The following is a 131822-nucleotide window of genomic DNA, read 5'->3' as shown; positions in this document are numbered from 1 at the left end:
TGTACCGATCCTGTGCAGGTGTTACACGTGGTCTGCCACTGTGAGGACGATCAGCTGTCCGTCCTGTCTCCCTGTAGCGCTGTCTTAGGCGTCTCACAGTACGGACATTGCAATTTATTGCCCTGGCCACATCTGCAGTCCTCATGCCTCCTTGCAGCATGCCTAAGGCACGTTCACGCAGATGAGCAGGGACCCTGGGCATCTTTCTTTTGGTGTTTTTCAGAGTCAGTAGAAAGGCCTCTTTAGTGTCCTAAGTTTTCATAACTGTGACCTTAATTGCCTACTGTCTGTAAGCTGTTAGTGTCTTAACGACCGTTCCACAGGTGCATGTTCGTTAATTGTTTATGGTTCATTGAACAAGCATGGGAAACAGTGTTTAAACCCTTTACAATGAAGATCTGTGACGTTATTTGGATTTTTAATAATTATCTTTGAAAGACTGTCCTGAAAAAGGAACGTTTATTTTTTAGCTGAGTTTATTAGGCTGGCCTACTACAGTGAAGGCGACCACCACCTGTGCTATGCAAACCAGAGACAAAAACATATTTTTGTCTGACGAACGTTTTGTGACAATGAATTGAAGTTGAACTTTGCCAAATGCGTCAGTTTAGTTAAATGTGCAATAAAAATGTTTAGTGCCTATGCCTATTTACTGAAACCCTGGATGTAGATTTATGCATCAGATCGCAAAGCAGGGAATCCCCATTCCCCACTGAACTCATTTTTGGAAGTGGCAAGTTCACTTTCTCACCCATAAATGTCCTATCAGATTCTGAGTGTTTTATAGTCACATGTACAGGGTTGCATGTGTGATTGCAGGGTACAATGACAATCTTAGACCCCGAGCTCCAACATGCAGAACGAAGTGAAATAAAATAATGAAAATGGTAATTAAAAAAAAACAATTGAAATGGAAATGGCACTATATACAGTAACAGTCAAAAGTTTGGACACACCTACTTATTCAAGGGTTTTTCTTAATTTTTTACTATTGTCTATATTGTAGAATAATAGTGAAGACATCGAAACAATGAAATAACACATATGGAATCAAAAAAGTAACCAAAAAAGTGTTAAACAAATCAAAATATATTTTATTTTAAAGATTCTTCAAAGTCGACACCCTTTGTCTTGACAGCTTTGCACACTCTTGGCACTCTTGGGATTTTTTGTATTATTGATTTTTTGTATTATTGATATTTGTATGTAATAGAGATTTTTCAGGGGGTGAGTGGGACTGAGAAAATGGCTTCCAGTTCCAGATCATCTCTTCCAGAGGAAAATGTAGCCTGTGTGCTGTGACATCTTCAAGGATCCTGTCATCCTACCATGTACCCACCGTGTCACGTCCTGACCAGTAAAAGGGGTTGTTTGTTATTATAGTTTGGTCAGGGCGTGGCAGGGGGTGTTTGTTTAGTGTGTTTTTTTGGGGGGGGGGCAATGTTCTATTTCTATGTCTGTGTCTATTTATTCTATTTCTATGCTTAGTTTATTGGGTTGACCTTCAATTGGAGGCAGCTGTTCCTCGTTGCCTCTAATTGAAAGTCCTATTTAATAGGGGTGTTTGTTCATTGGGATTTGTGGGTAGTTGTTTCTCCGTATAGTCATTTTGTCCTTATGGGACTGTTCGTCGTCGGTTCGTTTCTTTAATAAATAAGATGAGCATACACATTCCCGCTGCATTTTGGTCTAATCCATACGACGAACGTGACACACCGCTACTGTAAAGTCTGTCTGCAGCAATGCTGCGAGTCGAAGGGGTTTCAGTAATGTCCCATTATCAGGAAGAGATTTTCTATGGGTAATCCTCCCTGTATCCTGGCTTTAAAAAACCTGTGGGGCCTGGCTTGAGGAGAGTTTCAGCAGAGTTGGAGTCTAAGGTGCTTTGCAGTGTGCACGGTGAGAAATTAACTCTATACTTCCTGGAGGATGAACAGGCCATCTGTTTGGTGTGTCAATCAGAAGAGGCTGGTGAGAGGAGCTATAGGAGGACGGGCTTATTGTAATGGTTGGAGTGGAATAAATGGAATGAAGTCTAACACGTGATTTCCATATGTTTGACTCATTCCATTTCAGCCTACAATGCCTCCTGGCAGCCACAGTAATTTTCTGTGGATTATTTGGCTGTTTTTACAAGGCAGGAAAGACAACGGGGGAACAAAAATATGTTTACAGATTCCACCAAGGAGATAAGACTCAAGAACTGTCAGAAAAGCGAAGAAACCTTTTTGCCCATCAAGACCTGAACCCAGACAGCTGTCAGTACAGGGTCTGCTACGATAATTTCATCACTGGTAAATCTGATTATTTCGAGTTTAGTTTCTGTTATCCTGTCTGGGCTAGGGGGCAGTATTTTCACGGCCGGATGAAAAACGTACCCAATTTAAACAGGTTACTACTCTGTCCCAGAAACTAGAATATGCATATTATTAGTAGATTTGGATAGAAAACACTCTGAAGTTTCTAAAACTGTTTGAATGGTGTCTGTGTATAACAGAACTCATATGGCAGGCAAAAACCTGAGAAAATTCCAAGCAGGAAGTGGAAAGTCTGAGAATTGTTGTTCTTCTTTTGATTCTCTATCGAAACTACAGTATCTGTGGGGGATGTTGCTTTCCTAAGGCTTCCATTGGCTATCTAAAGCCTTCAGAAAGTGGTTTCAGCATTTTCCTGTCACTGGGCAGATAATAGGAGCTCAGTTACTGAGTGGTCTGCCTGGCAACAAAGGGATTGGATATGCTCGGTCCCGCGAGCGTGCCCCTCCTTCTTTTTCTTCTTGAATGAATATGCTATTGTCCGGTTGGAATATTATCGCAATTTTACGTTAAATACCATAAAGATTGATTTTAAACAGCGTTTGACATGCTTCTAAGTACGTTAATGGAACATTTTGACTTTTCGTCTCTCGTTCCGCGCTCGCGCGTTATGCCTTTGGGTAAGTGATCTGAACGCACAAACTAAACGGAGGTATTTGTACATAAATGTTTTATTTCGAACAAAAACATTTCTTGTGGCAGTAGCAGTCCTGGGAGTGCATTCTGACGAAGATCAGCAAAGATAAGAGAATATTTCTAATACTAATTCTGAGTTTAGGTTGCCCCGACCTTGGCGGGTGTCTGAATAGCTCGCCGTGATGGCTGAGCCATGTACTCAGAATATTGAAAAATGTGCTTTCTCTGTAAAGCTATTTTAAAATCTGACACAGCGGTTGCATCCAGGGGTAGTCTATCTATAATTGTTATATATTTTGTCAACGTTTATGATGAGTATTTTTGTAAATTGATGTGCACATTCACTGGAAGTTTTGGTGGGAATACATTTTCTGAACATCACGCGCCAATGTAAAATGCTGTTTTTGGATATAAATATGAACTTGATTGAACTAAACATACATGTATTGTGTAACATAATGTCCTGGGAGTGTCATCTGATGAAGATCGTCAAAGGTTAGTGCTTCATTTAGCTGTGTTTTGGGTTTTATTGACACATGTCCTTACTTGGAAAATGGCTGTGTGATTATTTGTCTATGTACTCTCCTAACATAATCTAATGTTTTGCTTTCGCTGTAAAGCCTTTTTGAAATCGGACAATGTGGTTAGATTAACGAGAGTCTTATCTTTAAAATGGTGTAAAATAGTTGTATGTTTGAGAGTTGAATTATGACTTTTTTATTTTTATTTTTTTTAATTTTCTGGTCTGATATTTCACTGCCTGTGTCCCACCTAGCCCATAGAAGTTAAGCTAACCAGGTGTTAACTACAACACTAAGTAAACCAAAAGTAGCTAGCTCGATAGCTTGTAGTTTAGCTATTAGCATGTGTCGAGTGAGTTTCAAGTTTTGGGGAAGCTATTTTTTTTTTACCATAAGGCACATTTTATAACAAATGATTGCATTCCTATATCGTCACATTTGCAGACTTATGTAAACCAACTATTCCTAATTTAAGCTATTAATAAACTCAGTGACAGGTTTATATGCTATAACAGATACATTTCCTTTCCACTGGGAATAATGTGACCTTTGAAAAATATTTGATGCAATTCTATTACACTTTATATGACTGGAGACATTAGCAGGATCTTTTTTAATATGATGGTAGCATAGGCCTACTCAACTGAGACTAACAGATCAATAAAAACAACCTTGTCTTGAACGCAACCATGTAATCAAGAATATGACGTTAATCTGACAAACTGGATCCCTTCTAGCCATGACCATGAAAAGGAGAGGAGCAATTTGGACAACATGACCTTCATGTAGCCTGGAGGACATTATTGTCCCCCCCAAAAAAACTTCAGTGGTTATTATATAGTCAAGTGTCTCCTGACCCCTCCAGTATTTATGCTGCAGTAGTTTGTGTCGGGGGGCTAGGGTCAGTCTGTCACATCTGGAGTATTTCTCTTGTCTTTTCCGGTGTCCTGTGTGAATTTAAATATGCTCTCTCTAATTCTCTCTTTCTCTCTTTCTTTCTCTCACTCGGAGGACCTGAGCCCTAGGACCATGCCTCAGGACTACTTGGCTTGATGACTCCTTGCTGTCCCCAGTTCACCTGGCCGTGCTGCTGCTCCAGTTCCAACTGTTCTGTCTGCAGCTATGGAACCCTGACCTGTTCACCGGACGTGCTACCTGTCCCAGACCTGCTGTTTTCAACTCTCTAGAGACAGCAAGAGTGGTAGAGATACTCTCAAAGATCGCTATGAAAAAGCCAACTGACACTTACTCTTGTGTTACTGACTTGTTGCACCCTCGACAACTACTATGATTATTATTATTTGACCATGCTGGTCATTTATGAACATTTGAACATCTTGGCCACGTGCTGTTATAATCTCCACCCGGCACAGCCAGAAGAGGACTGGCCACCCGTCATAGCCTGGTTCCTCTCTAGGTTTCTTCCTAGGTTTTGGCCTTTCTAGGGAGTTTTTCCTAGCCACTGTGCTTCTACACCTGTATTGCTGGCTGTTTGGGGTTTTGGGCTGGGTTTCTGTACAGCACTTTGAGATATCAGCTGATGTAAGAAGGGCTATATACATTTGATATGATAATTTGTTGAGAACTTTATCCAGGTGGGAAAATGTATGGACATTACAACATAGGACAAAAACCTCAATGGGATAGGACAACCTGCTCTGTTGACTATTGGTTGTTCCAGCCCAACAATATATTGAATCTTTATTTAACACTAAAACACCTGAATGAATTAAACACATCCAAACAATTAAGAGCCCTGATGGTATAGGTGACCTAAAGAAGTGCTATTCTAACATCAGGTGTGCTTTTCATTTGTTTATGTTCTACTGTAGGTTCACTAGATGACCTCTATCAAGAAACCCACGTTGACTGGGTTCCCACTGTGAAGATGAGCAATGCTGCTGCAGCATCAGATTCTACTTATACGTTGTCCTTTTCCAGATATGAAAGGAGACATCCCTCAGTTATACGAGATGGTTGTCACATGATTCTGTGCCATTTGAGTAGACAGCACCCTCACCTTGTCGTCATGACAAAAGTACCACCTTAAACAATATGAATATATAAAATGTCATCTGGAACATGTAAAATACTACTGTTTATGATATTTTAAACATACTGTACTTTAATAATAGGCTATAATGTTGTATGGGTGAAATGAAAAGGATTGTCATCTCTGCTTTGCCTAGCCCCATTGAATAAAAACTATTTCTTATAAGCTGACCTTTCTTTTACAATTTAAACATATTTAACATAGACAATGTAATTGTTGTGGTCTTAGGAAAACCATCTTCATTATCACAGTAGCACCTCCAAGTGCCACTCAGACCTTCTGGGAGAAAAGTATCTGGCATTGAACTTGGTAGTAGTGTGTATGTTTTGAAGTGAAGGATCCCATCTCCTGCTTCCAGACATTTCACCACCTAGATTACAAGGGTTGGATTTGCACTAAACAATTTAATGTCAGCACAAGGCCTGTACAAAATCTTGCATAATGATTAGTCTCATAAATTGTCTACTGGTGTACAGTGCATTTGGAAAGTATTCAGACCCCTTGACTTTTTCCACATTTTGTTACCTTACAGCCTTATTTTAAAATTGATTTAATATTTATTTTTTCTCATCAATCTACACACAATACCCCATAAGGACGAGGTGAAAACAGGTTTTTAGTCTTTTTTGCACATTTATTAAAATAAAAACGGATACCTTATTTAGGTAAGTATTCAGACTTGAAATTGAGCTCATGCATCCTGTTTCCACTGATTATCCTTGATGTTTCTACAACTTGATTAGAGTCCACCTGTGGTAAATTCAATTGATTGGACATTATTTGGAAAGGCACACACCTGTCTATATGAAGTCTCACAGTTGATAGTGCATGTCAGAGCAAAAACCAAGCCATGAGGTCGAAGGAATTGTCCATAGAGCTCCGAGACAGGATTGTGTCGAGGCACAGACCTGGGGAAGGGTACCAAAAAATGTCCGCAGCATTGAAGGTCTCCAAGAACGGTGGCCTCCATCATTCTCAAATGGAAGAAGTTTGGAGCCACCAAGACTCTTCCCAGAGTTGGCCGCCCAGCCAAACTGAGAAAACGGGAGAATGGCCTTGGTCAGGGAGATGACCAAGAACCCGATGGTCACTCTGACAGAGCTCCAGAGGAGATGGGAAAACCTTCCAGATGGACAACCATCTCTGCAGCACTCCACCAATCAGGCCTTTATGGTAGAGTGGCCAGACGAGCCACTCCTCAGTAAAAGGCACATGAAAGCTCGCTTGGAGTTTGCTAAAAGGGACCTAAAGACTCTCAGACAATGAGAAACAAGTTTCTCTGGTCTGATGATACCAAGATTTAACTCTTTGGCCTGAATGCCAAGCGTCACATCTGGAGGAAATCTGGCATCATCCCAATGGTGAAGCATGGTGGTTGCAGCATCATGCTGTGGGGATGTTTTTCAGCGGAGAGATCCTTGAATGAAACTTGCTCCATAGTGCTCAAGGACGTCAGACTGGGGTGAAGGTTCACCATCCAACAGGACAACGACCCTAAGCACACAGACAAAATAACACAGGAGTGGTCTGAATGTTCTTGAGTATCCCAGCCAGAGCCCGGACTTGACCCATATCGAACATCTCAGGAGAGACCTGAAAATAGCTGTGCAGCAATGCTCCCCATCCAACCTGACAGAGCTTGAGAGGATCTGCAGAGAGGAATGGGAGAAACACCCCAAATACAGGTGTGCCAAGCTTGTAGCGTCATACCCAAGAAGACAATATGTAAACTGTTTACATATTGTACATATTGTTCAATGTGAGTTAAGCTCTTCTCTGCTTCAGATGCACAATGTCAAGAGGTGCATTGCAAATGCTCATAAGGCTAATGCCATCATGGTTCCCAACTCCGGTCCTAGAGTACCCCCAACAGTACAGTTTATTGTAGCCCCGGACAAACATGCATATTTCAACTTGTCAATTAATCATCAGGCCCTCTGAGTTGAATCAGATATGTTTTTCTGGGGCTACAGCAAAAAATATGTGCTGTTGGGGGTATTAAAGGACTGGAGTTGGGAGCCACTGATGTAGGCCTATGGCTGCATTGGCACTGCATGCCACTTTGGTGTTTTAATTAAGACTTACAAGTGATATCCTCTGGGTCCACATTGTACATTTTGTTGTATATGTCTGTTACCCAAAATAAGTTCAATTATCAGCTGCAAAATGGTTTCACATGGCTGGTATCCGGAAAAAACTACGACAATCAAATAAAACTAATTGGAGAGCTTATGTCATGTTCATTTGAGAATAGAACACAAAAACACAGACAAATTAGAGACAGATTCCCTTCCCCTCTTTATTGCATGATTGTGATCTGTGATTAATCAACATCGACTCTAGTTCATCTTGAATAATAGTTAAGTAAACACTAGGCAGGTAGCCTAGTGGTTCGAGCATTGGGCTAGTAACTGAAAGGTTGCAAGATCGAATCCTGAGCTGACAAGGTAAAAATCTGTCGTTCTCCCCCTGAACAAGGCAGTTAACCCACTGTTCCTAGGCCATCATTGAAAATAAGAATTTGTTCTTAACTGACTTGCCTAGTTAAATAAAGGTAAAAAAACAAAACAAGGTTAAACACTTTCATATTATTTCAAAGTGTACAAGTAAGCTAGCTCATATGTAAAGGTTATACATGTTAGTAAAAAGTAGGCTATTATTACTAAAGCATAATTTCAGGTCAACAAAAAAAAAGTCAATACCAGAGGTGTCTAACCTCACTCCTCTGATCTACTGGAAGAACAGACTTCTGTTCCAGCCCAGCAATAGCACACTTGATTATTAACTAATTAGGGTCGATATATAGAGTCAGGTGTGTTAGTGCTGGTGTCCGCATCATCAACAAACTATCATGGTCCAAACACACCAAGACAGTCATGAAGAGGGCACGACAACACCTTTTCCCACTCAGGAGACTGAAAAGATTTGGCAGGGGTCCTCAAAGACTTCTACAGCTGCACCATCGAGATCATCCTGACCGGTTGCATCACTGCCTGGTATGGCAATGGCTCGGCATCCGGCCGTAAGGCGCTACAGAGGGTAGTGCGTACAGCCCAGTACATCACTGGGGCCAAGCTTCCTGTCATCCAGGACCTCTATACCAGGCGGTGTCAGAGAAAGGCCCTAAAAATTGTCAAAGACTCCAGTCACCTTAGACATAGACTGTTCTCTCTGCTACTGCATGGCAAGCTGTACCGGAGTGCCAAGTCTAGGTCCAAGAGGCTTCTTAACAGCTTCTACCCTTAGGCCATGAGACTCCTGAACATCTAATCAAATGGCCACCTGGACTATATACATTAACCCCAGCTTTGTTTTTATACTGCTGCTACTCTCTATCTATGCATAGTCACTTTAATAACTCTACCTACATGTACATATTATCTCAATTACCTTCCGAGGTTCATATTGAAGATATTGGAAGAAATGTTTACATTTACTTTCGTCAGCCAACAAGATGAGTAGGACTAAGGAACAGCAAAAGCACTAGCCTATGTCAATTTACTATCCCCCATAGTACAAAAGTTGACCTATTCTGTGCAAGATAAATAAATATTCTAAGCATAGTCTGGGATAGTTGTGGGATGCGATACATCCCAAATTAATACAACCGCTGGCATCAAAAAAACTTTTTTATGCAATGTGCCTGACGCAACAGATCAGAACGTTTAGCTTAAAATGTTGATAAACTATTTGGCAATTTTTTCACATTATAAATGCAGCAATACGTACATGGTAGTAGGCTATAAGCGCAAATGTTCTATTACCGGAAAACACCATTATCAAAAGTGACCACAAATGCAATTATGCTTTTATTATAAAGGTGCATTTTTATGGTGAAAATGATCTTCCCCAAACTTGAAACTCACGCGCTGCTTTTGTATGCCAGTTAGGCTCTACACCCCTTGTAAAGCGGATTAATGTGCTTAATTTTAAGAAGTTATTTGGCCACTTTAGTTGTGATACAAACCTTATTTAAATATATAGGTCTATGAGCTTGGCTACATGAGGTGTGCGACTATGATTTGAACATGTCACAAAAAAAAGGCAAGTTTCTTATGCTGGGCATTTTTATTTTATTTACTCGGCAAGTCAGATAATAACAAATTCTTATTTACAATGACTACCTACACCGGCCAAACCCGGACGACGCTGGGCCCATTGTGTGCCACACTATGGGACTCCAATCACGGCCGATTGTGATACAGCCTTGATTCAAACCAGGGTGTCTGTAGTGACGCCTCTAGCCTTAGACCGCTGCGCCACTCAGGAGCTCATTCACAAGTGATTATATATATTGTAACTCACAAGTGATAGGCTAATATTGTCACCCATCAGACTATTCTTGATTTAATCTTGTCTTTATATACACTAAATAATATATGTGTGACATTTGTTTTGATTTACAATGGACCATTATCATGCACCTGGGAAAAAATACATGTCATCTATGCACTTAAATAGCGAATGGAGGAGGTTTTTCCCCGTGGTTTATTTTCATGCCAGCCAGGTAGGCTATACTCCTGTTGTAAATATAAGCAATGTGCTTAATATTAGGAAAGTTGAGAAATAAATATAGTAGGCCTAGCCTATAGAAAGCTGATGGGATCCCCCTCTTTTCATCACAACATTTGCATTGATGTCAGACTGATTGGATGGACAATAGAGTACTGAGTACCAGGCTGTTAGCAAGTTTGGTAGGCTACTAATGACCAGCAGCAGCTACAGAGCTTGGAGAAGCCTAATTACCGTGACTAAACGGTAATGTAGAATTTGACTGCCTTCATGACTCGTGACCACCGGTGTGGGGGTAACACGGCCACTGCAACAGCCCTAGTTGTGACCAAGAAGGTGTTCTGGATGAGCAGCAGCAGTTCTCTTCCAACAGTGAAGTCATCAAAGCAAGCCTTGATGTTATCCATCAGCTTCTGGGTGAAATCAACATGGTTGGGAACATCTTTGTCTCCCTGCATTTGCACCAGAAGATTGGGGAAGTGGACAAGTTCTCCCTGGAGATCATTCTTGAAAAGCTCCAATTTCCTCCTATTTCCTCTGGAACGAGGAATGAGGGAGAGCACGGTTTGTTGTTTTGGAAAGTTTGTTGTTTTAAAAGTGTATTGGAAAGTTTCTTAGTAGCTAGCTAACTTTTTAGTTTGGATCCCACAACGCAGTTGGCATCAGCTGCTGGGACTGCTACTCTCTGTCCAGTGATCCTGCCGACCAAGGCCGGGTCTGAGGAGCTATTTGGCGTAGCAGCTAGCTGCCTATTAAGCCAATGGGGTTTCTTGAGGTCTTGAACGCAGCCCGCGACGCGGTTAGCCATTGTGGCTTGGACCGTGGATTGTCCCGGGTTTGTCTAGAACCCTGCTGTTTGTTGTTTTCAATCTTCCCTGTGACCTGCTCTGTCTGGAAATTCAAGGAGTAACAGCGTAACTAACGTTGCTAGCTACCATGACAAAGACCAAAGCCGGCGATCAAAAACAGTTCTACAAGCAGTTGTTACAACAACAAGAAAATAGCTTTAAGTGTTTTGTCCAAATACTGGTGGATTCAGCTAATAAAAGAATGGCGACCTGACCAGAGAGGTCCAGGACCTGAAGTACAGCTTGCAGTTCTCCCAGAGTCAGCTCGATGATTTGAAACAGGAGAATGGCAAAATGACAGAAATCTTTAAGTAATTTAGAGAGGACATCAGTTCTGTGTGGGAATCCATGATAACAATAATGGATAAATCAGACTATCTCGAGGGACAATCAAGGCGGAATAACATGGTTGAGGATGGAATTGCAGATTCTCCACATGAGACCTGGACAGTGTCTGAGGACAAAGTGAGGGAAATATTCTCAGAGAAATTGAAGATGGACCACAGGAAGTTTGAGGTGGAGCGCACCCACAGGACTGGAAAACATACCATCCAAGGTGACAGACCCAGGCCAATAGTTGTCAAGTTCCTGAGGTTCAAGGACAAGGTAGCTGTTCTGGAAAGAGTGAAGAACTTGAGAGGAACGTATACAGTGGCTTGCGAAAGTATTCAACTCCCTTGGCATTTTCCCTATTTTGTTGCCTTACAACCTGGAATTAAAATTGATATGGGGGGGGTTGTATCATTTAAATTTACACAACATGCCTACCACTTTGAAGATGCAAAATATTTTTTTCTTGTGAAACAAACAAGAAATAAGACAAAAAAACAGAAGCGTTCATAACTATTCACCCCCCTAAAGTCAATACTTTGTAGAGCCACCTTTTGCAGCAATTACAGCTGTCAGTCTCTTGGGGTATGTCTCTATAAGCTTGTCACATCGAGCCACTGGGATTTTTGACCATTCTTCAAGGCAAAACTGCTCCAGCTCCTTCAAGTTGGATGGGTTCTGCTAGTGTACAGCAATATTTAAGTCATACCACATATTCTCAATTGGATTGAGGTCTGGCTTTGACTAGGCCATTCCAAGACATTTAAATGTTTCCCCTTAAACCACTTGAGTGTTACTTAGCAGTATGCTTAGGGTCATTGTCCTGCTGGAAGGGGAACCTCCGTCCCAGTCTCAAATCTCTGGAAGACTGAAACAGGTTTCCCTCAAGAATTTCCCTGTATTTAGCTCCATCCATCATTCCTTCAATTCTGACCAGTTTCCCAGTCCCTGCCGATGAAAAACATCCCTACAGCATGATACTGCCACCACCATGCTTCATTTTAGAAGATGTTCTCGGGGTGATGAGAGGTGTTGGGTTTGCGCCAGACATAGCATTTTCCTTGATGGCCAAAAAGCAAAATTTTTGTTTCATCTGACCAGAAAACCTTCTTCCATATGTTTGGGGAGTCTCCCACATGCCTTTTGGGGAACACCAAACGTGTTTGCTTATTTTTTTCTTTAAGCAATGGCTTTTTTCTGGCCACTCTTCTGTAAAGCCCAGCTCTGTGGAGTGTACGGCTTAAAGTGGTCCTATGGACAGATTCTACAATCTCCGCTGTGGAGCTTTGCAGCTCCTTCAGTGTTATCTTTGGTCTTTTTGTTGGCTCTCTGATTAATGCCCTCCTTGTCTGGTCCGTGAGTTTTGGTGGGCGGCCCTCTCTTGGCATGTTTGTTGTGGTGCCATATTCTTTACATTTTTTAAAAATGGATTTAATGGTGCTCTGTGGGATGTTCAAAGTTTCTGATATTTTTTTATAACCCAACCCTGATATGTACTTCTCCACAACTTTGTCCCTGACCTGTTTGGAGAGCTCATTGGTCTTAATGGTGCCGCTTGCTTGGTGGTGCCCCATGCTTAGTGGTGTTGCAGACTCTGGGGCCTTTCAGAACAGGTGTATATATACTGAGATCATGTGACACTTAGATTGCACGCAGGTGGACTCTATTTAACTAATTATGTGACTTCTGAAGGTAATTGGTTGCACCAGATCTTATTTAGGGGCTTCATAGCAAAGGGGGTGAATACATATGCAAGCACCAATTTTCCATTTTTAATTCTTTTAATTTTTTTAAACAAGTTATTTTTTTCATTTCACTTCACCAATTTGGACTATTTTGTGTATGTCCATTACATGAAATCCAAATAATCAATTTAAATTACAGGTTGTCACAGGATGAATACATTTGCAAGGCACTGTATCTTCCTCAATAAGGACTATCCTGAAGCTGTCTGCCAGAAGAGGAAAGAACTGATCCCAGCCATGAAAGCTGCCAGAGAGCGTGGGGAGATTGCTTACATCCGCTGACAGGCTCATTGTCCACCCTCCCTCCCAGAAGCCTGGAAGGGATGAGAGAGCCAAGTTTGACCAAATACAATGCTATTTCTTTGTAAACAAATTAACAACAGACTTGCAGCATGTTTATAGAGAAGGGCACTCAAACATGTACTGCACTGACACAAATGACTGAAGATTGGTTGAAAGAAATTGATAATAAGAAGATTGTGGGAGCTGTACTGTTAGATTTCAGTGCAGCCTTTGATATTTTTTACCATAACCTGTTGTTGAAAAAACGTATGTGTTATGGCTTTTCAACCTCTGCCATATCGTGAATTCAGAACTATCTATCTAATAGAACTCAAAGGGTTTTATTTTATGGAAGCTTCTCTAATGTCAAGTGTGGTGTACCGCAGGGTAGCTCTCTAGGCCCTCTACTCTTTCTATTTTTACCAATGACCTGCCACTGGCATTAAACAAAGCATGTGTGTCCATGTATGCTGATGATTAAACCATACACCTATCAGCAACCACAGCTAATAAAGTCACTGAAACCCTTAACAAAGAGCAGTCTATTTTGGAATGGGTGGCCAGTAATAAACTGGTCCTGAACATCTCTAAAACTAAGAACATTGTATTTGGTACATACAATTCTCTAAGTTCTAGACCTCAGCTAAATCTGGTAATGAGTGGTGTGGCTGTTGAACTATTTGAGGAGACTAAATTACTTGGCGTTACATAAGATTGTAAACTGTCATCGTCAAACATATAGATTCAATGGTTGTAAAGATGGGGAGAGGTCTGTCCGTAATAAAGATATGATCTGCTTTTTGACACCACACTCCAAAAAGCAAGTCCCCTAGGCTCTAGTTTTGTCTTATCTTGATTATTGTCCTGTCGAGGGTGATCAAGTGCTGCAAGGAAAGACCTAGTTAAGCTGCAGCTGGCCCAGAACAGAGCATGTCTTGCTCTTCATTGTAATCAGAGGGTTGATATAAATAGTATGCATGCCAGTCTCTCTTGATTAAGAGTTGAGGAGAGTCTAACTCCATCACTTCTTCTTTTATAAGAAAATTGTTTGCGTAGTCAACTTACACACAGCTCTGACATACACACTTACCCCACCAGACATGGCACCAGGGGTCTTTTCACAGTCCACAAATCCAGAACAAATTCAAGAAAGCGTTCAGTATTATATAGAGCCATTATTGTATGGAACTCCGTTACATCTCATATTGCTCAAGTGAACAGTCATCCTGGTTACAAAAAAACAGATAAAGCAACACCTCACGGCACAACACCTCTCCCCTATTTGATCTAGATAGTTTGTGTGTATGTACTGATACAGTATGTAGGCTATGTGTGCATTTTGTATTTTTGATTTTATTTATGTAGTTCTGTCTTTGAGCTGTTCTTGTCTATTCATGTTTTGTATTATGTCATGTTTCATGTTATGTGTGGACTCCAGGAAGAGTAACTGCTGCTTTTTGCAACAGCTAATGAGATCCTAATAAAATACCAAATACCAAAAAGCCTGGACTGTTGTTCTCATATCACACACTGTGTTGTCCCGTCCCTGCAGCTTAACATTCAGTTGGTTCAGATGTGATGTAATGTCTGTCAAAAATGCAACAGTTTCTATCTTCTCCTCATCTTCCAAAAACTCTGAAAACTGAGTTGCCTTGTCACTCTTTTGCTCTGATAATAAAGCTTAGATTTCCGCTCGAATGGCCCAATAGATTTCCAAAACCCTGCCTTTGCTGAGCCATCTGACATTGTTGTCATCAAAACTGGCATTGGCCTCTGTCAGAATGCCTCGTAGCATGCGGTGTTGTAGGGATGATGTTGCTCTCAAAAAGTTGATAATTTTCATTATCGTTGTCATGACTTCAGAATACTCTTTTCCCCCACTGGCACACAGGACAGATTGATGGAGGATGCAGTGATATGATGTCTGGTCAGGGTGGTCCTCTTTCAAAAGTGCAACCAGTCCCCTCCCTTTCCTATCATGGCTGGAGCTCCATCTGTGGAGACCACTGACTTCAGAACTATCCCCCTTTTTGTCGGAATCCCTTTGATGGCCTCATGGATATCCTCTCCCTGTCTGTGTGCTTGTAGATTTGTTAAGCCCAACAGCTCCTTACAGAATTCCTTCTTTGTTTTTCGTTATAAAATCTGACAATCACCAGAAGCTGGGCAATTATCAGTGTTATCAAATCAAATTGCATTGGTCACATTCGCATATTTAGCAGGTGTTATTGCGGGTGTAGCGAAATGCTTGTGTTCCTAGCTCCAACAGTGCAGTAATATCTAGCAATTCACAACAATACACACAAATCTAAAAGTAAAATAATGGAATTAAGAAATATATAAATATTAGGACAAGCAATGTCGGAATGGCATTGACTAAAATACAGTAGAAAGTCGTATTCCTGGTCGTAATGCTGGTGAGTTACCGCCGCTCCGGTATCCAAAAGTTCTTTCTGGCTGTATGTAATAACACAAAAAATGTTTTGGGCTAATAATATAACAAATAACACACAAAAAAATAATACTGCAAAGTTGCTTAGGAGCTAGAAGCAGAGCTGCCATGTCTGTCGGCGCCATCTTTTCTCCTTATCTAATGAAATGCATGTTGCATTCTGAATGGCCTCATCACGTTGTGAAGTTAAATCTTCAGTTAATATTTCAGTTCTACTCATTGCTTTGGAATCTGACAGTGGGATCTGTTTGATCTTTTCCCTGAGCTCATCTTTTAGTTTACCTTCTAGCAAGGTGTCAGCAACTTCACACATGCATTTCTTTACCATTTCAGCATCTGAAAATGTTTCCCAAAACCCAAGCTATCCTCAGTGATTTTGCAGGACCTCTCATATTGGGATTTGAGTTGGTTAATCTTGTTTGTTCTCACCTCTGTGTTCAGGGGATACGTCTGATCGAAATTACTATGCCTGGTGTCATAATGGCACTTAACATTGGACTCGCTGCATATCAAGCACATTGGTTTTGTGCTGCAGTAGTTGCGGGGCGAATGAATACATACTGTTCCGTCCACTCGTTGTAGTGGTCTGGGTGTAGCTGGTGCAGAGGAGTCAGGCACGGGACAGCAGAGATGAGTAACACAAGTAACTTTACTCAAATATTCCAATAACATGTCGTAATACCGAGCCCACAATAACGGACCGAACATACATAAAACAATCACGAACACAAAAACCATGGGAAAACAGAGGGTTAAATAATGAACATGTAATTGGGTAATTGAAACCAGGTGTGTAAAACAAAGACAAAACAAATGGAAAATGAAAAGTGGATCGGCGATGGCTAGAAGGCCGGTGACGTCGACCGCCGAACGCCGCCCGAACAAGGAGAGGGACCAACTTCGGCGGAAGTCATGACACTCGTCTTTGAATATACTGTTTTCAGCGTGAACTTTTTTACATTTTTAACCAGACGTATTAACAAAGATACTGGTAACTAAGCTCCTTTTATCTGTGAATTTAACAGTTGAACCGCAGTCAAATCTTTCTGTTTCTTTCTGCCTGCTTGTCCCAAGGTTCCGCAGAGGAAATTTGGATTGATGTGATTGGGTAAGATACTGCCTGTTGTATTTGCATATAATCATGCGATTGGATTAGACGGGCACTAGTAAAGGTGGGCGTTGCTTCGAGAGAGAGCGAAAAAGAGGTTGCTGAGTTAGAGAGGCTGCTGCACTCGGTTGAATTTTTAAAGCTGTCTAAAAATAATTTATTGACTTCCATATTACAAAATGCGATGTTGTCGGTATTGGCCATTATCTGGGTCCGGGTCCAGACCATGGTCCGCCAGTTGAGTTTGGCTGATGTACAGCATGTCAGAGAACATTCCAAAAGTGGCTCCTATCAAATCAAATCAAAATCAAATAAAATGTTATTGACCACATACACATGTTTAGCACATAAAAATGTAAAGTAAATTCATCAGATTTGAAGTTTGAAGTGGATACAGGGTGCAGTGTAATCATAATGAATAGATCAGAGTACTGAAAGTTGTGGGACAGTGCAAAAGTTCCAGACTTAAATATTTGTTCTCTGCATCTCAAAACGTACACAAGTGAGAGAGTAGACTAGACACATTGGGTGCATCTAATGTAACTGTGCAGCACAGAGACACAATGACTCAGCTACCTGTAGTAATCGTATCAAGCAACGGACCAAACCTGCTATGTCGGGGGCTGAATAAAATAACTGAGGAACAGTAAATCAGATTGATGAGGGTCAACAGTGGACATTGGAAAAAGGTGTTGACAAAGCATGAGAATGTGTTCAAAGAGGAACTTGGAACATTGAAAGGCCCCCCAGCTAAAATATATGTAGACAAGGAGGACACACCAAGGTTTTACAAACCAAGACCTGTGCATGCCATGAAGTCAAAGGTAGAGGCAGAGATTGACCGTCTCTTGAAAGAGGACATTATGGAACCAGTCAAATTCTCAGAATGGGCAGCTCCTATTGTGCATGTTTTGAAACCTGCCAATACTGTGAGAATTTGTGGGGATTACAAACTGACTGTTAACAGAGTATCCAAGTTAGAGCACTATCCTATTACAAAAACAGAAATGTATTTGCAAATATGTCTGGTGGATAGAAGTTTACAAAGTTAGATATGAGCCATGCATATCAACAGATCACTCTGGATGAGGAATCTACTAAGTATTGTAAAGTAAACACACACAATTGGTTGTTTATGTATAAACATTTACCTTTTGGTGTCTCCAGTAGTCCGGCTATTTTTCAGAGCACCAACGAGGGTGTACTTCAAGGAATTCCACGTTGCCATTTACTTGGATGACATCCTGGTGACGGGGAGGAGTGACCAGGAGCATCTGTGCATGCTGACTGAGGTACTACAGAGATTGGAAAGTGCAGGCTTAAGTCTCAAGCGGAGTAAGTGTACCTCCATGAGGAACGAGGCAGTGTTCCTAGGACAAAGACTGGACGCCACGAGTATCCATTTACTCAATGACAAGGTCCAAGCAATCCAGAACGCACCTGCTCCTACAAATGTGACTGAGTTAAAAGCTTGCTTGGGACTGCTAAACTATTATAACAGGGTTTTACCAAACTTGTCAACAGTGTTAGCACCGCTTCAAACACTACTGTGTAAAGAGACAGTGGCAGTGGGGGCGAGAGCAGGAGGCTTCGTTTGCAAAATCAGAGAAACTGATGCAGTCAGCAGACGTGTTGGTTCACTACGATGAAGAGAAGGACCTCATTTGCTTGTGTGATGCGTCACCCTACGGGGTAGGGGCAGTTCTGTCACACCATATGCAGGATGGAACTGAGAGACCAATAGGGTTTATGTCGAGAACTCTTAACCCAGCAAAAAATAACTATTCCCAATTAGACAAAGAGGAGTTTGCAGTAATGTTTGGGGTTCAGAGGTTCCACAAATACATACAGTGTATGGCAGGAATTTTACCATTTGTACAGATCATAAACCTTTACTGTTCATTTTCAATGAAACAAAGGCTGTTCCACAGATGGTGTCTCTGAGAATCCAGAGGTGGGTAGTGATGTTGAGGTCATACGAGTATGTCACCGTTTTCAAGGCAGGAATGTACCATGGCAACGCAGATTCCTTGAGCCGTCTTCCGCTGCTGTACATGCCAATCATAACAGCTCAGGAGTGCTGATGTTTGTGGACACAGACACAGCACTCGTGACTGCAGAGCAAGTGAGAACCTGGACAGGTGAAGATCCAGTGCAGTCTAGAGTTAGAGAATATGTGGTAAGGGGATGACCACAACAAACAGAAGGAACTGAACTCACACCACACAGTGTCAGGAAAACAGAGATGAGTGTACGGGATGGTTGCCTTTTGTGGGGAGAACGAGGGATTTTCCACAGCCAGCATGCCTGGATATCCTACAGCACATCAGAGTCACCTGGGGGTCTTGCATATGAAAGATCAGGAGATGGAGAATTGAGTCAAGACATGTAACACGTGTTAGGAACACAGAAAGGCAACAGCTCCACTCCACCCTTGGGAGTTTCCAGAAAAACCTTGGAAAAATTGCAAATGGATTACACAAGGCCATTAATGGGGAAAATGTTCCAATGCACATTCAAAATGGATGGATGTGTATCCTGTTAGTTCTGCTTTATCCACCACTACTATAGATAGCCTACAATAGAGCTTTAGGAACCAAGGGATACCTGAGATGGTGGTGAGCGACAATGCGACCTGTTTCATAAGTATAGAAACACAAGAATTCTTCAGAAACAACAGTATTGTGCATGTGACATCTGCTCCACATCATCCATCTTCAAATTGACTGGCAGAAAACGCAGTACATACATTCAAAGAAATGATGATGAAAGTTCAGAAGGGAGCATAGCAGCAAAGGTGTCATGTGTTCTGTTTAGCTACAGAATAACACCTCAATCCACAACAGGACTTTCTCCTGCTGAGATGTTATTAGGTATAGACTACACTCCACATTGTACCTAGTCTATCCAGACCTGAAAAGGAAAGTTGTACCCAAACAAAACAGACAGAAAGAGAACAATGACAAACGCACCAAGGGCCGAAGTTTTGGAGACACGGACTCTGTCCTGACCTGAAATTTCAGTCTTGGGCAAAAATGGATTCCTGGATTCATAGACTCAGTGACTGGTCCTGTCTCCTACAAAGTCATGTTGGGAGATGATAAAATGGTTCGTAGACATGTTGATCGGATTGTTGTCAGACGAGAAGGAACAACCATTTAGTTACCAGTTGTGATGACAGGCTGTTCTCTAGCTATCCAAGTGCTTCTGTGGTGCAGCTTCTGCAGACTGAGACTGTAAAAGAGGAAACAGTTCACCAAGAGCAGAATCCAATTTCATACTCAGAGCTCTGGCTTTTCCACCATTGAGAATGAACACTACCCCAAGTGTTCGTCGATCACAGAGGCATGCAAAGCTTCCAAGCCACTTCAAATTTGATCTCCAAACAAGAAAAAAAAGAACGGTGATATAAATTATTTTTAAAAGACAACTGAAAGACTCACAGTAAAAGACTCAAGTGTTAAATACTTAGTTTCCTATGCATTTGAAAATCAAATTATTGTGAACATGTGAAATGTGGTATTAACGTCATTACACATACAGGCCACCAGGTGGTGTAGCACTTGAGTACCTATTGGTGTCTTTGTTAGAGTGTTGGAATGCACACCTGACACACGTTGAGTGCAGCTGCGACTGCCTGCCTGTATCACCATGCTCTGGGTTAGTAATATACACTGCTCAAAAAAATAAAGGGAACACTTAAACAACACAATGTAACTCCAAGTCAATCACACTTCTGTGAAATCAAACTGTCCACTTAGGAAGCAACACTGATTGACAATCCATTTCACATGCTGTTGTGCAAATGGAATAGGCAACAGGTGGAAATTATAGGCAATTAGCAAGACACCCCCAATAAAGGAGTGGTTCTGCAGGTGGTGACCACAGACCACTTCTCAGTTCCTATGCTTCCTGGCTGATGTTTTGGTCACATTTGAATGCTTGCGGTGCTTTCACTCTAGTGGTAACGGAGTCTACAACCCACACAAGTGGCTCAGGTAGTGCAGCTCATCCAGGATGGCACATCAATGCGAGCTGTGGCAAGAAGGTTTGCTGTGTCTGTCAGCGTAGTGTCCAGAGCATGGAGCCTCTACCAGGAGACAGGCCAGTACATCAGGAGACGTGGAGGAGGCCGTAGGAGGGCAACAACCCAGCAGCAGGACCGCTACCTCCGCATTTGTGCAAGGAGGAGCAGGAGGAGCACTGCCAGAGCCCAGCAAAATGACCTCCAGCAGGCCACAAATGTGCATGTGTCTGCTCAAACGGTCAGAAACAGACTCCATGAGGGTGGTATGAGGGCCCGACGTCCACAGGTGGGGGTTGTGCTTACAGCCCAACACCGTGCAGGCTGTTTGGCATTTGCCAGAGAACACCAAGATTGGCAAATTTGCCACTGGCGCCCTGTGCTCTTCACAGGTGAAAGCAGGTTCACACTGAGAACATGTGACAGACGTGACAGAGTCTGGAGACGCCATGGAGAACGTTCTGCTGCCTGCAACATCCTCCAGCATGACCGGTTTGGTGGTGGGTCAGTCATGGTGTGGGGTGGCATTTCTTTGGGGGGCCGCACAGCCCTCCATGTGCTCGCCAGAGGTAGCCTGACTGCCATTAGGTACCGAGATGAGATCCTCAGACCCCTTGTGAGACCATATGCTGGTGCGGTTGGCCCTGGGTTCCTCCAAATGCAAGACAATGCTAGACCTCATGTGGCTGGAGTGTGTCAGCAGTTCCTGCAAGAGGAAGGCATTGATGCTATGGACTGGCCCGCTCGTTCCCCAGACCTGAATCCAATTGAGCACATCTGGGACATCATGTCTCGCTCCATCCACCAACGCCACGTTGCACCACAGACTGTCCAGGAGTTGGCGGATGCTTTAGTCCAGGTCTGGGAGGAGATCCCTCAGGAGACCATCCGCCACCTCATCAGGAGCATGCCCAGGCGTTGTAGGGAGGTCATACAGGCACGCTGGGGCCACACACACTACTGAGCCTCATTTTGACTTGTTTTAAGGACATTACATCAAAGTTGGATCAGCCTGTAGTGTGGTTTTCCACTTTAATTTTGAGTGTGACTCCAAATCCAGACCTCCATGGGTTGATAAATTGGATTTCCATTGATTAATTTTCTGTGATTTTGTTGTCAGCACATTCAACTATGTAAAGAAAAAAGTATTTAATAAGATTATTTCATTCATTCAGATCTAGGATGTGTTATTTTAGTGTTCCCTTTATTTTTTTAGCAGTGTTTATATGTGTGTATATATATATATATATATATATATATATATATATATATATATATCCTTTATTTAACTAGGCAAGTCAGTTAAAAACAAATTCTTATTTACAATGATGGCCAAACCCGGACGACATTGGGCCAATTGTGCGCCGCCCTATGGGACTCCCAATCACAGCTGGATGTGATTCAGCCTGGATTTGAACCAGGGACTGTAGTGTCACCTTTTGCACTGAGATGCAGTGCCTTAGACCACTGCACCAAGTAATACGTTTATAAAGACCTACTCCCTCACTCCTTCCAAGGTATAAAGAGTTCCATGGGTTATTACAATCGATAATTTGATATAATTTTGATATCATTATTTTTTCTCCTAACCTACATTATTATGTAAAAAAGCATACATGACTCTTCCTGCATGCACAAAACCCTGTCACAGACGTTCTCATACGCTCTCAATTTAAATGGGGCATCAACAGTAGATGGGCAACAAAAATACTGCACGCTCCCACTTTCGTTAAGCGCGCACGCGCGTCATTGAATACGCCCCTCAGCTCATTTGATTGACTTGCGACCATATTTACCATGGTAACGGGGTGGTCAGGTGCTTCATCATTCCCTCCTGTCATGTGACTAAAACTTATCCAACTCATACTTCCGGTTCTGCATGGATGAGGGAAAAAAGTTGCATGTTGATGATAAAGTTTTGTATCGCTTCCCCTTCTAATTAGCGTCATAAAACTGTCAACGACTGCAGTTTTGTTTTATGATAGTTTAGCGTTTCACAATAAACATTTCTGTACACTTGCGAAACGTCAAATGTTGAGTATGTCGACGAACAATTTGTCGTACAGCGACCAAGGAGGAACTGATTCAGCGGTGGAGGTTGGGCAGGAGACTACCCCGACCTCCTCCAACGCTGGGGCTGGATTTGGCCTGTTCAGCGTCGACTTTAAAAAGTAAGCCAGTTAGCTAGAAAGCATTTTAGTAACTTGCTTGTGTGTAAGCTGTGTTTGCAATTTAATTAGCTAGTTAACATGGCTGGTGGTGGTAGCTAGCTAGATATACAGCTGTCAACCCACTTGCATCTTTAGCTAGTCTAGCTGGCAATAGACGTTATGGTAGCTTCAGGCTTGAAAACGCTTTTGTTGATAGCCAGCACTTATCAAAGATGCAGTTTGCGTGGAAGACATGTTGACATAAACAACAAAAAAAGATGACAAACAAGCACCCTTTTTAATACTACCACACATTTTACGTTACACACCATCACGTCGTTTTATGTTGTAGAGCTGTACTGCGTCAGATTATTCTAAACGAATAGCTACATCAAAATAATGCTTGCTGTGCTATGCACATAGGCTATCCTCAGTTGTAGAAAAAAAATACCACATCTTCTTCCCCTCTCACTGTCATAAACTAAAGTAACTACTATACATTCCCAACACTTGTAAATCCTTGTAAACTACCCATTCAGACCCTTAAACATGGAAAAAGAGAGATGAAATGGAACTGACAGTCTCTGCTGTCAGCGTCAAGTGATGATACCGCTAGAGGGCAGTCCATCATCAGTTTGGCCATCCTGTTGTCATGATGTGGCTTTACTGTAAGTCAGGACCTGTATTCACGTAGGATCTCAGGGAAGGTGTGCTGAATTAGGATCAGTTTTGTATAGCCTAATCTTATTCATTATGATCTTGTCTGTGAGCCCAATAGTTTAGTTACTCAGTTGTATGATTTGAGAGGGATAACTGTGTTTCCCAAACCATGCCCTGGGCATTGGGATCAGTTATTATTTTACTATCAGTAGGCTAGTCTTTTCCCCAGCTGGCTCCAGACAAGGCCATTTTCTCTCGCAAAGTCTCACAGACAGTCAGCCATTATATGAAATTTCATTCAACCTGAGTATCTTTGAAGATTTGAATTAGCCACTGTTAGTTTGTCTGTATTTCTCCACAATTGGTCCTATTTCCCATGTAGACTAATCGTTCTCGCAGTTTTAAGAGGTACAAGTATAAAGGTTTCATTGAAAATGTTTGAGCTGTGCAAATGCCATCATTATAGAATGGAATGTCTACTGGTATACCTGGCATGTCTCTACTTCTATCTGTTCTTCAGTGTTCCATGTAGCCTGTTGTTGCTCTGTTTAGCAGCGGACAGTAGAACAGCTTCAACTATCTCGGTTTACGTCAAGCAGTGACTTGTCAGCCTAATGTTTAATGTGGTGTGGCCCTCAGTGAATTCTTTAATTCCTCTCACATGACAGTTGGCCTGTTTGGTGGTTCAGGGCCAGTAGGCCAGGTCTGATAATGGAAACTAGATGACCCTTGGTTGGGCTGCAGGGCTTGGGGGGGAAATGCCTGGATGTGAATGATTCCACTCTCTCTACAAACTATGACACATGATACCTAGGCTTTACTCTGAGATCTAGTAGGGAGTCTGTCCTAAAGGATTATCAGTATCACATAAGCTAGTAACCTAACCTTGGCTTATGTCAGGTATTCATACATTAACTCACTCTTTCACAGGCATTAGTCTAATTCCCTTTACATTATATTGTTCAAATGAAGAGTGTTTTTTCTGGAACTTCCCAAACTCAAGTCAGTGGCCGATAGCATTGTTGTATTAAACCAACTCACTAGCCCCACACCTCTCGTATGTCTGTATTGATTGAATGGGTGTTAGCATAGGGTAGGTGAAGGTTTTATCCCATTTAAAACGTTTAGATCTACTGGAAGATTGATTTCTGAGAAGGTTGCTCTGTGTAGTTCTCTATCTTGCAATGATTGTACCATAACACTAGATGGCAGACTTGAATGGTAAATCAGAAAGCAGTGAATCACAGATGGAGTTTTTATGGCTTTTTTTTTTACTTGCCTTTGTTATGCATTTATTGGCAGTGAACTTAATCCTCTCTTGCACCTTTTTGTTCATTAAGATATTAATAGATGGCCTTTGTCTGAGTCGGCTTTCACCAATGAAATAAATGAGTCAGTTTGCGGTTTTAAATAATGTTTGTCGTGTGACAGTCAGGGGCAAAGCCACATTCCTGTAGATGAACCTGATTAGCCTGGGCTCTTGTTACCTCATGGTCTACTCTGCTTCTCTGCTTGCTGGCCCTGACTGCATCACAGCACAGCAACATGTGACTGACTGGCTGGTTGTCCTCAAGTGATCAGCTGCTTCTTAAAACGCCATATTATTTTATCGTGGTTCAGTCTCCCATGTTATATGTATTTTATGAGGACCTGGTTTATGTGCACCAATGTGATGTTCATAGGAGCATGTCAAATAAAAGTGATTAAAAAAATAATAATTCTAAGGCATATGTGCATTTTTCAACAACTTCCCAACCTAGAAGTTAGGAATAAGCAAAGGCTTTAATTTCTGGTCAAACAGATGGAAAAGGCATTTTAGAAATCTTCAAGAAAAAGTCTTAAGCGGTATTAGAAGTACATTGAAACACACATACCCCTGCCAACTAATATCAACACTTATATTTAGTTTCGGAGAAATGATTTGCCTTCTTGAAGTTTAAGAAACATTGCCTTGTGCCTTGTAATTCCTTACCAAAAACCCACATCTTTAAGATATTTAAACATTTCTAATGAAAGTTCACAGAAGTAATAAGTAAAGTTAGACTAGTGTACCAATTAGTTAGTGTTTTTACTGATATCAAGCTTGTTTATGAATTATTAAGTAATTAAAACTCGTAATTCTGTTACCAAATCGCTAATCATAGTAGTCACAAACCACAGTTGGGTCACCTGCTACTGTCCTCCTTTCCACTGGCATACTGTTATGTTTTAGTTTTTTCTCCTTTTTCTGTCATCTGGTGGTCAAAGCAAGACTGATAAGTCTGGACAACAGTCTCCCTCTCTCTTCCGCTCTGTCTCCTCTCTCTCTTCAGTTAATGTCACATCTGTCTCTTACTGACACATACCATGACACCTAACAAATCAAACTTTATTTGCGTAATGTGCCGGATACAACAAGTGTAGACTTTACCGTGAAATGCTTACTTACAAGCCGTTAACCAACAGTACAGTTCAAGAAGAAGAAAATATTTACCAAGTAGGCTAAAATAAAAAGTAATAATAAAAAGTAACACAATAACAATAACGAGGTTATATACATGGGGTACCGAGTCAATGTGCGGGGGTACAGGCTTGTTGAGGTAATCTGTATATGTAGGTGGGGGCCAAGTGACTGCATTGGTAACAAACGAACAGCGAGAAGCAGCAGTGTATGGGGGAGGGGGTCAATGTAAATTGTCCGGTGGTGATTTTTATGAGTTGTTCAGCAGTCTAATGGCTTGGGGGTAGAAGTTGTTGAGGAGCCTTTTGGTCCTAGACTTGGTGCTCTGGTACCGCTTGCCGTGCGGGAGCAGAGGAAACAGTCTATAACTTGGGTGACTGGAGTCTGACAATTTTCTGGGCTTCTTCTGACACCGCCTATTATATAAGTCCTGGATGGCAGGAAGCTTGGCCTCAGTGATGTACTGGGCTGTTCGCACTACCCTCTGTAGCGCCTTATGGTCAGATGCCGAGCAGTTGTTATACCAGGCGGTGATGCAACCGGTCAGGATGCTCTCTATGGTGCAGCTGTAGAACCTTTTGAGGATCTGGGGACCCATGCCAAATCTTTTCAGTCTCCCGAGGGGGACAAGTTTTTGTTGTGCCTTTTTTACGACTGTCTTGGTATGTTTGGACCATGATAGTTTGTTGGTGATGTGGACACCAAGGAACTTGAAACTCTCGACCCGCTCCACTACAGCCCCGTCGATGTTAACCTGTTAGGACTAGGGGGCAGTATTTACACGGCCGGATAAAAAACGTACCCGATTTAATCTGGTTACTACTCCTGCCCAGTAACTACAATATGCATATAATTATTGACTTTGGATAGAAAACACCCTAAAGTTTCTAAAACTGTTTGAATGGTGTCTGTGAGTATAACAGAACTCATATGGCAGGCAAAAACCTAAGATTTCATGCAGGAAGTGGCCTGTCTGACAAGGTGGTGTTGTTCTTGCCTCTGTTTATTGAAGACTCAGGATCTTAGCTGTAACGTGACACTTCCTACGGCTCCCATAGGCTCTCAGAGCCCGGGAAAAAGCTGAACGATATCGAGGCAGCCTCTGGCTGAAACACATTATCGCCTTTGCCAAGTGGCCGATCAGAGGACAAAGGGCTTAGGCGCGTGCCCGAGTCGACCCCATGCTGTATTTTCTTTCGTCTGTTTACCTAATTGCAGATTCCCGGTCGGAATATTATCGCTTTTTTACGAGAAAAATGGCATAAAAATTGATTTTAAACAGCGGTTGACATGCTTCGAAGTACGGTAATGAAATATTTAGAAATCTTTTGTCACGAAATGCGCCGTGCGCGTGACCCTTATTTACCATTCAGATAGTGTCTTGAACGCACGAACAAAACGCCGCTGTTGGAACATAACTATGGATTATTTGGGACCAAACCAACATTTGTTATTGAAGTAGAAGTCCTGGGAGTGCATTCTGACGAAGAACAGGAAAGGTAATCAAACTTTTCTAATAGTAAATCGGAGTTTGGTGAAGGCTAAACTTGCTGGGTGTCTAAATAGCTAGCCCTGTGATGCCGGGCTATCTACTTAGAATATTGCAAAATGTGCTTTCACCAAAAAGCTATTTTAAAATCGGACATATCGAGTGCATAGAGGAGTTATGTATCTATAATTCTTAAAATAATTGTTATGCTTTTTGTGAACGTTTATCGTGAGTAATTTAGTAAATTGTTAGTAAATTCGCCGGAAGTTTGCGGGGGGTATGCTAGTTCTGAACGTCACATGCTAATGTAAAAAGCTGTTTTTTGATATAAATATGAACTTGATTGAACAAAACATGCATGTATTGTATAACATAATGTCCTAGGTGTGTCATCTGATGAAGATCATCAAAGGTTAGTGCTGCATTTAGCTGTCTTCTGGGTTTTTGTGACATTATATGCTAGCTTGAAAAATGGGTGTCTGGTTATTTCTGGCTGGGTACTCTGCTGACATAATCTAATGTTTTGCTTTCGCTGTAAAGCCTTTTTGAAATCGGACAATGTGGTTAGATTAACGAGAGTCTTGTCTTTAAAATGCTGTAAAATAGTCATATGTTTGAGAAATTGAAGTAATAGCATTTCTAAGGTATTTGAATATCGCGCCACAGGATTCAACTGGCTGTTACGTAGGTGGGACGATTTGGTGCCACCTGCCCTAGAGAGGTTAATGGGGGGCCTGTTCGTTCCGCCTTTTCCTGTAGTCCACGATAAGCTCCTTTGTCTTGCTCACATTGAGGGAGACCTACCCTCTTTGCATTTACTTTAGCAAGCACCCTCACCCACTGAGCACCGGACGTCCATGGACGTTGAAAAGTCAACCAATCATAGACGTCTATGTTTCACAAGTTTGGACAGCACAGTAGAGTACTGTAAAGAATAGTACAGAAAAGTAGAGTACAGTAGAGTACAGAACTTTTATGTACCTTAATAGCAAAATTGTATGCCATCTGTAAATACGAATAAAATTGTTAAATTACAAGCCTAATTGGTTTAGCCACAAAAAAAGACAGCAACCTTCCCGCTAGCCGTAATTGGCTGAGATAATGAGTGGGCTGGACTTGCCGAGAGATGAGTTTGGATTATGTCTGCCATATAGCACGCCTCTGTCTATTTGAGCTGTTCTGTATGTCTAGGTAATCCTGTCTAACACTGCTTTAAAAAAGATATATTGTATCACGTAGTAAAACTGCATAAGTGTTGCTCTCCTCTTTCTGGAGGACCGATATTATTATTTTTTTTAATTATTATTTTTTTTTAAATTATTGAAATTTGAGTATGATAGCTAAGGAGATGGAGAAAAAGCCTGTCTCTGGATTACATCTTCAAACTAAGGGCAACCATGGCATCCGACAGGAGACGCGTCCATCCATGATGTATATGGGTAAGATAGTCTAGCTAGCTACATTTTCAGATATTACACATTTCTAATTTTGGCAAAGTGCTTTAATTTCAAGTTAAAGTGTACTGTTAGCTAACTAACGTTAGCTGGCTGGCTCGCTAGCTAACGTTACCTGTACGATCGTATTATTTGTTTCTCAGAGCCATTTGCTTGGCTAGTTATAGCCTAATGTTAGCTAGCTAACATTGAACCTGGTTGGTTAGCTACCTGCAGATTCGTGCAGGGTAGTAACGTCATGAGTTGGGATTATGGTTAATTGTTTAGCTAGCTAGCTACATGTCTTAACAAAAGACTCCACTAGGCAAGTAACCATTTCGGGTGCATTCGTAAATTCAGTCTGGCCATCTACACCGATTCCAGAGCACTCACCTGAGTGTGCCAGAGCGCAGAATAACTGATGAATTTACGAACGCTCAACACCGGTTGAATATGGCTGGTGTCAGTAAACGTCGGGGAAAATGTGTAATTAAATTGTTGCCAGCAGCACAGTTAGACACCAATGCTCTGGATAACATGAAAACAGCCTAACCAGCTCTGCTTGGGCGAGTAAAATGGATTGTTCTCTCATTTGTCTGGAAGTAGCTAGCCAATGTTAGCCAGTTAACTTGGGTGCTTGACTGCCGTTGTGAGGTCAGTCCGTTCGGATCAACCCTACTCATCGGCCAGAGCGTCCAGTGTGCGCTCTGAATGCTCCGAATTTATGAACGGACAATCTGATAGCACAGTTGCAATCACCAACGCTCTGGATAACATTGCAGCCTAACCAGCTCTGCTTCGGCGGGTAATGTTCAGTGAGCTGTTCTCATATTTGTGTCTGGAAGTAGCTAGAAAGTTAGCTTTGGTGCTTGTCTGCTGCTGTTAGGACAGAACGCTTGGATCAACCCTTAAAGAGATGGGAGGCGCTGCAGTTTAAGAGGGTGCGAACAATGCTGAATGGATGCAGACAAAGAAGGGCTCTCCAGTAGTAGTACCACCAAAAAATTAAAGGCCATTTCTCAAAAGTGAGTTTACATGTTTATCAACTTTCAAAGCAGAGTTACTTTCCCATTGTTCCTCAACTGTAGTGTATGATATACCATTTTGTAGCTCTGAGTCTCTACTTTTATCCAATATTTTTTTAAAAACACACACAATTTCAAATTTTCTACGTAAGACTGATTTGAGTCGGTCGGTCACATTTGACTGTTTTGGGATTTTTTGTTAATTTACTGTTAATTTTTTACCGTTAGTTGGCAGCAAAATTGCACAAAATTTGCGTCCCTAATTTCTACCTTTGTGTACCTATTCAGAATACATCACCATGAAGACAATGATATTCATATCCATAATTATGCATTTCTGTATAGTACAGAACAGGGACCCATGATGTCATTCCGTTACAGTAATTCCGTTACCGAATGTAAATCCACTTCACCTGCTGTAACCAAAATACATTTGTTCAAACTTATAGCTGACACCCCATTCTTTCTGCAGACATCTCTGAATCATAATTCATAGCAGATATTAAAGTTTTTTTGGTCGCATAAAAACTGAGGGAGATTTTACTGTAATTCTGTTACTAAACTTTGCATCTGCACAGTTCTTCCAGTAAATGTGTTTTTGTGAAATGGTCTATGTAAATTGTTCAAAATAGTCCTTGTCCATAGAGTTTGTTAAACTTTGAAATCAATGGCAGACAATAGTAGCCTATGTAACGGCAGCTAATAAACCAGCTGATTGGAGCAGTTTACAGCGCCTTATCCTGCTGGTCGTTATGTGAGTGAATTACCATAGCTTTCTCAGGGCTGGTTGATTTGTAGAATCGCTTCCCAGAATGAATAACCTAGGATAAGAGACTAGGCTGGTTGAAATGTGAAGAATGACATGTACAGTTGTTGGGTGTTGTCCTAACTCTGTGTGGTTCTCCTGGCAGTGTGTGAGGCTGGCAGGGCCTTTATCTAGCCCAGCCCTGACAGCAGTTCCCTGGGAGGGCACAAGGCAGGCGTGGGTGTAAAGTGGTGTATTGTGCTATGGACAGAGGTGGTGAAAGCTTCTGTGTGTTTACCCTGAGGCTGATAAGGCCCTCCCGTTTCCCCTAGAGGGACGTGGCCACAGTCACAGGCAGAAACACAGAGAACTAAACTACCACCCTACAAGCACCGACTCCGGCAGAGAGAACCAACTGAGCTACAGCTACACACGGACAGAGAACTAATGTACGTCCAGAGAAGAGGAGGAGAAGCGGAAGAAGTAGCCATTGACTGATGGGCTAAGGATCTGTCAGACAGGGAACTTCATCCCTTCTCCAGATTGGATTTAAAACAGTGAAGACTGAGTCATACTAGTAGTCTGCAAAGAGGGCAACTTCAACTTGCAACTCCCTCTATCGACATCGAGCTAAGGAGATGGTGCTCAAAAGTTTAGTAGTCTGATGAGAGAGTGCTAGAGGTAGAGGGAGAGTGCTAGAGGTAGAGGGAGAGTGCTAGAGGTAGAGGGAGAGTGCTAGAGGGAGAGTGCTAGAGGGAGAGTGCTAGAGGGAGAGTGCTAGAGGGAGAGAGGGCTAGAGGGAGAGAGGGCTAGAGGGAGAGAGGGCTAGAGGGAGAGAGGGCTAGAGGGCTAGAGGGCTAGAGGGCTAGAGGGAGAGAGGGCTAGAGGGAGAGAGGGCTAGAGGGAGAGAGGGCTAGAGGGAGAGAGGGCTAGAGGGAGAGAGGGCTAGAGGGAGAGAGGGCTAGAGGGAGAGGTAGAGAGCTGGGGGGAGAGAGAGCTGGATAGAGCGAGAGAGAGAGAGAAAGCTGGATAGAGGGAGATAGGGAGAGAGAAAGCTGGGGGGAGAGAGACAGCTAGAAAGAAAGAGAGCAGGAGAGCGAGATGACAGGCAGGAAACGCCTGGAGTCACAGGACTGAAATAAAGCAGGAGAGAGTATAACTGCATGACCAGGGGCAGCTGTCTGTGCCAGGGAGAGGGCCAGAGGTTTAGCCAGCTGCAAGGGCATCCTGTGTCTCCCCTTACCTACTGACAGAAGTGGAGAAAGAAGAGCGAGGAACACTGACAGAGAGATGAGAGGAGAGCAACAGACAGGCCTGTAGAAGCTGTAGCAGTATGAATGGTCACCGGGGTTTCTCTGTGCTGCGTTCTGAGGCAGCAGGGGCTGTGAGGACAGCTCTGGTGTCTGCTGAGAACCTCCAGCTCACCTTAAAGACTGAACTCAGCCAGGAGGAGCAACACCTCACACCCCACACCAATGGAGGCCCCGATGAGACACACACCAAAGGGTACTGTACAGAAGTGTGAGTCTTGGCACTTGCTTGTGATGTGGGTCTTCAAGTTTAGCAAATAGCCTAGCGTTTCCTGATCTCTAGCTGATTAGTGTTAGTTGATTGTGACATTATCGTGAGTCACTCACAACCTGACATTGCTTTCTCTGCGCCTGGTAACAACACCCAATATGGTTAAGTTGTGTTTTGTGTTTTTCATTCTGTCTACCCATCCCCCTCTCTCCCTCATGTTGTTCAATTTGATTTATTTGTTATGATTTATTAGGATCCATATTAGCCGACGCCATTGGCGACATCTAATCTTACTAGGGACTAAAAAGACATTACAGAAAAAATACTTTACAATTTACGTACATATAAAAACATGAACAGTTACACATACCTGTCAGTGCATACACACAACAAGTAGGTCACATGGGAAGAGGCGTTGTGCCGTGAGGTGTTGATTTATTTGTTTTTTTAAAACCAGGTTTGCTGTTCACTTGCGCTATATAAGATGGGAGTTCCATGCAATCATGGCTCTTTATAATACTGTATGTTTCCTTGAATTTGTTCTGGACCTGGGGACTGTGAAAAGACCCCTGGTGGCATGTATGTTGGTAAGTGTGTGTCTAAGTTGACTATGCAAACAATTTCCAAGTCAAACTCTCTGTGCACCACAGTTTTCCATTCTTAAGTTAATGAAATTCATTAATCAATTCCTGGCTACATCAGTGAGAGTTGTCTGGTGTACAAAAGCGCATCTGCTCTGCAAATAAGCAGTGTGATAATATCAAATAGCGTATTGTACATTTTCTAATCTCTTTCTCCCCCTCCAGGAATGATGACCTTAAAGAGATGCTTGAGAGCAACAAGGAGTCGCTTAAACTGGAGGCCATGAAGAGGGTTGTTGGGGTGAGTAGTCGAACCTATACACACATTCCAAGCCTGATAAGTGCATATCAGCTAAGTGTACTGCAAACTCAGTTCAAGTGTACTTCAGTTTTATAGTCTCAATTCATTTACTGAACATTTAAAAAAGAATCCTCCTTTGAAAAAAGTATAAATAGATGCAGTACTTTGCTGTAGTATGATATGTACAATGCAATAGTACATTGAATACTGTGGTGAAACATGTAAGTGATTTTCTGTCTACAGCTGATCGCAAAGGGGAAGAATGCCTCTGAGCTGTTCCCAGCAGTGGTGAAGAACGTGGCTAGTAAGAATATAGAGGTAGGGCATCATCCACACACATACACTGAGCATCCATTCTATTTGCACAACATGGTTGAAAACATTTAGAAGGCTCTATCTAAAAGAACATGGAGGAAATTTCCCCACTGCAAGTATGAGACCACAGAACCACTGCCCGGCCAGATGAGTTCCCCACGCCTGGTAATATTGATCAGGAGAATAAACAGGCAGTACGAAAGGGTGTGTGTGTGTGTGACAAGGCAGCCAATGGTAGGGAACTGGAGCAGGTTGGTGGGGGTAATTGGCAGAGGAGAGCCCATGGTCACGTCCTCTCTCTCCCCCCTCACACACACCAGCTGCTAGGGTAGTGCTAGATCCCTCTCTGGGCCTCTGCATCTCTCTGTCTGTCTTCACCTCTCTTTCCACCCCCTCTCTCAACCTAGCCCCTTGCTTGTTCTCTCCTCTGCAGGCCTGTGTAGTGCTGTGTGTTATTGTCTCTAATCAGAAAGCAGCATAGGACACAGAGTATTGAAGGAATAATGTGATTTAATATCAGGATGCTTTGTTTTCTTCAACTAGTTCTAGAAACAACACCCTGAGACTAGACATCCTGGAGGTGTGTGTATGAGTGGGGAAACGAGGGTAGTATGGGGGGAGGGGGGGCTAGACTGTATGATGATCTAATAATGGATATTCAATCACTAGCTTATTTGATTAGTATTCCTAGTTTTGAGCATCTATTTTCTGTGATGTTGTCGATATGATGTGATTCCCTTAACCCATCTGGCCTCGTTTTATGTCCCCTCTTAGCCATTAATGCTGTTAATTCACCCACTAATTACTGCAATGATTGAAAACTGTTTCACCACAGCTGAACCTTCCCGTACACACACCGGATAACACTGGTGAATCATGAAAGGGCCAACCTTTAACCCCCAGTCGGACACTGGACAAATATTAGCTCAGTCTCCTACGTGTGAAGGGAGAAGCGAGGGAGGGAAGGGAGAAGCGAGGGAGGGAAGGAAGTGAGAGAGGGGGAGGGAGGAAGGGAGGAAGCGATAACGCTACTGAAACTTTCTGAATTCAAACAAAAAATAGTTTTGCTCATTCTCTGCTCTCCCTGAAACAACATGGGATCTAGACTGTTGTAAGATCAATCAGGAACACTTTCAACCTACGCTTTCCCCCTTTAAAACAACTAAACCAAGACGTACATCTGACGTCTAGCCAGAGCACTGTTCTCTCCACTGTCAAAGAATAGTGTTACCTACACATTCTGTAATGTGGACTGTCTGTTCTCAACCTGAAAGCTAATTAATGGATTTAGGATTTGTCAAAAAATAAGGGTGTATTAATGACTAATTGAAAGTATGTGTGTTTTCCAGCTAAAGAAGTTGGTGTATGTGTACCTGGTGAGGTATGCAGAGGAGCAGCAGGACCTGGCTCTACTGTCCATCAGCACCTTTCAGAGGGCCCTCAAGGTAACGTGTGTGTGTGTGTGTGTGTGTGCGCGCGCAGCAGGCTTTGATGCTGAGGGTTCTACCATTTGAATTCCCACGCACTTGTACTCTAAGACGAAAGTGTCGTGTGTGTGTGTGTGTATTGAGCTGTTAAAGAGTCTGTCTGTCTCCATGTGAGGTCACGGGCCAACAGTGGTGATTTCTGTCTCCATTCCTTTCTTTCTATTTTACTTTCCTCTGTCTCAAGGTGTAGATCATACTAATACCGGCTATCTCTCCCTCTGCCAGGACCCTAACCAGCTGATCAGAGCCAGTGCTCTCAGGGTTCTGTCCAGTATCCGAGTCCCCATCATCGTTCCCATCATGATGCTGGCCATCAAGGAGGCTGCCTCCGACATGTCCCCTTACGTCAGGAAAACATCCGCCCACGCCATCCAGAAACTCTACAGGTAGGGTGTGGGTGGGTGTGTTTGTGTGTGAGTGTTTTTCTGTGTGTGTGTTTGGACCTTGGAGTTGTATCAAAGCTTTCCTCCTCCTCCTCAGTCTGGACCAGGATCAGAAGGAGCTCCTGATAGAAGTCATTGAGAAACTGCTGAAGGACAAAAGCACAGTGAGTAGAACCAGTTTACAGTACCAGATCATATATAATTGTCCACGGGAAACCTCTTACAAGACCTCAGTAGACAACATGCTCTTCATACAGTGTTAATTTTGTCAACAATAGCTATGATGTAAAATACTGTCAACAATATATTTTTCCTGGCTAAAACTATGCCGATAAAAATGTGAAGACGCGTTTTCTCTGTCCAGGACGAAGAATTTACTGTTAATACTTGACTAACACTCTCTACCGTGTTAATTTTGTAACATTTAATTAGGAATCAAATCCAATTCACTAATTAGCCTATTTTCTTCTGACATTTTTGGCCTTTTTATCATAAAATGTCAACAACAACGGCCACGAGTCACTTCGCGCTCTAGCAACACCTGTGGCACCCTCATAGATATCACCCTGACCAACTTGCCCTCCAAATACACCTCTGCTGTTTTCAACCAAGATCTCGGCAATCACTGCCTCATTACGGGCATCTGCAATGGGTCTGCGGTCAAACAACCACCCCTCATCACTGTCAAACGCTCCCTAAAACACTTCAGCGAGCAGGCCTTTCTAATTGACCTGGCCCGGGTATCCTGGAAGGATATTGACCTTATCCCGTCAGTAGAGGATGCCTGGTTATTCTTTCAAAGTGCCTTCCTCACCATCTTAAATAAGCATGCCACATTCAAAAAATGTAGAACCAGGAACAGATATAACCCTTGGTTCACTCCAGACCTGACTGCCCTTGACCAGCACAAAAACATCCTGTGGCATACTGCATTAGCATCGAATAGCCCCCGTGATATGCAACTTTTCAGGGAAGTTAGGAACCAATATACACCGGCAGTTAGGAAAGCTAAGGCTAGCTTTTTCAAACAGAAATGTGCATCCTGTAGCACAAACTCAAAAAAAGTTCTGGGACACTGTAAAGTCCATGGAGAATAAGAGCACCTCCTCCCAGCTGCCCACTGCTCTGAGGCTAGGAAACATTGTCACCACCGATAAATCCACTATAATTGAGAATTTCAATAAGCATTTTTCTACGGCTGGCCATGCTTTCCACCTGGCTACCCCTACCCCAGTCAACTGCCCTGCACCCCCCACAGCAACTCGCCCAAGCCTCCCCCATTTCTCCTTCACCCAAATCCATATAGCTGATATTCTGAAAGAGCTGCAAAATCTTGACCCCTACAAATCAGCCGGGCTAGACAGTCTGGACCCTCTCTTTCTAAAATGATCTGCCAAAATTGTTGCAACCGCTATTACTAGCCTGTTCAACCTCTTTCGTATCGTCTGAGATTCCCAAAGGTTGGAAAGCTGCCGCGATCATCACCCTCTTCAAAAGGGGAGACACTCTAGACCCAAACTGCTACAGACCTATATCTATCCTACCCTGCCTTTCTAAGGTCTTCGAACACCAAGTTAAACAGATTACCGACCATTTCGAATCCCACTGTACCTTCACCGCTATGCAATCTGGTTTCAGAGCTGGTCATGGGGGCACCTCAGCCATGCTCAAGGTCCTAAACGATATCATAACTGCCATCGATAAGAGACATTACTGTGCATCGACCTGGCCAAGGCTCTCGACTCTGTCAATCACCACATTCTTATCGGCAGACTCAACAGCTTTGGTTTCTCAAATGACTGCCTCGCCTGGTTCAGCAACTACTTCTCAGATAGAGTTCGATGTGTCAAATCGGAGGGCCTGTTGTCCGGACCTCTGGCAGTCTCTATGGGGGTGCCACAGGGTTCAATTCTTGGGCCAACTCTCTTCTCTGTGTACGTCAATGATGTTGCTCTTGCTGCTGGTGATTCTCTGATCCACCTCTATGCAGACGACACCATTCTGTATACTTCTGGCCCTTCTTTGGACACTGTGTTAACTAACTTCAATGCCATACAACTCTCCTTCCGTGGCCTCCAACTGCTCTTAAAACCTGTTGAGGACAGACGTTCCGCTAGCGGAACGCCTAGCCATGATCCAATGGAACAGCGTGGCGCGAAATACAAAACCTCAAAAATCCAATAATTTCAATTTCTCAAACATATGACTATTTTACACCATTTTAAAGATACACTTCTCCTTAATCCAACCACATTGTCCAATTTCAAAAAGGCTTTACAGTGAAAGCAAAACATTAGATTATGTTAGGAGAGTACATAGACCAAAATAACCACACAGCCATTTTCCAAGCAAGCGTATATGTCACAAAAACCCAAAACACAGCTAAATGAAGCACTAACCTTTGACTATCTTCATCAGATGACACTCCTAGGACATTATGTTATACTATACATGTATGTTTTGTTCAATCAAGTTCATATTTATATCCAAAAACAGCATTTTCCATTGGCGCGTGATGTTCAGAAAATGTTTTCCCACCAACAACTTCCAGTGAATTTACAAAAATACTCATCATAAACGTTGACAAAATACATAACAAGTATTTTAAGAATTATAGATACAGAACTCCTTTATGCAACCGCTGTGTCAGATTTGAAAATAGCTTTATAGAGCAAGCACATTTTTCAATATTCTGAGTACATAGCTCAGCCATCACAGAAAGCTATACAGACACCCGCCAAGTTCGGGGCAACCTAAACTCAGAATTAGTATTAGAAATATGCTCTTACCTTTGCTGATCTTCGTCAGAATGCACTCCCAGGACTGCTGCTACCACAAGAAATTTTGTTTTTGTGTGAAATAATCCATAGTTATGTCCAAATACCTCCGTTTTGTTCATGCGTTCAGGTCACTATCCAAAGGGTAACGCGCGAGCGCAATTCGAGACACAAAAAGTCAATGTTCCATTACCGTACTTAGAAGCATGTCAAACGCTGTTTAAAATCAATTTTATGGTATTTTTAACGGAAAATTGCAATAATATTCCAACCGGACAATAGCATATTCATTCAAGGAGAAAAAGAAAAAACAGCGAGCTCGCGGGACCGTGCATATCCAATCCCTTTGTTGCCAGGCAGACCACTCAGTAACTGAGCTCCTATACTCTGCCCAGTGACAGGAGAAGGCTCAAACCACTTTCTGCAAGCTTTAGACAGCCAATGGAAGCCTTAGAAAGGCAACGTAACCCCACAGATACTGTAGTTTCGAAAGGGACTAGAAAGAACTACAATTCTCAGATCCTCCACTTCCTGGTTGACTTTTTCTCAGGTTTTTGCCTGCCATATGAGTTCTGTTATACACAGACACCATTCAAACAGTTTTAGAAACTTCAGAGTGTTTTCTATCCAAATCTACTAATAATATGCATATTCTCGTTTCTGGGCAAGAGTAGTAACCAGTTTAAATCGGGTACATTTTTTCATCCGGCCGTTAAAATACTGCCCCCTATCCATATCAGGTTAAATGCAAGTAAAACTAAATATATGCTCTTCAACCGATCGCTGCCTGCCCGTCTAGCATCACTACTCTGGATGGTTCTGACTTAGAATATGTGGACAACTACAAATACCTAGGTGTCTGGCTAGACTGTAAACTCTCCTTCCGGACTCACATTAAGCATCTCCTATCCAAAATTAAATCTAGAATCGGCTTCCTATTCCGCAAAACAAAGCATCCATCACTCATGCTGCCAAACATACCCTTGTAAAACTGACCATTCAATCGATCCTCGACTTCGGCGATGTCATCTACAAAATAGCCTCCAACACTCTACTCAACAAATTGGATGCAGTCTATCACAGTGCCATCCGTTTTGTCACCAAGGCCCCATATACTACCCACCACTGCGACCTGTACGCTCTCGTTGGCTGGCCCTTGCTTCATACTCGTCGCCAAACCCACTGGCTCCAGGTCATCTACAAGTCTTTGCTAGGTAAAGCCCCGCCTTATCTCAGCTCACTGGTCACCATAGCAGCACCCACCTGTAGCATGCGCTCCAGCAGGTATATCTCACTGGTCACCCCCAAAGCCAATTCCTTCTTTGGCATCCTTTCCTTAACCTGTTGGGGCTAGGGGGCAGTATTTGCACGGCCGGATAAAAAACGTACCTGATTTAAACTGGTTACTACTCTTGCCCAGAAACGAGAATACGCATATAATTAGTAGATTTGGATAGAAAACACTCTGAAGTTTCTAAAACTGTTTGAATGGTGTCTGAGTATAACAGAACTCATATGGCAGGCCAAAACCTGAGAAGATTCCATACAGGAAGTGCCCTGTCTGACAATTTGTTCTCCTTCTGTGGCATCTCTATCGAAAATACTGTAACGTGACATTTTCTAAGGCTTCCATTGGCTCTCAGAAGGCGCCAGAAAGTGGAATGACGTCTCTCCTGTCTCTGGGCAAAAAACAGCAGGAGATTTTGTGAGTGGTCAGGCTGAGAACAGTGACACTGGAGATGCGCGTTCATGTGAATTTACTAAATTACTCACCATAAACATTGACAAAATACATAACAATTCTCTATTTTTTTCTTTCAGCCTTTGAATGAATACAACGTCGCCCGGTTGGAATATTATTGCTATTTTACGATTAAAATAGCATAAAATTGATTTTAAACAGCGTTTGACATGCTTCGATGTACGGTAATGGAATATTTTGAAATTCTTTGTCACGAAATGCACTCGCGTGTCACCCTTCGGATACTGACCTGAACACACGAAAAAAACGGAGGTATTTGAATATAACTATGGATTATTTGGAACCAAAACAACATTTGTTGTAGAAGTCCTGGGAGTGCATTCTGATGAAGAACAGCAAAGGTAATCCAATTTTTCTTATAGTAAATCTGACTTTGGTGAGGGCCAAACTTGGTGGGTGTCAAATTAGCTAGCCGTGATGGCCGGGCTATCTACTCAGAATATTGCAAAATGTGCTTTCGCCGAAAAGCTATTTTTAAATCTGACACCGCGATTGCATAAAGGAGTTCTGTATCTATAATTCTTAAAATAATTATGTATTTTGTGAACGTTAATCGTGAGTAATTTAGTAAATTCACCGGAAGTTTGCGGTGGGTATGCTAGTTCTGAACATCACATGCTAATGTAAAAAGCTTTTTTTTTTTTATATAAATATGAACTTGATTGAACAAAACATGCATGTATTGTATAACATAATGTCCTAGGAGTGTCATCTGATGAAGATCATCAAAGGTTAGTGCTGCATTTAGCTGTGGTTTTGGTTTATGTGACATATATGCTTGCTTTGAAAATGGCTGTGTGATTATTTTTGGCAGGATACTCTCCTGACATAATCTAATGTTTTGCTTTCGCTGTAAAGCCTTTTTGAAATCGGACAATGTGGTTAGATTAACGAGAGTCTTGTCTTTTAAAATAAAAATTATAACGCAAAAGTCCCACCTTGCCCAGGGAGGTTAAAGCTCTCTGCTGCCAATGACTGGAACGAACTGCAAAAATCACTGAAGCTGGAGACCCCATATCTCCCTCACTAGCTTTAAGCTCCAGCTGTCAGAGCAGCTCAGAGATCACTGCACCTGTACATAGCCCATCTGCAAATAGCCCATCCAACTACCTCATCCCCATACTGTATTTATTTATTTATCTTCCTCCTTTGCACCCCAGTATCTCTACTTGCACATCATCTTCTGCACATCTATCACTCCAGTGTTTAATTGGTATATTGTAATTACTTCGCCACCATGACCTATTTATTGCCTTACCTCCCGTATCTTACCTCATTTGCACACACTGTATATATATACTTTTTCTACTGTATTATTGACTGTATGTTTTGTTTATTCCATGTGTAACTCTGGTTTGTTGTTTGTGTCACACTGCTTAGCTTTATCTTGGCCAGGTTGCAGTTGTAATTGAGAACTTGTTCTCAACTAGCCTACCTGGTTAAATAAAGGTGAAATAAAGAAATATATATATTTTTTTACAGTACATGGCACAATTAGCTTTTACCAACTGGCTGCAGCTAGACAGCCTCGATGCTAGATGGGGTGGTACTAATTAGTCTAGTCGCTACCTAGGGCTAGCCGCTGAGCTGTCTCTTTCCATGCCTTAATAGGATACCCTACTGACATACTGTGAGTATGTTTAATACCTACAATTTTGTACTCCCAAAGGACCACATGTATTTTTTACTATTTGACTGGTTGGACCGCTTTGTTGCTTAGTGGCTGCTGGCACGGGACTGCAGGTTGTACAGATGGTAATTAATACCGCAGGACAGGGGGCGGACAGACATATACCTCTTTTTTTGTATAATGTATATAATTTTATCCTTCAAATATGCATATTTCATAAGGTACATTAGAGAACTGAGGTGGTTCCCTCCAGAATCCCCTTCCCTAGGTGTAAACTTGATTATGTTGGCCCTGGATAGAGCTCTACTGAGGTTCAGTTTAGGGGGGGTCCAAGGTTTTCTTCTGGTTATTTTGTTGTTTTTAGCTGTTTTTTAGTTTATTTATATTTTCTTATTCTGACCTTTCAACACACTGGCCATGTGAGTATACGAACATTAATTTCTTATTACTATGACTATGCCTAATTCACATACTCTAGGCTCCACTTGCTTTATCAGCTGGAACTTAAAAGGAATTAACCATGTGGTCAAGCATAGCCGAGTGTATGCTCATCTTAAGTCTTTAAATCCGGACATTGTTTTTCTCCAAGAGACCAATCTCCAGTCCAGCAACCATGATAAACTAACGAGAGGATGGGTCGACCAAATATTTCACCCCAACTTTGGTGCTAAGGCCAGAGGGGTAGCCATCAGAAAAGGCACCCTGTTTGTCTCCTCCAAAGTAATTTTCAGATCCTAATATATTATAGTGATGGGGAAATAGTTTAGGACACAGGCTGTTCTGGCTAACCCCTAATTGGTATGATGCTCAATTTTTCTCAGACCTCATTGCAACACTTCCCGACCTTAACGCTCATCATTTGATACAGGGTGGCGATTTCAATTGTGTATTACATCCAAGTCTAGACAGAGCCAGACTGAAGCCCAACAATGTAATTTCAAAATCAGGTGCAGTAATCAATTCATTTCTAGAATCCTATAATTTGTCTGTTCCATGGAAGAAGAGCTGTTAAACAGTACTTTTTTTTCTCCAGTCCACCACTCATACTCTGGGATTTACTTCTTCCTGCTGGACAATATAATTATTCCTTTTGTAGCTAATAGCCCATATCACAGTATCGTTATCTCAGACCAAAGCCCTGTCTAGCTGGATATCCGCTTTCCGGACAGTACTGTGTCACAACGGCGTGCCGACTTGACCCACTACTACTATCCTGTAGTGTCTTTAAAAAGTGCATATCAACTCACATTGATGTTTTTTTTCAGATCAACTGCACCCTTGACGTGTCTCACTCTACTGTGTGGGAGTTATTAAAAGCATATATTAGGGGACAAATTATTTCATACACAGCGTATGACAATAAACAGCGCACTAAACGCTTATCGGAGCTATCTCAACTCATTCTTGGTGTGGACAAGGACTCCTGAACTCTACAGAGGGAGACTGCTACACCAATCGGAATTTGACAATCTTTCCACTAAACAAACGGAGCAGCTTCTGTTTAAGTCGAGGCAGACATTTTATGAACACGGAGAGAAAGCTGGCAAGTTCTCACCAGCTTTGACAATCCGCTGCTAGCAGCACCATACCTGAAATTTGTGTTGCAGCTGATTTATCTTCTACCAATCCCAAAGAAATCAACAATCAATTTAAACAATTCTACTCTGCTCTTTACTCATCAGAGGCTCTTCCTGATGCATCTTGTATGCATGCATTTCTATACAATCTGGACATCCCCTGTCTCAATTCAGATAGAACAAACAAACATGGCTGCCTCAATAAGTGATGATGAAGCTACTCTGGCAATCCAGTCCATGCAGAGCGGTAAAGCTCCTGGGCTTGATGGCTTCCCTATTGAAATTTATAAAGCATTTTCCTCTATACTATCCCCTATCCTCAGGTCAATGTACAATGAAATCCTATCTAGTCTGAAGCTGCCCCAGACACTTACCCAAGCGACTATTTCGGTTTTGCTTAAAAAGAATCCCCTAGACTGTGACTCATACTGCCCTATAAGCCTTTTGTGCTGTGATTATAACTCTAACAAAACCGGATTTATCTCAGGAAGGTAATCTTTCTATAATATGCGCCGGCTGTTTAATGTTCTTTATTCTGCCCACTCAACTCTACAGCCAGAGGTTGTCATCTCTCTTGATGCTGGGGGTTTAGACCTGGTTGAGTGGGAATATCTATTTACAGTACTAGAGAGATTTGGGTTTGGCCGGTCATTCCTTTCCTGGATTAAGATTTTGTACTCGTCCCCAATGACTTCTGTTCGCACCAACAGTGTTACTTCCAGCTACTTCCCTCTCCACAGGGGGGCCAGGCAGGGTTGCTGTTTATCCCCTTTCCTATTTGATTTGGCTATTGAGCCTCTTGCTATTGCCCTGCACGTGGAGGAGAGTAATCCTCTCCTCCACGCGCAGGGCAACAGCAAGAGGGTCAATACCCAAATTCTTTAGGGAATACTAAGGGGCAACATAACTTGCAAGGTGTCCTTATATGCGGACAATCTTATTTTATACATATCTAACCCTGTACAGTCTATACCCTATCTATTTGAAATGCTGCAAGGGTTTGGGACATTCTCTGGTTATAACCAAACAAAAAGTGTGCTCATGTCGTAGAATATCTAATCAAAGTGAGGAGAGACTGCAGATTCTTTCAAACAACACTTTATCATAAGATTTGCAAAAATGGAGCATCAACAACCCAGTAAACAGTGCATAGTTGAAAAGCTCAACGAACAGTGCTGATTCAATGCTTTTATAGAGAAAATGCATACAACCCGTTTCTGTATACGTGGCAATCAGCAGATATTGTGTAAAAGGTCATACGTTGTCTGTGTAAATTTAAGATAGCACAAGGTTGATAGCCCGAGGGCTCAACCGTCTAACTGCGTTCACAACAATAAACACTATATTGTACTCCTTTCTCCAAGGTTCCATACATGTGACTTTCTGTAGATGGTAAACCCACGGGATTTCACATGCTGCAGTTGCACCCAAATGTCTCTTAGCTCTAAGCCCAGCCTTATGACTAAGTCACACCAAGACAAGTTTGTGTCAGGTTAGAAAAACACTAGCCTATAACGAGACTATTCTTTAACCTCTATGGGCTAGGTGGCACGTCACCGTCCCACTCTATTCAACAGCCAGTGGAAGAGCGTGGCGCGAAATACAAAACCTCAAAAATGCAATTTCAATTTTTCAAACAAACGACTATTTTACACCATTTTAAAGACAAGACTCTCGTTAATCTAACCACACTGTCCGATTTCAAAAAGGCTTTACAGCGAAAGCAAAACATTAGATTATGTTAGGAGAGTACATAGCCACAAATAATCACACAGCCATTTTCCAAGCAAGCATATATGTCACATAAACCCAAAACACAGCTAAATGAAGCACTAACCTTTGATCTTCATCAGATGACACTCCTAGGACATTATGTTATACAATACATGCATGTTTTGTTCAATCAAGTTCATATTTATATCCAAAAACATTGGCATGTGATGTTCAGAACATGCATTCCCACCCAAAACTTCCAGTGAATTTACTAAATTACTCACCATAAACATTGACAAAATACATAACAATTATTTTAAGAATTATAGATACAGAACTCCTTTATGCAATTGCTATGTCAGATTTTAAAATAGCTTTTTGGCGAAAGCACATTTTGCAATATTCTGAGTACATAGCTCAGCCATCACGGCTAGATATTTTGACACCCGCCAACTTCGGGGCTCACTAAACTCAGAATTACTATTAGAAAAATTGTATTACCTTTGCTGATCTTCGTCAGAATGCACTCCCAGGACTGCTACTTCCACAAGAAATGTTGTTTTTGTTCCAAATAATCCATAGTTATGTCCAAATACCTCCGTTTTGTTCGTGCATTCAGGTCACTATCCAAAGGGTAACGCGCGAGCGCATTTCGAGACAAAAAAATTCTAAATGTTCCTTTACCGTACTTCGAAGCATGTCAAATGCTGTTTAAAATCTATTTTTATGTTTTTTTTCTCGTAAAATAGCGATAAAATTCCAACCGGACAATAGTGTATTCATTCAAAGAGGGAAAGAAATGCGCGGGACCGCGCATCTCCAATCTCTTTGTCACTAGGCAGACCACTGTCAAACTGAGCTACCATACTCTGCCCAGAGACAGGAGACGCCTCAATCCGCTTTCTGAAGGCTTTAGAGAGCCGATGGAAGCCTTAGAAAGTGCAACGTAACCCCAAAGATACTGTAGTTTCGAAAGGGACTAGAAAGAACTACAATTTCTGACAGGCCACTTCCTGCTTGGAATTTTCTCAGGTTTTTGCCTGCCATATGAGTTCTGTTATACTCACAGACACCATTCAAACAGTTTTAGAAACTTCATAGTGTTTTCTTTCCAAATCTACTAATACTATGCATATTCTCGTTTCTGGGAAAGAGTAGTAACCAGTTTAAATCGGGGAAAGTTTTTTATCCGGCCGTGAAAATACTGCCCCCTAGCCCAGACAGGTTAAGCATGACTAATTGTAATCTTTCACGACATTTCCTCCCTTTTGAGACTAAGTTTCAACCTAATAGAAAATTACTTACAAGTATTTCCATTAACAAACCAGTAAGTCGTTTAGGACATCTACTTTGTGCAAGACACAAGTAATTTTCCCAACAATTGTTTACAGACAGGTTATTTCACTTATAATTCACTGTATCACAATTCCAGTGGGTCAGAAGTTTACATGCACTAAGTTGACTATGTTAAATCGGAAACGTTCTTTGACAGTTTCTGGTTTTTGTTGCTCAGTTTTGTAATTTAGTTAACACCAGTGAATTTGAGCAGGAAGGTAATGTCATTTAAAACAACCTGTTTCCTTTACATGGAACAATGGCAAGTATCTAAAGTCAATGTTTTAGTACTGAACATTTAGCTGATGAATATTGAGCTGATGGTGCCAACTTTTTGAAGGTCTTAGATTTGTTAAGAGGTTTTATATTGACTAAATTAATGCAACAGGTTAAACTGATAGGATTACCAGAAAGGGGCTCTGGGATTGTTTACTTTAGAAGGTGTCTATTCCTCATAATGGGACACTATATTATCTGATGTTGTTTGAGTAGGATTCTTTCTTCCAGGACTGATGGAAGTCCACTACAGTATGTATGTTAAGGGGAGCTCCCACATTAAATAAGGCCTGGGAAATGTTTTGTTTTTACCCTACATCATGAATGTTTGTTAGTGTTTCAATACCATGTATGATTTATAGTGTGGGATTATTTTATTTGGTTTCAGTGGGTTTTTCATGGGTTAGAGCCGAGGTATCTTGAAAGGGGTACACAAATGGACATTTCTGAAGTTTTCTTAGTTTTAATTGAACATGTATTCTTTTGATAAGGAATGTACTGAATAAACTGTAACCTGGGCTATGAAATGTAAGAAATGTTTGACTGTTTTTAAATAATTCATCTAATACAGAAAGAAACACTTATTTGAAGGGTTTGAATGACCTCTGACCTCTGTCCTAACTTTCTAGTGTGGTTTGATCGCCCTCACTGGAAAGCCGAGAGATGGTTTGTTGATGATTTAAGGTAATTTATAATACTGATAATTATGGAGAAGTCTCTAATTAATAGTCATATGTGTAATTCGGACCACGAGAAGGATAGAACTGTCTCTGGTCTATTTTTATATTCCTTGAATCAAGTTGTGGGTACAATTTTTTTTCTTTATGGAGTTATGGGTAGTGAATCTAATTCGATTTTATTTTAATTTGTTTTGTTTCTTAACCAGTAGTGTTGTTTTTTTACATGTGTCAAAATGGGGGAATTTTGAGGTTTTTGGATTACGTTTACACACCTTGAGTGATATGTCGGGATGTATTGAGTGATATGAAGGAGTGTATTGTTGCGGGGTTTGTTGTGTTTTGTTTCGATAAATCTCACCAGATTGGGTCTGCTGGAATATCGGGATAATTTCCTGATACTATGACTCTGCGATGAGGTTGGCAGTGTGATAAGGGGAGTATAACCAATTTGGGAAAATTGTTTCATCAGAATGTGTTACTCTCTTTGACATTTGTTTTAGAGATTTGTATTAATAATATTGGTCCGAAGTAATAATTTGTCATATAGTAGATCATTTGTCTAGATTTCCTGAAGCAGATATAAACTGATATAAACCCCCTCTAACCGGCTGAAGAAATGGAGTTCAATAAGGCCCTGTCCTGCACCACATCTATCTGAGCCAGCATCCAGTTGATGTAATCAACTGCCTTTTCTCTCAGGAGAGCAACGAAGTCCACGTGGAGTGAGCATGGAGAGAAATCCTTTCCAAAACTTCTCATATTGCTGATATTCTTTTATTTATTTTACCGTTATTTTACCAGGTAAGTTGACTGAGAACACATTCTCATTTACAGCAACGACCTGGGGAATAGTTTCAGGGGAGAGGGATGAATGAGCCAATTGTAAGCTGGGGATGATTAGACAGCCGTGATGGTATGAGGGCCAGATTGGGAATTTAGCCAGGACACCGGGGTTAACACCCCTACTCTTATGATAAGTGCAATGGGATCTTTAATGACCTCAGAGAGTCAGGACACCCGTTTAACGTCCCATCCGAAAGACGGCACCCTACACAGGGCAGTGTCCAATGCCCTGGGGCATTGGGATATTTTTTTTTAGACCAGAGGAAAGAGTGCCTCCTACTGGCCCTCCAATACCACTTCCAGCAGCATCTGGTCTCCCATCCAGGGACTGACCAGGACCAACCCTGCTTAGCATCAGAAGCAAGCCAGCAGTTGGATGCAGGGTGGTATGCTGCTGGACATTCTGGTTGGCAAACGGACAAGACATAGGAGTTGTGGTGGGGTTCAGGTGAGAAATTGAAATTGGGACATTGTCATGGGCCATCTACTTTGAACTATGAAGAAAAATGAAGAAAACCAGAACATTGAATGCAGGAGGGGGGGGGTCAACTGTGCCTGTAATTGATTTAGACTAGTCTAAAATTGATATTTTGGGATTATCAAATTCATTTTCTATATGATTGAGGTCAGGGCTTTGTGATGGCAACTCCAATACCTTGACTTTGTTGTACTTAAGCCATTTTGCCACAACTTTGGAAGTATGCTTGGGGTCATTGTCCATTTGAAAGACACGTTTGCAACCAAGCTTTAACTTCCTGACTGATGTCTTGAGATGTGGCTTCAATATATCCACATAATTATCCTCCCTCATGATGCCATCTATTTTGTGAAGTGCACCAGTTCCTCCTGCAGCAAAGCATCCCCACAACACGATGCTGCCACCCCCGTGCTTCACGGTTGGGATGGTGTTCTTTGGCTTGCAAGCCTCCCCCTTTTTCCTCCAAACATAACGATGGTCATTATGGCCAAACAGTTCTATTTTTGTTTCATCAGACCAGAGGACATTTCTCCAAAAAGTACAATCTTTGTCCCCATGTGCAATTGCAAACCGTAGTCTGGCTTTTTTTATGGCGGTTTTGGAGCAGTGGCATCTTCCTTGCTGAGTGGCCTTTCATCAAGTTATGTCGATATAGAACTTGTTTTACTGTGGATATAGATACTTTTGTACCCGTTTCCTCCAGCATCTTCACAAGGCCCTTTGCTGCTGTTCTGGGATTGATTTGCACTTTTCGTACCAAAGTACGTTCATCTCTAGGCGACAGAACGCATCTCCTTCATGAGCGGTATGACGGCTGCGTAGTCCCATGGTGTTTATACTTGCATACTATTGTTTGTACAGATGAACGTGGTACCTTCAGGTGTTTGGATATTGCTCCCAAGGATGAACCAGACTTGTAGAGGTATCCAATTTTTTTTCTTGGCTGATTTCTTTTGATTTTCCCATGATGTCAAGCAGAGGCACTGAGTTTGAAGGTAGGCCTTGAAATACATCCACAGGTACACCTCCAATTGACTCAAATGATGTCAATTAGCCTCTCAGAAGCTTCTAAAGCCATGACATCATTTTCTGGAATTTTCCAAGCTGTTTAAAGGCACAGGCAACTTAGTGTATGTAAACTTCTGACCCACTGGAATTGTGATATAGTGAATTATAAGTGAAATAATCTGTCTATATATAGTTGTTGGAAAAATTACTTGTCATGCACAAAGTAGATGTCCTTTCCGACTTGCCAAAACTATAGTTTGTTAACAAGAAATTTGTGGAGTCGTTGAAAAACAAGTTTTAATGACTCCAACCTAAGTGTTTGTGAACTTCCGACTTCAACTGTACTTCATACTGTATACTATTTGTTAATTTTAGTATATTGTGACCTTTATGTTGAGCTTTGCATGTCTACCAGAAGTTGATGCTGTTGCTATGCAGCCTCATGCTAGCTCGTTAGCATAACAAATAATAGTTAGACATTTTACTACTTTGTGTGTTTTGGAAATTCGGACTGTTTAGAGCACACACTGCCCGCTCTGGCCAAGGAGCAGTGTTGATCCAACAAATATGTCAGCCAACATAACGCAACTTGATTTTAAAAGTCATTACTTTATAACATTGCTCAACATTTTCTTAACATTTGTCATAATTAGTAAAGCAATGAATTTGTATTTATGACAAATAAGCATACTACGTACTCAATTTACTTCACAAATAGAGTGGTTATGTTGAGTACAAATATTGCTACGGTTGGTTCTAGTGATTTTTCTCCTCTGCCGATAGAACGGTGACATCAAAACGCTGACGTATTGAGCCTTAGACTTTCATTTAATGTCATTGTGCCAACTCACAATAGCATCTGAATTCTTTATTATATTGGAATTTTCCGTCAGCAGGGAAATGCTGCCCAATTTTATCCGTAATTTAGATTGCTTCACCCCATATTCTAGCCAAATTGGTAAAATGCTCTTGCTCTTCTTTTAGTACCTCTATGGCTTTGCTATAGTTTTCCTCTTCCTGAACGTGGCCAGAGTGTTTTAGATTTACTCACTTACTGCTCTAATATATGCCAATTAAACAATTTTCTAAGGTAGTGATACCTACTTCTCTGGAGAGTAGTTATGGTATTGGTGCCTTTTAATTGGTAACGGTTTTAATACCTTGTATTAGAACCGATACTGGAACGTCTGCCAATTTACTACTGGAGAATGTGTTCCTTTATTCGATCACACAGTGCAGCCAGTCGGGCTGATAGGGTCCATCGTCCGTCCATAATATAAATCTCTTGTCAATACACACAGTCAGGAAACAAAAACAAACAAACAGTATTTGGTTAGGACCGTCTTCCTTATAATTTGAAGTCATTTCTCCTCCATCAAAATATTTTTTTTTACTCTGTAATTTTAAATGTACCCACATGGTAGTTCCTTCTATGCACATTTCCCTATCATAACCAACTGTTTTACCAGTACACTGATTCATTTGATTTTACAGTGTTTTATTTATATGTATGTATGTATGTGTATGTGTATGTGTATGTGTATGTGTATGTATGTGTGTGTGTGTGTGTGTGTGTGTGTGTGTGTGTGTGTGTATGTGTGTGTGTGTATATATGTATGTGTGTGTGTATATGTGTATATATATATATATGTATATGTATATATATATATATATATGTATATGTGTGTGTGTGTGTCTGTGTTTTATTTATTTCTTTTTTTTAGCAGGAATATGTTTTCTATCTCAGGATTGTGCCCTGGAATCACATAACTCGTAACCATGTCATATCATCCCATGGCTGCTTTTCTGCTTCAACAGAGAAACACAACCCCTGTCTCTAACCAGGATACTTCTGTTTCAACAACACAAATCCCAATCGGAGATGTACCCTGCTTCAACAGGATGTTTTCCCTAGAATTACTTCTAGGACTTTCCCTATTCAGAAATAACTCTGCTACAGCTAGGGGTGTCTTTTCTACAACAAAGACATCATGTGCACAACCTGTTCTTAGAACACGATTTTCGATGTTTAAAAGAAAATCAGTCTCACTCTGAATTTATCTGTCCGGAATGACGTATCCACTCACTGACACTCATGGCAGGTCTGAGGTGGGTCCCCCTCTGCTCCGTTTTAGTAGTCGGAGTGTGTGGTACCCTGAGCCACGTTTAACGAAGCCCCTGCGCGCAGTTTAACCTCAGTCTCCTGGGAGCAATCAGCAAGCGAAGTTAGCATCCCACCGCTGTCGCCAATTTGTCGTGGAATATCTAATCAAAGGGAAGAGAGACTGTAGATTCTTTCAAACAACACTTTATCATAAGATTAGCAAAAATGGTGAATCAAGGTAGAGCATCAGGTGCATAGTTGAAAGCTCAACGAACAGTGCTGGTTCAATGCTTTTATAGAGAAAATACATACAACCCCTTTCTGTATACGTGGCAGATAGTGTGTAAAAGGTAATTCGTTGTCTGTGTAAATTTAAGATAGCACAAGGTTGATGGCCCGAGGGCTCAACTGTCTTCACAACAACAAACACTATATTGTACTCCTTTCTGCGAGGTTCCATACATGTGACTTTCTGTAGATGGTAAACCCACGGGATTTCTCATGCTGCGGTTGCACCCAAATGTCTCTTAGATCTAAGCCAAGTCTTATGACTAAGTCACATCAAGACAAGTTTGTATCAGGTTAGAAAAACACTAGCATATAACAAGACTGTTCTTTAAGCAGTAAAACACGGGATAGCATGACTAATGATGTCATTTTCCACGACACTCCATTAATCAGTTAGCAGAAGGAATTGGGTATGCCGATTTCCCATTTAAGGTGGAGCTTCAGGTCTTTACTAATTTGGGGATAAAGGTCACATGCTCATTCAAGGCTCTGTTTAAACAACTTAAAAACACTCCTGGAGCGCATTAAGCAGGATTTCATAAGGTGGTCGTCTCTTCCCATTTCATTAGCAGGTCACATTCATTCTGTTAAGATGACTATGTTTTTGTACTTATTCCAAATGATTCCCATTTTTCTGCCAAAATCGATGTTTAAACAACTGGACAGCTACATTTCCAACTTCATTTTTATAAGTAAAATCCACGAATGAGAAAGGTATATCTAGGGAGACCTAAGCCCACAGGTGGGCTAGGACTTCACCGTTTTCTTACACTACTACCGGTCAGCAAATATATCTAAATGTGTTTATTGGGTTTCTACATTTGAAAACAAGGATGGTCCAACTTGTGCCATCATTGAGTTTACAGTCAAGCCTTTCAACTTCTCCTGTCTCGCTCTTGTGCTCCTCGATACCCATGAACCTTGGCACCCATGTTTTGAATCCCATTGTCAAGAACTCCCTTAAAGTCTGGTCCCAATTCCGAAATCACTTTAGCCTTAAACAAGCAAGCGGCTTCTCCCCATAAACATCTAATCATCTCTTCCCAGCGTCACAGATTGACACGGCATTCCAGTTCTGGCGTAGGAATGGTCTGGGGTTTTTTGTGACCCACATCCATCTCATTCGATACTCTGAGGGTTGACCATAATATTCCCAATACCCACTTTTTTAGGTACCTGCAAACTCGCACCTTTGCCAAAAAACATTTCCCTTCATTTCCACTCGAGCCTACTAAGTGTCCAGTCGAGAGGTGCTTAGATCTTAACCCTTATCTGAAGGGCACAATCTCCAGATTATACGACATAATACAGAACATTAATCCACCTTCCTTGGCAAATACAAAATCTGCATGGGAGCAAGACATGGGTTGTGAGCTACCTGATGATATATGGCAAAACAGTATTGAGCGTATCCACACCTCGTCATTTTGCATAAGGAATGGGCTCATTCAGTTCAAAGTTTTGCACCATCTCCATTACTCGAATAACAGATTGGCAAAAATATATCCAAATGTTGACCCCAAGTGTTTGAGATGCCACCGGAGTCCAGTGACTGTGGGACACATGTTTTGGTCATGCCAATATTTGAGTGGCTTCTGGGACCCCATTTCTTTTAGGCATTCTCACATATGTGTAATACAACTGTCAACCCAAACCCGTTAACTGCCATTTACTACCACACATCTGCTAGCTCGCCGCCTTGTCCTCTTCCACTGGAAGTCTGGAAAGCCACCCTCCTTTATGCAGTGGGTTAAGGAGGTGATGTCATCTCTGCCACTGGAGAAGGTTAGGTACACCGTGCTTGGGTCCCGATTTTAAAAGTTCATCTTAACCTGGTCCCCATTAATACAATATGTGGAGAGCCTGTCGGTGGAGGGATGGGATGGGAGGGAGTGGTGGAGGGATGGGATGGGAGGGAGGGGTAGAGGGATGACAGGGAGGGGTGGATGGGGGGTTGTACTGTTTTTCTTTTCTCATATCTGAAAATCTATAAATAAATAAAGTAGATGAGATGCCCTGGAAAAAAACAAATTACTTTTTATTTTCGTCTTCAAAAATGTGACCAGACGAGAATTCCACGTGAGACTAATGGACATTTAATTTGACATGAAGCTCCTTTTCATCTGTTTTGTCCAGTCACGAGCATGCATGCATGCATGAAGAATATTTCATGCAATCCTCACATTAGCAGAATTGACATCTTTCAGTTACACAGTCTGATTGAGCTGATATGCCCTGCTCTCTCACACAGCTCCCAGTCGGTCACTTCCGTCACTCGTCAATCTTTTGAACTGATTCCATGCCAGGACACTTGACTTGTAACTAACTTCAACTAGAAACAATGTTTACTCTTACATTCATGTAAGGTATTTTTGCTTTGATCACATCAGAAGATCTATTATTCATTCATCTGTGTCGCTGCTCTCGAGCCACAGTCCACAAATGCGAGTTGTGGTTGCTTTTTTCCTATGGGGAAAAACAAATGATATTAGTTTAGTAGTAGGACTACAGTAATACTTCTGGCATTTTTGTAAAGCTCAAATTCTTACTCACGCCCCTTGACGGTTATGATGGGGAGAAAATCAGAGCTGTAAATTGTTTAACCTGTAGCCAAGGATTTTATAGCCTATATTGTTAATTATGGCTGCAATCTGTCGCAATATCAATGTTGCCAGCTAAGGTATATGAGGGGATAGTAGGCCTAGTTGGACAACGCTATCTGAATGTGCACATCATGGAAGTTAGTTAGCCTAAATATTCATTATTTAATAGAAAAAATGCCCTGACCATTGTGACTAAAATGGCTGTGACTAAAATAGTCCCGAGTTTTAGTCGACTGATGATTAACTAAAAATAACGAAGGATGAAATGACTCAAATGTATTTTAAGACTAAAACTAAGATAGCGACCAAAATGAACATGTCTCCATACACAAAAACCTGCAATGAACAAAGCAGCATTGCAATAAGCATGGATTAAATATATTGTATTCAGACTGAAATCAGATGGGGTGTCAACTATTTGATATCATATCTGTTCAACAGTCAGTCCCTCTCTCTTAATTAATTCAAACCAAATCCATGATGTCACTACTACCACTAGGTGCAGTAATCCCATCCAGCCACCAGAGGGTGCTCCAGTCCAACAGAACAGTCCCCCCCAATCTTTAGCCGTCTCTCCCCTCAGCTTAGCTCATTCACCAATGCCATGCTTTGTTAGCACCCACTTAAACCCACATCCTTAGACACTCCCAGTTAACTGTCCATTTAGAAAGGCATTCTCCCACTGATGCTGGTGTCACCTTAATTTGCTTTCTACGGCTAAGTTCTTTTTTCTAGATTAGCTTGATGGCATTCTCCAACTCCAGTGTTTAAAGCAGCCCAGCCCATCACAAATACAGCATCTCCTTCGCCTATTAGGTTAATAGATAGTGCATACTCTTCAGAAAGTGACCATAAATACATAGCTAAATGCTCTTATAAAGGCTGTTTAAATGTCAGTTGTGTACGTGCTGAAGTTTGCATTTAAAACATTTTAGCAGACACGTTTATCCAAAGCGACTTAATCATGTGGGCATACATGTTTTACATATGGGTGGTTTCAGGAATTGAACCCACTATTCTGGCATTGTAAGCACCATGCTCTACCAACTGAGCTACAGAGGACCACATACAAGCCATACACACTCTCCCCCTCTCAATTATGTATTCATTGCATACATTTCTCATTATATAAACAAATCCGTAGCACTAAGGCCAGTGGGGGCTGGAGAGCCCAGGACCAGATGCATAGCATATTTGGCTTCAGTCACTAACGAAGATAGATGATTTCTCCCCATTGTAACACACTCTCACTGAGGCTGGCTGGCTGGCTGGCTGGCTGGCTGGCTGGCTGGCTGGGGGACAGAGAGAGATAGAGGGCACAGTCACATAAGTGCTAGTGCTGTGATTAAAGAGAGGAATGCTAATGTATTTTCAGGGGTATTTTTGTGTTATGATTGTTATAATTTCAGAGCTTTTATATCATATTTGTCAGTTTAATCTCTTTGCTTTTTGTCGGTGATCTATCATATGCCTTTGGTCTTTCATTGAAAGTGTAGGCCTATTTGGATTTATTCACTCTTAGGAGTATCATAACAATCACTTCTGGATATATTTTACATGCGTCTTACATTACCTGCTTTATGACTGTTGATCCCACAGCAGTATTTCAAGTGCATTTGATGTATGTGTCACAAAATGCTCTTTGCAGACTAAGCAGTTTTCCCCTAGAGGAAAGTAAACACCTAAGCTGATATTTCCCTTCACGTTCAGATTTAGAATTTCAGATCTGCCGTAACTAGACTCCTTTACATGGTGTGATTAGCCTATTGAGGGAATGTATAAAGCTGAGGTGACAGACATGCGGCTCAGTAGCCGTTTATGGCCTACCATCCATACCCAAATTCTACTCTAAAACTAGCCTTGATTATTCTAGGTGATTGGGTGTTGCGAAAATTTGAATTCTCAGAAAAAAAAAGTGAATTCCTAGTTATGCTGTTAAGAAAATGGGGTATTTTGATGTAATTAGTATAAATCTGTATAGGTGTAAAAATATAATACACATTTAGTTGTTGAGCCAATAAGTGGCCTTCCTGACGTCGGTCTGAACAGTGATGGCCCCTTTAGGCTAAATGTGTGTGACACCCCTGGTTAAAGAGGGGATGGTATAAACAGAGAATCAGAAGAGAAGGGCTGTTGAGAGAGAAACAACACAGGTTGTGCAGCTGTTTTACTGTGATGGATCTATTATCCAGCCATTACAAGATAAATGATCGATCCCTTCCATCCCATCCCCCTGCTTCCCCCCGCGCCACCCCCTGCAAAATTGAAATGAGAACAGAGAGGTGTGTGTGTGTGTGTGGGGGGGTATGATTAGGGGCTAGGTGGGATACCCATTAATTTAAGAGAAAAAGGGAGGGAGGGAGGAGAGAGAGAGAATGCAAGGAGGGTAGGCCCACCGACCCTGCGCCATGCCATCAATCAAGGCGTCGTCTCTGGTGTGATGACCCAGCACTCGCCGCCTCCCTGGCACCTCCATGGCACCTCCCTGGCACCCTAATTAGAATTCATGACAAAATAGATGCAAGGAAACGGTTTGGGCCCTTCATAATTTTATAGGAAATGTATTGTTATTAGAGGAACCATTTGCTTAGTGTGATTTTTCCATTACGGGCTTGTCACGCAGTGTAGATAATATGTTGGAGGTGGGGGAGCGAGGGCGAAGGAGGGAGGGAGGGTGAAGGGGAGAGGAAGGAAGAAAGGAGGGAGGATGGGTGCCAACTCCATAGATTGGGGTGTCAGTTTTGTTGATGATGCATGTAGTTTACCTTGGAGCTGTGTCTAATGGGGGTAGTTGAGAGAGGGGGAGGGAGCACAACAGGCCTGAGATACTAGGAACATCAGTGTATCCACTGATACACACATGCAAACACACACTCACTTACACTCGCAAAGTTCCTGTTCAAGTCTTGTCTGTACTGAACTCCAACATGAGGTCTCTAAACTAGATGAAGTTTGCAGAGTTGGAACTTTACATCCAGCATCTGTTAGTTCTGAGACCAAGCACACTGTGCAAAACAATTAAAAACCACACACTACCCAATTAGGCCGCTTTCCAATTATAAACCACAAGCTCTGTTAAACTCTGCTTATGACTTTTCTTATTGCCTGTGGATTTCCTAATTGCTTGCTAAACTGAGTGCTTAAACAATGTTACGTTCCTTGCCTCTGTTTTGATTCATTTCGTCCATATGGTTGTTTTTGTGCACAGCTTGTTTTTGGTTGAAAAACGTACTTGTGGTTGCAAAGTTAGGCTGCTCCCAAACATGCATTTTATCTCACACACCTTTCTATTTAAGTGATAATGCCCAGGAAGCTGGTGTTTGGAGGATATATTGGTACGGGTGTTGTTAGGCCCGAAACGAACTCGAGGGCCGGCACGAACGGTTTACCAACATATTCAAATTATTTTTCTGAATTGATTCATACTATTTCATCCTTCCACAATATATAGTCCCTACACAAATCTAGGGTTGCTACCCAAGTCGGTTGGCTGATCGTTCGTTTGTTCTATCAGTTCGGTTGTCAGAGATGTGACCCAGTCGTTAGTTTTAAATGTTCTTATTCCTTGCTTGCTAACGAGTCAACTAAGGCTAACTTACAGTTATGCCAAACAGTGCAGCCAGAATAACTGCAAAGTAGCTGCATTTGCCTTTGTTTAAGCTGTTTTCAAGTGGCATTTATTTGGAGACATCCATAACAATAAGCTAATGATGTGTGATTTCCCCTGGCAAAGATTCGTCAGGACACTGTTGTTCGGAGGAGCTAGCCAACAACACAGTTAATAACACAATCACTTCAAACTGAAGCTGGAAAGACTACAAACTAGCTGCATTTTGTTTCATTTGAACTGTTTTCTATTGAAATGACTTTGTATATATCCATAAAATGATGCTGATTCATGATTTCGACTGGCTGAGAAAATCTGCCTGCCTTTGTCTCTTCCCGACTCCTGCACATTCATTACTATGGGACAGCCGGAGATAGAATTTCAATATTGAAACAATGTTGCCAATGTCAGAGAGACAGACAAGGTTTATACACATCTCCGTTATTGAAAACCAATTGCTAGTCTAAAAGAAATTGGAAATAATATCTACATGCTTTTTACAGTGGAGCTCAAGTTTATACACTTCCTGGTTGGGCTGATGAGACAGTGGATTGTGCAGTGAGATGGAACAGCGTAAATAGGCATTTCAACATCATAGCTTTAGCTGGTGGTCACTTGTGGCATAGACAATGGCTGGAATGCGGTTTTAACCAATCAGCGTCCAGGGTTAGACACACCCATTGTATAAAGTTTTAAAAGTCAAGTAGCAGCCTACTCTCTAAAGCTGTCCAGATTGTTGAATGATTAACACTTTGCTTCCCAGCTACCCAGTTGTAAGAGGGCCTCAAACACACACACACACACAATCAACACAGCTGCATGGCGAGGCTGATGGGTAAATGTACAGGGTTTCTGCAGTGGCCACCAGGGTCCCGTCTGTTGTAATGAGAGAGACCGAATTCCGCTCCCCATCTCCTTCCTTCTCCCCCTCGCCTCTCTGTGTTGAAACTGTTTGCATATTAATACATAGCCATGTCAATCAGCCAGCCAGCCAGCAGCACTATAGGGATAGAACATGGACCAGACAAATGGATTTTTTTCTCCCAATAAAATGTACTTGATTGCCCCCCCTCCCCTTCCTCTCTCCTACCATATTCCCGCTTCCCCCTTTCTCTTGTCTCATGAATAGAACATTCAATTAGTTATGAGCTGAAATAAAAATTATGAGAAATGTTGGACATGTTATATGTTAGTGATGGATTTATTATTATTTTTATTTTATTTAACTAGGCAAGTCAGTTAAGAACAAATTCTTATTTACAACGATGCTGGGCCAATTGTGCGCCGCCATATGGGACTCCCAGTTACGGCCGGTTGTGATACAGCCTGGAATCGAACCAGGTTATCTAGTGACGCCTCTAGCACTGTCTTAGACCGCTGCGCCACTCGGGAGCCCATGGCAATGAGAAGTTAGATTAGTTTAGTGAAGACTTAAAATGCTGTAGTTTTCTTCCCAGTTATTCCTCTCCTGTGTGGGGCCTGAGTTTTTGTTTATTATAATCTAACTTTACATTATTTCTGTTAGATCATGAAGTACAGTCTTTCTAACCAAGGTGGCTTATGATGTGCCCAGGCTAGAGCATGGGTCTCCAACGCCGATTCTGGAGTTAATGAGGCTTTTGCTCCAGCCCTACAGTAACACACCTCCTCTCTCTCCTCCTGTCCTCTAGTTGGTAGCAGGCAGCGTTGTGATGGCCTTTGAGGAGGTGTGTCCGGACCGTATTGACCTGATCCATAAGAACTACCGTAAACTCTGTAACCTGCTAGTGGACGTGGAGGAGTGGGGTCAGGTGGTCATCATCTCCATGTTGACACGCTACGCCAGGACACAGTTCACCAGCCCCTGGAAAGAGGTGAGAGAGGGAGGGGAGAGGAGAGGAAGCAAAGGGGAAACATGCTTTATAAGATTGTACAAGAACAGTGTGAGATGTAGTGTGGTGTGATCATTTAAAGTGGAACTCAGCAGTTAAAACAGTAACAAAGTGGTTTCCCTGTTTCTGTCATTGACTGCTATGTATGCAAGGACTGACAATCCATGATATCAAAATTATAGTTTTTGTTTACATTTACTTTGCTTACAAATATTGGAGTAACAGGCTTATATTTTGGAGTGAACTTATATATTGGAGTAACAGGCTTATATTTTGGAGTGAACTTATATATTGGAGTAACAGGCTTATATTTTGGAGTGAGCTTATATATTGGAGTAACAGGCTTGTATTTTGGAGTGAACTTATATTTTGGAGTAACAGGCTTATATTTTGGAGTGAACTTATATATTGGAGTAACAGGCTTATATTTTGGAGTGAGCTTATATATTGGAGTAACAGGCTTATATTTTGGAGTGAACTTATATATTGGAGTAACAGGCTTATATTTTGGAGTGAGCTTATATTTTGGAGTAACAGGCTTGTATTTTGGAGTGAACTTTATATTTTGGAGTAACAGGCTTATATTTTGGAGTGAACTTATATATTGGAGTAACAGGCTTATATTTTGGAGTGAACTTATATATTGGAGTAACAGGCTTATATTTTGCGTTCTGATGGGGTACGAAAGTTGAACTAAGCTCATGAGGCATTCATAAGTTATATTCTTCAAGAATAAATGGGTACAAATAATTATGTCCAAAAATGTATGTAGCAGCTGCAGATTGCCCCTTTAAGTAATGGCTTGTCTTGAATGTCTCTTTAAAGCCAACCAGGAAATGTCTTGGGTAAAGGACCAATAGACATCATCATCACTAAAGTAATAAAGCAATCATTTCTTCAATATGATGAGTCAAATATAACCTACAGTAAATAAATCACGAAGTTAGACATTTGTCTACTGGGAGACATTTGTCTACTGGGAGACATTTGTCTACTGGGAGACATTTGTCAGTAAATATGTGTTGGTAATGTAAGTCTATATTCAGTTATTTTTCACCCAGCGTTGCAGTCATTGTGTGAACATGAGGATTTGAAAGGAAACCCCTACACAAAACGTGTCCTCAGTAGCTGTTGTTTATTGTCATAACTTTACCAAGGTTGAAAGGCAAAAAATGAGCAATTAGCACAGTAAAAAAAACTAGTGATATCACAGTGTGCAAAGTTTCTTTACCTTTTAACTGTTGTACAGGTGTCCAGCTCATCTTCAACCTCTAGATGTGTGTGTGCATCTGGCTTTGAATATGATGAGTTGACACCTGGTGGTAAAGATGTGGCTGATGTGCTATCAGATTGACCTTTATGGTGTTTGTGCCTGTGCTGTGTTTCACAGTGAAAGTAAATGTGTGTGCTGTGAATAACAGAGTGAAATTAAATGTGTAATGTGTGTGTGTTTCAGGACGGTGTGTTTGATGAGCACAGTGAGAGGGCGTTCTATGAGTCTGATGAGGAAAAGACTAGAGATGAGACAGAGGCCAAGCCCTACATGATGGACCCCGACCACAGACTGCTGCTCAGGAACACCAAGCCTCTACTACAGAGCAGAAACACTGCCGTGAGTCAAACACCACACACACACACACACACACACACACACAGAAATATACACATACACAGCAGTAAGTGGTGTGTGTGTGTGTGTGTGTGTGTCTGCTCTTCAACCTGCTGTGAGGGATACAGGCAGCCTTGATGAAGGCGTCTGAGCGTGTGGTTCAGTTCTCACTCCTTCCTCAATGCTGTCTCTGGAACCAAGGCTACGCCGTGCCACCACTGATTCTGCCGCTGCTACACAGGAACACACCCATCGTGTAACACACACACACACATTGTGAGCAGAGCTCCATCACCCAGGAGACTCAAGGTCTGTGTGGCAGTGTAGCAGCAGGAGGAAAAATGGTCCCAAATGAGTGTGTTGATTACAATGTGACATGTTATGTCTTTACCAGAGAAAACACACTGCTGCCCTCCATCTTACCGACACTTACCGTCACTTCTTCCAAATGTGACTCCTCAGTCCTTACTCCGGCTATCTGTTACCTTCTAAATGACACGTCTCGTCTTAAAAACACATGGCACTTTACTTACTTTGCTGTTTGATATATGGAGCTTTAAAGAGCTTTGTGTCCTGAGTGTAGAGAGACTCATCCGAAATAAGAAGAGTGAGAACAGTATGACTGGAGTTGAAAAACACTGTCTGTATTTGAGGTGTTGCTAAGCGGCCATGTTGGATGTGTCTGTTGTCTGTTGTCCTCTGTCTGTCAGGTGGTGATGTCTGTAGCCCAGCTGTACTGGCACCTGGCACCTAAAAACGAGGTCAGCATTGTCACCAAATCTCTGGTCAGACTGCTCAGAAGCCACAGGTAATCTCTATCTCTATCCATTTTTCCCCCTCATTTTTTTCCTGAGGATTTACGATGGCTTAATATTTCCTCTCTCTCCCTCTTAGAGAGGTGCAATACATTGTGTTACAGAACATAGCCACCATGTCCATCCAGAGAAAGGTAAGGACTAGGGATGCAAATCTTGTTCCATTTTGTTGCTGACAAACCAACCCCCATTAACCGGTTAGCAAACAGTTATATTTATTCCAACCAGTAAAATGACTTGACCAACAAAAAATACTATGCATGGAAGGAACAGCCATTTTTCATTAAGAGCTTAAAAAACTTGCGACAATAGCAAGCCTATCCTCTCATTATTAAACATGCAACTACTGTAGTGAAGTAGAGAATGGAATAGATCATTTTCAACATATGCCAAAATGAAATTAGCAGGAAGACACTGTTCTAAAAGACACCTGATGCAATCCATTTCATGTGACAGAGATTAACATCTCTGTAAACATCTCTGTAAATAAATGGAAATATGCAACAACTAGGCTGGGTTGTTAATATGACTAGGATTGTGCCTTTTGCTTCTGGACAATGAAAGAAAGTTGATATGAAAACCAGTAGAACAGGAGAGAAAAGCTGTGAAACTTTTTTGGTTGCTAGCTTAGCTGCTGTTGTTGGCTGCTTCATGCTGCTCCTCTCTCTCCCACTGCTCCCTGCAGCCTGCATCTGTGAGTTGCCTAGCAATGAGTCTCTGGCTTGCTTGCGGCTCAGCCGAGACAGCCATATCGGTTTAGTTATAAAAATCCTTTGGCCTTATAGTTGACATAAGAAAGCTACTTTCTGACTCTCTAAACCCACCTTACATTACAAATCTCTGCAAAATAATAATTCCGGTTAACCCAGACACTGTTCCTGTTTTGACTGATGATTTTGTTAAATTCTGACACAATTTAATTCCACAAAATTATGCAAATTAACCTATAGACTGATAAGGAGAGACTGGCTGCATCACTTATTTTATTAAGAAACATTGTGTTGAAAATTCCAAATTGTTTGCATAGTCAACTTACACACAGCTCTGACACACACACTTACCCCACCAGGCATGCCACCAGGGGTCTTTTCACAGTCCCCAAATCCAAAACAAATTCAAGAAAGCATACAGTATTATATAGCTATTATTGCATGGAACTCCCTTCCATTTCATATTTCTCAAATGAACAGCAAACATGGTTTAAAAAAACAGATGAATCAATACCTCACGGCACAACGCCTCTCCTCTATTTGATCTAGATAGTTTGTATGTATTGACATGTAGGCTACGTGTGCTATTTTTAAATTGATGAAATTCTGTCCTTGAGCTGTTCTTGTCTATTAATGTTTTGTATTATGTCATGTTTCATGTTTTGTGTGGACCCCAGGAAGAGTAGCTGCTGCTTTCACAACAGCTAATGGGGGTCCTAATAAATATCAAAATACCAAGCATGACTGGTCAAATGTATTTTCAGTGGCTAACTGACTAACGGTTAACCGTTAAAATCCCTAGTCAGGACAGACACCCTTACAGATGTAGGGTCTTAATTTGATTACTATTTTGTTGCTGATAATTTTCCTGCAGGAAATGTAGATGAGATTTGATTTAGATAAATTCACTGAAAACCCACACGAACACACGGTTACAGTGCGTTCGGAAAAGAATTCCGACCCCTTGACTTTTTCCAGATTTTGTTATGTTACAGCCTTAATCTAGAATGGATTAAATAGTTTTTTCCCCCTCATAAATCTACAAACAATACCCCATAATGACAAAGCAAAAACTGTTTTTTAGAAATGTATGAAATAAAAACTGAACTAACACATCTACATAAGTATTCAGACCCTTTACTCAGTACTCTGTTGAAGCACCTTTGGCAGCGATTACAGGCTCGTGTCTTCTTGACACACCTGTATTTGGGGAGTTTCTCCCATTCTTCTCTGCAGATCCTCTCAAGCTCTGTCAGGTTGGATGGGGAGCGTCGCTGCACAGCTATTTTCAGGTCTCTCCAGAGATGTTCGAAAGAGTCCAGGCTCTGGCTAGGCCTCTCAATAACATTCAGAGACTTGTCCCGAAGCCACTCCTGCGTTGTCTTGGCTGTGTGCCTAGGGTCGTTGTCCTGTTGGAGGGTGAACCTTTGCCCCAGTCTGAAGTCCTGAGAGCTCTGGAGCAGGTTTTCATCAAAGATCTCTCTGTACTTTGCTCCGTTCATCTTTCTTGCAATCCTGACTAGTCTCCCAGTCCCTGCTGCTGAAAAATATCCCCACAGCATGATGCTGCCACCACCATGCTTCACTGTTGCGATGGTGCCAGGTTTGTCAGAGTGACCATCGGGTTCTTGGTCACCTCCCTGATTGCTCAGTTTGGCCGGGCGGCCAGCTCTAAGGAGAGTGGTGGTGCCAAACTTCTTCCATTTAGGAATGATGGAGGCCACTGTTTGTTTGGGACGTTCAATGCTGCAGACATTCTTTGATACCCTTCCCCAGATCTGTGCCTCGACACAATCCTGTCTCGGAGCTCTACGGACAATACCTTCGACTTCATGGCTTGGTTTTTGCTCTGACATGCACTGTCAACTGTGGGACCTTATATAGACAGGTGTGCCTTTCCAAGTCATGTCCAATCTACTGAATTTACAACAGGTGGACTCTAATCAAGTTGTAGAAACATCTCAAGGATGATCAAGGGAAACAGGATGCACCTGAGCTCAATTTCGAGTCTCATAGGTGTCTGAATACTTATTAGGTATTTGTTTTTTTATTTTTAATACATTTGCAATAATGTCTAAACCTGTTTTCGCTATGTCATTATGGGGTATTGTGTGTAGATTGATGAGGGAAGAAAATAGAATAAGGCTGTAACAAAGTGTGGAAAAAGGGAAGGGGTCTGAATACTGTCCGAGTGCACTGTATATTAACAGGATTGCACTTTTCATGTAACCTACATATGGCCAGCTAATTGCCTAACCACCAATCAAGCAACATTATGGATTAAACGTTAAAATCCTGTTGCTGCAGGATTATTTTGATGGGACAATATCTAGGTCAAATTAAGATCCTACATCTGTAGTAGTAGGTCCTTTTAGTTGTAATTTAGCGTGCATAGATGTATTGGCACACTGCATGTTTTGAACTGTATGTTTTGGTGTTGTCTCACTAGGGCATGTTTGAACCTTACATGAAGAGTTTTTATGTGAGATCCACAGATGCCACTCACATCAAATCACTCAAGGTAAGCGTCCTCATGATGACCTAGTTAATGTAAAAGTAAACTGTGAGATGAGTACAGGTGTGTGATCAGATCTGTCTGGACTCCCCAGCTGGAGATCTTGACCAGCCTGGCCAACGAAGCCAACATCTCCACCATCCTTAGAGAGTTCCAGGTAAGTTTTTCTCTCCTCGTTCTCTTTTTCTATCTTTTTCATTCTCTTTCTCTCTCTTTTCCTCTTTTTTACATTCAAACCCTTTACCCATCTCTGGCACATATATTTATTGCCTTTTACAGTGAATGGCTCCAACTTGTGCTTTGGTTTTTCCAGACCTATGTGAAGAGCCAGGACAAGCAGTTTGCTGCCGGTACCATCCAGGCCATAGGCAGGTGTGCCACCAACATCTCTGAGGTCACAGACACCTGCCTCAATGGACTGGTGCTGCTGCTCTCCAACAGAGATGGTATGGGGGAGGGATCCAGTCCATTGGTTTATTGATTGATCGACCGATTGGTTCTTTGTCCAGCTTCGTTCCAAAGTTTGTGTGTGAAATCCTCTTGTAGGTATTGTTTTAAATGTAACCGTATGAAGTCATTACAGAGACGGTGGTGGCGGAGAGCGTGGTGGTGATCAGGAAGCTGCTCCAGACCCAGCCCACCCAGCACAGTGATATCATCAAACACATGGCCAAACTCTTTGACAACATCACTGTACGTCTACCACTATCTCAACATTTGTGTGTCTGTGTCCGAGTGTGTATTTCATGAGACTGAGCTTGTGTGAGTTGGAACATTTAATTGTGTGCACAATCTTAACATAGAGTAACCCGTGCCGAAGGTGCTGATGGCACGGGCCAGTATCCTGTGGCTGATGGGAGAGTACAGTGAGGACTAACCCCTCTGTGTCTCCAGGTGCCGATGGCACGGGCCAGTATCCTGTGGCTGATGGGAGAGTACAGTGAGGACTAACCCCTCTGTGTCTCCAGGTGCCGATGGCACGGGCCAGTATCCTGTGGCTGATGGGAGAGTACAGTGAGGACTAACCCCTCTGTGTCTCCAGGTGCCGATGGCACGGGCCAGTATCCTGTGGCTGATGGGAGAGTACAGTGAGGACTAACCCCTCTGTGTCTCCAGGTGCCGATGGCACGGGCCAGCATCCTGTGGCTGATAGGAGAGTATTGTGAGAGGGTCCCTAAGATCGCCCCTGACGTCCTCCGCAAGATGGCCAAGAGCTTCACCTCCGAGGAGGACATCGTCAAGCTCCAGACTGTCAACCTGGCTGCCAAACTCTACCTCACCAACTCCAAACAGGTAAAACATACCTACATACATAGTCTACGCTAAACTGTGCAGTAGCCTATAAGATGTTATTACCATGTCAATTCAGCTTATGATGACTTCCAGTTGTTCTAGTTATTTGGCTGTTTAGGCACTAGCTGCTAATATAGTTTCACCAGTGTCTTTCCTAAGTATTCCGGTTTGGTTCAGCCTGCTGGGTCTAACAGAAGTCCTATACCATAACCTCAGAGCCAAATGCTTTAAGAGCAGGCTTCAATGTAGTGCATTCTCCCATCTCCCTGACTCCCCTCGTATGAGAACTGAAGGCCCATTCTATCAGATGGGAGGCAGTATGGCTGCCAAACTGGGATTATGACCACACTGCAGACGCTGCTGCTGCCGCCTCAAATGAGCACATTATTACACCAGTATCCCCTGGTCATGTTTCAGAGAGGGGGTAGGGAGAGAGAGAAATGTGTTGCCGTTCAGGTAGTAACTCTTGTTTTTATTCCTCTCTAAATAATATATGTTAGTGTAAGGAAAGCACTTCCCATCTCAGACCATAAACCCACCTGGTACAGGGAGAGGTTGTCACTCATACAGCTAGTGAGGAGCAGTCTCAGCTGGAGAAAGACGAGGAGAGAGGAGAAGAGAGAACATTTAGTCTGATGCCCCGGAGCTCTGTGTGTGTGTGTGTGTGTGTGTGTGTGTGTGTGTGTGTGTGTGTGTGTGTGTGTGTGTGTTTTCTCCCCATCTCCTTCAATATCTTCCCATATCCCTCCATCTTTCCCCTGCTCTTTTTCCTGCCCCGTCCCCTCTCTCTCCCTCTCCTCCTTCCCTCTCTCCCACCATATCTTCCCATCTCTCCTTCTCTCCATCCCCCCTCTCTCCCTCCTTTCTTCCATCCAGACTAAGTTGTTGACCCAGTACATTCTGAACCTTGGGAAATATGACCAGAACTATGACATCAGAGACCGCACGCGATTCATCCGCCAGCTCATTGTGCCCAATGACAAGAACGGCGCGCTCAGCAAGTACGCCCACCGCATTCTGCTGGCGCCCAAACCAGCACCTGTCCTCGAGTCTGCCTACAAAGGTACCTTTTAAATAGCGCACTAGATAAGGAATTTTCTGGGCCTCTCTGAATGGCAGTGGGTTCAGTGCTCTCTCGCTGGCTCATATGAGATGGATGAATTACCTGGCTAATGTTAACCTTTCTGAGACGCAGAGAACACACACACACTTGACTTTAATCCAGATAAGAGACAGAAGCAGCCTCCTAAACATTATTATTCTGCGGTGGTCTCTGCGTCTGCTAGATGTTTATGGAAAATGTTAACCGCTCCTGTCATTCTTAATATTCACACTTTAACGCCTCTTTTTTCTCTCCATCTTTTTAGTTAGAGAAAGCCTGTTTTGAAGGCAGACCTCCCCAGGCACTTTGACTGATTACACCTCCTATATTCAGTATTAGGGAGGGAGAATCCTTTTAATCTGTTTGCCCGCTGCCGTGTATGTGCTCCTGTGGGCTCCTGGACCCTTTATTAAACAGAGTTGTGTATGTGTTTATACAGTGACATTTCAGAGTGTTTAAGGCCAATTACTCTCTGTCCTGCATATTGAGAGAGCACTGCTGTGACATTGAGACCCCTGCCTCTCAACCCTTCTCCCCCCTCCAATGTTAATCATTGTTTCCTTCTTTTCTCTTCCTCTCTCCCTAACTCCAATGTTTCGCCTCTGACACGTTTTCGCATCTCTTTCTCCATCCCTCTTTCTCCTCCCTCTATCTTGCCCTCTCCCCATCTTTTTCTCTTCTCCTCTCCTGTGTCTCCCCCTCTACCTCTTTTTACCTCTCTCTGTCTCTCTCCCTCTGTCAGACCGCGATCGTTACCAGTTGGGAACCCTGTCCCACACCATCAACACCAAAGCCAGTGGCTACCTGGAACTCTCTGATTGGCCCACCGTGGCTCCTGACCTATCAGTGAGGGATGTGGAGGTGATTGAGCCGGTAAAGATCCATCATTCCATCTTTCCTTTTACTGCTCACCCCACCCCGGCCCTACACCAAGGGTGGTCATGGTCAACTCTGTCACCCAAACTACAAATCCATTTTGCTACGTTTCAATACATTTGCAGTTCTCCCAACTCTCCTCCCTTCTCTTACTTTACTTCCTCTTACTGTACCTCACTTCCTCTGACATCACTTCCTGTTCTGTTGCCAGTTGAAGGAGTGGGCTCCATCTCTAGGGAAGACTGGGAAATCCAAGCCTGCCAAGTCATCAGATGAGAAGTTCTACTCTGACTCTGGAGAGGAGGAGAAGGGATCAGGGAGCAGTGAGGATGGCAGTAGCAGTAGTAGTAGTGAAGGTGTGTGTGTGTCCACGTGTGTAACATAAAGTATAATGTTCTCATGTGAGTGTTTGCATTGCCAGTCCAATCCATTTTATCTAGAAGACTGTACATCTTACAAAATGAACCTGTGTGTCCAGAGTCAGGGAGCGATGCAGAGAGCTGTGTCGAGAAGAACAGCAGTCAGAGCAGTGAGGAGTCAGACAAGTCCTCCAGCCAATCAGAGAAGAGTTCCAGTGAATCTGACTCTGAAAGGAAGAAGAGGAAAACTAAGACCCCACTACAGAAGAAGACAGTCAAACCAACGGCCAAAGACGGGTACCACACTATCACTGAACATGCCCACTCCCCTGACTAGGTCCTTGGTTTGGAATCTATATGTATTGTGTGTCTATCATTTCTCTTCTTGCTGAATTTATCTATTGAGGTCTTACCTGTTTTATCGAAGGCTGAGTGTGATAATTAGGCAAGGGGTGTGTGTGTTCGCTCATACAACAGTGCAGCTGTCTGAAGTCAGTCAGCAACGTGATCAGTGCATTGTGGCATCAATAATCTCATTCTCCATCTGTTCACTTTCTCTCTCCCCCTCTCTCTCTCTCCCCCTCTCTCTCGCGCGCTCTCTCTCGCGCGCACTCACTCTCTCGAGCACATATATTCTCTCTGGTCATGTTGAAGACATACATTGACACCTACTGTACACACACGTTCAGAGCCGTTAGTGTGAGCTCCATCAGCAGTGGTCCAGATTTACATGGCTGATAGATAATGACTGTGGATTGGTCATTTAGCTGCCTGGTGGTACCAATGAATGAGATCTGAGTCATTACTGCTGAATACACGCACACTGTTACACACTGGCAAATTTGGTCCCTGACACGTTCTATTTCACTCACCCCAGCTTTCTTTCTTTCGCACACACACACCCTACCTGCTTGCGCTGTATGACAGGCCGGCAGCTGACCTTGTTCCCTCCATTAGAGTGTAATTAGAGCAGCTCACCCCAGTGATTTCACACACACACACACACACACACACACACACACACAGACACACACTATCCCACACACACACAATCTCTCTCTCTCGCAAACACACACACCAACACACACACAGTAATTATCCCAGCTCACCCCAGTGCTTCCACAACAAACCCAGCATAATGCCCTCATTACAGCCCAGTCATTCCAGGCAGGGCTTAATCAGGCCCACTCTGATTTATATCGCTTTTTCCTGTTCGAAACAAATGAAATCTGTAGGCCAAATTAATACTGGCTTCTCATCATCGGCCAAGTTAAAAAGCCAGTTACCGTCACAATTCTCCTCGTTAATTTAACAGCTGAAAATCCCAGGCAGCCCCAGTAAACACTCATTATCAGGACAAATTGAAGAGAGAGGGAGATGGAGGGAGGGAGGAGGATAACTTTTTAGCCAAAGCGATATTAAATTAAGTGGGCGAACCAAAACAGATTGATCTAGGGTGTTCTGACAGAGTTTGAGTGTGAGCTCCAGCAGACTGCACTACGTGGTGCAGAATGGAAAGTGTTTGAATGGATAGATGCGTAACACTTTCCCCTTCGTATTGAAACTTTGTCATGTTATTTATGTTTTGGTTATAGGAAACACGCGTTAATGTATTACAGTCTTCAGTTTAAGATATGTTTAAGGTGCCCTATTCCTTAGATTTCCTCATGGGAAATCATCTTTAAACACTCCTTTATCAGTTACAGATTGAAAAGTGTTGGAATGTGATTTGGAGGTTGAACTCTTACAACCTTTTGTGTTTTCTCTCCTCAACGTGCGTGTGTGTTCGTTCATGTGTGTGCGTCTTCCTGTGTCAGGGATTCGGATGAGAATGGGAACGTTGCTAAAGAGGCCAGCAGTTCGTCTGCAGAAGAGAGCTCCTCTGATTCAGAATCAGACTCTGACACCCACACAGACTCTGACTCAGGCACTGAACACAAGAAGAAGACCAAGTCTAAAGCCAAACCCAAGGTGAGACAACCAACCAACTGGGAGGCCAACAGCTTGCTAGGTGTGTCAGTTCTAGCATGCTTAACATCTAAGATACAGCTAGCGTTAACTCTCTTGAGTGTTCCTTTATCAGCAGTTGATTGAATTGAGGCCGTGGTCTGACTCTGAACAGATGAAGGTCTGTTAACCTGTGTCCAATCTGAGCTGTTGTCCACACCGTAAATAAGAGAGTATGAACCAACCCTCTGTTCATCATGGTACAACAGTATACAGTGTGTTAGTGAGTGTGAACAGTGTCTTTGAAGAGCTACTGGAGGCAGAGAAATCACATTTTACACAGCGGAATATGATTTGGTCTGCTTCTTTGTTTCTTCTTGCTTTTTCTCTCAACTCATCCTTTTCTCCCTCTCTGATTCTCCCTCCCGCTTTCTGATTCTCTCCCACTCGCTTTCTGATTCTCCCTCCCGCTTTCTGATTCTCTCCCACTCGCTCTCTGATTCTCTCCCACTCGCTTTCTGATTCTCCCTCCCGCTTTCTGATTCTCTCCCTCCCGCTTTCTGATTCTCTCCCTCCCGCTTTCTGATTCTCTCCCACTCGCTTTCTGATTCTCTCCCACTCGCTTTCTGATTCTCTCCCACTCGCTTTCTGATTCTCTCCCACTCGCTTTCTGATTCTCTCCCACTCGCTTTCTGATTCTCTCCCACTCGCTTTCTGATTCTCTCCCACTCGCTTTCTGATTCTCTCCCACTCGCTTTCTGATTCTCTCCCACTCGCTTTCTGATTCTCCCTCCCGCTTTCTGATTCTCTCCCTCCCGCTTTCTGATTCTCTCCCACTCGCTTTCTGATTCTCTCCCACTCGCTTTCTGATTCTCCCTCCCGCTTTCTGATTCTCTCCCACTCGCTTTCTGATTCTCTCCCACTCGCTTTCTGATTCTCCCTCCCGCTTTCTGATTCTCTCCCTCCCGCTTTCTGATTCTCTCCCACTCGCTTTCTGATTCTCCCTCCCGCTTTCTGATTCTCTCCCACTCGCTTTCTGATTCTCTCCCACTCGCTTTCTGATTCTCTCCCACTCGCTTTCTGATTCTCTCCCACTCGCTTTCTGATTCTCTCCCACTCGCTTTCTGATTCTCTCCCACTCTCTCTCTCTCTTTCTGATTCTCTTTCTGATTCTCTCCCACTCGCTTTCTGATTCTCTCCCACTCGCTTTCTGATTCTCTCCCACTCGCTTTCTGATTCTCTCCCACTCGCTTTCTGATTCTCTCCCACTCTCTCTCTCTCTTTCTGATTCTCTCCCACTCGCTCTCTCTCTTTCTGATTCTCTTTCTGATTCGCTCCCACTCGCTTTCTGATTCTCTCCCACTCGCTTTCTGATTCTCTCCCACTCGCTTTCTGATTCTCCCTCCCGCTTTCTGATTCTCTCCCACTTTCTGATTCTCTCCCACTCGCTTTCTGATTCTCTCCCACTCGCTTTCTGATTCTCTCCCACTCGCTTTCTGATTCTCCCACTCGCTTTCTGATTCTCCCTCCCGCTTTCTGATTCTCTCCCACTCGCTTTCTGATTCTCTCCCACTCGCTTTCTGATTCTCTCCCACTCGCTTTCTGATTCTCTCCCACTCGCTTTCTGATTCTCTCCCACTCGCTTTCTGATTCTCTCCCACTCGCTTTCTGATTCTCTCCCACTCGCTTTCTGATTCTCTCCCACTCGCTTTCTGATTCTCCCTCCCGCTTTCTGATTCTCTCCCACTCGCTTTCTGATTCTCTCCCACTCGCTTTCTGATTCTCTCCCACTCGCTTTCTGATTCTCTCCCACTCGCTTTCTGATTCTCTCCCACTCTCTCTCTCTCTTTCTGATTCTCTTTCTGATTCTCTCCCACTCGCTTTCTGATTCTCTCCCACTCGCTTTCTGATTCTCTCCCACTCGCTTTCTGATTCTCTCCCACTCGCTTTCTGATTCTCTCCCACTTGCTTTCTGATTCTCTCCCACTCGCTTTCTGATTCTCTCCCACTCGCTTTCTGATTCTCTCCCACTCGCTTTCTGATTCTCTCCCACTCGCTTTCTGATTCTCTCCCACTCGCTTTCTGATTCTCTTTCTCTTTCTGATTCTCTTTCTGATTCTCTCCCACTCGCTTTCTGATTCTCTCCCACTCGCTTTCTGATTCTCTCCCACTCGCTTTCTGATTCTCTTTCTCTTTCTGATTCTCTTTCTGATTATCCCTGGCTGCATTCCAAACACTTAACAGACACACCCTCTCCCCTCAGGCCTCAAATTAATTGGACACTTCTGATGACGTCTGACGAGTTTACACTTGCAAGGGAGGAAGGACTTCATTTTAAATGGACCGCCCTTGCCCGGAAATACATCACTCGTTCATCCCGTGACGATTGTGTTTTCAGCCACCGGTAGCTTGTGGGTGCTTTATATGCTCTACAGTCAATTATGATTGCATGTCTACTTATATTAACTATATAATTATGACTATACCTCTACTGTATGATAGCTAGCAAATTAATTAGTTAACTAACATTTGCCTGCCTAGCTGGAACTTCTGAAGAAGGAAAAACATTTATTTCTACAATTTCCAAAAGCTAACCAAACAAAAACGTCATGAATTTTATGAGACGTGTTTGTGCATTAGTAGCACAATTTCTAACTTATTTACATTTGTTTTTACTTACACTTGTATGTTTACTTCTCCATATTGACGTTGAGGTTTTAAGTTTTGGCTGACTTTTCTTAGCGGATGTGCAATCATCGCAAATTGAATTATGGGGTGTTTCAGGCCCCGAAAGTGAACATAATTGTACACTCGCAAACTCTATCAAAAATAAGGGCTGAGGGGCTTACATTGCGACGTTCCCTTGTTTGGCTAATCGTTTGGACCGATGGCCAAGATGGTGACGGGGATTCCCCCAAGGGCATAAGGCGAGGGTAAGTGGGGGAGGGTGTGTCTTTTATCAAATCAAATCTATTTGTCACATACATATGGTTAGCAGGTGTTAATGCAAGTGTAGCGAAGTGCTTGTGCTTCTAGTTCCGACCATGCAGTAATATGAGTTTGAAACGCAGCCCCTCTCTCTTTCTGATTCTCCCCCTCTCTTTCTGATTCTCCCCCTCTCTTTCTGATTCTCCCCCTCTCTTTCTGATTCTCTCTCTGGTTCTCCCCTCTCTCTTTCTGAATCCCTCTCTTTCTGCACTGACATTTTCATTTTACACACTTTGCTCCTACGACCTATGCATTATGCATCTCTCCGTCTTTTCTCTCCCTCTTTCTCTCTCTCTCTCTCTCACTCCGCCTGTTAACAAGGGTTTCTTCTTTGCCACCAAGCATCCATCAGAGACGATCTGAGAAGATACGCCCTCTAACATCATTGTTTGTTTTCACTATTATGCCTTCTCACACACACTCCTCCATTTGTGGATCCTGCAGTAAGCAGAGTGGAATGTTATGGTTCTTTATGAGAAGTGAACAGGGCTGTGGTTGGTTAGGAGTGCATGGAGAGACAGAGGGCCGTAAAAGCGCCTGTATGTTTAAATGCGTTTTTATTGTTGCATGTTGTATTGTATATGTGACGATGCACGTCCTAATATTCTGAGTCGCCGTTTGACAAGCCTGGCCTAGTGGTAGGAGGTAGTCAATGGAATGTATCTATCGGTTGTGACACGACATGTCTCATGGCTGGCCCATGTAAATCATACAGACCCTCCAGATGTATATACAGTGGGGGAAAAAAGTATTTGATCCCCTGCTGATTTTGTACATTTGCCCACTGACAAAGAAATTATCAGTCTATAATTTTAATGGTAGGTTTATATGAACAGTGAGAGACAGAATAACAACAAAAAAATCCAGAAAAACGCATGTCAAAAATGTTATAAATTGATTTGCATTTTAATGAGGGAAATAAGTATTTGACCCCTCTGCAAAACATGACTTAGTACTTGGTGGCAAAACCCTTGTTGGCAATCACAGAGGTCAGACGTTTCTTGTAGTTGGCCACCAGGTTTGCACACATCTCAGGAGGGATTTTGTCCCACTCGTCTTTACAGATCTTCTCCAAGTCATTAAGGTTGAGGCTGACGTTTGGCAACTCGAACCTTCAGCTCCCTCCACAGATTTTCTATGGGATTAAGGTCTGGAGACTGGCTAGGCCACTCTAGGACCTTAATGTGCTTCTTCTTGAGCCACTCCTTTGTTGAGGGAAGGAGGTTCTCACCCAAGATTTGACAGTACATGGCCCCGTCAAATGATGCGGTGAAGTTGTCCTGTCCCCTTAACAGAAAAACACCCCCAAAGCATAATGTTTCCACCTCCATGTTTGACGGTGGAGATGGTGTTCTTGGGGTCATAGGCAGCATTCCTCCTCCTCCAAACACGGTGAGTTGAGTTGATGCCAAAGAGCTCCATTTGTCTCATCTGACCACAACACTTTCACCAGTTGTCCTCTGAATCATTCAGATGTTCATTGGCAAACTTCAGACGGGCATGTATATGTATTCTTCAGCAGGGGGACCTTGCGGGCGCTGCAGGATTTTAGTCCTTCACAGTGTAGTGTGTTACCAATTGTTTTGTTGGTGACTATGGTCCCAGCTGCCTTGAGATCATTGACAAGATCCTCCCGTGTAGTTCTGGGCTGATTCCTCACCTTTCTCATGATCATTGCAACTCCACTACGTGAGATCTTGCATGGAGCCCCAGGCCGAGGGATATTGACAGTTATTTTGTGTTTCTTCCATTTGCGAATAATCACACCAAATGTTGTCACCTTCTCACCAAGCTGCTTGGCGAGGGTCTTGTAGCCCATTCCAGCCTTGTGTAGGTCTACAATCTTGTCCCTGACATCCTTGGAGAGCTCTTTGGTCTTGGCCATGGTGGAGAGTTTGGAATCTGATTGATTGATTGCTTCTGTGGACAGGTGTCTTTTATACAGGTAACAAGCTACGGTTAGGAGCACTCCCTTTAATCTCAGCTCGTTACCTGTATAAAAGACACCTGGGAGCCAGAATTCTTTCTGATTCAGAGGGGGTCAAATACTTATTTCCCTCATTAAAATGCTAATCAATTTATAACATTTTTGACATGCGTTTTTCTCAATATTTTTGTTATTCTGTCTCTCACTGTTCAAATAAACCTACCATTAAAATTATAGACTGATCATTTCTTTGTCAGTGGGCAAACATACAAAATCAGTAGGGGATCAAATACTTTTTTCCCCCACTGTACACACAGCAGCCTGAGAAATAGAATATAATTTTATGCACATAGCTGACGTGTTTAGGAATATCATGTTACTGCATTGTATAGACACTGTCAGTCAAATAGGGCAGTGTAGACTACATTCCCACAAAGACATACAGACTTTACTTTAATATTCTGCCTGTCATCTATCTCTCTTTCATACTCATTCTTCTTTCTCTTTCATCTATAGCCTTCATTCATCTGCCATTCATGTTGGAACATTAGCTAAAAAATAAAACTCCTATGTTATGATATACTGTGCTGTACTCTGCCAAGTGTTTTACTATAAATATGTTTGACAGTCTGACACAGACCTAAGGGTCGAACATTAATGAATATTTTCTCCAGCACCTGTTCAAAGTCAGTCTAGGGACAGTATGTTTCTCATGTAGGATTCTGCTGGTCTTTTCTCCAGGTGGAGGTGCAGTCAACGAAGGAGGTGTCTCTGTTGGATCTGGGTGACTGTGAGTTTTCTGTCTGTAAAACAGCATGTAGCTAGGAAGAATACCACAAGATTTCCAGTTGGAATTCATCTCATAAGTGTTCTGTGTGTGTGTCTTGTAGTCACTCCTGCACCAGTGACCCAGCTCAAGTCTTCTGTCCTCTCCCCTAGCCTGCTAGGAGACCTGGAGGGCCTGTCACTCTCCAATGTCTCCTCCACCATCCAGGTGAGTGTGTGTGTGTGTGTAGATCTGTCTGTCTGTTTATCCCTCCCTTGGTGTGTGTGTGTGACAGCTGAGAGAGAAACGTGTTGAACCATACTGTACAGTAGAGTGTCTTTAAAAGACTGCCTCTCCAGTGGCTGGAATCTCCTCCTGGAGTTGGCTGTTGACCCTTTCCTCCTTCCTGGACATATTTATAAATCATCTCCCCATCTCCCTTTCCTCCTTCCTGGACATATTTATAAATCATCTCCCCTTTCCTCCTTCCTGGACATATTTATAAATCATCTCCCTGTCTCCCTTTCCTCCTTCCTGGACATATTTACAGTGCCTTCGGAAAGTATTCAGACCCCTTGAATTTTTCCACATTTTATTACATTACAGCCTTATTCTAAAATGGATTAAATAAAACAATTTCCTCATCAATCTACACACAATACCCCATAATGACGAAGCAAAAAAACCTTATTTACGTAAGTATTCAGATCCTCTGCTATGAGACTACAAATTGAGCTCATGTGCACCCTGTTTCCATTGATAATCCTTAAGATGTGTCCACAACTTCATTGGAGTCCACCTGTGGAAAATGACATTGATTGGACATGATTTGGAGGGGCACACACCTCTCTATATAAGGTCCCACAGTTGACCGTGCATGTCGGAGCAAAAACCAAGCCATGAGGTCGAAGGAATTGTCCATAGAGCTCCAAGACAGGATTGTGTCGAAGCACAGATCTGAGGAAGGGTACCAAAGCATTTATGCAGCATTGAAGGCCCCCAAGAACATAGTGGCCTCCATCAATCTTAAGTGGAATAAGTTGGAACCACCAAGACTCTTCCTAGAGCTGGCCGCACGGCCAAACTGAGCAATCGGCCTTGGTCAGGGAGGTGACTTAGAACCCGATGGTCACTCTGACAGAGCTCGAGAGTTCTTCTGTGGAGATGGGAGAACCTTCCAGATGGACAGGCCTTTATGGTAGAGTGGCCAGATGGAAGCCACTCCTCAGTCAAAGGCACATGACAGCCTGCTTGGAGTTTGCCAAAAGGCACCTAAAGACTCTCAGACCATGAGAAACAAGATTATCTGGTCTGATGAAACCAAGATTGAACTCTTTGGCCTAAATGCCAAGTGTCACGTCTGGAGGAAACCTGGCACCATCCCTACAGTGAAGCATGATGGTGGCAGCATCATGCTGTGTGGATGTTTTTCAGGGACTGGGAGACTAGTCAGGATCAAGGCGAAGATGAACGGAGCAAAGTACAGAGAGGTCCTTGATTAAAACCTGCTCCTGAGCGCTCAGGACCTCAGACTGGGGCAAAGGTTCACTTTCCAACAGGACACCGACCCTAGGAACACAGCCAAGACAACGCAGGAGTGGCTTTCAGGACTAGTCTCTGAATGTCCTTGAGTGGCCCAGGCACAGCCCAGACTTGAATCTGATGGAACATCTCTAGAGAGACCTGAGAATATCTGTGCAGCAACGCTCCCCATCCAACCTGATAGAGCTTGAGAGGATCTGCAGAGAAGAATGGAAGAAACTTCCCAAATACAGGTGTGCCAAGCTTGTAGCGTCACACCCAAGAAGACTTGAGGTGATAATAGCTGCCAACAAAGTACAGAGTGAAGGTTCTGAATGCGTAAATGTGATATTTCAGTTTTTTATTTTCAATTAATTAGCAAAAAAAAATCTGTTTTTGCTTTGTCATTATGGGGTATTGTGTGTAGATTGATGAGGGGGGAAAACAATTTAATCCATTTTAGAATAAGGCTGTAACCTAACAGAATGTGGAAAAAGTCAAGGGGTCTGAATACTTTCCAAAGGCACTGTATAAATCATCTTCCTTTCCTCCTTCCTGGACATACAGTACCAGTCAAAGGTTTGGACACACTGACTCATGCAAGGGTTTTTCTTTCTTTTTACTATTTTCTACATTGTAGAATAATAGTGAAGACATTAAAAACTATGAAATAATCATGTTGTAACCAAAAAAGATTCTTCAATGTAGCCACCCTTTGCCTGGATGACAGCTTTGCACACTCTTGGCATTCTCTCAACCAGCTTCACGAGGTACTTACCTGGAATGCATTTCAATTAACAGGTGTGCCTTGTTAACAGTTAATTTGTGGATTTTTTTTCCTTAATGCATTTGAGCCAATCAGTTGTGTTGTGAGTCCATATTATGGCAAGAACAGCTCAAATAAGCAAAGAGAAACTACAGTCCATTTAAGACATGAAGGTCAGACAATTTGGAACATTTCAAGAACTTTGAACATTTCTTCAAGTGCAGTCGCAAAAACAATCAAGTACTATGATGAAACTGGATCTCATGAGGACGGCACAGGAAAGGCAGTGTTACCTCTGCTGCAGAGGATACATTCATTAGAGTTAACTGCACCTCAGATTGCCGCCCAAATAAATGCTTCAAATAGTTCAAGTAACAGACACATCTCAACATCAACTGTTCAGAGGAGACTGCGTGAATCAGGCCTTCATGGTCAAATTGCTGCAAAGAAACCACTACTAAAGGACACCAATAAGAAGGGACATATTGGTGACATTATACCGGTGGAAATATGTCCTTTGGTCTGATGAGTCCAAATTTGAGATTTTTGGTTCCAACCACTGTGTCTTTGTGAGACGCAGAGTACAGTAGATGAACGGATTATCTCTGCATGTGTGGTTCCCACTGTGAAGCATGGAGGAGGTGTGATGGTATGGGAGTGATTTGCCGGTCTGTGATTTATTTAGAATTCAAGGCAAACTTGACCAGCATGGCTACCACAGCGTTTTGCAGCGATACACCATCCCATCTGGTTTGGGCTTATCATTTGTTTTTCAACAGGACAATGACCCAACACACCTCCAGGCTGTGTAAGGGCTTTTTGACCAAGAAGGAGAGTGATGGAGTGTGGCATCGGATGATCTGGCCTCCATAATCACCCGACCTCAACCCAAGTGAGATTGAGATGGTTTGGGATGAGTTGGACCGCAGAGTGAAGGAAAAGCAGCCAACGAGCTCAGCATATGTGTGAACTCCTTCAAGACTGTTGGAAAAGCATTCCAGGTGAAGCTGGTTGAGAGAATGCCATGCGTGTGCAAAACTGTCACCACTGCAAAAGGTGGCTACTTTGAAGAATCTCAAATATAAATATATTTTGTTTAACACTTTTTTGGTTACTACATGATTCCATATGTGTTATTTCATAGTTTTGATGTCTTCACTATTATTCAACAATGTAGAAAATAGTAAAATAAAGAAAAACACTATGAGTAGGTGTGTCCAAACTTTTGACTCGTACTGTATTTATAAATCATCTCCCTTTCCTCCTTCCTGGACATATTTATAAATAATATCCCTCTCCACTCATACAATTGCATTTCCTGTGTTTTACAGTTGTTCTGTTTTCCTCTCTCCATGTGCCCTGTTCATACAACTGTCAATGCCAACCTCCATCCACCTCCCTCTCGAACTCCCTCTCCACCTCCCTCTCTCTCTCTCTCCACCTCCCTCTCGAACTCCCTCTCTGTCTTTCTCTCCACCTCCCTCTCGAACTCCCTCTCCACCTCCCTCTGTCTCTCTCTCCATCTCTCTCCACCTCCCTCTCTGTCTCTCTCTCCACCTCCCTCTCTGTCTCTCTCTCCACCTCCCTCTCGAACTCCCTCTCCACCTCCCTCTCTGTCTCTCTCTCCATCTCTCTCCACCTCCCTCTCGAACTCCCTCTCCACCTTCCTCTCTGTCTCTCTCTCCATCTCTCTCCACCTCCCTCTCTGTCTCTCTCTCCACCTCCCTCTCGAACTCCCTCTCCACCTCCCTCTCCACCTCCCTCTGTCTCTCTCTCCATCTCCATCCACCTCCCTCTCGAACTCCCTCTCCACCTCCCTCTCTCTCTCTCCATCTCTCTCCACCTCCCTCTCTGTCTCTCTCCACCTCCCTCTCGAACTCCCTCTCCACCTCCCTCTCTCTCTCTCTCCACCTCCCTCTGTCTCCCTCTCCACCTTCCTCTCGAACTCCCTCTCCACCTCCCTCTCTGTCTCTCTCTCCATCTCCATCCACCTCCCTCTCGAACTCCCTCTCCACCTCCCTCTCTCTCTCTCCATCTCTCTCCACCTCCCTCTCTCTCTCTCCACCTCCCTCTCGAACTCCCTCTCCACCTCCCTCTCTCTCTCTCTCCAGCTCTCTCCACCTCCCTCTGTCTCTCTCTCCACCTCCCTCTCTCTCTCTCTCCACCTCTCTCTGTCTCTCTCTCCACCTCCCTCTCGAACTCCCTCTCCACCTCCCTGTCTGTCTCTCTCTCCATCTCTCTCCACCTCCCTCTCGAACTCCCTCTCCACCTCCCTCTCGAACTCCCTCTCCACCTCCCTCTCTGTCTCTCTCTCCATCTCCATCCACCTCCCTCTCGAACTCCCTCTCCACCTCCCTCTCTCTCTCCATCTCTCTCCACCTCCCTCTCTCTCTCTCCACCTCCCTCTCGAACTCCCTCTCCACCTCCCTCTCTCTCTCTCTCCAGCTCTCTCCACCTCCCTCTGTCTCTCTCTCCACCTCCCTCTCGAACTCCCTCTCCACCTCCCTCTCTGTCTCTCTCTCCATCTCTCTCCACCTCCCTCTCGAACTCCCTCTCTACCTCCATCTCTGTCTCTCTCTCCATCTCTCTGTCAGTTGTTCTCTCCCTGGTGTCTCTGTAGTCTACAGTGTGTGTATGCATTATGGGTGACCTTTTCCCAGTTGAATGTCTCTTTTTATCTTTGATGTTAGATTTATGTGTTTGTTGGCCTTGTACCAGCACTACTTTAGCTGAGGAGCATGTGTGACCAATCAACCAATATGAGCTAATTCTATAGAGAGTAGATCTGTCCCTATAACATCACTATAATGTTCCCTTTACATTCATTGTCTTACCTACAAATAATAAGTTCTCTCTCGTACGTATACAATCTTTTCGTCCTTTTTTTTCTGTCTTCACTCGTCCAGTGCGTTTGTATCAGTGTGCGCGTGCATGTGTTTGTGTGTGTGTGATTGACAGCCTGTCTCAGGCAGAGTGGTGTGTTTACTGATAGGTTAAGGCCAGGCAGTAATAGACAATAGAAATGCAGATTAAACAGGGTGCTGTTTGCACATCAGCATCTGATTGAGAGTCAATCCTATGCATAAATACATGATGGCCATCAGGATTCATAGACTGGGGTAAATAACCTCACAACCCTCTCGCTACTTATTTCAAAGACGTGCGAGCAGACACACACACACACATAGTATCACCCACCCACTTCCTATCTGTCTCTCTCTCTCTCACTCACACCAATATCCTTCACAGACACACACTTGCCCCGGTGTCATTTCTATTTCTCACCAATCAGCCCACAGAAGCGGTGAGTGTGTCTCAGCTGAGCGCTTCGGCCCTTTTAGAGAATTACTGCCTGGTTATCAAAGACATTTACATTAACCCTGGTCACTGTCTCTGACCCCTCCTCTCCTCTATCTCCCTCTCCCCGCTATTTTTCCCTTTCTCTCTCCCTCTTCTTTCCTACTTTCTCTCTCTTTTCATTCTCCCTCTCTCTAATAACATTTTGACATTAGAGGATCTCTCACAAATGTCTTTTAAACCATCCCACCCCTCCAAACACACACCCTCCTTCCGTTGTCCGTGTGTAGGAGGGGGGGGGATTGTCAAAGGCTGATAACGTTTCATTCATAATTAGCATTGGGCGAATGAGGCTGCGTTGGGGGGAAATTGAACTGTCAGCGGCGGGGCGCGGGCCGTTTGACCCCATCACACCCGGAGGGGGCCATCATAATTTGTTCATTTGGTGCCCATCAGGCGGACCGCACCTCCCCGCGCCTCACCCCCCTGACCTCCCCCGGTGTGGGTGTGCTGGGTTCAGGTCTAATTATGAATCAGCAGTGGACTGGGATAGGCAGGAATATAGCAGCCCTGCCCTCCACACACCCCTACCTGCCACTCACACAAACACACACACACACACACTGTCTGGGTATAAATAGGTTTAAATGCCCTGTAGGAAATATGCATTTGGTTGATTTGGATTGTGTGTGTGTGTGTGTGTGTGTGTTTAGCAGAACATGATATGTGTGTGAATTTCACCATTTTCAAGAGAACATGTGGTCATCACTACTGCCCATGTTCTGGCGGACTTACTAAACACAAATGCATCATTTGTAAATAATGTCTTGAGTGTTGGAGTGTGCCCCTGGCTATCCATACATTTTTAAAACAAGAAAATGGTGCTGTCTACTTTCCTTAATAGAAGACATTTTAAATTATATATATTAAGTATATTTTAGCAAATACAATTACTTTTTATACTTAAGTATTTTTAAAACCAAATACTTTTAGACTTTTACTGAAGTAGTATTTCACGGTGTGACTTTCACTTTTCTTGAGTAACTTTCTATGAAGTTATCTATACTTTTACTTATGTATGACATTTGGGTGCTTTTTCCACCACAGGTAGGGGGTTGTCTGTCTGTCTGAATCAAGCCCCTGATGCAAACGCTTCAATTAAACTGATGTCCCTGTCTTGGTGTACCATAACTGTCCATGTTTCTTTAAAAGTACCAACATTAATCACTTTTTAAAAATCTCATTTTGTGATGAATGGTCCCAGGTTAGCTAACCTCTGTCTGTGTGCTTTGAGCTAACTAACTCCTGTTGGCTTAATATGGTTGTAGGTGACTGCAGTGACATCTTGCTGACTCCTTCTAGTCAAGGTCTTCTGATAGACTGACTCAATTAATTGTCATCTCCTGACTGACTGAGGGAACAATTAAAATCAAGTCAAACACACGTTTCTTACACCTCTCTCTCTCGCTCTCATACAATCCACGACATAATGAAATCCTCTTTCTGAAGTAACAAGCAGCCAATGTCACAAAAACAGAAATGGATTTTCAATACATCTCCTAACACACACTCGTTCTCTTAAATTGGACATGTTATGCGTTCACATGCTCGCCAGATGCCAAGTTACGGTTAGCCCCTTTTGAATATATCAGCGAGATTTTCAGGTAATTTACCAGAGAGGATGCTGGGAGGGGGTGAGCGTGTGGTCCCACGGCGTGGGTGTGTGTGTCCGGGCTCTGAAGGTGACTGGAGTGTGTCATCCATCACAGTTGAGACATAATAGAGCCTCTCAATCAACTTCCTCTCTCATTGTCACCTTCCCCCAAGTCCAGGAGACCAGACAAAAAGAGATCCACCAAGGGTGTGTGTGACACGGGAGGCAAGGTTACATCCCTAGCCTGCTGTTATTTACACTTTGGGTTTGGAGGATGCGTCCTGCCTCACAGGCCAACGGTGACAGAAGACTGGGCGAGGGTGTGTGTGTGTGTGTGTGTGTGTGTGTGTGTGTGTGTGTGTGTGTTAGGTCATTACTGTCTGCTGTGTCAAATTGGTGATGATAAGCAGTTTGAAACCCTGTCCTATCCTATCCTCTATCCCTCCCTCCTCACGGGGGTGTTAAACAGGACCTTGAGTGCGGAGGGAGCAGGATGTGCTTGTCAGGAAGGTAAATCTGCTTTGTGAAGGCGTGGCAGACATTACGGCCAGCTTTATCGACAACGACTGCTCTGACACGAACAAAAGTGGCCCGATAAATTTCCCCCGTTGGCGTGACGGGCGAGTGTGAGGGCGCCGCGCCGTGACAAATGTTTGTTTGACCCCCTTCCTGTCTGGGGGTACACGACACGTCTGGGCTGGCTATTACCAGGGGAGGATGGGGATAACCTGCTCTCCTCTACTATGTGTCATTGTAAAACTGGACTTTTTGAATGTGATTAGCCAGTCTGTTTCTGTTTACTAACTTGTTTTGTCAGCACTTTGAGTTCCACCCTGTTGTATTTCAAACTGATTCTCCACACTCACACACCATGACAGTCCTGAGAATGTCTCACACACATCTCTTCTCCTATCAGTATAATCTGAAAGAGACTGGCGAATATGTCCACCCACCTCCATCTCCTGTCAACAACTTAGACACTCTTTCCCATGTCATATCACATCATCACAAGTCAGAAATGAGGAGTTATATTTGTCTCCTCGTTTGACTCTCACCGTTGCGCACGTGTTTACTTGGACCCTTTTTATCTTTGTTGACTGTGAGGTTTTTTGACACTGTTGTGAGATTTCTCACACCTCTTTTTATAATTTCCCTCTCTCCCCCCTCACTCCCTTGTCTCTCCCCCCCTCACTCCCTCGTGTCTCTCCCCCCCTCACTCCCTCGTGTCTCTCCCCCCCTCACTCCCTCGTCTCTCCCCCCCTCACTCCCTCGTGTCTCTCCCCCCCTCACTCCCTCGTGTCTCTCCCCCCTCACTCCCTCGTGTGTCTCTCCCCCCTCACTCCCTCGTGTGTCTCTCCCCCCTCACTCCCTCGTGTGTCTCTCTCCCCCCCTCACTCCCTCGTGTGTCTCTCTCCCCCCTCACTCCCTCGTGTGTCTCTCTCCCCCCTCACTCCCTCGTGTGTCTCTCTCCCCCCTCACTCCCTCGTGTGTCTCTCTCCCCCCTCACTCCCTCGTGTGTCTCTCTCCCCCCTCACTCCCTCGTGTGTCTCTCTCCCCCCTCACTCCGTCGTGTGTGTCTCTCTCCCCCCTCACTCCCTCGTGTGTGTCTCTCTCCCCCCTCACTCCCTCGTGTGTGTCTCTCTCCCCCCTCACTCCCTCGTGTGTGTCTCTCTCCCCCCTCACTCCCTCGTGTCTCTCTCACTCCCTCGTGTCTCTCTCACTCCCTCGTGTGTGTGTCTCTCTCTCCCCCCTCACTCCATCGTGTGTCTCTCACTCCCTCGTGTCTCTCTCACTCCCTCGTGTGTGTGTCTCTCTCTCCCCCCTCACTCACTCGTGCGTCTCTCTCACTCCCTCGTGCGTCTCTCTCACTCCCTCGTGCGTCTCTCTCACTCCCTCGTGCGTCTCTCTCCCTCGTGTCTCTCTCGTGTCTCTCTCACTCCCTCGTGTCTCTCTCCCCCCCTCACTCCCTCGTGTCTCTCTCACTCCCTCGTGTGTGTCTCGTGTCTCTCTCTCCCCCCTCACTCCCTCGTGTCTCAGCTTGTCAAGGTAAACACATAGCACCAACAGCAGCAGGTGTAACAGAAGGATTCAGGAGGTGTTAATTACTTGTTTTAGCATTCTCTCACTTTACTCTCATTAACACAGGGTTGATATCCATGTGTCTGTCTGAGAGAGGCAGGGAGGAGCCTACTTAGTAGCCTACTTAGTATATGGGCAATATACAGTGCATTCTGAAAGTATTCAGACCCCTTCCCTTTTTCCACATTTTGTTACGCCAAAATGAGCAATCGGGGGAGAAGGGCCTTGGTCAGGGAGGTGACGAAGAACCCGATGGTCAGTCTGACAGAGTTCCTCTGTGGAGATGGGAGAACCTTCCAGAAGGACAACCATCTCTGCAGCACTCCACCAATCAGGCCTTTATGGTAGAGTGGCCAGACGGATGCCACTCTTCAGTAAAAGGCACATGACAGCCCGCTTGAAGTTTGCCAAAAGGCACCTAAAGACTCTCAGACCATGAGAAACAAGACTCTCTGGTCTGATGAAATCTAGATTGAAGTCTTTGGCCTGAATGAACCTGGTACCATCCTTACGGTGAAGTACAGAGAGATCCTTGATGAAAACCTGCTCCAGAGCGCTCAGGACCTCAGACTGGGGCGATGGTTCACCTTCCAACAGAACAACGACCCTAAGCACACAGCCAAGACAGAGCAGGAGTGGCTTTGGGACAAGTACCCATGTCCTTGAGTGGCCCAGCTAGAGCCTGGACTTGAACCCGATCTCTGGAGAGACCTGAAAATAGCTGTGCAGTAACGCTCCCCATCCAACCTAACAGAGCTTGAGAGGATCTACAGAGAAGAATGGAAGAAACTCCCCAAATACAGGTGTGCCAAGCTTGTAGCGTCATACCCATGAAGACTCGAGGCTGTAATCGCTGCCAAAGGTGCTTCAACAAAGTACTGAGTAAATGGTCTGAATACTTATGTGGTATTTTCATTTCATTTCTACATTTGCAAAAAAAATCTTAAAACCTGTTTCTACCTTGTCATTATGGGGTATTGTGTGTAGATAGATGGGGGGGAAACAATTGAATCCATTTTAGAATAAGGCTGTAACGTAACAAAATACGTTTGGTTTGAATTCTTTCCAAATGCTCTGTATGACTATGATTGTCCTGATGTTGAGACAGACAGTTCTGTCACTGCATGGCTGGACTGGGTGTCAACAAGGTAGCCTTTTACTGTTAATGAAGATTGAGCCACTAAACAGTGTTAAGAGAAAAGAAAAAATATTTTATTTGCCTTTTCACACATGAATGAGACATGATGTGGGCATCCGATAACTCAAAATGATGAGAGTGTAACACCATTTAGGCCTAGTAGCTTCAATCTTCATTAAAAGTAGCATTTTGTAACAGTTGTTGATGGGGGTATTGCAATGGAGTGTAGTTTTGTGCCTATGCAAAGTGTTATGAAACCACCTAGCCAGCTTAAGTATATTTGTTTTTTTGCATGCAGCCTAATTGTGATTGCTTGCATCTGTCTTTGTCTGTGTAAAGTAGATGGCTTGTACCAGTATACGTAGAGTCGAAAGGACGCAATGGCCACTGTCAAATCAACAAGTCAAAAGAGTCAGGCTGGTTAATAATCAGAATAAGAATGCACAGAAAATAGAATGAATGAAAGAACGAACAGAATACAGAATGAAAGAGGGACCATGCTAATGTTGCTAGGGGAAAATAAAGAACAAGAAAAACACTCCCCTTAACCCCCAGAATTTGTCAGTAAGTTTCTCCCTCTTCTCCTCCTGACAGGGTGTTTTGTCCTGCCTCTCTATGCTATGGTAATTACAGTTCCTGCTGTTGAAAAGGTAAAAGCTCTGTTAATAGAACGCTGAATGGCAGGCTAGGCCCAGAGCAGTCCTCTAGTGTTCCCATTCATTAAGCCAGAGCAGTCCTTCAGCCTGCCGTGGTGCTGCATCAGACTACCCCAGCCACTCACTACTAACCTGCCTGATTATAGGAATAATAATAATACATTGGGTTTATATGGCACTTTTCTAGGACATGGCTGAAATGGCCTTTTTCCTGGAAGAATGGTTGATGGTTAATGAACAGAGCTAGGCATAAGTTGTCAACAAAACCTCAGTTTTCCTGCAGTCGTAAGTGGAGTAGCCTATGGTAAGTAGATATTTAATGAAGAGAGCTGGACCTACGTCACCAAACAACATACCTACTTCTATGTGGGGTTATCTGGGTTTGGTTACCTGACAAAGATCATATTTGTCAAAATGTTAACAACCAACATTCTGTTCTTCAGACCTTTTCATATTCTCATTGGTCCACTCTGTGTGTGTCCCTGTTTACTCAGTTCTGTCCCCGCTCTCTCTCCTTTCCTCTCCAGGTGAGCGGTCCAGCGTTTGTCCCAGAGAAGAGCCATGACCTGCTGCACCGTATGACAGGTAAAGGTCTGTCAGCCCAGTACCAGTTCCCCAGACAGCCCTGTCTCTACCAGCCCACCATGGTGTCAGTCCAGATCAGCCTGACCAACACCACAGACCACCCTCTGGAACAGATCCACATTGGAGACAGGAGCCCCACAGGACTAAATATACACTGCTTCAATACTATAGGTGAGTTAGATAACATAATACACTGCTTCAATAATATAGGTGAGTTAGATGACATAATACACTGCTTCAATACTATAGGTGAGTTAGATGACATAATACACTGCTTCAATACTATAGGTGAGTTAGATAACATAATACACTGCTTCAATACTATAGGTGAGTTAGATGACATAATACACTGCTTCAATACTATAGGTGAGTTAGATGACATAATACACTGCTTCAATACTTTAGGTGAGTTAGATGACATAATACACTGCTTCAATACTATAGGTGAGTTAGATGACATAATACAGTGATTCAATACTATAGGTGAGTTAGATGACATAATACACTGCTTCAATACTATAGGTGAGTTAGATGACATAATACACTGTTTCAATACTATAGGTGAGTTAGATGACATAATACACTGCTTCAATACTATAGGTGAGTTAGATGACATAATACACTGCTTCAATACTATAGGTGAGTTGGATAACATAATACACTGCTTCAATACTTTAGGTGAGTTAGATGACATAATACACTGCTTCAATACTATAGGTGAGTTAGATGACATAATACACTGCTTCAATACTATAGGTGAGTTGGATAACATAATACACTGCTTCAATACTATAGGTGAGTTGGATAACATAATACACTGCTTCAATACTATAGGTGAGTTAGATAACATAATACACTGCTTCAATACTATAGGTGAGTTAGATAACATAATACACTGCTTCAATACTATAGGTGAGTTAGATAACATAATACACTGCTTCAAATCAAAGTTTATTTGTCACGTGCGCTGAGTACAACAGGTGTAGACCTTATTGAAATGCTTACTTACAGGCTCTAACCAATAGTGCAAAAAAGGTCTTAGGTGAACAATAGGTAGGTAAAGAAATAAAACAACAGTAAAATGACAGGCTATATACAGTAGTGAGGCTATAAAAGTAGCGAGGCTACATACAGACACCGGTTAGTCAGGCTGATTGAGGTTGTATGTACATACTATAGGTGAGTTAGAACATAATACAAAGCTTCAATGATATAGGTGAGTTAGATAACATAATACAAAGCTTCAATAATATAGGTGAGTTACATAACATAATACAAAGCTTCAATGATATAGGTGAGTTAGATAACATAATACAAAGCTTCAATAATATAGGTGAGTTACATAACATAATACACTACCTGACCAAGTATGTGGACACCCTTTCAAATTAGTTGATTTGGCTATTACAGCCACACCCATTGCTGACAGGTGTATAAAATCCAGCACACAGCCATCCAATCTCCATAGATAAACATTGTCAGTAGAATGGCCCATACTGAAAATCTGTGACTTTCAACATAGGATGCCACCTTTCCAACAAGTCAGTTCGTCAAATTTTTTCCCTGCTAGAGCTGCCCCGGGCAACTAAGTGCTGTTATTGTGAAGTGGAAACGTCTAGGAGCAACAACGGCTCAGCGTTGGTGGCCACACAAGCTTACAGAACGGGACCACCGAGTGTTGAAGCGTGTAGTGCGTAAAAATCGTGTGCCAACTGTAAAGTTTGGTGGAGAAGGAATGATGGTCTGGGGCTGTTTTTCATGGTTCAGGCTAGGCCCCTTAGTTACAGTGAAGGGTAATCTTAAATCTACAGCATACAATGACATTCTAGACGATTCTGTGCTTCCAACTTTGTGGCAACAATTTGGGGAAGGCCCTTTCCGGTTTCAGCATGACAATGACCCCGTGCACAAAGCGAGGTCCTTACAGAAATGTCGAGATCGGTGTGGAAGAACTTGACTGGCCTGCACAGAGCCCTGACCTCAAATCCATCGAACACCTTTGGGATGAACTGGAACGCCGACTGCGAGCCAGGCCTAATCGCCCAACATCAGTTTCCGACCTCACTAATGCTGTTGTGGCTGAATGGAAGCAAGTCCCCGCAGCAATGTTCCAACATGTAGTGGAAAGCCTTCCCAGAAGAGTGGAGGCTGTCAGAGGAGCAAAGGTGGACTAACTCCATATTAATGCCCATGATTTTGGGATGTTCGACGAGCAGGTGTCCACATACTTTTGTAGTGTATATGCACTGAACAAAAATGTAAACGCAACTTGTAAAGTGTTGGTTTCATGAGCTGAAATAAAATTCCCCGAAATGTTCCATACTCACAAAAACGTATTTCTCTAAAATGTTGTGTACAAATGTGTTTACATCCCTGTTAGTGAGGATTTCTCCTTTGCCAAGATAAGCCATCCACCTGACAGGTGTGACATATCAGGAAGCTGATTAAGTTCACAAGTAAACATTTGCTTAACAAGTCACAGAATAAGTTGCATGGACTCACTCTGTGTGCAGCAATAGTTTTTAACATAATTTTTTTAATGACTGCCTCATCTCTGTACGCCACACATACAATAATCTGTAAGGTCCTCAGTCGAGCGGGGAATTTTTAAACATAGATTCAACCACAAAGACAAGGGAGGTTTTCCAATGCCTCGCAAAGAAGGGCACCTATTGGTAGATGGGTAAAAATAATAAAAGCAGACATTGAAAATCCCCTTTGAGCATGGTGAAGTTATTAATTACACTTTGGATGGTGTATCCATACACCCAGTCACCACAAAGATACAGGTGTCCTTCCTGAATCAGTTGCCGGAGAAAAAGGAAACCGCTCAGGGATTTCACCATGAGGCCAATGGTGACTTTAAACCAGTTACAGCGTTTAATGGCTGTAATAGGAGAATGGATCAACAACATTGTAGTTAATCCACAATACTAACCTAAATGACAGAGTGAAAAGACTGAAGCCTGTACAGAATAAAAATATTCCAAAACATGTATCCTGTTTGCAACAAGTCACTAAAGTAATACTGCAATAAATGTGGCAAAGCAATTAACTTTTAGTCCTGAATACAAAGTGTTATGTTTGGAGGAAATCCAATACGACACATTACTTAGTACCATTCTCTACATTTTGAAGCATAGTGGTGGCTGCGTTATGTTATGGGTATGTTTGTAATCAATTGTTAAGGACTGGGGAGTTTTCAGGATAAAACATTTACAGAATGGAGCTAAGCACAGGCAAAATCTTAGAGGAAAACCTGCTTTCCACCAGGAACCTTTCAACAGGACAACAACCTAAAAGACAATGCCTAAACTACATTGGAGTTGCTTACCAAGAAGACAATGAATGACCCTGACTGGCCGGGTTACAGTTCTGACTTAAATCTATGACCTGAAAATGGTTGTCTAGCAATGATCAACAACCAATTTGACAGAGCTTGAAGAATTTAGAAAAGAGTAATGAGAAAATGTTGCACAATCCAGGTGTGGGAAGCGCTTACACTTACAGCTGTAATCGCTGCCAACGGTGACTAACATGTATTGATTGGCTCTGAGTTTAATATTTATCTAATCAACCTGTTTTATTTTTCATGATATTCTTTTACAAATGTTAGAACTTTTCTTCGACTTTGACATGACATTTTGTGTAGATCATTGATTTAAAAAATGACTATTAAATCCATTTTAATCCCACTTTGTAACACAACAAAACGTGGAATAAGTCAAGGGTGTACACAGTGTACAAAACATTAAGAACATCAGCTCTTTCAATGAGACTGACCAGATGAAAGCTATGATTCCTTATTGATGTCACAAATCCACTTCAATCAGTGCAGATGTAACTCAATATTACCACAACGGTGTTTTTAATGTTTTGTACACTGTGTATATAGGACAAGCTCATTGTAATGGCTGGAATAGAATATATGGAGCGGTATCAAACATATGAAAACCACATGTTTGACTCCTTCCATTAATTCCATTCCCACCATTACAATGAGCCCGTCCTCCTATAGCCCCTCCCACCAGAGCGAGAGAGCGAGAAACATCATCCAGGTTATGTATTATGTCATGTCGAGGGAAAGGCCTTAACTACCCTGCATTACACTGCCATCCAGGACCTAATGATTTTAATGTAAAACGAATTCATTTGCACATACAGGTATGACCTCTCGTTCTTACAAATCTATATGAGGCCTCTTATGTTCCGTGACATTTTAAAATAGGTGCTCTGCTGGTCACTCCAGACCCTGTATTAGTAGGTCATTATACTATGGAGGACTATAAGCCTATATGATAGGAAACCATCAAGACCTTGTTTTCTATTATGATCTTCTATAGCTGAGATTGGGCGTATTAATCCACATAATCCCTGGGAAGCCATATTGATTAGAGAATATCTCCATTCATAACACACACACACACCTCTGGGCCAACTCTCCCTGCAGACATCAAAGAAAAGCAAAAGAAGAGATGAAAAAAGAGAAGTCGTGTGCGCTCAAGCACGTTAAAAGCTTCAATTGGCTGTGGATTGATTGGGCATTGAAGGAACTCAGGCTGCCAAACACTGGGTAATTGGGATCGATTGAGTTTGTAGTGTGTGTGTGTGTGTGTGGAGTCGGTTTTCAAATTGAGCAGGAGAAAGTGAGTGCGGAAGAAATACCTTACTCTATCACAATGTCTTAAAAATGAATGATACAGAGCACTGTTCCTACAGTAGCATGGCTCACAATGCATTTCAACATATCTGGCGCTTCCACACCTGCATCTACATGTATTCATCTACTGTAGTAAAGTCCACCTTCCTCTCAAAACTAAAATGTAGAGGGGGATGAGGAGGAGAAAAAGAGTGAGATGAGCGAGGGAAGAAGTTAAAGAGATGGGGGGGAAAAGGAAGAGAGAGAAAGAGGGGTGATATAAAGCAGCTTTGAGGCAGGAGTGTTGAGAAGAGGAGTGTTTGATGTCTCTGTTTTCAGTGTCTGTCCTCTGGTGTCCAGGGTCCTCTCCTCTGTGTGAAACAGAGTTCCACGCTGAAACACAGGGCTGCTCAGGAGAGCATAGAGGATGACTCTGTCGATCTGTCTCCTCTAGGCCTCTCTCCCTCATCCTTCTCACCTTCTCTTCCTCACAGATCTCTCTGCTCCATGTCTTTCTCCCTCTTCCTTCCTCATCTCTCTCATCCCTCTCTCTTGTCCTACTTTATACATAGCCATCTCCACCCTCTCGGTCTCTCTCTCTCTTCCTCTCCTTCACTCTCTCTTCAGACCCTGACATTCTCTTTGACAAACCTGTTGTTTTGGAAATAAGCTATTCTTTTTTTGGTCTCGTTGCGGAGGATGAGATTGAAAGATGGATTTCTCACACGCAGTGGCCTGGCTTTGTGAAGTAGAAAACACAAGTAGTGTCTGTCTGCATGCCTGTCTGTCTGTTCCACTCTAATGCCCTCCTCTCTCTCTCTCTCTCTCTCTCTCTCTCTCTCTCTCTCTCTCTCTCTCTCATTCTGCCCCCTCCCTTGTCACTCTCTTCCTCTCCTCTCTTCCCTCTTCCATCTCTCTCTTCCTTTGCCCACTACCTCGCTATCTGTTCTTGTCACTCACTCCTTTCTTCCCTCTCCTCTCTTCCCTCTCTTCTCCTGCCCTCTCCCTTCCCCTCTGCCCTTGTCACTCACTCCTCTCTTCCTTTCCTCCTCTTCTCTCACTTTTGCCCCCATCCTCCCTCTCTGCCCTTTTCACTCACTCCTCTCTTCCTCTCATCCTCCTCTTCTCTGTTTTCAGAGTGTCTGGAGCCGGATGCCTCAGTGACTGTTTTCATGGGCATCGACTTCAACGACTCAACACAAGCAGCCAACTTCCAGCTGTGGTAAGATACCCTGTCTTCTAGTCATTATACACAGTGAGGCTGAAACAGCCATGGCTCTCTTCCTCTTCTCCCTCCTCCTCCTCCTCCTATCCATAACTTGCTTTTCTTCTAGCTGTAGAAGATAACTCCCCTTTTCCGGTCTGTTATCTCCATCTCTTCTCTACCCCTCCTCTTCCTCCTCTCCTCTCTGACCTGACTCCCAGGTGAGGCATCACCCACCATTGATCCTGTTTCAGAGATAACAATTATCCCCCTCATTAATGAACTCTGCTCTGACTTCGCAGAGCAGAGCAGAACAGAACAGCAGTCTATGCCACCACCTTTCTGCTCTGCTCCGCTCGCTGATCAATAGGCTGATCAGAAAACATTTTTGGGACAGAGCAAATCAATCCGCGCCAAAATGCCAATCACCCAGTTTGTTTTGTATGGCAATCAGAACAGAGAAAATGTCACATACACACACCCCTAATTTCCATTTGTTTGAGCATTACCGGTAGCTTGATTTTGTTATTAGGTATATGATCGCAAAACACTACAGTACTATTATACACACGGACAGAAACATAACACACTAACATAGTTGTGGCCCTTCGACACTCACTGTTGTCCTGTTTGTCCATCAGTACGAAGGAGGACCATTTCAGTGTGTCCATCCAGCCTGCCATAGGGGAACTCTTCCTGCCCATCACCATGACCGAACTGGACTTCCGCAAGGAGCAAGGTGAGCTTTCATACAGCGTTAACTACAAAAAATATCATAATCATTATCTTACACAGTCAGACTAAACATTACCTACATTATCTTCAACATGACCAATCACTCCATATTTCATGGTGTTTAGGATAAGTCCCTGTTAAAGTGTTACTGAGCCGTGTGCTGTAGTCACACCAATCAAAGGCAGTTTGTTGTTAATGGCTTCATAAATGATTCCAATAATACAGGCCTGCTTTTTATGGAGGCTTTAATGCAGAAATTCTTCATAATAAAAATACATTTTCCATTCAACTTCAATGGTCCTCCAAGAGTGGCTGAAATATCTTGTAAACACACACACACTCACATACACACACCGAGGAGAGCTGTTGAGAGAATGTGGTATGTAGGCCACCACTCTTCTCTAAGTGTCTACTAATGCCTTCCTTGTCTGGTTAATTCATTAATGAATCTTCATTCACTAGATTCCTATTCTGATCTCTACTCCTCACAGCAATCAGGGAGAAGAGGAGACAAAGGCTAGATTTAACCCACCCCTCTCTTTTAAAGATTCTTTAAACGGAACAACTTTCCTTCTCTTTAGGCGGTCTTTAAACAGATTTGTTATTTTGACCTGAATGGAGTAGTGTGTGTGTGTGTGTGTCGTCGTCGTCGCCCCCCCCCCCCCACTCACTCTAACCTGCCTCCCTCCCTCCCTCTGCCATTCACTCCAGTCCTCATTTAAAAACTATTTCTGGCATGTTGGGTGCACTTTCTTTCTTCATCTTCCACACAGTCAAGCTCTCAAGCACTATGTTCATTTCCTGTCATCTGTCAGAATGAGGAGAGTGTGCTGGCTGTGTGTCACAGGGTATTGAGTGCAGTCAATGAATATTATTCTCCAGCGCACCTGCAAAGCAACCTCTAGATGTGTTGTGAGTGCATCATTTCACTAAACTGTTTCTCACCCAATCAGGTAAACTGCTGGGCATGAACGAGAGCTCGGCAACCATCACCATGGCAGCAGAGAACATGACCAGCCAACCAATCAGCAGACCAGTGGCAACCGTGGCCAACCTGGGAGTGGTTCCATCCGGTCAAGACAACGTCCACAGGTGTGTGTGTTTTGTTTTTTGTGTGGCTATTTAAGGTTAGGGATTGGCATTTTGAATGGGAGTGAATTGTTTGGTCCCCACAATGATAGTAAAACAAACGTGTGTGTTTGTTAGTTTTTTCGTCTCTGCTTTGCACGTATGTGTTTGACTGTCTGTGTGTGTCCCTGCCTGAGACGGCTCTGCCAGGGGAATGCCTAGAGAACGGTGTGTGTGAAGTCTTGCTGTGTAATTGGTGTACACAGGGTGTGCTAATGAGCTTCCTTCTCCGTCACGCACACACACACACCTGACGGATAATTACCCCTCCATCTATCTCTCTCCTGCTCTCTCTCTCGTTTCCTCACCTGTCTCTCTTTCACTTCCTCTTTGTCCCTCTTTCTGTCTCTCCTATCTTTCCATCTGTCTCCCACTTTGTCCCTCTTTTACTTTGTCTCTACCTCCCTCCCTGTCTATCCAACTGTCTGAAAATAAGGGATCTTAGGGGGAGAGAGGGAGGACGGGGGATAAACAGAAGGGGATAGACAAACCAAGGGGGAGAAAGGGAGAGATGGAGAGAAGGAAAAAGAAAGAGGAGGAATGAGACACTAGCACAAGGTTACAGGGAGCTGGGAGGAGTAGAGGAGAGTGAGTGGAAATCAATGTTAGCCGGTGGGAGAGGCCTGCCTCCAATAAGGCAATACTTCATTTAGAATAACCAATAGGACAAATGACTCTGGGCTATCAATCTCTCTCTGCTGGCTGGCTGACGGCTGGGGAGGAAGCTACACTCTCCTCACTGTCCTTTAATGACGACACGCTCTCCTCTGGTCTCGCAATGATGACATGGACCTGGTCCAAAGACGACCCCTGGGCTAGCAGCCTCCCTTTCTGCACATCTGAAGGAGTCAGATAGGTGTACTGGAAGTTAGGTTAGCTGGAGCCGTCCACCGTTTTCTTCAGATCTGAAAGTACCAAAGAGGTATCTCATAGGTGGGGTTATAATTGATGCTGCACAACTACTAGAGCGCACTCTCTCACACACACACACACACACACGCGCGCACACTCACACACACACAGACCAGTGTTGACACAAATGCACACAGGAAGGATCGATGTGAGGGGAGACACACACTGAGAGCTCATTGTGGAGGTCACACTGCATTAATGTTACTGTGATGGAGGTGAACTCCACTAGGACCCCCTCTCCTCCCTAGGGACAGGCCTCTCCTGCCTGGGCACCAGCACACAAATTAGGCACTCTCCCTGGAGGTCAGGGTTCAGCCTTGAAGTGATGATCTTACATGGTATCATGTTTATATTGTATGGTGGTATTAGCCACAATACTATATTACATTTGATATTGTGGCTATTAGAATCATTTAAGGAAAAAAGCTAGCTGCATATCAGGTTTGTGCGCATGTGTACACGGGTGTATAGTGCACCTCTACTCCCTCTCAGCCATGCAGTATTGTTCATCACCAGCAGGGTGCAGCACTGCTACTCTCTACAAGCTGCCCTTACTAACGGAGGAAAACCTAACCACCTCAACACAGCCCAATAGATTGATGGAAAGGAGGCTGGCAATAAATCAAGCAGAAAAGCAAATGTAGAAAAAGCTGTTCTTGTTTGTGTCTAAACAGGGGGAATAGAATAAATCTGCTCTATTTTTCACTCCGTTTGAAAGCAAATGTGATCGTATTTGTATGCATTGGTTGGTTAGAGACCTTCATTTTTAAAAGTGCACCTTGGGAATTTTAAGCTGTGTTTGCTTCAATATAACATATTTATATATCCAATTTTATTTCCATTTGGTGATGACTGAAATGGAGTTAAATGCAAATATACTTTTTGTCCTATTAATCTTAAATTAATGAGGATGTTCAGTATTTTATCCCCTTAATTTTATTACTCGTAAAAATCATTATTTGATTATCACCTATAATACAAAACAAATTGCAGCCCAAAGCGCTTTTAGGCTTAATAATATTTATTTGTTTTTTATTATCCAGTTTTTAGTGGGTTTGTGAGCTTTATTGTTGAATGTGCCTCCAAATAATAACAATTATAACAGTAGTAGCAATGGTTATTTATGAACATATTCAATAACACTGCTAACAATGTCTGTTTGAGTGTGAGTCTTCTCTCTTCCCAATCCCCAACTCTGCATTTGTTAACACATCTGTATACTGTCCTTGTGAACTGTTCTTTATCCCTTCATCTCCCCCTGTTGTGTAGTGGTCAACACACACACACCTCTATCTCCCTCTCTCTATTGGTCATCAGTGTCCATATGGGCTGCAGTGTGGTCACTCAGTGTCCGTATGGCGGTGTTCTGGGAAATGTACTGCTCTCTAATAGGGGTTAATAGCAGTACCCATCTGGCTGTAGCTGGTCTGATCTGACCACCCTGCTGAAGGACACTTGGTCTTGGACATTCATCTGACCACATGGCCAGTGAAGCCCAGTTAAGCTCAGCTCAATGTGGGGTTGCTGGGAGCATGCTGCTGCATTAATGGCTCTAACCAGCCAGGGCCTGTTAGTGTTGTCTACCAGGCAGCCGCTATATGTCGGACCAGTCCAAAACACCATTATTATGTTTACTTCAAATGTTTGCTTGAATGTTTTTCTGGAATTTTTGTTTGAATATTCATATAATGTAAAGTGCTGGAAAAGCTCAACATAAATCCAATCCAGTAACGTCTCTCGTACAGCCAGTTGGTAGTGGTGGGTGGCAGACTGATCCTTGTTCTTCCTGACCCAGCCTGAGGTTGAATGTAAAGGTGAAGCCCACTTAGTGTTTGCATGGTGGGGTGTTGGAGGTGTACTGGAGGCAGATGGCATCAGGGAGAGGCTCTTTCCACTGAGGAGAATCACACATAATTGGAGAGTGATGCTTAGCAGCAGTCTGCCGATCGATGCCAATCCCTCCTCTCTAAGTCCGGGGGTTATCGTTTGCTTTTCTTTTCATACGCTGCAATTAATCCAGTGTTTAGCCCCTCTCACGCCTGCCTGGGGAGAGCATGGGCATACCAATGACCTGGTTAGGACCACTATCACCCCTACTGTGTGTGTGTGTGTGTGGTGTGTGTGTGTGTGTGTGTGTGTGTGTGTGTGTGTGTGTGTGTGTGTGTGTGTGTGTGTGTGTGTGTGTGTGTGTGTGTGTGTGTGTGTGTGTGTGTGTGTGTGTGTGTGTGTGGGCTCACGTCTGGTTTGTAAATGATGCTTCTTGGGGCTTCACTGTGCCCCGTTACGTTTTTTTTATTTTCATGAGGTGTGTGTCACCTCAGTGTGTCGTCTCTAGTCCTCAGTGTGAAATCAGAACCAGGGAGAATCCTGCCCAGAGGCCTACAGCTCAGAACTATAGGATAAAATGTTTCACCATGCACCAACCAGACAGACCTGTACACAGAAGTAACACACACACACAGAGACACTTAAATCACACCAACCAGTGATAAATGAAACATACTGTTGTCTGGCCTGAAGAGAGAGCGAGAGACCCCCCCATCCCTAAAATCCTTAAGCCACAGTGACCACACACCTCAGGCAGCTTACGTGGAATGAGGTTATAGCACAGGACACAGTGGCTGGGTAGGGCTTTTAAAATGATCGTTTGTGCTGTTTTTTAAACATATCTAAAGCTCTGTTTTTGGTAGCCGGAGCTTTTAGATTGGAGTCGTTAGATTGGTACATTTGAAAAATGACATATTTAGGCCTACACAATTGCTAAACGAGAAGAGAAAAGGAAAGAGTGGAGGGGTAGAATGAAAGAGTGGAGGGGTAGAATGAAAGAGTGGAGGGGTAGAATGAAAGAGTGGAGGGGTAGAATGAAAGAGTGGAGGGGTAGAATGAAAGAGTGGAGGGGTAGAATGAAAGAGTGGAGGGGTAGAATGAAAGAGTGGAGGGGTAGAATGAAAGAGTGGAGGGGTAGAATGAAAGAGTGGAGGGGTAGAATGAAAGAGTGGAGGGGTAGAATGAAGGAGAGAGGGATTAGTGGTGTTTTCAGTGGAGTGTGTCCTGTTGAAGTGGCTAATATTTTAATTAAGTCTGAGAGGACTGAGAGCTGCCTGATAAACTCCCTCTCCTCTGTTGATGGTAATTTAGCTGCTCCCCAGAGGCACAGCCAGACACACGTGTGTGTGTGTGTGTGTGTGTGTGTGTGTGTGTGTGTGTGTGTGTGTGTGCGCGCACATTTGTGTCGTCCTCCATCTCCCATAGGGTGTGTCGTCCTCCCTCTCCCATAGGGTGTGTCGTCCTCCCTCTCCCATAGGGTGTGTCCTCCTCCCTCTCCCATAGGGTGTGTCCTCCTCCCTCTCCCATAGGGTGTGTCCTCCTCCCTCTCCCATAGGGTGTGTCCTCCTCCCTCTCCCATAGGGTGTGTCCTCCTCCCTCTCCCATAGGGTGTGTCCTCCTCCCTCTCCCATAGGGTGTGTCCTCCTCCCTCTCCCATAGGGTGTGTCCTCCTCCCTCTCCCATAGGGTGTGTCCTCCTCCCTCTCCCATAGGGTGTGTCCTCCTCCCTCTCCCATAGGGTGTGTCTTCCTCCCTCTCCCATAGGGTGTGTCTTCCTCCCTCTCCCATAGGGTGTGTCCTCCTCCCTCTCCCATAGGGTGTGTCCTCCTCCCTCTCCCATAGGGTGTGTCCTCCTCCCTCTCCATAGGGTGTGTCCTCCTCCCTCTCCCATAGGGTGTGTCCTCCTCCCTCTCCCATAGGGTGTGTCCTCCTCCCTCTCCCATAGGGTGTGTCCTCCTCCCTCTCCCATAGGGTGTGTCCTCCTCCCTCTCCCATAGGGTGTGTCCTCCTCCCTCTCCCATAGGGTGTGTCCTCCTCCCTCTCCCATAGGGTGTGTCCTCCTCCCTCTCCCATAGGGTGTGTCCTCCTCCCTATCCCATAGGGTGTGTCCTCCTCCCTATCCCATAGGGTGTGTCCTCCTCCCTATCCCATAGGGTGTGTTCTCCTCCCTCTCCCATAGGGTGTTAGTTGGTGGGGGTGTTGTTTAGCTGTACCCAGAGACTGAAACAGTGCCAGCCCAGTAGCCCTTGGTCCTGTCTACAGGCCTGTTCCTAACATGCTCTGAGCCTTCTCTATCTGCTGTGGGGGGCTCCTCTTCACTGAGGTATTGTCAGGCCTGAGGGAGGGCTACTTGTCAATTCTAAGAGCGGGTCTTTGTGGGGTATTTGTCAGGCCTAACCAGGGGTCCACGGGGGGCCTTTGTCCCAGGGATGTAGTGCTAAACGGAGGCAGATGGCTGGGTGGTGTCAGCCACGTGGGGCACCAGAGGGGACAGGGAAGAGGGAGAAGGGGGCCCAGCACAGGCCTGTCACCCTAAAGAGGGGTTGGGTCACCCTGGGTCAGGCCCGCTGCCTGGCTCTTGTTAGCACCCTCAATGGGCACCATGTGTGCCCCATTTTAGTCCCCCTGTCTGTGGGGCTGGTATCCTAGGAAACCGGGCTGCTGAGAATTCTCCTGGGGGAGGGAGGGTCCCCCCACACACACTCTCTATTGCTCTCTCTGGGGAAAGGGGGTGAATGTGTTTGATTGACAAAAGGAGTGTCTCTCCTCCTTAATGGCTTTTTAGTCAGCTGGATAATAGACTGGCTATCTCTCTCTCTCTCTCTCCCTCTCTCTCTGACACCCCCTCACTAATGCTGGGTAATTACATGATTTGTAGTGTTTGGGAATTGTATTAATGGAGGATTTATGAGGGCCTGCTTGGTGTGTGTTAAAGGAAAGTTTCAGACATTTTGAATGTTATATTGTGTTTGTGCATCTCTGAGTGATGTTCTATCGATTCCCTGGGTCATTTCAGTTTTCATGTGTATCTGAGTTATTAGCGTTCAAGCAGGCAGAAATCCGGCCAGTATGACGTAGCAGCGTGATAAAGTCTCTCTCACTACGCTGGAACTTAATAGGAATACGACATTTAGATAGCAAAAACGTCTATCATACATGTCAGATTTCAATACTGGCTGATGTCATAACTTGGAAGGATGTCTTCTCTCGAATGAGCCATTGATCATAATTTTGCGATATTCCTACTTCGAGAAATGTCTAACTTAACGGATGGTCTAGCACATTTTTCCTATATGTCGGCCACTTTAGTCCAGGGTGCATTGCATGGTGCAGTTGCCAGAGATATTATAGAAAGGAGATGGGAATCCCACACAGAAGACTTTCGACCAATCGCGTTCACGTTGTCATGCTGTGTCACGCGATTGCTAAGCTAATCGCCACGCAATCCCTTCTCAAAGTCAGTGTATATGTCGAGAAACTTGTCTATTTTCCTCTAAAGTACATAATGTCACGATTCCAAAGCTATACGATACTACAGATAGCATGTTAATTATCTCACATTTCGGAAAAGATTTGTAATGTACTTCTTGTTGATGAAATTCATGCTAATGTTGGGTTTTTGAGCTAGCGCCCAATAGACTCCAATTCACTCCTTGAAGTAGAGCTCCTTGTCCCAGAATTGCCCAGAATGCAGCGCGCGGCCCATTGACGTAGCATGGGCAACTGCATTGTTCAGGGGCAGAACGACCGATTTTTACCTTGTCAGCTCGGGGATTCGATCTAGCAACCTTTCGGTTACTGGCCTAAAGCTCTAACCACTAGGCTACCTGCCGTCCCAACATGGTAAGATTGTAGACTCCGAAATTGATAGCTGTAAAATTGCCTAAACAAACTGCACTAACTAAACTCAGCAAAAAAAGAAACGTCCCTTTTTAAGGACAATGTCTTTCAAAGATAATTCGTAAAAATCCAAATAACTTCACAGATCTTCAATGTAAAGGGTTTAAACACTGTTTCCCATGCTTGTTCAATGAACCATAAACAATTAATGAACATGCACCTGTGGAACGGTCGTTAAGACACTAACAGCTTACAGACGGTAGGCAATTTAAGGTCACAGTTATGAAAACATAGGACACTAAAGAGGCCTTTCTACTGACTCTGGAAAAACTCAAAAAGAAAGATTCCCAGGGTCCCTGCTCATCTGCGTGAACGTGCCTTAGGCATGCTGCAAGGAGGCATGAGGACTGCAATGTGGCCAGGGCAATAAATTGCAATGTCCGTACTGTGAGACGCCTAAGACAGTGCTACAGGGAGACAAGACGGACAGCTGATCATCCTCGCAGTGGCAGACCACGTGTAACAACACCTGCACAGGATCGGTACATCCGAATATCACACCTGTGGGACAGGTACAGGATGGCAATAACAACTGCCCGAGTTACACCAGGAATGCACAATCCCTCCATCAGTGCTCAGACTGTCCACAATAGTCTGAGAGAGGCTGGACTGAGGGCTTGTAGGCCTGTTGTAAGGCAGGTCCTCACCAGGCATCACCGGCAACAATGTCGCCTATGGGCACAAACCCACCGTCGCTGGACCAGACAGGACTGGCAAAAAGTGCTCTTCACTGACGAGTCATGGTTTTGTTTCACCAGGGGTGATGGTCGGATTAACGTTTATCGTCGAAGGAATGAGCATTACACCGTGGCCTGTACTCTGGAGCGGGATCGATTTGGAGGTGGAGGGTCCGTCATGGTCTGGGACTGAGCTTGTTGTCATTGCAGGCAATCTCAACGCTGTGCGTTACAGGGAAGACATCCTCCTCCCTCATGTGGTACCCTTCATGCAGGCTCATCCTGACATGACCCTCCAGCATGACAATGCCACCAGCCATACTGCTCGTTCTGTGCGTGATTTCCTGCAAGAGAGGAATGTCAGTGTTCTGCCATGGCCAGCGAAGAGCCCGGATCTCAATCCCATTGAGCACATCTGGGACCTGTTGGATCGGAGGGTGAGGGTTAGGGCCATTCCCCCCAGAAATGTCCGGGAACTTGCAAGTGCCTTGGTGGTAGAGTGGGGTAACATCTCACAGCAAGAACTGGCAAATCTGGTGCAGTCCATGAGGAGGAGATGCACTCCAGTACTTAATGCAGCTGGTGGCCACACCAGATACTGACTGTTACTTTTGATTTTGACCCCCCCCCTTTGTTCAGGGACACATTATTACATTTATGTTAGTCACATGTCTGTGGGACTTGTTCAGTTTATGTCTCAGTTGTTGAATCTTATGTTCATACAAATATTTACACATGTTAAGTTTGCTGAAAATAAATGCAGTTGACAGTGAGAGGATGTTTCTTTTTTTGCTGAGTTTAGCTCCGTTACATGCTGATATTGTCTTTGGTATTATTGTGTGTAGCTAGCCAGCCCATAGAAAGAGCATTGCATTGTGGATTTTGTAGTGGACTTGAGCAGCAACAGATTTTCACAATGATTTTCCATGTTGCTTCCAACTTTATTATAATGCCAAAATGCTACATTTGTTCACCAAAAAATATTTTTCACACATATTATTGTTATTTAACACTGTAAATTAAAGGAATGAGTGGATTCTTCCTTTAAGAGTATTGGCAGCTGAAACACACATTGGTTGTTAATTTCATGAAGTTTATAGGTCAGCTATGTAACCTTAACTTACATCCCTAAACTTAGTGCCACCCTAGACTGAAAGACTAAATGTGCATTGTCATAATTCATGTTACATTGTATCTAGTCATTCCTGTATTTAGTTGGTTCTGTTACTGTTTCTTGCCACTTTAGAAGACAGGGTATGTGAACCCTTTGGAATTACTTGAATTTCTGCATAAATTGGTCATCGAATTTGATCCAATCTTCATCTAAGTCACAACAATAGACAAACATAGTGTGCTTACAATAATTTGTGTGTTATTCGTTTATTTTTCTTGTCTATATTGAATACATCATTTACACATTCACAGTGTAGGTTGGAAAAAGTATGTGAACCCCTAGGCTAATGACTTCTCCAAAAGCTAACCTGGAGTCCAATCAATGAGACGAGATTGGAGATGTTGGTTGGAGCTGCCTTGCCCTATAAAAAACGCTCACAAAATTTGAGTTTGCTATTCACAATAAGCATTGCCTGGTGTGAACCATGCCTCGAACAAAAGAGATTTCAGAAGACCTAAGATTAAGAATTGTTGATTTGCATAAAGCTGGAAAGGGTTACAAAAGTATCTCTAAAAGCCTTGATGTTCATCAGTCCACAGTAAGACAAAATGTCTATAAATGGAGAAAGTTCAGCACTGTTGCTACTCTCCTTAGGTGTGGCCATCCTGCAAAGATGACTGCAAGAGCACAGTGCAGAATGCTCAATGAGGTTAAGAAGAATCCTAGAGTGTCAGCTAAAGACTTACAGAAATCTCTGGAACATGCTAACATCTCTGTTGACGAGTCTACGATACGTAAAACACTAAACAAGAAGGGTGTTCATGGGAGAACACCACGGAAGAAGCCACTGCTGTTCAAAAAAACATTGCTGCACTTCTGAAGTTTGCAAAAGTGCACCTGGATGTTCTTCAGCACTACTGGCAAAATATTCTGTGGACAGATGAAACTACAGTTGAGTTGTTTGGAAGGAACACACAAGACTGTGTGGAGAAAAAAATGCACAGCACACCAACATCAAAACCTCATCCCAACTGTAAAGTATGGTGGAGGGCGCATCGTGGTTTGGGGCTGCTTTGCTGCCTCGGCCTGGACAGCTTGCTATCATCGACGGAAAAATTAATTCCCAAGTTTATCAAGACATTTTGCAGGAGAATGTTAGGCTACCTGTCCGCCAAAGCGCAACAGAAGTTGGGTGATGCAAAAGGACAACGACCCAAAACACAGAAGTAAATCAACAACAGAATGGCTTCAACAGAAGAAAATACATCTTCTGGAGTGGCCCAGTCAGTCCTGACCTCAACCTGATTGAGATGCTGTGGCATGACCTCGAGAGCAGTTAATACCAGACATCCCAATAATATTGCTGAAACAGTTTTGTAAAGAGGAATGGTACAAAATTCCTCCTGACCGTTGTGCAGGTCTGATCCGCAACTACAGAAAACGTTTGGTTGAGGTTATTGCTGCTAAAGGAGGGTCAACCAGTTATTAAATCCAAGGGTCCACATACTTTTCCCACCCCGCACTGTGAATGTTTACACGGTGTGTTCAATAAAGACATGAAAACGTGTAATTGTTTGTGTGTTATTAGTTTAAGCAGACTGTTTGTATATTGTGACCTAGATGAAGATCAGATCAAATTGTATGACCAATTTATGCAGAAATCCAGGTATTTCCAAATGGTTCACATACTTTTTCTTGCTGCTGTATATCCAGTCAGTCATGTAACCTTGTATCCAGTCAGTCATGTAACCCTGTATCTTGTATCCAGTCAGTCCTGTAACCCTGTATCTTGTATCCAGTCAGTCCTGTAACCCTGTATCTTGTATCCAGTCAGTCCTGTAACCCTGTATCTTGTATCCAGTAAGTCATGTAACCCTGTATCTTGTATCCAGTCAGTCCTGTAACCCTGTATCTTGTATCCAGTCAGTCCTGTAACCCTGTATCTTGTATCCAGTCAGTCCTGTAACCCTGTATCTGGTATCCAGTCAGTCCTGTAACCCTGTGTCTGGTATCCACTCAGTCATGTAACCCTGTATCTTGTATCCACTCAGTCCTGTAACCCTGTATCTGGTATCCAGTCAGTCCTGTAACCCTGTGTCTTGTATCCAGTCAGTCCTGTAACCCTGTGTCTGGTATCCACTCAGTCATGTAACCCTGTGTCTGGTATCCACTCAGTCATGTAACCCTGTATCTTGTATCCAGTCAGTCCTGTAACCCTGTATCTTGTATCCAGTCAATCATGTAACCCTGTATCTGGTATCCAGTAAGTCATGTAACCTTGTATCCAGTAAGTCATGTAACCTTGTATCCAGTAAGTCATGTAACCTTGTATCCAGTAAGTCATGTAACCTTGTATCCGGTCAGTCCTGTAAGTCATGTAACCTTGTATCCAGTCAGTCCTGTAACCCTGTGTCTTGTATCCAGTAAGTCATGTAACCCTGTATCTTGTATCCAGTCAGTCATGTAACCTTGTATCCAGTCAGTCATGTAACCTTGTATCCAGTCAGTCATGTAACCTTGTATCCAGTAAGTCATGTAACCCTGTATCTTGTATCCAGTCAGTCATGTAACCTTGTATCCAGTCAGTCCTGTAACCCTGTGTCTTGTATCCAGTAAGTCATGTAACCCTGTGTCTTGTATCCAGTCAGTCATGTAACCCTGTATCTTGTATCCAGTCAGTCATGTAACCCTGTATCTTGTATCCAGTCAGTCATGTAACCCTGTATCTTGTATCCAGTCAGTCATGTAACCTTGTATCCAGTAAGTCATGTAACCTTGTATCCAGTAAGTCATGTAACCTTGTATCCAGTAAGTCATGTAACCTTGTATCCAGTAAGTCATGTAACCTTGTATCCAGTAAGTCATGTAACATTGTATCCAGTAAGTCATGTAACATTGTATCCAGTAAGTCATGTAAGCTTGTATCCAGTAAGTCATGTAAGCTTGTATCCAGTAAGTCATGTAACCTTGTATCCAGTCAGTCCTGTAACCCTGTGTCTTGTATCCAGTCAGTCATGTAACCTTGTATCCAGTCAGTCATGTAACCTTGTATCCAGGCAGTCATGTAACCCTGTATCTTGTATCCAGTCAGTCATGTAACCCTGTATCTGGTATCCAGTAAGTCATGTAAGCTTGTATCCAGTCAGTCATGTAACCTTGTATCCAGTAAGTCATGTAACCTTGTATCCAGGCAGTCATGTAACCCTGTATCTTGTATCCAGTCAGTCATGTAACCCTGTATCTGGTATCCAGTAAGTCATGTAACATTGTATCCAGTAAGTCATGTAAGCTTGTATCCAGTAAGTCATGTAACCTTGTATCTAGTCAGTCCTGTAACCCTGTGTCTTGTATCCAGTCAGTCATGTAACCTTGTATCCAGTAAGTCATGTAACCTTGTATCCAGTAAGTCATGTAACCTTGTATCCAGTAAGTCATGTAACCCTGTGTCTTGTATCCAGTCAGTCCTGTAACCCTGTGTCTTGTATCCAGTCAGTCATGTAACCCTGTATCTGGTATCCAGTCAGTCATGTAACCCTGTATCTGGTATCCAGTCAGTCATGTAATCCTGTATCTGGTATCCAGTCAGTCATGTAACCTGTATCTGGTATCCAGTCAGTCCTGTAACCCAGTCTTGTATCTCCTGTTCCCTGTAGGTTTGCTGGTAAGACGGCCAGTAGTGGAGCTGTGGTGCTGGTGACGGTGGAGCTGAGGGAGTCGTCTACAGCCCTGATCACCATCAACACAGAGAAGAGTGTCATGGGCTCAATGCTGCTCCGAGACCTTAAACAGGCCCTGGCCCAGGCCTAGAGTCTACAGCGCCCCCTAGCCCCAGTCCTCCAACACAGGGAGAAATGCACAGCTGCCATGGAGAGGTCTCATACACATGCATGCAAAAACACACATACACTCACACATACACAACATTTATTTCTGTCTCCCAATCTCAATTCTTCTTCCTATCTTTCATTCTCTGTCACGCAAATACACACTTACATGCAGGCAAAGAGATTGATATTGTTTCTCTCATGCTTACACATCCTCTCATACGGTACACACACTCATACACACACCTCATCATATTTTTTTACACTGTGGCAATCTATTGTCAGCAATGAGCATCAATGTTTCTGCTGCATTTCATTTCAACAGGACTCTTGTGTCTCCCTAGACCAGAGACTCTTGTGTCTCCCTAGACCAGAGACTCTTGTGTCTCCCCAGACCAGAGACTCTTGTGTCTCCCTAGACCAGAGACTCTTGTGTCTCCCTAGACCAGAGACTCTTGTGTCTCCCTAGACCAGAGACTCTTGTGTCTCCCTAGACCAGAGACTCTTGTGTCTCCCTAGACCAGAGACTCTTGTGTCTCCCTAGACCAGAGACTCTTGTGTCTCCCCAGACCAGACACTCTTGTGTCTCCCCAGACCAGACACTCTTGTTTCTCCCCAGACCAGACACTCTTGTTTCTCCCTAGACCAGGTAACCAAAAATGTGTTCATTAATCAATGAGGTCTGTATCACTTTTGGTGAAAAGAACTGAATATATTAAAACTGTAACGTGAACTATGGTTGTTGACGGTTGTTTTGAATGAGTCTCTTGATTGTGGTGCGTTGTGTGTTCGGTTAGTGTCGGGTTGTTTTCCAGTGTGTTTGTGGGTAGGGTTACTTCATAGTGTGTGTCGGGTTGTTTTCCAGTGTGTTTGTGGGTAGGGTTACTTCATAGTGTGTGTTGGGTTGTTTTCCAGTGTGTTTGTGGGTAGGGTTGTTTTCCAGTGTGTTTGTGGGTAGGGTTACTTCATAGTGTGTGTCGGGTTGTTTTCCAGTGTGTTTGTGGGTAGGGTTACTTCATAGTGTGTGTCGGGTTGTTTTCCAGTGTGTTTGTGGGTAGGGTTACTTCATAGTGTGTGTCGGGTTGTTTTCCACTGTGTTTGTGGGTAGGGTTACTTCATAGTGTGTGTCGGGTTGTTTTCCAGTGTGTTTGTGGGTAGGGTTACTTCATAGTGTGTGTCGGGTTGTTTTCCAGTGTGTTTGTGGGTAGGGTTACTTCATAGTGTGTGTCGGGTTGTTTTCCAGTGTGTTTGTGGGTAGGGTTACTTCATAGTGTGTGTCGGGTTGTTTTCCAGTGTGTTTGTGGGTAGGGTTACTTCATAGTGTGTGTCTGGTTGTTTTCCAGTGTGTTTGTGGGTAGGGTTACTTCATAGTGTGTGTTGGGTTGTGGTGCAGTGTGTTTGTGGGTAGGGTTACTTCATAGTGTGTGTCGGGTTGTTTTCCAGTGTGTTTGTGGGTAGGGTTACTTCATAGTGTGTGTCGGGTTGTTTTCCAGTGTGTTTGTGGGTAGGGTTACTTCATAGTGTGTGTTGGGTTGTGGTGCAGTGTGTTTGTGGGTAGGGTTACTTCATAGTGTGTGTCGGGTTGTTTTCCAGTGTGTTTGTGGGTAGGGTTACTTCATAGTGTGTGTCGGGTTGTTTTCCAGTGTGTTTGTGGGTAGGGTTACTTCATAGTGTGTGTCGGGTTGTTTTCCAGTGTGTTTGTGGGTAGGGTTACTTCATAGTGTGTGTCGGGTTGTTTTCCAGTGTGTTTGTGGGTAGGGTTACTTCATAGTGTGTGTTGGGTTGTGGTGCAGTGTGACTGACTGACTGTCTTGGGTTTCGGTGTGTTGGCTATGTGTGTGTTGGGTTAGTATGCAATGTGTGTGTTGGGTTAGGATGCAATGTTGGGTTAGGGTGCTGTGTGATTTTGTGTCTGGCTGTGTTTTGGGATAGAATATAGTGCGTTTGTGTGTTGTGTGTGTTGTGGTTTGTGTCTGGCTGTGTTTTCCAGCTCATAAGCGAGGTGTCTCTGAGGGCTGTAGAGAACACCTGTTAGATCATCCATCACCTCTCCCTACGCACTCATTCCCCCTGCCAGCTGTTCATCACACACCGACAGGCCATAGACACACACAAACACTACAACCGGCCGCAAAATATTTTTTCACACCCACTTCTTCTGCCATTTTCCCCTCAGACACACACAGCGAGAGCTGCTGTAACTGGCAGTGTATAGAAACGGCTTTATCTGCCATTATGACACAAGCCGTTAAGGCCTACTGCAGCTCCGTCGGACCCACACACACACACACACACACACACACACACACACACACACACACACACACACACACACACACACACACACACACACACACACACATCTGGAGCTTTTACACTCCCGGCTTGACGTTTTTATGTCACATTTAGAGAGGGAATGATCTGATGCTAAATCAGATTTTACTCAACACAGACGGACTGCTGCTTCATACTTGTAGCTTACTGGGCTGAACTGAAGTCATGTATGTTTGTATTAGATATTGTTCCCACTATGGAGATTGGTTCGGTATTGTTGTAATGAATATGTACGGTATCTTAGATGCTTTCTTTCATGTTCCAGTTAACATTAGGGGAAAGGGGGATACCTAGTCAGTTGTACAACTGAATGCCTTCAACTGAAATGTGTCTTCCATATTTAACCCAACCCCTCTGAATCAGAGAGGTGCAGGGGGCTGCCTTAATCGACATCCACGTCTTCGGTGCCCGGGGAACAGTGGGTTAACTGCCTTGCTCGGGCAGAACGACAGATTTTTACCTTGTCAGCTCAGGGATTCGATCCCGCAACCTTTCGGTTACTGGCCCAACGCTCTAACCACTAGGCTACCATTATCAGACATTTATAGGAATTTGTGAGAGACTGGGTTTGAGCCGGGATTGACTGCAGGTCACAAGACTGCGTAAGCCCGCTAAACGGAAGCTAAAGTACTCTGAATGCAATTTCCCTTCAGGTTTGGGCATTAGAAGTTTTGGGCATTAGAAGGTGTAGTGTAGTAAAGAGCCTCTAGTGTGTGTGTGTGGGGGGGGGGGAGACCTTACGTCTGTTTTGGCAACACTAAGTCAACATCCAACAGACTGTACATTTTACTAGATTGGCATTTTCCATTAAAACACAAATCAGGAAATACATGAGAGCGGACAATTATTTATCATTTGATAACAACAAAACAAAGGTGGTACCACCAGCATGTTAATTGAATTATTGTGAGTGGCTGAGTTACCTGGTTCTCTGGACACCTCTCCCCAATAGCTAAACAACCATACCTTCTGTGCATCTGCTACTTTATTGTGAAAGGTATGTTGTAAAAACCTCTTAGTCTGCTGTTACTATAAACGACATGATGACCAACATGTTGTACAACGGTCCGCGAGAGAAACTCTGAAATGAACACTTATTTCATAGTAGCCACTAGATGCAGTTATAATAAACAGAGTGGTTTCTGTTTTCTTCCTACACATGTCTCTATCTTTTGAATGGTTTATTAAGCTACAACATATTATTACCCCATCACTAAAAAGATAACTCTCAGGAACACGTGTCTCTTCTGTTTCCCTCTACAATGACCACAAGCTGTTCAAGACTCATTAGAACAGAGTGGACAGGACCAGCCACTAAATCAGAGGGGGAGAAGAACATCATCAATGATGACACTGAAGATCATACAAAATGATTGCCTGATGATCTTCTGAACTTCCCAATACCTTTCTGATGCATTTCAGTTACTTCAAACCATACTTCCTTCAGATTGAATACTGTTAAACGTACTGTCAGGCTGATTTGTAATAGCTCCAATTAAAGAAGTAAACATTGGCCGTTGATTACATAATGTTTTGTTACGTGGTGGTGTTGCGATTTTAGTTTTAGTTTTTTTGCAAAATGGGGTCGCACGCCAAAGTCTGGGATCCCCTGTTCAAACTTTTTTTTCTCTGCTATTACTATAAACGACATCATCAACATGTTGGACAAACGTCTTTGTCTGTCGTAACTATAATGACGTTGTAATACTGAACACAAGCAGGACACAGACAGGCAGTCTAAGTAACAATTTAATGTTCTTAATTATTTCATATTCATTTGATTTATTTTCCTCTCAATTAAACAAAAGTTTATTTTTGGTGATTGACAAAATTGAATCATGATAGCAGACATATCTGAGATAGTTATGTTGATAAGGTTTTCATTTGACTAGCTACCTGATCTGACTGATTAAAGGAACGGAAACATTACAGTCCTTATTATAACAGTCGCTGGTGGTTGTTTTGCTCCTCCTTGACGTGATCATCACATCACCAAGGCAACAGCTCCACATCTATCTCAAAGTTCAGTCATCTTCCTAATTTGATGTAGGCAGCGGCTAAGTTGTGTGAATGGAAACAATACGAAGAACAACTGAACTGGTCCTTCTTGGTCTTGTATTCAATGTCTTTGACTGAATGTTAGACTGGATAAGAAACTGTAGAAAGGCTGATGTAGACAAACTAAGAAGCACGCGTGCACACACGCACACGCACACACACACACACACACCCACCCACTAGTCTACTCTCCCTGCATGTGTGATCCATCTCCCAGGTTGGCACCTACTATAATGGGCTGGGGGTGAGGGGCCTGCCTCTCTCCCTCCTCCCCTTCTCTCCCTCTCCCCTCTGTGGTGACAGCTTGATTTCGTGCTCGCTCTCTCAGGGCGACATGATGGGCCTGTTAATATGGACTTTTCATGGTGTCTGTCTGAGAATAGGAGAGAGGGACATGCGGGAGGGAAAAAGAAGGTCCCAGTTAAGGACACGCCTGTCTTATTGCCAAAGGGAGGGATGGGGTAGAAAGGGGGATAGAAGGAGGGATAGAGAGGGTCCCAGACAGACACTAAAGGAAACTGCTGTCTGACCTGAGCAGATAAGGCACTTCTCATTAACCACAGTGTCTCCCTGTGCACAGATGTGCAGACACACACACACATTACAATTCAAAGACACCTTCCCTGGCGAGCTTGCACTCTCTAACACACCTTTGAATATAAGTAATATACGGTATAATATAGGGCCATATTACCAGAACAAGATGAAGCCTATACCTGAACTGAAAGGTGATGTTTCGACCTTTTAGGTCTTCATCCGTACACTAACAGGAACTGTAGACAGTCAGGGCCTCTATTCCAGACTCCTTTCTCACACTCAGGGCCTCTATTCCAGACTCCTTCCTCACACTCAGGGCCTCTATTCCAGACTCCTTCCTCACACTCAGGGCCTCTATTCCAGACTCCTTCCTCACACTCAGGGCCTCTATTCCAGACTCCTTCCTCACACTCAGGGCCTCTATTCCAGACTCCTTCCTCACACTCAGGGCCTCTATTCCAGACTCCTTCCTCACACTCAGGGCCTCTATTCCAGACTCTTTCCTCACACTCAGGGCCTCTATTCCAGACTCCTTCCTCACACTCAGGGCCTCTATTCCAGACTCCTTCCTCACACTCAGGGCCTCTATTCCAGACTCCTTCCTCACAGACAGGGCCTCTATTCCAGACTCCTTCCTCACAGACAGGGCCTCTATTCCAGACTCCTTCCTCACACTCAGGGCCTCTATTCCAGACTCCTTCCTCACACTCAGGGCCTCTATTCCAGACTCCTTCCTCACACTCAGGGCCTCTATTCCAGACTCCTTCCTCACACTCAGGGCCTCTATTCCAGACTCCTTCCTCACACTCAGGGCCTCTATTCCAGACTCCTTCCTCACACTCAGGGCCTCTATTCCAGACTCCTTCCTCACACTCAGGGCCTCTATTCCAGACTCCTTCCTCACACTCAGGGCCTCTATTCCAGACTCCTTCCTCACACTCAGGGCCTCTATTCCAGACTCCTTCCTCACACTCAGGGCCTCTATACCAGACTCCTTCCTCACAGACAGGTTCTCTATTCCAGACTCCTTCCTCACAGACAGGGCCTCTTTTCCAGACTCCTTCCACAGTCAGACCTCCTGCTCTTAATTCCTCAGCAACTTCAAGGTTTTTCCTTATCTCTCCCACCACTTATTTTACCTGTACATCCAAACATTTATTACAGCAGATGTATTTGAAGCTGTACATTGTCTCTCCACATTGATTAACCTCCAATATGATAACCAATCAAAATAAATACTTGCAAACAAAAACTCACATGTTCAGTCAATGCAGAGACAATTTACAAACCATAATACTTAAACGTTGATTTTATTCATTCGTGAGATAAAGTGGAACAGAATAGGGTTTGATGAATACTATGTTTTGGAGGGAAGTGGAAAGTGTCATATCCACCCCAAATGCAATCTTCTCCCCCAAACCATCTCTGTCTGTCACCAGGGGACCCCTGGGGATGGTGATTGTGGTGATTAGGCTTAAATTGATGCTTCACAGCTATTGTGTGACTCTCCTTTATTGTAATTATATTTTTTTCTGCGCTGAAGTTTCTTTTAAATGCTGCTCTGAAGCGTGGAGACTAATGAACTACATCTTCCCACTCAGAAATGTTCAATCAGGTCTTCGTTAGGACGACACACACATTCAGGCTTTCAGTACATTAGATTTTTCACTTTACGTTTTTCTGGCTTCACATGTGTATCTATCTGCTGTGTGCAGACTGGAGTAGGGGAAGAAAATGTTCTGTTGAGATGGGGGGAGGGGGGTTGGAATGCGTGCATTTGTACCTGTGTGCACACACACACATAGAAATGTCCATAGTGATAGAGCAACCCAGTCTCATGAGATAAACATCTACTTTAAATGTATTTGCCAACAACTTGCATTTGATCTTTTTTGCAGTAAAATGTTCCACTACAACGTTTTCAATATGTAACATATCAACCTTTTTAATATATTTTATAATCGATTTATAAACCCTTTATAAAGTATACTTTCATGTAAAGTGATTGCAAACCAAGTAATTTGAGGAGCGGCATGCAGCCAGGTGCATCCTGCCTCTCCTCTCCTCTCTGTGCTCTCTAAGTGAACGCACAATGGGAACAGAATGCCTTTATGATGGCTCTCTGTAAGAAACCACCCCTCCACCCTTCCCAGTTGTTAATTAGCGTTTGATTGCGCTGTAAAAACCAGCGGAGTGCATTAAAGAGTGATCAACGCAGTCCAAACGGAGATTGGCTTCATTAACACGGATGAGGGGATAAAAAGATTTAGTGTGTTGATTCAAGCCGAGGTAAACACATTTTGCGCCCCACCTACACAAGCACTTTATTTACCGTGATCATAATTTATTTGAAAGCAGTGAGGAGCTAGGCATGAGGCCCCTGACAGGTTAAAATGTGTTAATGTAAGGTAATAAGTTAAAAGGGGTGAGAGGAAGGTGAGTGGCGTTAAAGTGCTTGACTGTCCTATTCAGTAGCAATTTGGGCCCATAAATGCTTGCACTAAAACAGACTCCGTCTGAAATAGTGGAGTATTAGCCACACAAAAGACGCATAAACCTCTGTGATTCACACTCACAAAGCCCCTGGCGGCACTCCTCTCCAGGCAGGCCCCTAATGAAGACCTGTATTTCACAGGGCCTACACAATAAAGCATAGCGGAGTGGAGTGCTCAGGGCTGGTACCCTTCCTGGCCTATACAAGCACTTTGCATTTGCCTCTTCCTCCCTCTCCAGCCTCGACTGTAAGAGTCATAGCGGAGAAAAGGAGAACACACAGCCAGGCAATATCTATTTGGGTTGATCCGCCATGTAGCTTTTTAAATTAGGGGTCTCATTGACAGACCATTAGGGTTGAAAAGGTTCTGAGCTGAGATGCATGTGTTTGTGTAAAAGCATGAAGAGATGCAGAGTGGGTACAAAAGGTAAATAATACTTTCTCATTTGCACCAAATGAAAAAGGAAATGGTCTGTTTTTGAATTAAAAACGTTTCCTCAAATGAAATGTGTTGTTTTCGGGCCCATGTTAATTCAGTGTATATTATTTTTGTGAACTGAGAAGACTGTGTACATGACATGGTTGGCAGCAGCAAAGCAATGAGGTCTCCTCAATCAATGGACCCTTCACATGTTTGCATTAAATGTTGTAACATGTTTCTTCACCAAATGTTGGTTGTCTTATAGAGTGAATTTATCATTATATAGGCTCAAGTCCAACAACACAAGAAATGAGGGATACATATTTTTTCCATTCCATATTAATTGTGTAAAGATGATAAAGTTGGTCAATATGACAGAGCATTTGACATTTGGAGTCAGTGACTCTATGAATGGTGAGGAGATTACGCGAATTTGTATTGAGAACAAACAATTAGCCTACTGTAATTTATATTGGGAACAACCAGCTCAAACCGTGTAAATCCCATTCCAGGCACAACCACACACCAACCTCGCTAGATCAGAATGTTTGACAAATTGCCTATTTGTGTGTGAACTTAGAACCGATCCAGCGGGGGACTATGCCTATAGCGTGTCGATGGAGAACTCCCTTTTTAGCACGGCGATTGGAGATGATGTCACGGGAGTGCGCGTGGAGTCATTAATATACCTCATCCCTGCTCCCTCTTTTCAGAGGCCTCCCCGTCCGAGTGCCTCGCTCCATGCATGCGCTCTCATCTGAATGCTAATTTCCTATTTAAAATCCTCCCTCACGCGCGTAGATGGGGTGTGTGGAGGAGGACTGAATGTTTCTTCTAAAAACCACAGATGTAGAGTATCAAACCCTCGCTGCTGCTGGCTGCTTCTCCTCGCGCTTGTTCGCATTCGGGCCCAATTAATTAACCCGCGGGCTTTGTGGGGCGGGCAGGTATACTCCTGCAGTGGCCACAGGCGGTGGACTCGCTCGCGCTCTCAGATTTAAATGCGCATCTCATTTTCATGATTATGAGCATGCAAGCACCGCACAGACTGCCACTTTGTTTGGAGAGAGAGAAAAAAGGACAGTTTTGATACCCCTCCAAACCTCCATGTCCACCCCTTAATCCCCTTGAGGTCCCTGGCCTGCGGTTTAGAGGTTCTCAGAGGCGGCTCTTGGGCCAGTCCAGTCGATCTGCAGTTTTGGGAAATAAAACGCTTTTTAAAGGGTTCTATTGTTCTCTCCACGTACCCGCCTGGCTCTCCATGGAACGTCTCAAATAGAAAGTGACTGGCCTTTAATTGGAGTGGTCGGTAAGCAGTTGTCATATGGAAATATTTGAATAGAGATTATGTGCTGTACTTCACTCAAATCCACTCCGTTTAGAGAATTAGAAGTAACTTATTGGAAGGGCAACGGCGAAGCCATGGGGATTATATAAATGGACTATATTCAGACAATTAATACTTTAACGAGATCAGGAACCGGCTGGTTAATATTTGAAAGGAGTTTGGGGCACTTCGGTTGAGACTGTGTCGTGTGGTGAAAAACATGTCTAAATACCGGGATTACTCGCCTAATAGTTGTAAACGTGTCACTCTTCACGCTCTCCTATTCTAGACTAGACCTGTGACCAAATCACTCCAAGGCCTAAATGCACTACAATAAAATAAACAGTAGGCCTTCTATTTGAAAATGTGTTACTAATCGTCAATGTCATCTAGTTTTTGATTGAAAATTATTTCCAATCGACGACTACGAAAAGCGGAAACAGCCAGGCAGTGCATCGGCTGTAGTTATACGGCATCCCTAATCATGTCGTTTCCAATTGTGTGATTTATGTGGGTTCCCTAAATGTAGGCTATGATTAGGGGGCTTGGTGATGGCGAGGCGCTGCGTGCAGTTTGGATGACTCCACGAGGCGGTGGAGTAAATGGGCGTTTTATTTATCGCAGTGCCAGGACCCCCCTTAGCGGAAGAGCGCTCTCCCAAATTGAAATATAGCGGAGTTTACTCTCCTGATTAGTGGCTCGCGCAGCCCAAGGCTATCATCAAACAGAGAAGCCCTGCGCGTTCTGACATCTAATTGCGTGTGAATTAATGTGGCCAAGAGTGACAGCGGCAAAGCCTCAGCCTCCGTCCCTCCCTGCATCTCTCCTCCCTGCATCTCTCCTCCCTCCCTCCGACACAATAACCACAGCAGTGCCATAACTCGAGGACTGGTGCACCTCAACAGTGACCTGATATTCTACCAAATTTAGCCTTTTTGATAAAACGATTAATTCATATCTGAATGGTCATTTCTTTGATGACGCCACATTAGATTTTGAGAGTAGGATTTCTATATATATAGAAATCCTATTCTATACAGGCAGACAGACAGACCCATGTGTTGCCTATTCTATGAATGGCTGCCTTCTACGATAAGTCACACACTTCCCTCCCAAGAGGCTATGGCAGGTGTAGTGTCTGGAGACTAAACATCTGAGCATCCAACTGCTTTTGATAGACTGACTTTTTTCCATAAACATTCATTTTAAAAGACGGTGATAAAAACAGCACTTAATGTGGAAAAGTCCTTTCAGATCAAACTCTGATCCGCCGCTTTTATGACAGGTTCTTTAATTAATGCAGCAATCTAAAACAAATTATTAAAAGTAGCGTAATTGGATAATCAACTCAGAATATTGTTCGCTTCAGAGATCGAACCAACCGAAACGACTCCATAGATGTGTGTGTATTGAATCATCAATAAAGGCAATGCGTTGTTTTCCTTTAACTTTTCGGTACCATTTCAGAACCACTGGCAGCGACAGAACCGGGGCTCTTGTATGATGTTCAGCACCACAAGTCAGTGGACAGCGACTGTTTTATGTGACGCTGCACATTACCGACCTCTGGGATAAGCCCATGTAGAGGCCTACACAGCTACAAGTAGTTGTCTCCCCATGGTACTCCATTCAGCCATACTAGTTAAAACCTATACAATTGTAAAAAGGGAGGCTACATCTGCGAATAATTGAAACAGAGTTATCCAGTATAACTTTATTAAAATTGACGTTGAAAATATCTGAAGTTCAGACCATACAACAGCCATTTAGGGCACCCTGCCTGCCTCTGCCCCTCGGGTGAGAAACCCGTTAACCTGAACGGAAATGTGTCAGCGGCGCGAGGCCCTGGAGGAGCTCACCTGAGCGTTGCTGTGTGAACCGGAGATCGCTCCTATAAAGTCGCAGCAGTCTGTGACCTTTACTGTAATTCATCACGCGCCACAGTGACGGGGAGGCCCTTCACACGCCGATAATTTGATTACTATAACATCTGTAACATCAATAATGTCCGATGAGATTGTTTTGCGCAACCAAACATGCAGGCCGGGGAGGAGGGGGTCATATCGTCATTGACATTTAACCCACAGCATAGGCGCACCACGCCATTAAAACCAGGTTGGATGATCTCGCTGAAGAGGGTGTGATTTTTAAAGGTGACAACTTCCTCAGATGATGATGATGACGATGAAGATGTAGTCTAATGGCACACGCCATGAAAATAATTGTCCCCCCATTACGCATGAATCTGAACTATTTTGGCACAGCAGCGTTAAAACATTTATCCAAACCAACTTTAATCTATGAAGCTTTATAGTCCTGATTACCATCATCAAGCTGTAACTGCCATGGACGGTCAGTTACGCATCGAACAAGGGCAAGCTAAATAGCCTATCCCTGCAATGCAAACCAACAGTGAAGTGAAAGCGTGCACCACTCAAAGAAGGGTTTATTTTGGGCCTCGTTGCGCGCACGTGCATCTCCGGAAGCCCGTTTCCACGGTTTCCCCTTCTCACAGAGAGAGAGAAGGGGAAATGTGGAGGATATAAATGTTTTGCTTAACCAGAGGAAACATCGCTGCCGCTAACCGATCGCCGGATCCATTAAGCTAATTTATTAAACGCAATTTGCCTTGTGTCATTGGGCTGAGTAGCTCGGGAGAGAGAGGCTTGAAAACGGGGAGACAAGGGCGGCTGGCGGGACTGCAGGGGGAACACGGTTCTGACACGCAGAATTAGAGGCGAATTAAGAGCCTCAATGAAAAGGTAGTTCCAGGATAGACAGAACAGAGGAGTATAAGAAACGATAGATACTGTAAATTGTCATGCTGCCTGCAGGAATGTCCACCAGAGCTGTTGCTAGAGAATTGAATGTTAATTTCTCTAACATAAGCCGCCTCCAATGTCGTTTTAGATCATTTTGCACGAAGTCCAACCGGCCTCACAACCGCAGACCACGTGCAACCACACCAGCCACATCCGGCTTCTTCACCTGCGGGATCGTCTGAGACCAGCCACACGGACAGCTGATGAAACTGAGGAGTATTTATATCTGTAATAAAGCCATTTTCGAGCAAAAAATAAATAAATCTGATTGGCTGGGCCTGGCTCCCCAGTATGTGGGCCCATGCCCTCCCAGGTCCACCTATGGCTGCCTCCCTGCCCAGGCATGTTACATTTATTTCAATTGACTGATTTCCTTGTATGAACTATAACTCAGTAAAATCGTTGAAATTGTTGGATGTTGGGTTTATATTTTTGTTCAGTATATATGCATAGGCATATCATTGGAAACCTGCTTATATTCAGTGACATTAGTCTGTCTTCTGCAGCTTGTAAACCTGGATGCCTTATTCAGTGACTTTCGTCTATCGGGTAGCCTATTTTTCATAGCCTACACATCAGAAACCTGGATACATTTCCATAGTGTATTTTGCCAGCTATATGGACTTGAGCTCTTGCTTGGTCGTGCTTGGCAGAGTTCCCACTTGCAGGTATGCATGATTAGCACGTTTCTCTGCTGGCTAATGTGGTCCGGATTTTTTTCCCCACGCACACAGCATTAAATCATCCTGCAGTTTGTTTTGCAATCCCCTTTGTTCTGCTCGGAGGGTTCTACTCACGAAGGTTCCCAGCGTTCTGGTTCCACTATTAGGTATATTTAAAGGCGCTCTGTAACTAGGCTCCTGCCTCCTATTTCCACGGTTGACTTGCTTTTTGTGCAAACCCACACCAGCTATTTTTCTCAGCAGTCACAACAGTTAATGTTACATTAGGTGTTTGATGTTTTCCTCATTTTAGCCAATATTGTTCCGAGATAACAATGTAAAATGAAACCGCAAGGAGCGTTCGAATTCCCCAGAAGGATTCAGGGAGGAGAGGGGAAAAACCGTACGCCATGGCTATTAGCTTGTGTAATTTATTTTGTGTATGTCAGAAAAAGAATATGGGCTTTGTTTTCCATTACCAAACAGTACAATCTTATTTCCATCACTGCACCGTTAAGTAATTTGCGAAAAAATCCGACGGACTCCGGCGGCATGCTCGTGGCGTGTGTTTAAACTCATTACTTTGCCTTTTAATCAAACCGCGCGCTCGTGTCAAAACGCGCTATTTTCGCCATGCATCTCCTCACGCTCGTTCCAGTTCACCGGGTGACCTTGAAAATGTTTGCACTTCTAAACGTCTCCCCCCCACTCTCTCTCTCACTTTTCCCCTTTCTCTCCCTCGGCCTAGCTCTCCAAGTCTCATCCATTTCTGCCTACCCGGGTAAATACACATCAGTGTGAAACGGGAGAGCGTGTATTGGCAAAGTAATCACTTTTTAGAAGGTGATAATGATAACGATGATGGTGCACGGGGAGACAGCCTGGCTATATATGAGAAACTTGTAGCACGCTGATGGAGCAGAGCAGGCTGAGACTCCTGCCTGAGCTAAAGTGTCAAATCTAAGCTAGTTCATTCACACAATGAGCTTGGGTGCCTCAGTCCACATTTCGCGAGTTGAATCGAGTTATTCAGATGTATTTATGTTACATAAATCATGATTACCCGAAAAAAATAAATGAGGCCTTATATTCACCACAATTGTTCCACCGTTGTTATCACCCCAGGCCTCGATAATGGTTGCAATATTAATAGTACACTGTTGGTATGAATTTATTTAACCCGAGCGGACAATGGCTTAGTGAATGCAAGCAACACCGTGTGACTTATAGGATAGGCCTTTTGGCTGTGCGCGGTTCTCAGTGGATTGGTATTTTCACATCGACATCACATCATAAACGCGCTTCTGACATAGGTTACTGTTGTTCCAAGACGCTTTCCATGCACGGTGTGTGTGATGGGAAGGGAGGCATGGGGGTGTTGATGGGGGGTGGCGAGGTAAGCAGCAACATTCGGCCATATGATTTATCGCGATCCGTGGAACGCAGCTCCAGTTTTGGCCTGCGCTGTCCTAACGCATTTAGCCTCAGCCATCAACCGTGATTAAACACCTGCTGTTGCCGGGGAACAAAGCGCGCTAATCCAATACGTTTTTCTGACATCTTAAATATCACCCAATCCCCTGACATCACGCGCCGCTTTTCCGCAGGATGGAATTCTAAAACATATTTTCTAATTTATGGACGGACGATAAATCAAAATTAAGCTCGTGGACAACGAAATATACATCAGTGAAAACTGACGCTGAAGCAGGCTCATAGGCAACGTAACCGTCGACTGCGGGGACATATGCTCTGTTCTGTGGAAGCAAGCTGTGTGTGAGCTGAGCCGAACTGTTCTGTTGTGTATGCACTTTTATGCCTGGGCCTACTCTTTATACTGTTACCTTGGAGCAGATGGCTTGTCTTGAAACTTAAAATGCAGTACTAATCATACTTACATTTGTAAGAAACTGTGACAATACGTGTTGAAGGTTAATGTCATATTGACTTTAGGTTTTAGAAAAACACCACAGAAGGCAGAATACTGTATTAGGTTCAGATGCTTTGAATTACCTCCATACTCTTCCGTGCCGCCATATTTCTCAGAATAAGGCTGTTCATCTAGATGTTTATTTATTCATTCATTCATTTAGATTGTAATTTATTCATTCATACTAACATTTATTTCTAAGAAGTGGTTGCATAATTTCAATCTTGTGAGATCAGTCCCAAAGACACACAGGCCAGTGGTTTGAATGGGAAAGTCAAATGGTATAAAACGTTATCATTGGGGAATGGCTATAGAGCCCTGAAATAATGCATCCAAATTTAGGCCTATACCTACAAACAAAATACTGTTAGTCCAATATCATGGGTCAGCACTAATGCACACCGCTTTTCCCGCTTTTTCAGTGAAACTGCAATCCGCAGAGAAGTGCAGTTTCCTTCGGTGTAGTATAACACACTCAGCACAAACACACTCCTAAACCTCTACTACAGATTTGTCATTGACGTTAAGATAGATCCCCTGGCCTACACTTTATCTCCTCTCTCTCTCCACCTCTGTCCCCTCACCTCAGAATGTTGTTACCGTGATGACAGTCACCAAAGAGCACGTGGCGGGGGCCACTCTTCCCCTCGGCCACTGTCCCCTTGCAGTGTGACGCTCATTGTATGTGACTCCTCAATTCCGCTGCTTCCCCGAATCTGCTGCCCATTCCTGTCTCTGTATTACCGCGCTATGAACTATCCGGACAACTGGCGTTTGTCGCTTCTCTACCCAGGTAATGGATCTGCCCGACTCGGCTGGCGTGAGGAAAATACCACAGAAATACACCATAGAAATGCACCATAGGCTTGGCTATACATAAGTGATACAGGCCCCACCAAAAGGCAGAATGTTATTCTATTTGTTGCATCTCTGCCTAACCTAACTCCGCTAAAATGGCCTCTGTATTAGTGGACATGTGTAAAAATGATACTGTGAAGTTTCTTCCATTACCACAATGACCCATTACATGATAAGGAAAGGCGAACCTGGGTAATTGTTTATAGTGGCCTTAATGAATGCAATAATGATCGCATTTCATGCTTCCTAATGAAAATAAAGTATATTTTCAGGCGTACAAAGTTTGTGGCCAATAGGGGGGGTAATTCACGTAATGTGTCGTTATTGATATTTATGTAAATAAGCAACTATTCTTAATTCAATCATTTAAGATAGATGAAAACGTTTGAATAGCGTGCATGAATTCATTGAGCACGTGGAAAATGAGGGCGGCAGTAATTTTCAGCACCTTGGACAGCGTGCGTGAGGAAGAAGCAGCATTCGGAGAAAGTTGCTCACTCAAATCTGTTCATGTGTAGTCATAAATCATTTCATCTTATTTGAATGTTTTAAAAAATAAATCCATGGTTTGTCTGCAGTAATGTGACTTATGCTCTGTCATTTGGCTGAATTATTTGACTTGTATTATTTGTGTTGGTGTAAACAGGACTTGTCCTCCAACCTGGAACAACTATATTTTGTTGATTCTATAACTCTTTTATTTTCTCATGATCAGATATAGCAACTCTATCTACATGCCAAGCCTTTGGTAATGCATGTTGAACATGGAGAAACATTTGATGTGAGCTGAGCCTTTAAAGAATGACCAATTCATCGAACAGTTGAACATGGAAATATAATATTTGTCCCCAACACAAAATTACAGATTTTGAATAAACAGTAATTGATGGGTGTGCAAAAACAGATCACCTTGTAAACAATTTATTTTAAAAACCAGTAGGTCTAGAAAAAGATAAATGGGGAGAAGGAGAGGGAAAAATCTAGACATTCCTATCTATTCAGCGACTTTTATGTCAGACAGCACAATTTAATGGCGCCGTCAATGTCCAGAAAATGAATGCTTGCTTTAACTGTAATATTCATTTCCCTGACAAATTGGTTTCCTTTGCCTAACGCCTCCCATGGCTCCACTTACTTTCCAGGAAGCAGGGTTCTGTTTTTGCAGGATTTGTGCAGCAAGCTATAACAACACAACTCATTATTTGATTAAACCTTTGCATACACAATACACACAATACTAGTTACTCCTTCCACTTAATATTTTCCTATTTGTTTGTTAAATAATAATTGTAGTCAATTAAAAGTCCTCTGAATTACAGAAATTGTGGAGTGCCTGTATTTCCTGAATGTGGAGACTTGAATAGACCTACATGAGGCCTCTTAAGCCAGTGTGTATGTATTTTACTGCCTGTCCATTGGCCTTTATTCTGTAAAGTACCTTATCAAGCCTGCTCCTTTCAGATATTGGAATATATATGCATAACGTGCAAATTAATGTGTTTCAAAAAAGTGTGCGTATGTGTGAACCTTAAGCGTATATATAAGTAAATATAGTTTTTGCTTGCGTGTGTGTGTGTGTGTGTGTATACACTCACGTGTGTAAGTGTGTGTGCAAGCCTGCCTCTACCTTTGTGTGTTTCTCTGTGTGTCTCTAAGTGAAAGAGAGAAATAGTGTGGGAGACCAGAGATGATTTTGCACTGTGTGTTTCGCTACAGTTTCTGCCCCCTCCACTACAGAGGATCTAATCAATCTGCCAGCTATTACATTTTTTAATTGATAATGCATACTAATTAGGCCGGCCGCTGTTACTTTGGAGACTCGGAGGAGGTAATTGTAGGCTCAGGTCCAAATGGAGTTTACAGCAGGCTGTGCCAGGTAAAAACTCATTAGATGAAGGGGTGGAGGGAGGGGGAAGACGAGGAGGGGGAAGGAGAGGAGGGAAGAGGTTGAGAGGAGGGAGGGGAGGGAAGGGGAAGGAAGAAGATGAGATGAAGAGGAGATAAAAAATGGTGGAGGAGAGGAGGGAGGACAGGTTAACTCCAATGCCAGTCTACAGTGCAGGTAGAGAGATCTACTCTGTCGATGCTCAAATTACAGTTTTCCTGCAAACACCCCATTGTGTCAATAGAGGAGAGGGTTTATTTAGAATGTGAAGACGGGCTGTCATCGGTTTACAAATGACAGAAAAACTTGTGTGTGTCCTGCTAAAAGTGTCAGTAGGAGATGTTGAGATGAGTCTAGGTGATTGACATGCCTTTAACACAAGCAGATCACGTGTGATGTGTGTGACGTGTGTATGTGAAGTGTGGATCAGAGGCCTGCTTGTTAATTGAGATGGCTGTGGCGTGTTTACGTCCCTCTCAGTGTCAGCCTGACGACCCTGCAGATCCCTCCGTCAGTCTAGGAATAAACAGACTCTGTGTCCCGGAGAGAGAGGAGGCATGGAGACAAAAAGAAGAGAAGTGAGGCCTTGTCATGGCAGTTCTATCTATGTGATCAGTGTCATTGTTCACATCCCAAAAGAAACATAAAAATCCCCAGAACAGAAGTCAGACTATATTCTCATATGGTGAATGCACAAAATCCCAGGTTGCCATCAAAAGTTATATGTGGTGGAACTGAAGGGCCTGTTCAATCAAACTGGATATCCAGATGTTTTGGAAAAGGACAAAGCAACATTTTTTACTTTGTTATATATCTAGATCATCGTTTATACACTCACTGTAGCACTTTGACATTGTGTTTTATTCAAAAGTGGCTTATAAATTAAATGTATTATTATCTAGCCAAGTAGCCAGCAACCCAGATTTATTTTTGTAAACTGCAGCTGTAAGTTGGAAATCATGTCACTTTTCCTGTCTCAACCATAGAGAATGATAGAGGCCTCTAGTGGCCAAAATGCTGTTCTAGCATGGGCAGCGCCATTGAGGGCTTCCACCATTTTAATGTAGTCAACTGGGTGGAACTCCAACTTCATTGGCAGATCCCTCCTGGTGACCCTGTTGGATTCATGTCCAATCGGGTCATCAGGAGAGATTAGCTAATCGAGAAGAAGAAAATGTACTACTTCAAAATGGAGATAGCCTCAATGGCGCTGCCCATGCTGTCACAGACACCATAATGGCACAGATACAATCATTAGTTCTCTTTCCATCTCTATGGTCTCAACATACTGTATTTGGAGTGTTAATTGAATGAGATGAGAATGGATGTGACAGAAAAACACCATCACAGCATTTCCTCCACCACACCAGCTGTGACAGAGCTCTACAGAGAGTTATGTGTAAAACCCTTTCTGTTACATTTTCAGTTAGACGGTTATTTTTGGTTATTCTATTTCACAACTGTTTTTGCAGATGACAAAATGTATTAGTTATCCACTTGTGGTAATGTGAAAAAGCAGGACAATTTCTGTCATATCAAACTCAATGAAGAGAGAGCGAGTGTAAACTCTGCCAGTTAGTTTGATGTTGTCACATCAATTCCTCAGCGTTCTCCTCCCTGTTAAATATTACCAAACCCTTTGTGGATTTAATAAGTCATACTAAGAGATTTCACTTCCAATGTGAACTTATCATTTACTCTCTTTCTCCGGCCACTTGTTAAATCTCTCTCTCTCCTTCCCTATTTCAGTTTTGTTTGTTTCTCTCTGGCCTCGTGGGATGCCCCAAGACAGACAGCCTTGCCAGATTCATTTTCTGATCAAAGCTGTTTGATTTGGTCAATTTTGCCACATTGGAGCCGTTCTCTATTACTGAGATAAATAGCCCCGGGCTAACTGTCAACGAAAACTTGTAAGCTAATAAATTATTCCAATTTCTTCCAGCTGGATTTCTCCTGGGAGTCGGCCTCTAGGAAATACACTTTTTGATTAGTACATTTCTGTGTGTGTGTGTCTGGACATTCGGATGTGTCGTCTTTGATTAGTGTGCAGGCTGTTGGAGTGAGCAGGGAGGCAGAGGGCCTGTCAGACAGCAGAGGAGAGGAGGCCTCTAATGCATTATGCATTGACAGAGCCCTGAAACCTGGAGGCTGCTGCCACCTTGGCTGGCACGCCTGGGAGAGAAGAGGAGAGAGGAGAGGGGCTGGATAGGCCTTCTTACCTGTGGGGGCCTTAACTGGGATCTGGGCTGCTCTCAGCTCCTTGCCCACTCTCTTCTGGGAGGGGAGACTTTGACAGAACCAACGACAAGGCAGGCAGTCTCCTTGGACGACACGCATACAGGCACGCACACACGCACACACACACACTAACACATGCATAAAGGCATGCACATGCACTCAAGAGCAAACGCACACACACACCTTCCCCTCCCCTCCCTCCTAGCCTGGAAATGAGTGGCTGGCCAGAGAAAGTGTGTCATCAGCAGAAACGGACAGAGTGAGAGGACATGACTGATAGACTGGGGGAGAGAATTGATCGGCTCCTACGTTCCCTGGCCAACCACTCTGTCCTCCATCCATCCCTCCATCTCCCTCTCTCCTCTCCCCCTGTCCTCTCCTCCATGGACCACCAGTTTGTCCTCCATCCATGCCTCCCTCTCCTCTCTCCTCTCCTCCATGGACCACCAGTTTGTCCTCCCATCGCTCCATCCCCTCTTTCTCATTCTCCCCCTCCTCCTCTCCTCTCTCCTTTCTCTCACCTCTCCTCCTCCTCCCCATCTCCACTCCTCCCTGGTCTGTCTCTCTGCTCTGCTGGTCCTGGTGACTCAATAAGTCCCAGCATGCTCCACACCTCCCGGCGCTGCTTGGCTGCGTTCGGACCAGCAGCAGATAAATAGCTGTGTGTGTGTACGAGCGCCAAAACCACACACATCATTCATCAAGCCACCAAAACAGTCCCTAGATGATTACCTCTTCCAAACCAGCCCAGAACCAGGGGGAGGACTAGGGGAGGCAGGGGGAGATAGAGGGGGAGGGGAGACGGTAAATGAAACTTTTGAGGGGTCAGTGGTTTTGTACTTGGGCCATTCATCTTCTCTCCCTCACCTCGTTGGGGCTGGCAGGCGGGTGCAGGGAGAGGGTGCTTCTGGGTAATTACCTCTCGGAGCGCGGCGTTGCTTCATTATGTCCCGTTACTCCAATCCACTGAAACATCTGTAATTTAGTCTGCTGAGCAGCTAGTGCACACACACACAGGCCGGGAGATGGAGATGTGTGTGTATGCGTACATGTGTGTGTGTATCAGCAGGGGCCTTACCTCTCAGGGTAATGTGTGTATGCATATTACAGGTTGGATCACTTCCATTTCAACTCAGCCCATTTAGGAAATGAACCAAAATGCAATTCATCAGCTGCAGAGATTGCCCATTATTTTCAATGAGTATTGTTTTTCAGCTCAGGAATTGGATTTTCATTGTTTGACCCCAAGCCGGGTAGGGAGAGAGCGGGTATGTAAAAGGACTCAAAATGTAGTCATTATTGAATAGGACTAATTCACAAAAGGTTTTGGAATAATGGCTACCATTAATATGATTTGTTAATTATTAATTAATTGTGACATTTTTTTTCTTTCTTACAAACTTAAGTAGTCGGGGCCTAGGGGTCTTAGTGTACGTCTAGGTGTTTATGTCTATTTATGACATGACCTCTGAAATCCTTCTTTGACTCATACTTTAACTCAGTCTATACAGTCATTGGTCACACTCAGACAGAACAGTGACAACTCTTCTGTATGTATAAAAACCCCACTGGGCCAGAGATGACAACATGTCGCTCTGTCCTGGCTGAGTATGTGTGTGTCTCAGATCTGGAGCGAGACAAGTGGACGGACACGGACCACTGCACACAGCCCTGTCAATCACACACACATTGCAGAATAGCCTTATGATAGAGACAACTGTGTCTGCTTTGGGATGAAAACTAGACTTGCTGGACAGTTGTTTGACTCTCATTTACTTGCCTCTTGTGGGGATTTGTATTTTTAAGAAGTAGGCAACTGTTGCAGTCATGATGTCAAATATGTATATTAAATTCACATATTGTTGTAGTCTTGAAAAATACATCTTTACCTTGTCGTAATCTTGTCATCTGACGTTGCTCTAAAACAGTTTTAACTACAAAATCGAATCGTTGTGATGTCTCTTCTGTGTTCCTTCTACCTGCACCATATCCTGTCCCCAGCACCGTCACTTCCTGTCTCTGTTCTGGCACTCTGAGAGGCTCCTTTAACTAACTAACCAGGCTTCTAATAGACACAACCCTATTAGAGACTGGCTGGCTGGCTGGCTGGCTGGGCCTGGACGTGTGTGCTAATCAGAAAATGAATTTCCACACACACACACCTGTTCCTGTATGAGGGACCTGAAGCAGGAGGATGACCCCCTCCCCCCCTTTTTTCTCCTCCTTCCCACTGGAAAAGAGAAAAGTGAGGGAGTGGAGAGGGAGGGAGGGAGTGGAGGGTAACAGGGAGGGAGGGAGGGAGTAGAGGGAGCCAGGGAGTGTGGAGAGGGAGAGAGGAAGTATAGACAGAGAGGGAGTGTGTAGGGAGAGAGGAAGTGTAGAAAGAGAGGGAGCCAGGGAGTGTAGGGAAGGAGACAGGGAGTGTAGGGAGGGAGGGAGAGAGGTAGTGTAGGGAGGGAGGGAGGGAGGGAGGGAGGCAGTGTAGGGGGAGGGAGAAAGGGAGACAGTGAGTGTAGGGAGAGAGGGAGTGTAGGGTGGGATGGAGAGGGGGAGAAAGTGAGTGTAGGGAGGGAGTGTAGGGAGGGAGACAGGGAGTGTAGGGAGAGAGGGAGACAGGGAGGGAGGGAGGGAGACAGGGAGTGTAGGGAGAGAGGGAGACAGGGAGTGTGGAGTGGAGGGAGGGAGGGAGTGTAGGGAGAGAGGGAGACAGGGAGAGAGGGAGACAGGGAGTGTAGGGAGAGAGGGAGTGTAGGGAGAGAGGGAGACAGGGAGTGTAGGGAGAGAGGGAGTGTAGGGAGAGAGGGAGACAGGGAGTGTAGGGAGACAGGGAGTGTAGGGAGAGAGGGAGACAGGGAGTGTAGGGAGAGAGGGAGTGTAGGGAGACAGGGAGTGTAGGGAGAGAGGGAGACAGGGAGTGTAGGGAGACAGGGAGTGTAGGGAGACAGGGAGTGTGGAGTGTAGGGAGGGAGGGAGGGAGGGAGGGAGGGAGACAGGGAGTGTAGGGAGAGAGGGAGACAGGGAGTGTAGGGAGAGAGGGAGACAGGGAGTGTAGGGAGAGAGGGAGACAGGGAGTGTAGGGAGACAGGGAGACAGGGAGTGTAGGGAGAGAGGGAGACAGGGAGTGTAGGGAGACAGGGAGTGTAGGGAGACAGGGAGTGGAGGGAGACAGGGAGTGGAGGGAGACAGGGAGTGTAGGGAGAGAGGGAGTGTAGGGAGAGAGGGAGACAGGGAGTGTAGGGAGAGAGGGAGACAGGGAGTGTAGGGAGACAGGGAGTGTGGAGTGTAGGGAGGGAGGGAGGGAGGGAGACAGGGAGTGTAGGGAGGGAGGGAGACAGGGAGTGTAGGGAGAGAGGGAGACAGGGAGTGTAGGGAGAGAGGGAGACAGGGAGTGTAGGGAGACAGGGAGACAGGGAGTGTAGGGAGAGAGGGAGACAGGGAGTGTAGGGAGACAGGGAGTGTAGGGAGACAGGGAGTGTAGGGAGAGAGGGAGACAGGGAGTGTAGGGAGACAGGGAGTGTAGGGAGTGTAGGGAGACAGGGAGTGTAGGGAGAGAGGGAGACAGGGAGTGTAGGGAGACAGGGAGTGTAGGGAGAGAGGGAGACAGGGAGTGTAGGGAGGGCAGGAGCAGCCAGCTGGGTTGTAGGAGTAATAAAGAAGGAGAATCAATAGGCCATGCAATGGAGCCAAGGTGCTGCCATCTATCACACCGCCTCCCTGACTCCCATCATTCATCATGCTCAATGAGGCAGCAAATAGGAAAATGACTATTTGTATCAAACACATCTG

General features: G+C 43.6%; 1 protein-coding gene across 5 annotated transcripts; it reads left to right on the top strand.

The window, feature by feature from the left end:
* The first annotated feature begins 22677 nt into the window (after positions 1-22677).
* On the top strand, positions 22678-109203 carry LOC115159730 (AP-3 complex subunit beta-1). 5 transcript variants are annotated; one of them, XM_029709746.1, is made up of 27 exons: positions 22678-22997; positions 33096-33171; positions 33415-33489; positions 34836-34931; positions 35199-35359; positions 35454-35520; positions 59708-59890; positions 61365-61520; positions 62228-62325; positions 62412-62466; positions 65492-65563; positions 65652-65714; positions 65871-66003; positions 66141-66250; positions 66674-66850; positions 67727-67913; positions 68695-68825; positions 69040-69184; positions 69307-69484; positions 71005-71158; positions 76791-76839; positions 76940-77043; positions 88454-88682; positions 94288-94372; positions 94996-95093; positions 96043-96181; positions 108300-109203. In XM_029709746.1, exons 1-27 carry the CDS (start codon positions 22858-22860, stop codon positions 108451-108453), a joined length of 3315 nt encoding a protein of 1104 aa, XP_029565606.1. In that variant the 5' UTR covers positions 22678-22857; the 3' UTR covers positions 108454-109203. The 5 variants fall into 5 exon arrangements, with proteins under 5 accessions (XP_029565606.1, XP_029565605.1, XP_029565604.1 ...); XM_029709745.1 differs by having other exon boundaries at positions 66132-66250; XM_029709744.1 differs by lacking the exon at positions 22678-22997 and adding an exon at positions 31800-32274 and having other exon boundaries at positions 66132-66250.
* Positions 109204-131822: the final 22619 nt, after the last annotated feature.

The sequence above is a fragment of the Salmo trutta genome, chromosome 23 (assembly GCF_901001165.1).
Source record: "Salmo trutta chromosome 23, fSalTru1.1, whole genome shotgun sequence".
Taxonomy (NCBI): Eukaryota; Metazoa; Chordata; class Actinopteri; order Salmoniformes; family Salmonidae; genus Salmo; species Salmo trutta.
The sequence above is the reverse complement of the archived record's forward strand: the minus strand, read 5'-3'. Positions and strand labels throughout refer to the sequence as shown.

Excerpts from the sequence above, each read along its gene's own strand:
- LOC115159730 (XM_029709742.1), top strand. The coding sequence starts at position 32,102 with ATGAATGGTCACCGGGGTTTCTCTGTGCTGCGTTCTGAGGCAGCAGGG. Across the intron at positions 35,521-59,707 it reads TGCTGAAGGACAAAAGCACA|TTGGTAGCAGGCAGCGTTGT; the intron begins GTGAGTAGAACC and ends CCTGTCCTCTAG. Across the intron at positions 62,326-62,411 it reads AGACTGCTCAGAAGCCACAG|AGAGGTGCAATACATTGTGT; the intron begins GTAATCTCTATC and ends TCTCCCTCTTAG.